Source organism: Mixophyes fleayi, chromosome 4, assembly GCF_038048845.1.
Source record: "Mixophyes fleayi isolate aMixFle1 chromosome 4, aMixFle1.hap1, whole genome shotgun sequence".
Taxonomy (NCBI): Eukaryota; Metazoa; Chordata; class Amphibia; order Anura; family Limnodynastidae; genus Mixophyes; species Mixophyes fleayi.
Window position 1 is genome coordinate 326,167,594 of NC_134405.1, and position 139,796 is coordinate 326,307,389.

Below are 139,796 nucleotides of genomic sequence, written 5' to 3' on the forward strand. Positions count from 1 at the left end.
AGGTTCCCACATTAATTCTAACGCTGCTTCATCTGCATTATCTTCAAGAAACTTCAGAGACCTCTGTAGCGACCGTCACACAGAAAGATTTCACCTTATTACAAGTGATGTGAAAAGGTCACAGCGGTAAGAGACAGATCAACATTATTAGGTTTATTCACCAACAAAAAAAAAGTTGAGCTTTCACCTCTAAATGACGAGACCAATTTTACGCTGCGCCCGTTTTTTCAAGCACGTTCGGCACGGTTTACATTGGAACTGATTTATATATTTTTTTTGCCGTAAATTCATTTAAATAACTCTTTATTGCATAGTTTTTACAGAGAAAAAAAAAATGTAAAAACAGACAAAACGGAATTTATTTCTCTATTATAATTCTTACAGAGACTTATACCCGTTGGTGTATTTTACCTAAGGTCGGATGCAGATACAGGTTCCAGAAATAAATATAGTATACATTTAAAAAGTTTGGAATTTTCTTCGCAATGATGGCATAAATTGGGGAGAGTACGTATGTTGGTGTAAATTTGGGCCCAAACGCATTCAGCGTGGCATTCAACCATTTTTCCATAAATACGGGACTTTTGCACAACAAGTCGTTGTAAAAGTCGAATAATTGGATGAAAGAAAGTATATTGATTAATATGGTTTTACCGTGCGATTGCGATCAGTACGCCACGTGTCATGACGCAATCACACGATAAATAACGTACGCACACACTTACACATTCACTTGTACATAGTTCATTTTATAACAGTTCCAACCCACAGTCATTTATGAACAGATGTTATTTAGTTTATAGTTAAATATTATAATATTATATGCACTTTAGTGAGATCTAAGGTTCAGGCTACAGGAAACATATCATGTTTGGTGTCATTCTAATCCCCTATTTATCCTTAGTGATTCGGTTCCATCAGCTATGAGATCGCATCTCGTGTAAGCTAATTATGGAATACAGGGAATTAGTGATCAGAATGGTATTGTGTGTATAATGTAAATAGACCAGTTTGAACTAGCTGTCGGCGGGAAGATTAGTATGCATCTGGCCCCCACCCTTGGAGGGTGTCGTAGTTCATAGGTCAGTTCAAACACTATACTGGACTGTCCTGACACTATACTGGACTGTCCTGGAGCCTGAACCTATGGAAACATGCCAAGTCATCTGTATTGTATTTACTGTAACACCAAATATATATATATATATATATATATATATATATATATATATATATATATATATATATATATATATATATATATATATATATATATATATATATTGCTCTCAGCTATCAGCCACTTTGACCTCAGACTTCAGGACTGAATGACTGTATACAGGATCCAGGGCACGGCGTATGTATCGGCTGTACTAATTTAATCGCGTTGTGCTTTGGAACCACACAAATCGCATAGACAATGATTATTGGTAAACGATAAAATAACTTTAATATCGTCTTGTTGAGCTGGGGAAAGCAGAGAACATTGTGTAATGGTTTTCACAGTTATGTACTTTACACAAGTTGTACCAGACCAGCGCGGAAATGGATCTCCGCATTCAGAAATCTATAAATATCAAATTAAGGACGAAACGACGGACAACGCATATTCCTGAACATCTCATTTTAATGAATTTATCAACAACAACAAAAATCCAGTGAAGTTATGAGAAATAAATACACCAATGTTTAATACAAAAGTTAAGAACAGTGATATAAATAGCAGTTGAAATAAAGGTTAATGCACAAAACAAAATAGAAGTATTTCTATATATTCACCCCAACATCTGTTTTCACCAGGAACGTCAATTAGTAATACAATATAATACCCTTTAGCTTTTGTTCTACAGTCAGCGCCGATTCTTTGGTATAATCTGGCGAAAAACTGTTTAAGGCACAAAATGCAACTTTAGTTTCGCCAAGGGAAAAAAACATCCCCCACACACATATATATTGCGATAGATCAAAAAGAAATTCAAGTTTCAAAAATAATTACTTATAAAGTGTTTAAGTCCTTGAACTACATTCTCCAAGCTTAGACTACCCTAGGGCATGGTAATTATAATGGTAGAACCTAAGTGTAATATGATCATTTAGCATTTTACCATAGTAATCCCAGGCGATCGCTGAAGGTTACTTGGTTTCCAGTAGAGTTTGGAGTGTTTTAGACCACACTAGGATCTTACATTTGGATACAGCTGCCCAGTTGTGACATCACAACGTGTCCCCGAGAGGTGTTCAGTCCCATGTCAGCTTACACGACTTAGTTACCAGATGATAGTAAAGATGTTAAATAAACATTTTAGGCTGCCGATTACACAATGGAATTAGGCAGTCAGCACAAAAATTCAATAAAGTGGAACAAAACCTGAAAAAAATTATAGTATTTTGCCTTGCCACTCAACGCAGGCTGCCATATTTATGTGACAAATCGCACCACATAAATGCATTAACCTCCTAACAATCATTATAGCCGCTGGCAGCCAGCAAATTATGAAATTGTAGCCCCGATGTGTATATATGGCAACCGGAGTGAAATTTGTGTAAGATTTTGACATTTACAACGTCACAAAATATTTTTACAGATTTCTAAAAGTATTAACCCTTTCAGCGTCCGTGGCAATTTATTTCATTCGATTGCCTTTAAAACCCATTAGGCCTTACTCAAGTCTTTTTTTTATGAACCAAATGGAGTTCAAACAAGAGTACAGTTCTGCCATAAAACACAATCCACTCAAGTGTGTGTAATATTTTACTTGCATAGGAAATCCAACAATTCAGATATCGATTACAAGATATAACAGCGGGTAAGGGAATCTGTGACAATCTAAGCGTGGATAGTGTAATATACCAACTGCTGGATAGATCTGTAAAACCCTATTCTAACACTTTAGATGAGGTACAGGCGACGTACTGATCGCCATTCACTGTGGAACTACAAGTTCCAGTATGCCCCGCCAGGTTTATTACTTCGAGGAACTTCTCTATGTACAAAAAAAACGCTTTTCAAATTCAAGTCGGGGGAACTTCCTGGGAAATCTCAGTAGCGAAACCCAACGTGTGTAACAGACTTTATACATAACACAGTTTAAGGCACAAAAGAACAAATGAAAACTGGTCTATGCCTCATTCAACGTTCTTGTACTTCGTAAACAGGTTGTACAGCACTCTCAGCGTCGACTTCAAATCCAGATTAACAATATCTGCAAATTAAAAAAGAAAAAAAAAATGGATTATTATTTTTGCCAATATTTATTATTATTATTATTATCACCATTTATTTATATAGCTCCACTAATTCCGCAGCGCTGTACAAAGAACTCACTCACATCAGTCCCTGCCCCATTGGGACTTACAGTCTAAATTCCCTAATACACACACAGACAGACAGACAAACAAGGGTCAATTTGTTAGCAGTCATTAACCTACCGGTATATTTTTGGAGTTTAGGAGGAAACCGGAGCACCCGGAGGAAACCCACGCAAACACGGGGAGAACATACAAACTCCACACAGATAAGGCCATGGTCGGGAATTGAACTCATGACCCCTAGTGCTGTAAGGCAGAAGTGCTAACCACTAAGCCACCGTGCTGCCCTAATATATTGGCGTTCATACAAATATGTACGACTCAACTTTGTATGAGATAGGAGATCAATCAATATTTTAAAAGACATTTCCTTCTTAGAATCCTCTACGTTCTTGTTCTCTTTTTTACCTTTTTATAGCTGCTGGTTACTGTAAAATACAGAACACATAACGTGAGTCAGTGAAAGACATGGAGACTAGACTGAGGAATCCTGGGAATTACCCATAAATCCTTTAGAAGCTCATAATAATCCATAATTCCTTATTTGTTTTGTATTGACTTTCCCATTCATTGTTGTCAAGAGGCGAGGTTTAAAAGTTTATGGCCTCAGTCAAAGCATATTTAAAGAGCTGCAGCCATGACGGCGGATTGAACCACTTAGAGGGCAGCCTGGCTGTAAATTTAGCGTCCGTACATCGCAAGGGGAGAAAGCAAATAGAGCCGTTGAGCTTTGTTGTGCAGCGCACAGTCTATTATCACATTGATTTATAATTCTTATCACCTCCAGCCATTGTGCAAAGCCGTAAAAATAACCAACAATTTAAAGAGTAATTTTATTCCTAGGCATGCAGTCACTTCAGGGGCAGAATACGGACGGAAGCCAAGAAACAGAGAATTACTAATTAAACAACTTAGCTTACAGTAATGAACTTTGTATAGCTTGTGGTGCTGGATACCTTATAAATACAGAGCCTGGTTCATTAAGGAACGTAAATCCCGATACGAGCCATATTTTGTGCAAGATTTCTCTGAGTTTGCCCAGAAACGCACTCTATACCAGTGAGCGAAAATTGCATTCAATTAATCTTCGACACTTTCAATTTCAACGGCAGAACGGGGGAGGGAAGAGGTGTATGCACGTAGCCAATGTACGGTAAGGGCGTGACAAGCTCGAGCGCACGCACATCCGTCTGGTCAAAGCTCAGGGCAGCTCTCAGCCGTACCACTAGCACCAGCTACAGATCGGGTGTAAGTGCCGAGTGATTGGGATGATGGTCTGGTATGCATGCTACAACATGTGTTTACATTTTTACAGTTACGCCTGATTACAGAGTAGGCATTAATAACATCCCGATAAATGTATTTCGTGTAAAAAAAATAATAATTAAAAAGTGTATTTAATAATTCCGTTTTTTTCTGTGCGTTCTGATGGGATTTTATATAAACATATTAATTGGGTGCATCGGTGTTGTTTCTGTCTGCATACAGCAATTACCGTATAGGGAGAGCGTAATTACACCCGTATTCAACTAGAAACGTTTCTAGATATCCTCTCCTTGTTGAACACCGGCAGACCTGCTTGCATTTTCTGTCAGTTTTTTAAAAAATAAAACGCTAATTGCGTTCCTTAATGAGTCAGGCCCACAATGTTTAGGCAGCCATTTTGTTAGCTGAACCAGTACTTATGAGAAGTCAGTTTTTATCCATCCACCAGGAAGCAGTGACATCGCTCACACAAACGCCTCCTCGACGTCTCGAGTTCCTAGCGCATAGATCAGCAGCATTCTTGTGAATACGAGAAAATACAAAATGGCTGCAATATAAAATGGCTGCCTCAGCTATGTGAAGGCAACATGTCAGCTTTACACGTTCTAGTGGAAAAATTACACAACTTATTTCTCTACAGACTATGGATTACAGCAATAAAAGATCAAGCAAAAAAATAAAATGAAAGACACCACAGACCTTCTGGCCGGGCCTTAGGTTTCTTCAGTCCGCCATCTTGCATCAGCTCAAACGCAAATGAGATATTGTGAACCTGTGGTGAGAGACGGACATGAATGTTATAGGTGGGGATACTAAAGTTTAATAATGATTTATCACAACTGGTTCTGGTTTAAAACACTTTAATGTGATAATACAGACAAAAGAAATATATTTGGGTACACACGGACAGCCAGCAGCCTTAGACAAACGCAATAAGCATTGGAAAAACTCACAACAGCCAATATTAAAAGGATGAAAGGGACAATCCAAAATATTAAATTCTTATAACAGTAAACTAGACAAAAAAGGACAATGCAGGAAACACAACTTGTGGCCAATGGCATTTTCTTGCAAACTTATATTAAATTGCCTTTATTTCTGCAGAACTCTTCTAGGGCACGTACACTGATCTTATTAGATGTCCTCACATTAAATGTCACATTACACAAATTAAATGTCATGCGGTTAAGGGAGTTTGATTCAGATAAAGGTAATAAATACATTATTTGGATGTAGAACTTTTATCCGTGTTCTAGAAGTGCTTCGTAGCGCGTGAAAAAAGAAACTTCTACCAAGTCAGGGAAATAAGCCTCTTGGCACAGAGAAGATTGGTTTAAAATAAAGCTAACTGATGTTTCTGGGAACAAAAAAGTAAGAATGTCACCCAAAATGTATGATTTAGTTCAGCAAGTTATACCAGAATACAAAATTCTACTTAATATACCTGGATTCTGGAAGGTCGTTATCATCATTAAATTTATATAGCGCCACTAATTCCGCAGCGATGTACAGAGGAAATTTGCCACTTATATCAGTCCCTGCCCCATTGGAGCTTACAGTCTAAATTCCCCAACACACACACACACAGACTAGTGTAAAAATTTTTGTCAGCAGCCAATTACCCTACCAGAATGTTTTTGGAGTGTGGGAGGAAACCCACACAAACACAGGAAGAATATACAAACTCCATACAGATAAAGCCATGGTTGGGAATCAAACTCATGACCCCCAGCTCTGTGAGGCAGAATGCTAACCACTGAGCCACCGTGCTGCCCAAGGTTCCCAAACTAGTCCAACAGTCTAGCGACAAACTTCTCTCTCCTACCACCAGTTACCTATTTCAAACACTGTCAACGCCCCTCGCCACACAAGAGTTCCATTCACTGTTGAGTGTCTGAAAGAAGCCCATCTTCGTAGGAGAGATGAAAGTATCGCAAGAGAGTTACACCCCATGAGGTCTGACATTCCTCCCAGAACGGACTGATCTCCTAAGTAGAACTCTGTGGTCTACCAACTAAGATTGCGGGTATAGAAGGACTTATCCTTTAAATTTGCCATTTAATGGCTGCCAACCTTTCTGTTATTGTTTTGAGGGACAAATATTTAAAAGCTGGGACTGTTGGCGACTATTCTGTTTCTGCACCGTATCCCGTTCAGACGCCCACAGAAACGGGACAGGACTTGTCATACAGGACTCCGATTACCTTCTGGTCAAAGCTTTCTGGGGTCAAGTAGAAGTTATAGAGAGGGATGAAATAGTTCTCCAGAAGTCCCATAAGAAGGACTAGGTAAACTCCATCTGCAAACTAAAGACAAAAAGTAAAGTAAGAACCTTCTCAATGCAAATAGTGCAGTTACACCACTTTAATATAAAACAAAACAAATATCCATATGTGAAGAGAGTTGAGTGCTGGGCAGTAATAAGAGTTAAGCCCGCCTGGGATCCCCTCTTTTCGGGAAGTATACCCATGTTTTTCAAATACTGCTTTGAGAAAATTATTGGGGTAAATCTGACACCCCGTTCAGATTGCCTAATGTCTCAGAATATAGAGACTGAGCAGTATACTTTTTAGCTCTTTTGTTTCCCAAGATCCCCAGTTATGTATTAAACCCTACGCATTTATGATGCATAGGTTTTAACCATTCTTTTATACATTGTGTTGTGTTGTAAATTAGCATCACTCCTCAGCTAAGACAAGGGAGAAGGGATCACCTGGCCAACTACATTGTTTGTCACGCAAGGGGAGCAAGGGTGAAAATGCAGTTCTTTCTTACATTACATGTAGTGGTACATTTGTTATAGTCTATTGTTATATATTGTTTGAATCCCAATTTTAGTTATTGCTCCCATGACTAGAGCTATAATCTCTGTGTTGCAAATAAGATATTGTTGTTTGTTTCTTTGTAGAGTCAGGGAAGAAATGAACCACACATGCTCATACAGGCCTTGTCCTTGGTTGGCTGAGTGTAGTCCACCCCCTCCCTCTGATTGGTTACCCTGCTCAAACATCCATTGGGATTGGTGCAGTGTTACGGCATGTATTTATGGCAGAGGTGGCGACTGGTTTCAGATGTATATAAGGATTGGCGAGGTGTTCTAGCTCTTGCTGGACAGACTAGAGGGCTACTGAAGGACTGAAAGGATTGGCCAGTCATTGTTCTTCATCAGGGACTCTTGAGCATCTTGTGGATCGGTGTGTTCGCCAAAAGCTAAGTGACGGAAAGCAGGACACTGCCTTGCCATCAACGACAGTGGAGGGGCCACGGCAGCATTGATGTACGCCCAGATCAGGTACCCAATGGTGGCCAGTATAGTACAATACATGTATGCCTTATATGTTGCTGTTACATTCACTGTAATAAGACTGCGATATCACTTTCCTATAAGGCTGGATGGTTACTATTGCAGGACGTTCTATGGGCGTTGGCTCAACGATTGTTTTTTTTGGAGTTTTCTCCATCAGCGATGTCCATAACCGGAGTGGCTGTTTGGGGAGTGCGCTAGATGGATGGGCTGAGTAGATGGAGCAGCCGTGCCACAACTAGTATGAGCAAAGTGATGAGCTCATTGCTCTAGTTTGTCAGCAGTGTCTCCTCTGGAAACTGCAGATTCCTAAATGCGTAGGGACTGTGGGGAGGCGGTTAAGGCAAGAGAGCACCTTAGGACAGGTAAAATGAGCCTAGTAGGAGCCGCCAATAAGAGTTCATCTCAGCAACCAACTACCCACATCAGCAGGCAGGGAACTTAGCCATGACTTTACATCATCAGGCAGAGTGGTTTATTTTCATTACTCTCCAATAAGACACAAGGCTGCTCCCTGCATACAATCCATAGAGCGGTGTCCAGAGAACCAAAAATAAAACAACTATCGGATTATATAAATACGTAACTGAAAAGCACATAAGGAAGTTTGGGGGGAAATGCTAAATGTTTCGCAAAACTTGCAAGAGGCATGTGGAAGCCAACAAGTGAATGTAATCTGAAGAAGGATGCTACCTTTAATGTGAAAAAAAGTGATTTTATTTCTCTTTAAAAGAACATGGTCCAAAATTTGTATAAAGGACATTATAAAAATGTACTAATCTATTGAATTTCATCTCAAGCTGAGCAGACACCGGGTACAAACACCACATTACAAAGCACAGATATTGTCGCTAAGACCTCAGTAACACTCACTTGAGTCTCCAGCTCCGTTACCTCCAGGTTCAGCTTGTTTAGATGTTTATTAACAAATGTGATCAGCGACTGGAATTGAAGCAAATACATAACAAGTGAATCTACCATCTTTCCTTAAGGGACACACAGCAGTCGTGTTAGAGCGCAGAGCACGTTACCTTCTTAACAACGCTCAGCTTATCGGGAGCGTGGTCGAAGAGAGTGTCAAACGCGTCGCGCTCTGGAAACAAGGAGAGGAAAGAAGGTTACACTACGCATTTCCGTATAGGCTGCGTTGGAATTATGACCTTGTTGTGGAAGATGTGAGCAGACATTCTTGTTTAGAGAACAAGTTTAAAGGGAAGGAGGGGGAGGGGGCTAGACACTGCGCAAATATTAGACCCAATCAATGTTAACATCCAATCAAACAACCATAGGGCTGTACATAGTCCTCTCTATACCCCTCCTCACATCATGACACTGATATAATCACACAAGTGGACAGATTACTGCCTAGCACAAAGGTAAGCACACTCCTCTCCTGAAATATTCTGTGCTGCTGTGAACACACTGATGATTTGTTTTATCCCCGCCTATTTAACTGGTTAAATACGGACAAGCAGGAGATAGGGAAAAAAATTATAACAAAAAATTGCTCTGACCCTAGTTAAATGCACGTTAAAAAATGGATTCTTACTTACCAAATTTTCCCATCATCATCCTAAAGAGAGAGAGGGGGGGAAAAAAGAAAAAAAAAAAAAAGTCAGTGTCCCATCTGGCAGAAGAGCTTGCAATCTATACATGGAAGAGATGCAGACAGTGTACAAAGACAGGATATGGCAGCGTCATTATGCATTAATGTATGTCACACATAAAGGCTCATTAGGATCCAGACCGTCAATAAAATGTTACTGTAATATTATATATCAGGTAGGACCAGAACTAGGACAATTTGCCAATACTGTACATTTATTATGTGTTTACGCAATATTATACTTCATCTAGTAAGAATGTATTTACTGCTATTATTAATAGGAATTTGCGGCGCTTAGGTCAGAGCGGCCGCAGTATAAAGAGTCACGCAGCATAGGGAACGTTCCGGAGGGATTTGTGAAAGGAATTTCCGGGGACAGCACTGAGGGCGAGAGGGGTGTGGAATGTTCCTAAGGGAGACATAAAAGATTAGCTTCCTTATGTAGAAAACTTAAATGTCAAATAAGATTTAGGGATATATTTACTAAACTGTGGGTTTGAAAAAGGGGAGATGTTGCCTATAGCAACCAATCAGATTCTAGCTGTCATTTATTTATTGTATTCAGCTAGAATCTGATTGGTTGCTATAGGCAACATCTCCCCTTTTTCAAACCCGCAGTTTAGTAAATCTACCCCTTAGAGTGACATATTCAGTCTCAAATGGGAATCGTCTAAACTGCAGGAGGGATCCCAAAAAGGACTGAATTAAGTTTAGTCATATTGTATTACCCTCAGGCACATCGTATTACCCTCAGGCATATTATATCACTCTCAGGCATACAGAACCACAATGAAAACTTCTTATAGACAGTTCAACTTAAAAATAAGCACATAAATATGTTTGCGTCTTTCTAGATACAACTAAAATTTCTTGAAAGAAAATATTCCCCGGAAAGGAAAGATAAGCCTCTTATTATAATATTTTTGAGGTTCCCATGTACTAACATTCTCTAACAACTCATTTATATACCATGGAAGCCCCATCTGTTCCAGATATTTTAATGCAATATCTACCCATCTTCTCCCACTCTGGTAACTAGTCACCAACACTGGAAGCCAATGAGGGTATGCAAAGAATTCAGAAAGCATTCTAGTAGTTTAATCAGAACAACGGCCCCTGGGAGGAGGAAGAAAGCGGTAATCAGGCCCCTTAAATCACAACTAGCCGCCATTTTGTGGACTGTCACTTTTTTTGTTTGGTCAGGTGAGCAACTTTCATCTGCCAATAATCATGTCCCCGCTCCGCACTATACTCAATGCGGCTGCGAGACTCATCTTCCTCTCACGCCGCTCCTCCTCTGCCTCCCCTCTCTGCCTTGCCCTACACTGGCTCCCCTTCCCCTACAGAATCCTTTTCAAACTCCTGACCACCACTTACAAGGCTCTCTCCCACTCCACTGCCCCTTATATCTCTAACCTCCTCTCCATTCACACTCCTGCCGGCTCCCTGCGCTCGGCCAACGACCGCCGCCTCTCCTCCACTCTGATCACCTCTTCCCACTCTAGAATCCAAGACTTCTCCCGCGCTGCCCCCCCTTCTCTGGAACGACCTCCCTCGTTCCATCCGTCTCTCACCCAACCTGTGCTCCTTCAAACGGGCACTTAAAACTCACCTGTTCCTCAAGGCCTACCAACTATCCACTTAACCTCTCATCTCTTCTGTCTCTCCCTTGGCCCCTTTTTCTCTCCCCGTTGCTTCACTGGCTCCCTTCTGTGCCTGACTTTGTTTACCCTCCCTTAGGATGTAAGCTCGTATGAGCAGGGCCCCTCTCCCCTCCTGTCTCCTCACCTGTTCTTCCGCTCCGTCTCTACTGTATTTGCCTGCCTGGAGTTTCTGAAGTACTGGTACTTTGTGTTTATTGTTCTGTACTGTTTTACCCTGTATAGTCTACTGTTTGTACTGTGTGCGGCGCTGCGGATACCTTGTGGCGCCTTACAAATAAACAATAATAATAATAATAATAACGGTAAAATCATGATTGTTGGCAGGATTGAAGATTATATTAGATTATATAATGTACTTTAGTAGAACGGAAAGAGAGAACAGAAAGTCGACCTGACACCTACATACCATGGAGGCGTCCATCTTGTGAGCTGAACCAGTGAACTGCTGCCCTGTGTTGTCTCGTGCGCCAAGTGAATTTATTCTAATGTATATTAAGTCCACAAAATGGCGGATTCACTAGGAATTAGTGACTTCCAGTGATACGCAGGGCCGCTGAGATCCAACTTAGGCCTCTCAAGGCTGCATGTACAAGAGGAGGTGATCGCACAGACCCCCCCTGCCCATAAAGCTTTGTGCACAACTTCGGCAAAAGCCAGAGATGCGCACAGAGACTTGGAGGGGTGTGGCTGCACGGACCAATAGGAAGCCATCGGTCTCAGCGCTCACTTTGCCCCGCCCACAATATCAGATAGGGCCGGGAATGGGCAAATGGGGCCAGAGCCCCACCCCCTGGTGATACGACCAACTCTCAAATACCCTCGAATATCAAAAGCACCGATGGAACGAGAGGGTGTAGATAGGGAAAGAGCAGATGTAGAATAATTAGCGACGGCACAAAGAGAAGACTGTGGCCTTTGAGTGACCACGTAACGCCATGCTGACTGGGCGAAGTGGGGGCTCAGATCTGCAATGTTACAGTCCTGAGCAGACACAGTAATCCATACCAGAGAAACAAGCAGATATGGATGTCATACACTAGCTGACACCACAAGATCGCAGACTCATTATTACCGAGCACCGGTCGGCTGGAGATTCGTTAAAAACCAATTATATTTTAGTCATGTCTCAGCGCTTCTGGTATCTTCTGTCAGGACATAATTTTAAGGCCGTCAGTCACGGCAAAGCCTGGATTATTCGTTCTATGTAGAAACGGTGCAGGAGAGGAAGGGAGTGAAAGGGAGACTACGCTGTAAGCGCCAAGCTTTAAACCACACATAGCAATAGTCACCAATATTGTATTGCAACTTCCACAGAATCATCTGCTCAGCACTAAACACAGAAGTAATCAAGCAGATTCTATTCCCTGTGGGTTTGCAATGACCATTTTTCCTTGTTTTGCTCCTTCAGGCTGCTATTAATGATTTAGAACTCTGCAGGGTCTGAACTACCACGGCAACCACAGTCACATGGCACACCTCTCTGAGCTCAACCTGCTCTGTGCACTATGACACCCTCCTTCTCCCCCCACATGAAATGCTGAGAGCTGCGAGTCTGTGTCAGTGTGACACTCAGTCATACTTGTTTGCCCTCCAGAGAGATTTTGAAAAGGAGATAATGATTTGTAGAAGCACAGCTAAGAAACACAATCATCAGATGCATGTTTAAAGGGTGTTTAACTTGCTTCTTAAAGGCAAAAAGGCTATGTTGGATTGCTGCTTTAAGCCATTAAATGTTATTTAGTAGCGGAAAATGTTGGAAAAAAGGGGATAAAGTTTTGACTGCATTCATCAAACCAACTGTCCCCATAAAATTAATTTCTGCCGGAAAATATCACACATGCAAACTTTAAGTAACAATAACTACATCAGGAGAGAATTGAGGGTCACAAGATTATTATTAAAATATTTGAAGAGATTCCGTGGGCAGCAATTCTTAAATATATTGTAGAAAACAATTTGGTAGCACAGTGTCAGCACTGTTTCATAAGGACTGGTTATGCCTAACAAATAGGATTCATTTTTATGTGGATGGAAGGTTCAAGAAAGATCTTGGTTGTGGCAATTGATGCGATATATCAAGATGCGTTAGATAATGTTCCACATATTAGGAACATAAGGTAAGTGAGAATATATTCTTGTCGACACTACGGAATTTTTGCAATCGCCTTTCAAATTTAATCCACCCAGAGATAAACTTGGTAGAGGCCATCTTTCTTTTTAAAAAATGACTGGCTTGCTAAATCTATGGCTCATTTGCATAAGAGGCTAATGGCATTAGGGAGGAGCTTTGCAAAAAAAATAACTATGTATATATAAATAGCTAAAAAAAAACAAAAAAAAAAAAACCATATCTGGGCCGTCTGATTACCATAAAACGTAACTGGTGGTTTAGTCTCCAATTTAATAAAATAATAAATGGGGACCATTACACTTTATAATGGTTCTATATACCGAGCAAACAACGATCACTTGGTGCAGAAAACAATTTCACATCGTTCTTTAAAATTCATGTTTCAGAGCCGAGGCGTTTTCTGGGAGAAGCATTTTCACATTACTCCAATGTGTCATTATGGCAGAGATACGGCACTTATGAACGCTGCATTGTCATAGCTGTCGTGTAACACAGAGATTGTGATGCATTTGAGGCCAACATTTACAATTAATTTCTATTGTCTTTTATAGGATAGAAGTGACCAGCAGACCAGACGAGAGATTAAGAGACCATAGATCAGTGATGGCTAACCTGTGACACTCCAGGTGTTGTGAAACTACAAGTCCCAGCATGCTCTGCCAGCTATCAGCTAGTTATCTACTGGCAAAGCATGCTGGGGCTTGTAGTTTCACAACACCTGGAGTGTCACAGGTTAGCCATCACTGCCATAGATTACTCGTGAGAAGGCGGGTTATCCCTTCACATGGAACGAGTGACATCACTGAGGTACTGAGCGCTGTGTGAGGAACAATACAGAGGGAACGCTTTGTGTCTCAGTCATGTGACTAGTTCCTAGTGAATGAATTGGCTGCATACTCAGCAGTATAAATTCATCCAACAAAATGGCCGCTTCGACGGAGTAAGCGAAGGGTAACATTATAGGAAGTTACAGGTTCTCTCCCCTGGCCTCCGTTGTGCCACTTAATATGATTCACAACTTACTCTGTGGTGGTCGTCAGCTCCTCAGTCACATGAGCCGTCTGCAGGAGACCTTCCCGTTTCTGAAACGCAGAAAAATCAGCAGCGTTTGTTACCACGATAAGATGCTTATTCCAAAGACAGAACTTACAGAGAAAAGTTACGCTACAAAGTGGATGGAACAAAAGGAAAGAAAAATAAAAAAAAAATATGGTATCATTATCTCAATTCCTTAATCAAATACATTTACTACAGTGAGTGGACTGAACTTTTTTACAGTGTAATTTAATAAAACAAAAAAACAAAACACTGGTGTTAATACTCAATATCATAGTCACACTGCAGCCATATAGAATAAGGGGCATCAGAGCACAACCAATGTCATTTCCAACTGAAAAGCAAAATTAAAAAGCAACGTAACTGCAGGAATTATTGTAAATCTGATCAAACGAAGGATTTCCATTTTGGGGGAAAAACAAAAGTAGGTATATTTGTAATAAGGTTTATCCTTCACCTCTGCTGCCATCTTGTGGCCATTTTACACATTTTTGTAGAAAAATGAAAGATCCACCGCAGTCAGTTAACGTAATGACAGATTAAAATAAATTCAACACATAACAGATGATGGTCTCACTCCTCATCCACAGGTTTATTATGAAGCTGGTGAAGGGAAGAGAAAGTAAAACCTTTCATCTACATAATAAAAGGCAGCGATTTTACGGGCTTACTTAATATTCAAGAGAATGTAGCCAATCAACTTATTAGGAACCGGGGCCTCGCGCACAGAGGCCGGCCCTCGCACACACTGGTCAGGCAGTGGCTCAGTGATGTCATTGGTTACTAGCATAGTAGAGGAACAGCCAATAAATTGGTGCCTACACTGTGTGTAAGTGACAGGTCTTTAATTACACTTTAAGCCGTGTTTATCTAAACAATTGATGCCCAGTGACACCCGTCCAGCTGACCTACCTTCACGACCACCACTTGTACACATACATGCTCAGGAAGTCGAATAGGAGCCCGGAAATGCATGGCTAATGCCACCAGAAGGTGCAAAATGGCAACCAAGTTCTTCCCATGGATGGCTGCAAGCAAACGAGGGAGAAATGATTATGCTTCAAAGCAGTAATAATAACTAGTTTTGCATTACGTTATCATTAATCAGATAGGTATGGTTGATCGTGGCCAAAACAACATTTTTTTTCTTTCCAATTGATATAAAAGGCAGCGGTAAAGCATGAAAATTCTACATAGACAAAACTGCAATGGCGCCACCTTGATATTCAGGACTATGAAAAAATAATCACACAGCGTCCAATGCGATAATTTACAAAGACAGCATTATCCACAACACAGGAATGATTCAGCAACACACACTCATTGTAGAAAGCAACGGATTGTTATAGAATTCAACTAAAGCAAAGTTTTATTTCCCAGGACTTACCGTCAATGTTCCACCGTATGGCCCACCCCTGTGGTCTCAGGAACTCCTGGATATCATCCAGGATGGTCTGCAGCTTCTGTTTCTGTCCGATCTCCGACTGCGTCACCTCCGCCACGTTCAGCTTGCGGTTCCCCAGCTCCTCTGCAATTAACAGATAAAACCAACAATATGATCAGTTGCTCTAAAGGAAGGCGATGCCAGGGTCACTCACTTGTATGTGTAAGCACTACCTACCTACACCCCCCTCCCAACCCCCACCAAATTAACATGTCAAATCCACCCAAAGCTTCCTTTAGAGTGGCGTTTAATAAGTTATAATAGAATACATAGCTCTACTACCCTGGAGATCAGGGTTTCCCCAATCTACTGGATATGGCCGAGGGCTCCAATGGTCCAGCAATACTTTCCTCTCAGCTACTAAGACAAGCTACTTCCAAGCACACAGTGATGTTGTCAACCGCCCCCCCCCCCCCCATGGACTGCACATGTGCATGAATGTACATCAACTCAGTCGCTGCTGGTAGTGCGAACAGTACGAGGGAGGAGCATTTCTGAAAGGCTTTCTCTCATTCGTCTACCATACCTATAAAAGTCCACTAGGGGGCAATGCTTCACTGAAAAATGGTAGCTTATTAGTGGGTCGTCAGTGAGCGATTTGCAAAAAGATCATTAGTAATTGTAACATAACAACCACCACCCACACACATACAACGCCTGTCGAACACCCTCGTTATTTTGTTCTTATTATACATAGGCTTTATTAATGTACCCCAAAGGGTGAAACAGGTAATTAAGTGATTGTATTGTAGTATGTCAATTGAGGCATTTAATAAATACATTTCACCTTATAAAGGTCACACGTGAATATTTATGACGTCCACACATCTGGAGACATTTATGAAAATCAGTGCACAGAGAAAAAGATGGTGTAATGTCATAGCAACCAATCAGACATGTGCTTTCATTTACAATGCTTATTTGACTATGGTCAGAGCACCCCCAGTACTGTAGTGGGCGGGGATAGAACAGCCGGCAGCCAATGATAATGGCTGCCGGCTGTTGGGAATGGTCACAGCAGTAGGAGATGAGCTGATCATGTTGGAGGAGGCGGTGACCTGTAAACTCCTGTGATTGTGAAAACAGGGCTGCATGTGACAGGGGCAGTGACGTGATGTGAGGAGGGGAATGGAGGCAGCAGGAAGCCACAGACTGAGAGTTATATAGTGGAAGGAGCAGGGTCCCCCCAGCAGTACAGAGTATATCAGGAGATGAGTGATGTGTCAGTGAGGACAGGGCTGCATGTGACAGGGGCAGTGACGTGATGTGAGAAGGGGAATGGAGGCAGCAGGAAGCCACAGACTGAGAGTTATATAGTGGAAGGAGCAGGGTCCCCCAGCAGCACAGAGTATATCAGGAGATCAGTGATGTGTCAGTGAGGACAGGGCTGCATGTGACAGGGGCAGTGACGTGATGTGAGGAGGGGAATGGAGGCAGCAGGAAGCCACAGACTGAGAGTTATATAGTGGAGGGAGCAAGGTCCCCCAGCAGCACAGAGTATATCAGGAGATGAGTGATGTGTTAGTGGGGACAGGGCTGCATGTGACAGGGGCAGTGACGTGATGTGAGGAGGGGAATGGAGGCAGCAGGAAGCCACAGACTGAGAGTTATATAGTGGAGGGAGCAAGGTCCCCCAGCAGCACAGAGTATATCAGGAGATGAGTGATGTGTCAGTGAGGACAGGGCTGCATGTGACAGGGGCAGTGACATGATGTGAGGAGGGGAATGGAGGCAGCAGGATGCCACAGACTGAGAGTTATATAGTGGAAGGAGCAGGGTCCTCCAGGAGCACAGAGTATATCAGGAGATGAGTGATGTGTCAGTGAGGACAGGGCTGCATGTGACAGGGGCAGTGACATGATGTGAAGAGGGGAATGGAGGCAGCAGGAAGCCACAGACTGAGAGTTATATAGTAGAAGGAGCAGGGTCTCCCAGCAGCACAGAGTATATCAGGAGATGAGTGATGTGTCAGTGAGGACAAGGCTGCATGTGACAGGGGCAGTGACATGATGTGAGGAGAGGAATGGAGGCAGCAGGAAGCCACAGACTGAGAGTTATATAGTAGAAGGAGCAGGGTCCCCAGCAGCACAGAGTATATCAGGAGATGAGTGATGTGTTAGTGAGGACAGGGCTGCATGTGACAGGGGCAGTGACATGATGTGAGGAGGGGAATGGAGGAAGCAGGAAGCCACAGACTGAGAGTTATATAGTGGAAGGAGCAGGATCCCCAGCAGCACAGAGAAGTAATGTGTACCACCTGTTAAACTGATGTAAGAAAACGGAGGTTAAAATTACCTCTATAGGAAACCAAGGTCATACCCCGTACTTGTCTAAACTCTGTTTGAGAAATGTCAAATAAAATCTACGTTCACAGATTTTATAAATGGCCAATAATAAAATAAAATTAACCATGGAGATTGTGTAACCCACCCCCCGAAGTGCAAGTACACCTCCATCTACATTCAGGGTCATTGTTATTGATGGCCAGGAGCAAGTAGGTTATTTGGCTTAACCTATGTCAAAACGCACCAAGTCCCCTCACTCCGTGTCACAATCAATCCCACTAGTGGGACATGTGCGGCTTTAAACTCCCAATAGTACCAATCACAGTTAAGTGCTGGGGAACAAGTTATGAGGAGATTTACTTTCCAATCCAACTTATTCACTCAGTGACTGTACTAAAGCTCCACACAGCAGACACACATATTTAGAAGAAGCGGGACTATACAGGTCTGTTCCTTTGCATTTGAAGGACTGGTGGTCTACACAACACTGGAAGCAGCCATCTTGGGTGATGAAGTAAAATCATACTTGCCAACTCTCCCTGAATGTCAGGGAGACTGCCTGAAATAGGGGTGATCTCCCTCACTCCCTGAAGAGTCTGGCATTCTCCCTGATGCTGAGCCAGTACAAGACGTGGTTGGCTTCGCCATCTGTGGCATGATGACACAGTTCAGAAATTGTGTCCTATGTCCATGTATTGATGCCTATGGAGGTGGTCATTTTCATGGAGACCAAGATTTAATCAAAGACTGACAGGTAAGACAACATGTCTAAAGTAATGTAGACAGAAATGTAAAAGACACTTCAGTCTCTAGAGATTCATTAGCTGCTTTTCTTTAACGCATAGTTAATGCATAGAATGTCCGGGAGACTCCTGCATTTCTTGGAGACCTTCAGGGAGAGCAGGACAACCTCCCGGTTCTCGCCCTCGTAATAGGTAAGTGGCGGGGGCGGGGCTTATTGACGCCCCCGCAGGCCCACCTCCCCCGGGATCTCCCTGAAGCCAACGAGGAAAAGTTGGCAAGTATGAGTAAAATACATGAAGCATATCCTAGATAAATGAAAGCTGGAATCTGATTGGCTGCTATGGGCAACACTTCCATGTTTCCTTTTTAGAAGATTTGATAAATCAAGTATTGAAAGCCACAACGCTGTCCCGTCCTACGTTATCACTGGAGCCCAGGAGCCGGTCAGTGATATTTACTAAAGGATCCAGAATACACTGCTCGGTGGATATTAGTTATTCCTTGGATTATTTTAATTCAATGACTCATTAAAGAGAAGCAGTCACTAAGTTATATACTGGCTTTATTTTTGCTCATAATTAAATTCCATAGTGATTAGTGTATGTGCGTGTGAGTGTTTATATTTTAAAAATCTATTATCTTTGCAGTGTTTGTCTGTCCCACCTCCTCTACACCCTACAGGGAGAATTCTAAATATTTATACACAACAAAGTTAATGCAAAAAATAATAATAAACACCTTCTATTACAACTGCCATGTTAGAAAGATTTATTTTGACATGTGTCAGTAAGCTTTTACTGACTGGAGGCAGCCGTAGTGACTGCCCCCAATACACACACACACACCATATTTATCACACACGCACACACACCATATTTACCACACACACACACACACACACACACACACCATATTTACCACACACACCCCATAATAACCCCACACACACACATCCCATATTTACCCCACACACCCCATATTTACCCCACGCACACACACACCATATTTACCACACACACACCATATTTACCCCCCACACATACACCATATTTACCCCCACACACACACACACACACCATATTTACCACACACACACACACACACACCATATTTACCCCCCCCACACACACACACACCATATTTACCCCACACACACACACACACACACACCATATTTACCCCCCCCCACACACACACACACCATATTTACCCCCACACACACACACACCATATTTACCACACACACACACACACACACCATATTTACCCCCCCCACACACACACACACACCATATTTACCCCACACACACACACCATATTTACCCCACACACACACACACCATATTTACCACACACACACACACACCATATTTACCCCACACACACACACACACACCATATTTACCCCACACACACCATATTTACCCCACACACACCATATTTACCCCCCCCCACACACACACACCATATTTACCCCACACCATATTTACCCCACACACACACACCATATTTACCCCACACACACACACCATAATTACCACACACACACACACAATTACCAAGAGAGGAAAAATTTAAGAGAAAAGATCAACTTGGACTCTTTTTAGATGAAATGTAAACAGACATACAAGATGAAAATAGTCTGCTGGGCCGTACAGAGTACAGTGTATTTATCGGTCCTAGGCAGTGACATGGAGTGTGATTGACTTCTTCAGCAACTTAATTTATGGAGAAAATGTTGTTCTGTCATCCAAGTAAGTGCGAGATAGAACAATTCCTCCTCAACACCTCCGACCTCACTCCCGCCCTCCCAGTTCTGCCAACGACCACCACCTCTCCTCCTCCCAGACTTCTCCCGTGCTGCCCCCAGACTCTGCAACTCACTCCCTCACTTCACAAACCCAAAGCCGACCAGTTCTCCTCCTAACCCATCCATCTGCCGCCATCACGCCAACTCAGCCCTTTTAGTTTATCCCCGCTAGGCTGTAAGCTCTCCTGACCAGGACCTTGATCTCTCATGGTCTCCTGTCATTATCTATGCCGTCAGCTCACCTGCGTCTTCTCCTTTCCTCCATCAATGTCTCTGTTCCTGCACTCATCCACCTGGGTAAAGGCTCAGCTTGTGCCGATCTGCTCCCTAGTCTGCCCTCCGTTCCCCCAATTCTCATAATTTTCACAAGTTACACTGAGAAGTTATACCCCACCTCGTAGCGGATGGCCCAGCTTCTCGTTGCTTTATATTGTACGGTCTTGCCTATATGGCACTGCCCTATCAGGTTATGTACTATATTACTGTATGCTCTCTGTATGGCGCGTCAGACCCATTGTGGCACCTTATAAACATAAAAGATACCAGTGATAATTTCTTAAAAATAATTGTAACAGAATAACGTCCGCTGTATTTATAGGGTTAATCACCTAAAAGCTTTTGTAAGACTTGTCCGTCATAAAAATCTTCCTCCAGATTCTTCACGATGATCCGCTCCTCCACTAGAACCTCGTTAATCCAGTCTATAAGGACCTGTAAAGGCAGAGACAAGCTGTTACCTGTGACTATGGCCACCAATCAGATGTCTGAATGCATTTCCTAACATTCCGAAGAAACTGCTTTAGTATTGCTGGGTTAGTTTTTCCCAATAACATGCAAAGTGTTAGGTGTTGCAGATACCATGGTCCTCCCCAAATACCTCACCCCCGTCTGCAGAAACCTCACATGAGCGCACCCCCTACTCCCTCCCTTTCTATGCGGACTCCGGTTGTTGTGTCTCTGAATCTTTCCTGATCGGTCAACATCCTTTCCCTCTCTTCTGCCCACTCAGCTCCGATCTTCCCTCTGTGGGCATGCTGCTCCCCCCATGCCAGTCCCCACTCATCGGCAGGAGCCAAGGGGTAACCACTGATGGACTCCTGCAGGTTAATGCAGACTGTAGAGGGCAGAGGAGACTGTGACTCTGCCTGTATGCTCAGCATTGTTAGAGATTGTAGGAGTTCCGGGCACATTGTGGTATTATAAACCAGGCTTTGTAACGATCCGTGGAGATCAAGTACAATGCAGCATTGAGAAGGAAGAGGGGTCTGCAGTCACTCACAAGCCTCAGGGTACAGGCAGACACGACATACCTCCGCCTGTATCTTAGATTACTGCTAGATTGTTCCGTCCTTCTCACTCACAGCCAAGGTCAGTAGCAGCCTGTAGCCTTCAGTCAGTCCCATATGTGAGAACTATGAATAATCAGCTCTGTCCCTTCTCTGAACATTCTGTTTGTCTTAAAGAGTTGGTCCAAGTTGGTATAACCCGCCTGTTCTTACTAGAGGGTCATCCTAGAGATAAACTTGACCTACACCAGGGGGTATATTTACTAAACTGCGGGTTTGAAAAAGTGGAGATGTTGCCTATAGCAACCAATCAGATTCTAGTTATTTATTTACTGCATTCTACAAAATGACAGCTAGAATCTGAATGGTTGCTATAGGCAACATCTCCACTTCTTCAAACCCGCAGTTCAGAAGACACCAACACATTATGGATGTTTGTCTCAAACTGACCACTGTCCACGTCTGGACCCCCTCTGTACATGTATATAATCCCAATAAAGTACTAATAACATTGAAGTCTAGCAGACATAAGTATTTATCCACCACCCTATGAAGACGACACACGGCTGTGTATCTGGAGTTCCGTCATGCGATCGTGCGCGTCACGGTTTTTTTTTTTGTTAAATAAAAGATCATCTTGTTCTCAAACAAAAATTAAACAGACAGAATGACAGCAACCAATAAGATATAACTTATCTTCTAATAACATACAAAGCAGGAAGGGAACAGAACACGCGTCATGAGTCACAGTAATAAGCAGAGCAGGAAAAAGGACGTTTCATGGACTTAGAAAGTTAATTACAGAGAACGCAAAGCATTGCAAGAGGAGATCGCAGCCTCGTGCCTCTAATGTGTGACCAGCTGCCGGATTTATTACTATATGGAGCAGTTTCAGATGAATATTTTTTTTTTCTCTCCTGGAAGATAGAATTTTCAGACATTCACAAACTAAAATAAAAAGAGTTCTAAAGCTAAAGGAATAAAAACAAATTAAAAAGTTACTGTGGGTTATGGATATACTTATTGCCATCTGCTGTAGGCTGTCATGTGATTTTGCTGTCATGTGATTTTGCTGCCATGTGATTTTGGGGGTTAAACAAAAATCAGTATGAGGCTTATTTAATGATACAGCGTAATGTACACAAAAAAAATTGTTCATGCAGGTAAAGGTCACATGTCCTCTACATGCAGCGTCAGCAGCCATCTTGTGGGCGGAGCCAAGATTCAGGAGAATCATTTCACTAGGTACCAACGACCTACTGAGGTACTGTCGCCATGAATATGCACGAGAACTAACTGTATATTGTAAACTACCTCCACTGTGTCTAAATGACAGGAGCTTTTTAAATAATAGCCTATATATTGCAAGAAAGAAAAAAAAAAAAAAGGGGGGAAATCTTCCCCATTCAGACAAGTGGGAACTGAAATGGTCATTGTGGACCATGTACTGCATTAAAAAAAAAAATCTTTAAAATTTAAGTCTGGATGCCAAATGAATAACTTTTTGTTTAAATTCTATGGTTATTAAATATAACAAAAAATGTGTTTTTAGAAAAACAAAACACTGTCTCTGAAAAGAAATCCTATATTTGATTTACTAAGCCCTTCGTATATCAATCTGTCCTAGATAAATCAACATTCTATCACTGTTACAAATGATTTGGCCACCAGGGGGCGACTACGTACAATACTTCGTACAGGTTTAACAATAGATTATAACAATCAATGGGACAGAGAACCAGGATCACTGTGGAGTTTTGCACTTAATAAACATTTCTCGGATATTAAAGGAATGTAAACCATATTTATAATATTGGATTCAGTAAATTTGATGAACTGATAAATAAGTCTGCAACTGAACCTCGCTCTACATTTTTTAGACTGGGCAAAAAAAAAAAAAAATAACATTAAGATACTTAGGTTTCATTTAGTCATGAAAAGATTAGGGGCCCGATTCATTAAGGATCTTAACTTGAGAAACTTCTTATTTCAGTCTCCTGGACAAAACCATGTTACAATGCAAGGGGTGCTAATTAGCTTTCTGTTTTGCACATAAGTTAAATACTGACTGTTTTTTCATGTAGCACACAAATACTTGATAGCTTATTTGTACACCGATTATTTGGTGATATTTGTGTGCTACATGACAAAACAGGTCAGTATTTAACTTATGTATTTAACTTATGTGCAAAACAGAATACTAATTTGCACCCCTTGCATTGTTGCATTGTAACATGGTTTTGTCCAGGAGACTGAAATTAAGGGTGTGCACCGGCCACTTTTAGTGTTTTGGGTTTTGGGTTCTGATTAGCTTGAAGTTTTGGGTTCTGATTTGTTTTGCCAAAACATCAGACGAAAGGTTTTGGTTCTGATTTATTTTTAAGAAGGCATAAAAAGTGCTAAAAACCAGTTTTGTGGGGTTTTTTTTCACTCCTACGCTATTATTATTAACCTCAATAACAATCATTTCCACTAATTTCCAGTCTATTCTGAACACCTCACAATATTGTTTTTAGGCCAAAAGGTTGCACCGAGGTAGCTTGAGCACATAATGCCAAAAAAAGAGGTACAAGATGGAATTGTTCTGGGCCCTCCCTCCCACCCCTCGCGAGATTCGACGCGAGACTTGGACGACAGAGCCTCGTTTTCAATTTTTTGCCCGCCGGAAATATCCGAACAGTGCTCGGATCCTGTTCGGATCCGCACTGTTCGGGTGGGCTCGGATTAGCGGAATCCGAGCCCGCTCATCTCTACCTGAAATGAGAAGTTTCTCAAGTTAAGATCCTTAATGAATCAGGCCCTAGAATATTAAACCAAATTAGTAAATGATGATTGCACTGCGGTATAACAGGTCAGAGGAATATTTTCTTTACCTTTACAAGCTCCTTAAACTTGGGGTCCTCTTTAGAGGTGGGGTCTATCATCGTGCGTTCCTCATTCTCCTCTGTGTGTTGACAAAACAGAGAGCCAGTTAGAGACATGGCAGGAGACGATCTTCCCCAGTCAGTGACAATAATGAAATAAATGGAAATACAGGAAGGAGAATAACCCAAAATATCTCTGGAAACTATTCATCGGCATGGAGTGATGCTGTGGTCATAACCCAGGGGTCCAATGTATTTTAGGTAACTTCGTTCCCTTTTATTGCATAGATATACAAATCTATATTTTCCAGTGGAAAGAGAGGACACAAATGAACAGGAAAAAAAAAAAAAGTGTGAATAAAAGATTTACTTAACGAGCCAAACACAAAATATGTTTACGTGTTCTATCCTTGTTCTTCGGGCACATGTGCAAAGCCTTGTTGCTATTTTAATGCTCTAAATGCAAGCTGCGTTCACATTGCGTTGCAAAATAAATCAGGCCCTTAGCGCATTTGCTTATAATGAACAAGCATTGACCAGAACGGAGATGACGCCAGTTAGAGACTACTGATAATGTATAGTTCTATACCATACAATTTAGGTAACAAGGTACATAGCAGTAATATTTTTTTCAATTGGAACATTTAACTTTTGTTTTTAAACTGTGCATGTTAACGTCTGCCTCAATGAGTTAATATAAGAACATTACATCGATACCAAGAATGTGATAACACCCAGCGACAACTCTCCTGCCACAGAAACTGATAAATGGTATATACTGGAAATATAACAGGACTATAAGATCCATCGAACGTGTCCTTCGTCAGGGAATCCTAATTTTTATTAAACCTACAAAAGGAGAATCGTGTTTATTTAAATGTTCAAGTAAGTTTCAGACAGCTAGTAGGTAGCGGTTGGCATATTTCGGACACATGGCGTTTCCCCAGGAATTTAAAACACAGACTAGCGTGATTCTGCACCCAAGAGAGGCGATAGGATAAGCTTATAACTAACAGGACAATATTGTACAACAAAGACACCAATCGTTGCTGTGAGTCGTCTAACCAGAGTGACACTAAAAAAAGACACAGAACAACTGAACAAACAATTGCAGATTTAGAAGTAAATGCATAAAAGGGGGACACTAACTCCAAACATTTCTGGCCTTAACTGTGCCAGGGAAATGTATAGCTAGACATAGTTTAAGGTTATGGGCAATTTATTTTTGCTACATCTCCGCCATAACGTCTGGACCTCTTGTCTGACGTCATACACTGAACCAATGTCATGTGACACATATCTCCCGCCATCAGGCTACCGGCGCTGTTATATGGCGAGAGGATTATCATGCAGCCATTAGATTGTCAGCGGGATTCTGGGAGCAGATCAATAACGGTTGGGTACTGAACGGTGAACTCTGTACGCCGACTCACAGAACCTGGGTCATTTCCTACATCAAGGGGGTATATTTACTAAACTGCGGGTTTGAAAAAGTGGAGATGTTGCCTATAGCAACCAATCAGATTCTAGCTGTCATTTATTTAGCGCATTCTACAAAATGACAACTAGAATCTGGTTGGTTGCTATAGGCAACATCTCCACTTTTTCAATCCCGCAGTTTAGTAAATATATCCCCCAAGTGTATTTCTATGCACATATCCCTGTAGATTTACATTAGGCAAATGCAAAAGGAAAATAGAAAATATAGGGTCAAGGTCCCTTTAAAATTTAATGACCAGATGTAACTGTAACAATGGGGGGTTCACACTACACCCAGAATCATTCTGTACCGAGCATCGTGTCCTCCGGGTGAATGTCGATGGGGGTCGGAGACATTGGGGCGTTGATAGCATTCTTGCCCTCTTCCTGGAGATCGGACACTGGGAAAAAAAAAAAAAAAGTAATATAACAGATTACAAGATGCATTTAATTTTAGTCAGAAATATATTCTATTTATAACACCCTGAAACGCTGCATTCTGTAACATGCATGGAAGTGTCTGTGCCGTTTCCTCAGCCGAAACATAACATTGTGCTTATTTTAATCAACAATAGGACCATAATTAATTATACATATTACACCATGTACATTAGATGATATAATTGACAGTAATAGACATTGTACCGAATAAAATACTGTGAGAATAACGACATACATTTATAGCAATAGAACAGAAAATTCAACTTTATTTACAAGCGGTCAATTATCTCGTAACTTATTAGGTAAACGCTAATGAAAGGCCTGAAATAGATACGTTTTGTCTGTTCATCTTTAAATTGTACGGTGCTGAATAAAATGTTAGCGTTTTGTACATACTGACTGCAAATAAGTGTATATAAAAAGTGTATTTACAGACAATATTCCACTTGGTCAGTACTGAAAATGGGGACATATATCGGGACAAATCCTTACATGATAGTCACACGGCAAATATCCACACCGTGTACTAGAAGCATAGATGTACACAGAGGGATCAGCACTAATGCAACAACATTTATGGGCTAAAATGATAATTTCAGCTACAGGTTTAACCAGCGATGACAAGACGAACAACCGAAAAGCAGAAACACGGACATCAGTGTTGCTTGGCGCAGTGCGGCGCGGGGAACGTGTACGTCCCTGAAACCGACTGGTAAACATCTATATTATTCCTATACACGGACGGGGTCTTCATATCTGCTGCCAATCAAAACCTTTTATGAGGTAAAATCTCCAAACCTGTCTTTTCGGCCGCCGAGGACACCTCTTTCCTGCGTTTTCTGCACAGAAGGCCGGACATGATGGTCTCAGTTTGGGGGGTCAGCAGTGTGGCAGAGCTGCGGGAGGGTGTAGTACAGACACTGGAGCCAGACTCAGGCCAGGTTATTTCTGACAGGGTGACGATAGGATGAGACAGGAGGGCTGAGCGAGTTGGAAGGGTCTGGACAGCTGAAATCCTGGCAATAAAAGAGCAGCCTTCTCCGGCCTCTAACAACCGCCGTCTGACAGGAATTTATGGAGTAAAACGGACAGACCACTGTGGAACTGAACGTGCAATGGATGAACACGATTTTCTTACAAGACAAACGCCTCGCCACGGTGTGTGTACTGTGCAGACAGGATAATAGGGATCTGTGCCAGCTTCCCAGCAGGGCAGAATGTGCCGTACGCTGGGCACCTCTTACGTGGTGTTGTATTTAAAGATAGGCACCCGTTCCAGCTTACTTATTTGCACGCTGCGGGCCTGCAATATACTGAAGAAAACTAGTGAAAAGAACAGAGACATTGGTCGGTGGCTGACTGTTTAAAGCATGTCTATTGTTGTTATAGTGTAATTAGTGTCTATATTTGAAAGAAACAGTAAAGTAATGACAGAAAATGCGCAAAAGGACCGTTCAATGATCGATATTGGAGCTATTGCGCCACATGTGGATGTAACTAACAGTTTTTATTGCAGACTGTTACTATATAAATACACATCTAAGGCTTGTTAAACAGCAATGGTTGGCTTTTAAAGAGCGCTAGTCACCTAGGCAGTGGAGGCAGCCATTTTAATAATGCAGACAACGGTAACAGCCAATTCACAAGAAAACAGCGACATCATATTTAGATTTGAGATATTATTACAAAGCAAACACACAAAAAAAACTGTACAACAAGCATTTTTTACTGACACATTAAATGTGACGTTTGCCCAAACATTAAATTACAATAATCTACAATTTTTTTGCTGCACTTCTGATTGCATTCTTATATCTGGTTTTCACAGACCACTCTGCTCCTTTCTCACCGATGGTTGTAAATGTAACTTTTGACAGTCAGTAAACTTACTGACAGTTGGCAACTCTGAAGATCACTGAGCCCTGGGAGTCATATCACTGCTACAATAACATAATACCCGCCTGCATGGTGCATCAGGTGTCTGGTGCACCGTGCAGCGTGTTTGCAGAGCAGGGAGCGTGCAGATTATTGGGCTTTAGAGAAAATGCAGTTAGGACAGTGTGTGATAATTGCACATTCGGTGGACACGCTCCTTGCAGCACTTTCCCTAAAATGCGGATTTCTGGACAAAGGTAAAACACTAAGATTTGTTTAATAAAATGGGGAGTTGTATTTGTAAAGTAAGATTATGGATTAAATAATTTGTATACATGGCTCTCATATAGGGGGTGGGGGGACATCTGTAAACTGGTACAATAGTCATGATTTTGATGGGACAGTCTTATCCTTGGACCTCAGTAGGGGTGTGGCCTATCAGAAAGTGGGTGTGGCTCGTGTGAAAGTCGTCCTCTTTGGGTGGATCATGAATGTTTGGCCTGATTGACAGCAGGATTTAGCTTGTCCCAATTTTGCTTTTTAAAATTCCGGATTATATAAGGGGGAGGGGAGTGCATAATGTATACATATTTTCTATGACAAGCCAGACCTGGCATAGAAATATACCTCATTGTTTAGTTACTAGGTTTTTTGGTGTGTTTGTTTTTTTTGGGGGGGGGGGGGGGGTATTTCTATTCTACTCTGTTTGATTTTCTTTTTTTACTTCTTTCCCTTACATATGCCACATGCACTGATCTTCATAAACCCAGCCTATATCTTTACACCGGATTTGGAGCAATACCAAACGGATGAGAAGTTTTACTTTTTTCAATATTGTATTGTGCTTTTTTTTATTTAACACTTTGTGCTCTTACTTACAAAGACGATGGGGTCCATTTAAGGAGCGGTGAAATGCCAAAATGCCGATGTAAACGCCAGAAAAAGGCTCTTTCACCGCTTTTTATCAAAGATTGTAAGCTTGCGAGCAGGGACTTCTCACCTCTTTGTCTGTTTTACCCATACTTGCCAACTCTCCCGGAATGTCCGGGAGACTCCCGCATTTTGCGAGAGTCTCCCGATCGAGTGTGGCAATCTCCCGAATTCTGCCCACTTCACTAGGAAGTGCCCCACTTCCTAGTGTAGTGGGCAGAATTAGATCCCAAACGCCGCGATTCCCGATTCCCGGTGAATCGCGGCATTTGGCCCCGCCCCCCGCTGTCAAATGACGTGTTTGTGTCATGACATCACAGGGGGCGGGTCCAAAATGATGCAATTTTGGCCGCCCCGCCCCCCTCACGCCCCCTCCACTGGCTGGCTCCCGGAAGGGAGCTGAAGAAAGTGGGCAAGTATGGTTTTACCCACTTTGTTTATTAGTTTACTATGTTTGTCCCCAATTGTAAAGCGCTACGGAATATGTTGGTGCTATATAAATAAATGATGATGATAATGAAAGTGTCGACACTGGAGATATCTCCAATTTCTCAGGCGTTGACCTTATCCCCATTACTAAAGCTCACCACCATAGACATCTATGGGGACAGCAGCACTAATCAATTTATTAAGCTGTGTAAACTTTGCAAAGTAACGCCATCTCTGGGTGGCGTTTAATGGTCTTTTACATTGGGATCCAGCTGAAGCCTCTCCGGTGTCGCTGGATCCCTCAGTTGTGGAGGAGCTAAACGCACGCACTTCCACCATTCACCGACGGTGCTAGGCTGCAGGTATATAACCAGGAGAAAACCAGACATGGTAAATAACAGCCGTGCTTCACTGAGATTTGCGCTCTCTTAACAGACACCTAATGATTCAAATCTGCAGTTTTAGCATTAAGTGACTTCTAATAACATTTATTATTTAATCTAATAGGCAGCTGCACGAATGTGACAGCGAATGTCTTGTGACTCATCAGCTGGAAAAAAACATTAACCACAAGACTTGGCCCCACACCCTTAATGCTCTGCCACACCCATATGATACAAGATGCTTGACTGTGACTCAACTATGATGAAAAGAAGATATCCACCCAAGTAGGACTGCAAGAGAGGGCGTCTCCTGCAACGTGCAATATGAATTACAAACAGCAGATGGCGCCATAGGTGACCTCAGGAGAGGATGGGGCTTTTTTTTTTTTTAGTGACGTCTGGTCACTATAACCTTGAATTTTGCATGTAGACAAACATATACAAAGCCAGGAAGATGGATGTTCACATCCACTGCCAGTAAAAATAAGCAGGAGGAAGTGGGGTTTGTATGTAAGGGATTCCTGCTGCTAGTTTAATGGCGGATGATAAAATTCTAAAAATGCTATTTTTACCAATGATTATTTTTATCACAAGGAAGAAAACAACTGATTTTAGCAATATAGACATAAAAAAAAAAAGATAGAGACCGCTATAGAAAAGCAATCTCCATGTAGCGAGCAAATGGTACAATTACAACACACACACTTAAGTCTGCTTCAATACAACCCTTTCAGATGGAAATATTTCACAGAAAGCAACTGGATAATCAATCAAATTGGCAATTTCAATCTGATTGCATTGGATAGACTGTCACTCACACAAGTGTTCAGTTGATAAAACATGATGGATTGGAATGAGTGGAAATTCTGTAATTGGCTATAATTAAGCAGCGGATCACTTTCCTTAACTTCCACCTCTTCTCTTGTTTTACTCCAAATCTCCAATTCCACCTTTGTTCCCGACTGCCCTATTCTGATGCATATATTATATTGATCATTATGTAAACACACAGTTTATCAACATTGCATTTGGATGCTAAAATGACACTAAACAACAGCAACCAACCAGCAATTGCTTTTACCAAGAGATGCACTTATCTCTTACTTGCCAACTTTTCCTCGTTGGCTTTATGGAGATCCCGGGGGAGGTAGGCGTGTGGGGGCGGGGCTTGACTAATTGCATCATTTTTGGTAATGCCCTCTAAACAATTATCACAATTTTGGCCAGTTACACAAGGGGTGGAGCTAAGATGACACGATATTTGCGTCATTAAGCCCCCCCACCACCACCACTTATCTATTGCGGGGGAGAGGACCGGGAGGTTGCCCTGCTCTCCCAGGAGGTCTCCCAGTAATGTGGGTGTCTCCCGGACATTCTGGAAGAGTAGGCAACTATGCCTTAAAGAAAAGCAGGTAATGAATCTCTAGAGACTGAAGTGTCTTTTACATTTCTGTCTCCATTACTGAAGTCATGGTGTCTTACCTGTCAGTCTTTGATTAAATCTTGGTCTCCATTAAAATGGCCACCTCCATAGGCATCAATACATGGACATAGGCAGCAATTTCTGAACTGTGTCATCATGCCACAGATGGCGAAGCCAACCACGTCTTGTACTGGCTCAGCATCAGGGAGAATGCCAGACTCTTCAGGGAGTGAGGGAGATCACCCGTATTTCAGGGAGTCTCCCTGACAGTCAGGGAGGGTTGGCACGTATGACTTATCTGCATACACCCAGCATGCCCTTAGTGCCCACCCTCCAGCACAGGATACACACTATCCAATTTTGCTAAATGTGTGAATTTTGAGACTACAGTAAAACAAACTAACAACACCCGTCACTGTGATCAGCCTGCTAACATCCATCCACTAAGATGATCGATCTCTTTATACAACACAATGTTAGTACACACTTATAGCATAAAATAGATCAGGAGGCGAGACCAGACTGCTGTGCAGGCTCCTTGTAGAGACACTGGGCCTGATTCATTAAGGAAAGTAAAAAAAAAAATGAGTAAGTTTTCTCCTGGACAAAAATCCATGTTACAATGCAAGGGGTGCAAATTAATTTTCTGTTTTGCACATAAGTTAAATACTGACTGTTTTTTCATGTAGTACACAAATATCAACTTTAAATTTCAGTGTACAAATAAGCTATCAATTATTTGTGTGCTACATGTACAAAAACTGACAGTCTTTAACGTATGTGCAAAATAGAAAACTAATTTGCACCCCAGGTATTGTAACATGGTTTTGTCCAGGAGACTACTTTCAATTTTTTACTTAACTTTCCTTAATGAATCAGGCCCACTGTGCACCTACACACAGGGGCAATCCAAAAATCATCCAGAGAAAGATCAAAAGATTAACTTAAGCTATTTGTATACCACAAACAAGTCAATACCATATTTGTAAATATATAATAATGTTTTTTGTGTTATTGGCGTTAAATGTTAGCATGAGGACATATTAAAAGTTCAAGCCCAAAAAATGTGCTACTCTGCAGCCACCCGTACATACATAATAAGACAAAATCCTACAAGACAGAAAGCCAACTAAAAACACAGGACGTTGCTTGTTCATACATGAGGCAAAATAAGAGATACTGAGAATTCTGTCTCGAATATAGAACAAGAAAGTGGCACTGTGTAGTTGTCCACACATGCTAAATTATAAACTAATGCCATCCAGCAAAACATATAGTACTGTGCATTTAATTAAAATTAAGAATATTGCAAAGGATACCCCTTTAGAATATGTCTATAGTTCCCTTAATAACCTGTATACTAATCTTAGTATCATAACAAGACTAACGAGGGTCTTTATAGAACACTGTTCTGTTAAGTTTAAAAATCACAAAATTCTGCTGTGAAATAAATAAATGAATAAAAACTCACTTTTGTGAAGGTCGGGAGACCTGACCGCCAGTGAACACTAGTGAGATAGCCGAGAAGTAAAACTGCACAATATAATACTTTGTACTGAATATCCTTATAGTATAGTGACAGTGCAAGCATAAGACCCACACTGCATCCTGCAGATAGGACAGAGAGAATATACCACACAGCCTTGTCATATTAATGTCGTTATGTCAGGTCTTTTTGGGCTGTAATTTCCTTCTTGAATCTGTGGCAATTTAATTTGGCAGTTCATCATCATCACCATTTATTTATATTGCGCCACTGATTCCGCAGCGCTGTACAGAGAACTCACTCGCATCAGTCCCTGCTCCATTGGAGCTTACAGTCTAAATTCCCTAACATACACACACACACTGACAGACACAGACTAGGGTCAATTTTGATAGCAGCCAATTAACCTACCAGTATGTTTTTGGAGTATCGGAGGAAACCCACACGAACACAGGAAGAACATACAAACTCCACACAGATAAGGCCATGGACGGGAATTGAACTCATGACCCCAGCGCTGTGAGGCAGAAGTGCTAACCACTAAATATTTAGTATAAAACATATTTGAATTAACACGTATGTGTGAGACAGCATCATATTCTCTGGCTTGAGCTAGATAGGTAGACTTTTCACATATTGCACAATATTTTGGTGTGTCAGTGCACTAGCCTGGAATTAAAGAGGAATTAGGGTCCATTATCCACAGTGTTTATAGTCAATAGGGTAGTGGAAATTTATAGGGTTTCTCCCACCCCACCCCCCACATTCCAGTAACAGCCCCCTGACCTAGGGGCAGTAAATCTACCCGAGAGCTGCACACACTCCAACAACAGAATCCTAAATATATTAGGCTACATACACACCCATGTTACAATTCTGGCGTTTACATGCGTTTTAAGAAAGAAAAAAAATGCACTAAACACTTCTTGCCCCATATCTGATGCGCGTCGACGCAATTGAAAAGCTACATTTCTCTCATTAAATGCAACGAGATGACGTTAGGAAGCATTTATCAAACGTGTTCAGCTTAAATGAGGTAAAACAGGACGTTTTATTTTATTTATTTCCCCCACAGAAGCCTGTTATACTAAAAAAAAAAAAAAAGTGAACGCAGCGTGAACATATACAAACACACAACGGGTTAGATTTATTAAAACATCCAAAAAAGGAAGAGTGAATATGTGTTGCCCATAGCAACCAATCAGATTCTAGCTCTCATGTTCTAGAATGTACAAGATAAATTATAGCTGGAATCTAATTGGAGGTTCCCATAGCAACCACTTTTCCTTTTTAGAAGTTTAAGTAAATCCACCCCCTTGTGTTCTTTAGGCGTTTTTATGCACGTTTGCCACAATATATGGCTGGGGTGAGGGTTTGTTTGGGAGTTTTGTTTTTTGTTTTTTTTTTAAGATTAACCAATGGAAGATATTTTTACTTTAGGGTTTCTGATGTTTGCTGAGCACAGTTCTCTGCATCTGATGTTATCTGATGTGGGCAGCACGGTGGCTCAGTGGTTAGCACTTCTGCCTCACAGCGCTGGGGTCATGAGTTCAATTCCCGACCATGGCCTTATCTGTGTGGAGTTTGTATGTTCTCCCCGTGTTTGCGCGGGTTTCCTCCGGGTGCTCCGGTTTCCTCCCACACTCCGAAAACATACTGGTAGGTTAATTGGCTGCAATTAAATTGCCCTTAGTCTGTGTGTCTGTGTGTCTGTGTGTGTGTGTGTGTGTGTGTGTGTGTGTGTGTGTGTGTGTGTGTATGTTAGGGAATTTAGACTGTAAGCTCCACTGAAGCAGGGACTGATGTGAATGAGTTCTCTGTACAGCGCTGCGGAATTAGTGGTGCTATATAAATAAATGGTGGTGATGATGATATTATAACATCCATAAAGAGACAGAAAACTCTCATTAAAGAACTATTATAAACCACCCTCAACTGAACAAAGTCACAAGTAGCTGACAAGGGAATGACACTGAATAGAGAAAGAGACTTATCTTGTACTGTGAAATCTATAGGACATTCCGTGCTGAGGTTTTTGGCAACATTCCTGTCTATTGTCTGCCCCCCCACCCCCCCTTCCCATACACTAATTTCTAAGGGGTCACGGATCATGTATAACGTGTAAATAGCTTTAATGGAAAAAAAATGCAAAAAAATTAAACAACATTAAGTTTCCTTGAGCGGCTAACATGCCATTTCTCACGCATTCTGGAATCCCTTAATCCATACATTCCTGCTGGAGTAAAATCCTATCTATCTATTCACAATTCATGACCCATTTTAACAGGGAGACAGTTATCTGGTTTGACCAATAACCCAGACAATGACTGAATATAAAAGCCATGCTTGATGACATTTAATTACCCGAGTCCAGGTTAATGCAGTATAAACGTAACTGTGAATTGTTGAACAGTACAAATGTGGCAAGTTCGCATTTTCAGTAGTTTACTTTATTTTTGTACACAAGGAAGTAATAAAAAAAAAACAGAAATGTTCTGTACAATGCAAGATGAGAAAATGACTGAACTAGCTGCTTTCCTGAGTACAGGGAATGCTGTGTGACACTAGAAGGGGGCAGAAATGACACATTGAGGCAGGAAGGGGGCAAACAAAGGAATTTACATTAGAGGATGTTCTGTAAAGTGTGTGCAGGGATCACAACTCAGTCCCCAGGCTTCTCATAAGTTTGGAACTAGTAGTCTCCTGCTAGAGCAATATATATATATATATATCTCACACATAGGCAGTTATGTGAAAAATAAAACACACCCTCCTTTGAATCTGTCTTACTTATCAAGACATAATTGACAATCATCAATCATCTAATCCTCACCAAGTCCTAAAATTTGATAAACCTAATCTCCTATTGACAACCCATAACAAATTTTACTTTTAGTCATTATTCACTCAACAGAAAACAAAGCTAGGAGAGTACACCCCATGGTTCAGTGGGCGGTAGAGTCGCCTTTAGCAGCAATAACTTGTAATGGTTTTCTGTACAAGTTTAAGGGGGAGATTCAATTGCTGGGGGATGTGTCGCGAGGACATCACAGCGAAGGCCGGCTACGCACACTGACGGCAATAACGGTAGATACCGTACGGCGTGGGCAGCACGGTGGCTCAGTGGTTAGCACTTCTGCCTCACAGCACTGGGGTCATGAGTTCGATCCCCGACCATGGCCTTATCTGTGTGGAATTTGTATGTTCACCGTGTGTTTGCGTGGGTTTCCTCTGGGTGCTCCGGTTTCCTCCCAAAAACAAAAAACATACTGGTAGGTTAATTGGCTGCTATCAAAATTGACCCGTCTGTGTGTGTGTGTGTGTGTGTGTGTGTGTGTGTGTGTGTGTGTGTGTGTGTGTTAGGGAATTTAAACTGTAAGCTCCAATGGGGCAGGGACTGATGGGAATGAGTTCTCTGTACAGCGCTGCGGAATCAGTGGCGCTATATAAATAAATGATGATGATATCTCCGCTCGTGAGCAGAGCTTCCAGCCACAACATCAGCACAAGGGGTCTCCGCGGACCTTCCAGAGACACCTCGCTATGCATTGAAACCCCCCTATGAACCTCTTACATTTTATTTGAGGAAATATGGCCCAGTCCTCCTTAGAACACTGCTTCAGTGCATGAATATATAAGGGCATTATGCACAGCTCTCTTAAGATCCCAGCCTCAGAGCGGTTTGCACGCTTATGTAAAAGGATTTTCCACCTTCACATGACTTTCCATTATAGGCTTGTGTACACCCCGTTTGTCTGGTAGTGGATTGTTCCATTACACCCGGCTGCAGCTCAGACTCTCCCATTACAGGGTTCTGCGGGTGAACAGCAAACAGGCCATGTACATGCAGGTTTACCAACAGCAAGCGTGTAACACGCATGTACAGCAGTAATAGCCTCATCAGCGATTAAATGAACGAGGCAATCTCACTTTGATTAAATAAATGAGAGTAGCTCATTTCTAATCCAATATCGCATCTTCCAGTCTTACTCTCCAGTCACCTCATTACATATGACAGCAGAATTACTTGGCATAAGAGCTGACAATCTTGCATTGTAGGATTGTTCACTTTCTCACTTCTACACAGTTGCAGTCACGCCAGCTACTCACACTACCAGGTACATTCGTCATCTCACTCCGTCCTTGGTGAAATACGGGGGTATTATCAAATGCAGTCTTGGAACCTCCCAGACCCCTCTAACAACAAGTAAGTGAGCTCACACCTCTCGACTCACATGCAGAACCAGCTGGCAGCGTCCTACCTGGACCATACACTTGGTTTTAACACTCCCAGGTCTTTGTTTAGTATTATTCACTATCATTTATTTATTTTTATAGGGCCACCATATTACCCAGCGTTGTACAGAGAGTATTTTGTAATTCACATCAGTCCATGTCCCTTTGGAGCGTAGTTTAAATTCCCTACCACTGACTAGGGTCAGCAGCCAATCAACCTACCAGTATATTTTTTTGGACTGTGGGAGGAAACCCACACAACTACCACACAGCTTGGACCTGGTCAGGACTCGACCTCATGAACCCAGCAATGTTTACTACTGTGCCACCCAGCGCTCTCTCTCTCTCTCTCTCTCTCTGTGTTCTGGAATCCCTCTCTCGGAATACAAAAACACTCAGATATCAGCTGCACTTACTCTAGTACAGTGTTGGTTAACCTGTGACACTCCAGGTGTTGTGAAACTACAAGTCCCAGCATGCTTTGCCAATATATAGCAGCTTGTTGCTGCAAGGGTATGCTGGGACTTGTAGTTGCACAACACCTGGAGTGTCACAGGTTAGCCAACACTGCTCTAGTAGAATCAAACGATCATTGAATGTCAAAGGGGATAACTTAGACACAAACCTGAAACATTTATAACCTTGGGACCCTGGATCAGACTTTTTAAACACTCAGGACCCAGGAATGATTCCCACACACCCCTTAAAAGGTGGCACACAGGGCAGGACATTGGCTCACGCCACAACCGCCGTTACACTTGTAAATATCCTTCAACGTTTGCTCAAAACACAGATTTATTTTTTTCTGAGTTTTTCAGCCATGTATATACTGAATGACAGATGTTTCTTTTCATTGCCCTGGGGCATGTTGTCCGCTCTTTGGAGTACTTTGCATTAAGGACAGCTTTTGTCACATGCCAGGGAAACAACAAAATAACTATGCCATGATGATATAAATGCATGGATACAAGCACAGAAGGAAGCTAGAACTATTAAGCCATATATTTAGCACCAGCATGTAAAAGACAATTAAAGTTACCCAATAGTGGTAAGGGAAACATCTTGAAATAAATGAAACATTGGTACTCTAATTTGTCAGAATACCTTGTGCCATGCAAGTTTCTAAGGAGTTTATCTAACAGATCACTAATAATAAAAAGACACTACGAAATATTATAGTTCTCTAACACTTTTCAATTGGCAGCTTCAGAGACTGAGAAGATGATAATGATGATAATGATGATGATGATGATGAGGGGGGGGGGTCTTCCCAAAATTGCACATACAAAGCTATTACTTGGTGAACTACAGTCTAACATGATTTCAATGATAGCTGCAGCGCTATCTTTATAAACCACCAGATTAATATCTGCATTGTAACACGAGTAACGATATATAGATAGTGACATATAATTGTAATAAGATCTCCGAATGCACTTTGTGCACAGATTACTCCTGGTAATAAGCACTGTATATAAACAGCCTATTCCTTACAGAGTCTCTGATGTGTGTATAGTGCGACCTCAGGCTACATAAAGACACCTCTGCTCACTTACACACAACTACACACACTAGATCAGACATGTTCATGTGTGTTACAATTACTGGGGCATGGCAGAGTATTAACAGAACGGATTCTAGCTGCCTTCTACCAATACATCCCCAGTGTACACAGACAGTCTGTACAAATACCACATACAGTGTACAGAGCAAACATATATATTCCTGCTCTGGGCAGGCTACAAATCACAGTGCAAGTACCTATGTGTTACCTGACCAGCTACAAATTAGTTTTGGACACCACACCTCTATTAACCCTCTACCTGCTCTATCCAGAGAAATATGCCCCTTAATCCTTTCTATACCTTCAGCATAGATAACTGTCTCAATGCAATCTGCCCCTTAACCCTTTGCTACTTGCTCTCAGCCCAATGCAATCTGCCCTTTAACCCTCTCCTACCTGCCCTCAGCCCAGTGCAATCTGCTCCTTAACCCTTTGCTACCTGCCCTCAGCCCCGTGCAATCTGCTCCTTAACCCTCTCCTACCTGCCATCAGCCCCGTACAATCTGCCCCTTACCCCTCTCCTACCTGCCCTCAGCCCAATGCAATCTGCCCCTTAACCCTTTTCTACCTGCCCTCAGCCCAGTGCAATCTGCCCCTTAACCCTTTTCTACCTGCCCTCAGCCCAATGCAATCTGCCCCTTAACCCTTTTCTACCTGCCCCCAGCCCAGTGCAATCTGCTCCTTAACCCTTTTGTACCTGCCCCCAGCCCAGTGCAATCTGCTCCTTAACCCTTTGCTACCTGCCCCCAGCCCGTGCAATCTGCCCCTTACCCCTCTCCTACCTGCCCTCAGCCCCGTGTAATCTGCCCCTTACCCCTCTCCTACCTGCTCCCAGCACACTCCTCACACTCAGCCCCTCACTCACCCTCTTTCGCTTTCTTCTTCCTGACCAGGGTCCCCCCGAGTTTGCCCAGGAAGGTCTCGTCCTTCTTCATCTTGTGGCTCTGTAGGGTGGGGGACCGGACCGGGGTGGCCGACATGTTCCCCTGGATGTGCTGGGAGAGAGGGAGGGATGGAGGCGGCTGTGATAACAGCGGCAGGAAGAGGATGTGGTGAACCACAAGCTAATCAGGATCCAATGAAAGTGACTGGAGGGCTGGGAGGGAGCGGAGTCTGTCCCGGGGCTGGAGACAGCAGATGTCTGACATACCGACCGATCTGTCATACTGACCGATCTAACATACCGACCGATCTAACATACCGACCGATCTAACCAGATGTCTGACACACTGACCGATCTAATATACCGACCGATCTAACCAGATGTCTGACATACCGACCGATCTAACCAGATGTCTGACATACCGGCCGATCAAGCATACCGACCGATCTAACCAGATGTCTGACATACCGGCCGATCCAACCAGATGTCTGACATACCAACCGATCTAACCAGATGTCTGACATACCGACCGATCTGACCAATGTCTGACATACCGACCGATCTAACAAGATGTCTGACATACCGACCGATCTGACCAATGTCTGACATACCGACCGATCTAATATACAAACCGATCTAACCAGATGTCTGACATACCGGCCGATCTAACCAGATGTCTGACATACCGACCGATCTAACCAGATGTCTGACATACCGGCCGATCTAACCAGATGTCTGACATACCGACCGATCTAACCAGATGTCTGACATACCGGCCGATCTAACCAGATGTCTGACATACCGACCAATCTGACATACCGGCCGATCTAACCAGATCTCTGACATACCGACCAATGTGACATACCAACCGATCTAACCAGATGTCTGACATACCGACCAATCTGACATACCGATCTAACCAGATGTCTGACATACCGACCGATCTGACATACCGATCTAACCAGATGTCTGACATACCGGCCGATCTGACATACCGATCTAACCAGATGTCTGACATACCGACCGATCTGACATACCGACCGATCTAACCAGATGTCTGACATACCGACTGATCTAACCAGATGTCCGACATACCGACCAATGTAATCAGATGTCTGACATACCTGTCAATGTAACCTATCACACTCACTGGGCTTCTAATCCTATTTACTAATCACTACTAACTGCACCTAATGAGTTAAATGAGGGAAATATAATTTAACGTCAGTCAGTTCAGCCCAGGTTATAACAATCGGAAAATAAGTAGGAAAATCAGAAACAGAGGCAGGCAGATGGTATCACACTGAAGTAGCTAAATTATAGCCCCCACCTTTGTAACTCTCTACAGACCATGTCTGCTCTCGGTAATATACATATTGAGTCTGTCACTGGGATTAAAAACAGTTTGTGATTTTGAAATTCATATTTAAGTGTAGGACGGGAACGAATGAATAAATGGATGACTTAGTGGTGAAACAATGTGGAGATACTTATCATTATCATCATTTATTTATATAGTGACAGCAGATTCCATAGCGCTTTACAATAGGGAACAAACTAGGGATGCTAAGGCTGGGTTCCCCGAGAACCGAACATACCCGTACTTGGCAGATCCGAGTACCGAACATACCCGTACTTGGCAGATCCGAGTACCGAACATACCCGTACTTGGCAGATCCGAGTACCGAACATACCCGTACTTTTGTAAATAGACCCCATGCTGTGATTATTCTTTAGTGTCTAATGTGTGCGCTGGGTTCTTGTACTGTTATTTTGTAAAGTCAGTCACAGCAGTGATGCATCTTTCCATACATTTGAATTTTGTTTTCCTTTTAAATGAAAGTGTATCGGTTACCTCCAAACAATGGAGGCAGACAGAACGGTGGCTCAGTGGTTAGCACTTCTGCCTCACAGCGCTGGGGTCATGAGTACAATTCCCGATCATGCTCTTATCTGTGAAGAGTGTGTATGTTCTCCCCGTGTTTGTCCTCCCACACTCTAAAAACATACTAGTAGGTTAATTGGCTGTTAACAAATTGATCCTAGTCTGTATGTGTGTTAGGGAATTTAGACTGTAAGCCCCAATGGGGCAGGGACTGATGTGAGTGAGTTCTCTCTACAGCGCTGCGGAATTAGTGGCGCTATATAAATAAATGGTGATGATGATGGACTGTGCTTAACCAGTATTCTAGTTATCAGTTCACTAAGAACTAGTTACCACAGGTCTATTGATAAATAGTTGTTTGCTTGGAAGAGACAAACATTGAATATTTTTTTGCCATGGAGATGATTGTTATGAGAATCACAATGGGCCTGATTCATTAAGGAAAGGAAAAATAAAAAAGAGTAACTTTGCACCTTGGCCAAACCATGTTACATTGGAGGGGGGGTAAATTTAAAATGTGGGGACAGATTTATAATTGGGGTAGGACATGTCCTAGATCAATTTTAAATATCAGTGTAAAAAAAGCTATCAATTATGTGTATGCTATATGAAAAAACAGCCAGTATTTAACTGATGTGCAAAATAATAAACTAATATGCACCCCTTGCATTGTAATAACGGTTGTAGCTAGAAGAGCCTAGATTTGAGCTTTCAGTTCAATACTTCAATAAAAGTTTTTATTTATAAAAACAAAACGCTTTTCTATACAAAAATATAGCAGTAGATATAATAAATAAGTTATATCATAACTACAACACCCCTTCAATAATATTTATTTTTTGGGGGTAGGGTAATTTCTTTATTCATTTTAGAGACCAACACAGACAAAAATAATTTAATAAATTCTTGATATATTATCATCAGCTATTTATATAGCGCCACTAATTCCGCAGCGAACTCACATCAGTCCCTGCCCCATTGGAGCTCACAGTCTAAATTCCCTAATATACAAACACACACAGACAGACACACTAGGGGTCAAATTTTGTTAACTGCTAATTAACCTACCAGTATGTTTTTGGAGTGTGGGAGGAAACCCACGCAAACACGGGGAGAACATACAAACTCCACACAGATAAGGCCATGGTCGGGAATTGAACTCATGACCCCCAGTGCTGTGAGGCAGAAGTGCTAACCACTGAGCCACTGTGCTGCCCCCTGTTATGTGAACTTTTATCTATATCTTTGTGAATTATTTTTGGAAACTTGAATCTGCCAACCAGCTGCCCTGATAGTATTCTGTTCTGCAAGATGTCAGTCCGGCTTTACCAGGAATAGCAGAGAATGATGCCCACCTACCTATGGACTACCCAGGGGCTGGTTAAATAGCAGAAGCTATCTTAAAGCAAATGATCCCTTTAATACAGCAATACGAATGAATCTTCTAATCTGGTAAAGATTCTGGAACTGATCGGCAAGTGACAAGCACTGTACAGATTCTTTGCCGACAGCTTTATAGTCACTGACAGATAACATTGTTCTACTGACTCGTTTGTTTGTTTTTTTAAATCTTAAGACTTAGCAAAAAGTAAAAAGAGGGAGATCTAAAGCAAGAAGTAGCCCAAGGACTAAAAACAAGGCAGTCATGAACCTATTCTGATTCCCAAACCATTGATGTTGGGAATGCGATCTGAAATTTAGAGGTAGTCATAATTTTTACTTTGTTTTCGAAAGACGGGCAAAAACACAACAATTTTTTTTTTTTTTTCACGGTCAGTAAATTAAAGGACATTCAGCAACCACACCGTTGTCTCCTAAGAAACTCTGCAGCAACAGTTGTCATCTGTGACGGATCACCTACAATACGGAGGAAGCGGAGCACAAGACGAGCAGTAAATGATTTTTGTCTTTGACTGTGTCTTCAGTTGCCCAGTGGCTCTGTAGTGGCCCCTCCTCAGAAGGCTGCACCTAGTAGGTACAATGTGCCCAAGTTCCATCTGCCACGGTTTTTCCTTGCGCCAAACGTACCACCGGTGGCTGCACGGAGATTCCAGTCGCCAATGACTGCTCTATGGTTCTAGTGCAGGTCTGGATAAACCTTGGCTCTCAAGGTGTTGTGAACCTGCAAGTCCCAGGCTATCCAGCTGGCAGAGCATGCTGGGACTTGTAGTGCCACAACTGGAGAGCCACAGATTATCCACACTGGTGCCTAGTAGTGTCCATTGCTCACCAACAACTACATTGGTTATTCGGCTACCTTATGTACCAAGTGTTTCTCTCACCTCTTAGATTGTAAGCTCACTTGGCCAGGGCCATTTTTACCTTCAGGTCATATAAAGATAATAATACGGATATTTCTAAGTGTACTCTTAATGTGGATCATAATGACGGATTTGTACATACAATATTTTTTTTTTTTTCTTTGCACGAGGACTAAATTCTGTAAAAACTGGGAAACCCCCAGTATAAAAATCAGTCTCATAGGTGCAAACACCAGGGTACAATTTCATTTAACTGATCTGCCCTCTGGAACGAGTGCTGAAATGCCAACATTACAGGGGTGCAAAATAAGTCTGTTTATAGTGCACACAAAAATGTAATGACGATAAGACAGCCCAATACGCGTCCCCCTAGTCACATATCTACCTTTCTGTGTGTCTGTTTTGTGGGGTTTTGGTGATTTTGTTTTAATAGAGTTTAAAGAGACTCATTTATTGCATTTTATTTCTGCAAAATATAATGGTTACTTGGGAGAGTAGAACGATGTAAGATAACAAGTTAATGTCCTCCTGGCTGATTGTCTTCTTGTCGGATCATTTTATCCTCATTTTCTCTGACTCTTCACAGTCCCTCTCTTCTGTGGACTAACAAACCAGACAAGCAGGTAAGAGGTCCGGTACAGGAACATCCCATCTATAAGTACATTTATAACCAAATTCAGACTGTTCTAGATTGGCAATGTCAGGACAAGAGTCCCTGGCACGGACCGGACACAGTGGAGGGGATGTTGGCTGAAAACTTCTTTTATACAGAGTTGCCCTTTAATTTTTCAGACACACAGGACCCAGAGGATGTTTAGTCTAAAGGTTTATGTTCTATATCTATTTTTCTGACACAAGGGGGTGAATGTATCAAGCGGCGAGTTTGAAAAAAGTGGAGATGTTGCCTATAGCAACCAATCAGATTCTAGCTTCTGATTGGTTGCTATAGGCAACATCTCCACTTTTCAAACCCGCACCTTGATAAATTTACCCCCAAAGTGATTTCGGATGCTCACATATCTATTTATTTATAAAGTAGACGGGATAGAAAAATAAAAATAAAAAAAAAAAGCCATAAAAATGCTGCACGTATTATAAAAAGTTGGTTATACCTCAAGAAATCTGCGGCAAATGTGAAAAAAAAAAGAAAGACCATATTTAATGAATGTTTATAAATGTCCTTTGTGCTCCATACTCTATATTATGTTATATCAGAATTTTTTAAAAAAACATTTTCTAATTCCCCTATGTTCATAGAATATCCTCTGTGTATAGAGTACCAATTAGTTTAAAAAAAAACACAAAAAACAAACAAACACAACAAGCAAATCAAATTCACTTAAACGTCCATTTTTAATAACTCTTCTGCATAAAATATAGTACATAAATGAAGCTTTAGAAGTTTAGGAAGATGGAAAGAAAACCAACTGTTTAAATAGTGCTGAGATTTTTGGCTGAAGTTCTCGTCTTGTAATGGATCAGGTTACAGGAAGCGTATTCCTGCCCCAAACTGCACCCCGTCACATATCCTAGAATACAAGAAAACCAAGAATAAGAGCAAATATATTTTAGACTTTTCCAGGAAAATGTCTAATTAAAGTCATTTTTTTTTTTAGTGCGACTGAATCGTTAGCAATTTTGGGATGGTAAAATAGGAAGCTCCAAATGATCAGACGTGAAGCTCTGTTTAGCCCTCAAGTCTTGCAGGTTTGAACAGACATAATGCCGTTTTAATTAAATGCAAACAAATGGTTGTAAAGTGCATAAATCTATTTTTTTAATTTAAAGTGTGTGTTTACTAAAATGCCAATCAGAGCAGCAGCCGTTTACATGTTAATCTGGAAGAACGGTTTAGAAAGAATGAGACGGTCATATGAGTAACGTGTTGTGTCCATGACAGCGTTTGTTCATTACCGAGAACGCTCAGTAATTTCCTTAGAGAACCCAGCGGGAACAGATCACCACATTGTTACCGGTCAGGAGGGCTGCTTGTTGCCAGAGCGGCTAGTTTAGTCCCAACGGATATAAAGATACAAGATCTTCCTGGTGACCCAAAACTTAAATGCAAAATTGGTCGGCGGTGCTATGAGAATATGGACGAGCACAGAGACGAGATCCACATCAAGGCCAACACATTAAATAGCTGGGAAAGGGCAGATTCAAGGGAAACGGCTTTATTCACGGGGGTTATAAACTTCAAGCAAGATAAATGCATCAGCCATATAGTATTTCATGAAGTGGGACATCAATCCTACCCTGGTTTTAATATTACAGGAGAAGACTGCAGCTTACACAAACAGCAGCTGCAATTTGCTTATTGGGAGAGGGAAGATGCCAAAATAGTAGCAGTAAAAACATAAGATGAATTTATGAAGGAACATCGCACATATCAACCAAGATTTATTGCTTAAAGACCAGGATGAAATAAATTGCTGTAGCAATTTTATAAATAAAATAAACAGTAGTTGTTGGGAGTGCCTTTAAAACGCATGTAGAGGCTTCCACGGATCCAGGTGTCGCTTTGATTGTCGACCCCAATGTTCACCAAGAACCAGGGGCTTATGAATAATGGCTCTATGAGGTCACTCGCTGGTAACCAATAGGCTGCATTCTCAGAAATTTGGTTCAGCCACCCAGAAAATGGCAGCCTCCACTACGGAGGACAAGATGCCATACTTTTCTCAGGTAAGAAAAGCTAAATGACCATCCACAGTGTCCAGGATAAATTACCCAATTCGTTAATCTCTCACACTCCAGTGGAAAGGTCACTTACAAGGATTTTAAAAAAACAAAACAATCCCACGTTTACTGATCACAACATCGCTCCCAATGATCAGAGAGGTACAGACCTGTCTCCGCTCTGGACGCCCATGGGGATGCAGTAATTCAGTTCCAGTCTAGCAATGTTTCCAAGCCGGAGCACGATGCCCGCACCATACGACCAGCGGATACACTCAGCCAGCCTGCGGATGTGAGCTCTGGGACCTTCACCTGGGTACGGGAGAGAAGACACACAATGCAAGCGCTTGGCGAGAAGACCAATGACCTCAGCACAGAAAGTTTCATTGCACCAATGGAGAGATAACAGCTGCAGCTTCCGATAACTCGAAACCACAAATAAAAAAATATATATTTTATTTTTATTAATTAAAAGTACAATTTTTCAATCTTGCATCCTGACTGTCAGAGTCATTCCAACTAACAATACAGTAATGAATTAGGGCATCCCAATAACTGCAGAATGAAACTGATGGTAAAGGGAAGCCCTGAACTGAAAGACAGAGCTGGATTATTCAACAAGATCTGCTTACCTGTAAATTTAAAAATAAGACTTTAGCTCAAGTAATATTGAATGTGGACCTTTCTAATGTATCAACCACACAAGGATATGTTTACGGAATGTTACTTACCTGCTATCCCCCAATTTTTCAGGTCACAAGCAGTAGATCTTCTCTCCTGCTGGGCTTGGAGGCTATTCTCAAACTACTTCTGAGTTATCAAAGTCCCTGGCAGCAATTTATAAAACGCTTGACCCCAGCAGGAGTCTAATAGAGACATGGCGGTGGGCAGCGGGTACGTTATATTGTGTTATGTTACTGACCTCCTCTAACGAAGCCCAAAAATAATTTCATTTAATTGTGGGTGGAGTTATCATTAAGTAAAGATATCCAGGAATGAAGGGGTTATGCCCACGTATATTTCTCATACCATAGTTCAGGTTACAGAGGTTTCCAGCATTAAGGAAGAAGTGTGTTCTGAAAAGGTCACCAAAACCACCACGACCAGGACGGAACGGTAGCGGGGTGTAGAGATGGACACCCCCGGCCCAATACGCTTCACCGCCCAGGTAATCGCCTGTAAGGACAACAGATAAACCGGGAGTTTATATATTATAATGACACCACAGGTAATAGAAGTGACTATAGACACAATATCTAAAGTCTTTCAAAGTTACTAACCCAGGCGAACATGGGGAGAACATACAGACACACAGATAGGGCCCTGGTTGGAAACAAACTCCAGCGCTGTGAGGCAGCAATGCTAACCACTGTCCTGTCCCATAACTCAGCAGTAGACATTTGTACATAATGTGAAGATATTTCATGTTCTCTTTCCAAATGACGAAGAGAGCATCGGGGGACTCTGTTCATTGTTTAGGACAATGTACTTTGTAACTCTGGCCTCACCGAGAAAAACAAAGATTATCTTATGTGTCATAATAAATGCCAAGAGATCCGCAATGCTTCATTTGGCCACCGAGTGGCGCTGTTCCTTAACAGTTCATCATCATCAACATTTATTTATATAGCGCCTGCAAATTCCATAGCGCTTTACAATTGGGAACAAACATTAATAAGACAATACTGGGTAATACATACAGACAGAGAGGTAAGAGAACCCTGCTCGAAAGCTTTTAATCCTCTCCCGCTAATAAACATCCAAGGTGAATTACTGATTCCAATCTGCTTCACTGAACATCGATGGAAAAAAGACTAAAACAAAAATCCTAAAATCTGTTTAAAATGCACAAACCTTCACTCTGGGGTCCAATGCTGTACATGCTAAATCCCCGGACGCTTGTGGGTCCTCCCAAGTAAAATCTAACCAATGAAAACGAATGTTGTGATCAACAAAAAAAATAAATCGCCATAGAAACACTTAAATAAACCATTACAGGCAACATTAACGTGAAAGAAATAGAATTATAAAATGCTATAATATACTGAACAATAACATTTCACATCATAAAATGGAAGTGGAACCAAACATTACAAAAGGGAAAAAGGAAAATATTTGCAGGGCTACATGCGGGAGTTCTATTCATATATGGTTAAAGATGCCGACCTTTGATGTGACCTTGCAAACAATACAATTAAAGTAAAATATAGAATTTTTATTTTAAGGGCTTTTTTGTTTTGTTTTTAAAAACAGTGGTTTCCCCATTGAATTGAATGAAAAGCTTATGGGGGGAGACATTTACACTGCGCCACTATTAGTTTAAGAAACAGTCCAGCACTGGGCCAGTTATCCCAGGCTGCAATGACTGCACTCAGCCCGCACTAGTTATCCACACGCTCCGTACTCACCGATCTGCGATGCTGGACGGTTTGTCTCCAATAGGAACCACCATTCCTCCCCAGAGAGACGTGGACAGCACCTAATAACGTACAGTTCACTTATGTTATCAGAGTTACTAATGGGAAAAAAAGATCATCAATATAACAGAACATATTCTCTAAAAGAAAGAGGTACAAATCCGAATACAAAATATTTATTTCTCTAGCGATTCCTGGTCCATCTTTAGCATAAAAAGAGGAGAATTCAATTGGCCACGTTACAGTAAAAAGTCACGCGGCCTGCACAATATTACGGTAATAGTGCGCACAATTAGCGTTAATACGGTAATTTCAACGCCGACTTTTTGCTTCCCCCAAAGTATTTAAAAAAAAAAAGAATAATCGTAGAGTACACAGAAGTTAAGTAACTTTACTGAGATTATTGTGTGTGTGTGTGACGGTTTTGATTTTTACATAGTTTATTTATACTGTTAGTTTTGTTTACTTGGGGGTAAATGTATCAAGCTGAGGGTTTTCCGCCGGGTTTGAAAAGTGGAGATGTTGCCTATAGCAACCAATCAGATTCTAGCTGTCATTTTGTAGAATGTAGTAAATAAATGATAGCTAGAATCTGATTGGTTTTTTCAAACCCGCCAGAAAACTCTCAGCTTGATACATTCACCCCTTGGTCTTTCTGTTGTTCATGACACTATTTGTCCGCCCCATCTTTCCACTACTTTGAAGAAGTCACCGAAATGACAGAGGTTATGAACGGTACAAAAGAAGAAAAAAAATGTAAAAAGTGGTTTCGCTCACGGCGACCAATCAGATTCTAGCACTTATGTTTCTAGCAGTTTGCAAACATCTCATTGGTGGTTATATCATCATCATCATTTATTTATATAGCGCCACTAATTCCGCAGCGCTGTACAGAGAACTCATTCACATCAGTCCCTGCCCCATTGGAGCTTACAGTCTAAATTCCCTAATATAGACACACAGACAGACAGATAGGGACAGACTAGGGTCAATTTTTGATAGCAGCCAAATAACCTACTAGTATGTTTTTGGAGTGTGGGAGGAAACTGGAGCACCAGGAGGAAACCCACGCAAACACAGGGAGAACATACAAACTCCACACAGATAAGGCCATGGTCGGGAATCGAACTCATGACCTCAGTGCTGTAAGACAGAAGTGCTAACCACTAGGCCACTGTGCTGCCCATGTTATAGACAGCACAACCTTTTTCCTTCTCACTAATTTGGAAATGTTTTATGAAAACAGGTTTTGTCTGCAGTGCAAAACTGGAATCAAGATTAAAACCAGCATCAATTATTCTGATCCTCCTGCGCTTTAGTGGAGAATTTCTAGGTAAAAGCCCTTCATGGCCGGTACTAGTAATAGTGACACCTGCAGGTTAGATGCAAGTACTACACCAACAAAACAGCAGATGAGCCTCACAAGAAGCTTGTTCTGTTCGAAGAAAATAGACTACAAATTACTCATGTCAGGGGTACAAAAGGTTCCTGTCTGTAAACCAATAATTTTCATGACAATTTAGCCGCTAGGCTGGGGGCATCGTTCTATGACAGCCCAAGGCTGATTATTCATTTTGGTCCACCTGACTCAACATGTACAGGATATCTAACTAAAAGAGCAAAAATATTAATGGAGAACGACATCTATTATCCAGATTGCTGGTGACTTAGGGCAGCATCAGATTCCCTGATCGGGAGATGGCTACGGTCTAGGGTGGCGATACACCCAGTGAGCACAACACGCCGCCCTTAGGGCCTTCAAGAAGGATCTTTCTGTAACTTGGAGCGCTATGGCGAAAGTGATAAAATACCCATCTTTCCCCACACTGCGTCCGTCATTCCCCCTCTCATTAGTATCTGGCAGTGCTCCTCACAGTGACTGTAGGAGACAGCTGGTGATCAGGTTTGTGCCTATGACATCACCAAGCAGCAGCAAATGGGTTTTTTAACTTCCCAGTTTTGTGAACAGTCACTTAAAGGGCTCCCAGAGCTCACAGACGGTGGGCACTGTGTGATGGATCACTTTGTACACAGCATTTACTCATCTTTACAGACATCTCACCGAGTCCCACGCGAGCTGTTTGTTCATCTGCAGCTCAAAGTCCTCCTTTAGGAAGCTGACGTCTCCTCCGGTGTATCCCGCCAACTCCTGCAAAGCACAAACATCAGGTGACCCTGTATCCAGTCAGAATCTGACTACTCAAGGCTCAGGAGCCAGCGGCCTTTATAAGGGACACAGACGTCTAATATCCTGATCATTTACAGCATGGAGTACATTATACCATATACCTAGAGCTTCTGATATTTTAGCAACAGACTAAAGGCACGGGACAGCAGTGACTGTATTACATCATACAGAACAGTTTAGCCCAAAACAAAATGAACAGACATTGAACAGTTTGCGCCAAGTAACAAAAATAAAATAAAATAATTGAGGTCTTAATAAACTGTAAATTTACCTGATTGATTTTCAGTAAGGCACCTCTTTTTGGCAGGATGGTAGAATTGCGGGAATCGATCATCATTGAGTGCTATGAACCAATCAGAGACAAAATAAAAGACTGATGATTATTAAAAGAACCAGTTAACCCACAATTAGTCATTAACATATACCAAAGCTATGCATCAATATCCGAAATAAATGTTATCCCTGGCATTTGTATACTGTAAGTGGACCAGAGGAAAAACAAAACAAAAAGACGATTATCTTCTCTATTCTATATCATTTTGTAATATGGAGATTTGGGGAGAAAAGTGCACAAAAGCAAAAAGCATCAAACATTACACTGATTGGCTTGCAGTCCTCTTGGTAACAGAAATAATATATACAGACACTGCAGGCTGTACATTCCTCTACACTTCATCCTGACCAAACCATGACACGCGATTCGTGTAGTTTTATGCGTTTCTCAGGAACCAAGAAATGTCATCGCCAACTCCGTTATTTTGTGCCGTTACCTAAAGTGAGGTTAAACGGCCTCCTCAGCGATTTGTTCCATTGACGGCTGCAGAATATAACTGGGGTTTTGCAAATAAATCTCAAATTATTTTAAAGTGATTATACAAGTATAATAGCGTACATGCTGATCAAGGAGTCTGTACGGTTTACATACAGCCAACGCTTTACAGAACGAGCTGTTCCCTGACGGCTTCTCATTTTGTTATTACGGACATGATTCGTGTCACACACTGGGCAGGGCCTGTATCTCGTGATTACACACAGACACCACAACAGACAGAAGAGTTGTTGCTCAGGAAAACTGCGACTTACCGATAGAGAAGACTTCAGTGAATGTCCACTTTCCTCCCGTATGGCGAACGACGCTGTTCGTGCCAAGCAGCCAAGTTCTCGCCAAACTCCCTCCCACTTCAAGGTGTGGTGGGTCTTCCATAGTGGGAACTGTAACAAACAATGACAATAGGAGGAGATTGAGAAATACGCTAGAGACAGAAAATAACATAGTCACAGCCTTAGCTGTGCTGTGGTCCTGCGCATGCTCTATAAGTCACACCCAAACTAATCATATTACCGCTGACACAATGGCAAACATCCCCTATATTATCTATTTTTAAATTGGACCTGTCAAAAATGTAAGAGACAAACAGTCTCAGTGATATCACTAGTCCAGTGGTCAGGGAACAGTGGTAAATTACCCCAAATGGGGTAAAAATGAAATTCCTGGGGGTAATGCTGCTGATTCACATGCTGTCAGTTGGATTGTAGACCCCTTTAAATGTGAAATTGCTGTTGCATCAGAAGAGCCTCAGGGGTTGGCAGAGGCACTTCTTGAGCTTCGATGCAATAATGAAGCACGTTTTGCATTTGAAAACAAAGCAGATCTGTCATATTTTTGGATGTCAACAGCAGAAAAGGCATCAAAATTGCACATGAGGAGGCAGTTAAAAAGCTGCTGCCTTTTGCAACAACTAACCTTTGTGAACAAGGATTTTCCACTCTAACGAACATTAAAAACAAAGCAGAGAAATCGATTGGACGCTGAAGACTGTATCCAAATTGCTCTGACATCAAAATGCCCCAATATTGATGCTCTCGTATCAAAAATGAAGCAACATCATTTCTCCAAAACCTGAAGTTTTAAAGTTGAAGCTTTCAAAGAAATTTTTAATAGATTCAATAAAATTTTGAATTCCAATAATAATATATGATTTCCTTCCTTCCAAATCAAGGGGGTAACGTCGGCGTGTCTAAATATAATTTGAGGTAAAAGGTAAAAAAAGTTCCCCGGACCCCTGCACTAGTACAATGATAGACAACCCTATACACTCCAGGGGCCCTCTAATTTAAACAAGGGCCACACATTGCCCATAATCTCAATAATAAAACAATAAATTTAATCTAAGAAAGAGACGCCTCTCTGTAATATCATATTCGCAGGCATTTTACACAAGTGTTACAAGCTGTAACAAGCACATCGGACGATAAAGCAGGAAGGGTCTAGGGGCCACAGGGGGAAGGCTCGGGGGCCCCTGGGTCTCCTCTTGTCCTCCACTGCTCTAACATCCAGTAAATGGAGCTATTGGTTCAGACTACACAATGGCAACAACCGAAGTGTTCTGGCTAGAGATCCGCTTGAAATAGTTTGACCAAACATTAACGTTCCTTACGTTGACTTCAGTAGATACTCCGCGATCTGTCTCGCGCAGTGAGCTCCACGGGAACTGACCGGTTACTTTATACAAGTTGACACAGAAACTGGAAGAAATAATATTCATGAGATTCTAAATTGGATTTTCATGGTACATCATCATATTCATGTGTTCGGTTTAGATCAGAGCTGTATAACCTGTGGCACTTAGAGTAACGGTCACCTGCCTACAGTGGAGGCAGCCATGTTATCTGCTGATTAAGGAGAAGCAGTTCATCAGTAGGAATTAGGACGGGTGCATCATGGCTATCGGTGACGTCACAGACAGACTGTTCTATTGAACACTGGTACTGCCCACATAACGTCTGCCACCCATGTCAGTAGGTGATTGGTACATTATGTCCCCTTACGGCGCCAACGCCTCAGTATATTGGTGACTGATTTGCAAGGATTTACGCACATATAGTGGTTTAAAAAGGGGGATTGTGGGCAGAACGGTGGCTCAGTGGTTAGCACTTCTGCCTCACAGCGCTGGGGTCATGAGTTCAATTCCCGACCATGGCCTTATCTGTGTGGAGTTTGTATGTTCTCCCCATGTTTGTGTGGGTTTCTTTCGGGTGCTCCGGTTTCCTCCTACACTCCAATGACATACTAGTAGGTTAATTGGCTGCTATCAAAATTGACCCTAGTTTGTGTCTGTCTGTGTCTCTGTGTGTGTGTGTGTGTGTGTGTGTGTGTGTTAGGGAATTTAGACTGTAAGCTCCAATGGGGCAGGGACTGATGTGAGCGAGTTCTCTGCACAGCGCTGTGGAATTAGTGGCGCTATATAAATAAATGGTGATGATGATAATTGTTCACTTTAGACAACCCCTGCTTAATATAACATCCCCTTCCCCATAGCACATAAGAAGCTACTCATTACCCAAAGTTAGGTACAATATCACACTGACAGCGAGCATCCTACAACTCTATCCATAGATCTCCAATACAGCTCTACTGAAAGGTTTTGGATAGATTGAGTCATTCAGCACCAAGAGCCACTGTACAAACCTACTGTTGGCTTCAGGTAAAGAAAGGGGTTCATGGGAAATAACTCTATTTAAGTGCTACACCTAACTTAGCAAGTTCTAAAATATTCCGTACACGAAACACAGACTTACTTCCTTTCAAATTTCCCAACTTGAGGCTTAAAGAAAGACAAGCCATAGGAGGTCTCCTTGGTTCCGTACGAGAACTGGAAAGTCATCTTTTCAGCACGACCGAAGAGATTGGGGAGTTTGAGACCGAGAACCTAAAAGAACAACCAGGTGAGAGATCTCCGAGAACAAGTGGAGGAGAAGAAAACGACTTGTCTTGTAATTTAATAAGGAGTCTTAATTGTTTTCAGTTGTTAATAAATAAAATATTTCATTAATCTAAAGAAATAGAAACAAAACAAGCACCTGGGTAGTATTACGTAGTAAGGAGGAACAATTGACACTGCCAATAATTAAAATGATCACTATGGTGTAATAAAGTGGGCATTTAATATACATAAGCTCATACCATGCTGCCTTCGTTGTTGCCAACCATTGTATTGTAGCTTCCGGTTAACCTTCTCAGCTCTGTGACTTGAAACGTGACATCCACCCCATTGGGAAGAGCATCTTCACCTAGAAAGTGGGTGAGCAAGAAAGGATGGATGGGTGGGTGTATGCGGGGTCTCTTGAACACGGTTTTGTTTTTTCGGCAAGTTTCAGTTTTTTCAATCCCTCATTACATTATTGTAGGCTGCTAGGAAAGGTGTTTTACTTATGGTCTGTAACACAAACAGCTATAGATATTTTTTTTTACCAGTGTTTTAAGAGCTACTTGTAATAAATTAGTCCGAGGTAGGGGGAAGAGAGAGGGCCGTGGAACCACAAATTAGTTTTAAGAGTCACCTAATAAAAGTTCAGTTTTTGGCAGTCAAACAGTTGTGATTTAAGAAAAAAACAAAAAAAACCACAACATTCAGAGGTGCCGTATTTCAATCATAAGGCAAAAGAAGCACTGACAGCTTTAAAAGACATCAACGAGAGGATATGAATTTACAAAGGATATTGCGTTAATGTCCCATTTAAGATAACCCCTGGTATCTTATCCTATACCAACTCAATAATGTATTTTGTGCCCTAAGTGTACGAAAACCTGCGCTCACCTTCACAGGTATCGATCAGAACTTCCACCTCTCGGAATATCCCCATTCGGAGCAACTTCTCTCTGGCTTCGTGGGACTTCATCATCACCTGGAGGATGAAACATTTGTGCAATGTACTATCTGTTTTTTCATGTAGCACACAAATACTTGATAGCTTATTTGCACACTGAAATTTAAAGTTGATATTTGTGTGCTACATGAAAAAACAGTCAGTATTTAACTTATGTGCAAAACAGAAAACTAATTTTCACCCCTTGCATTGTAACATGGTTTTGTCCAGGAGACTGAAATAAGAAACTTCTTAATTTAAGTTCCTTAATGAATCAGGCCCTTACTGTTCAACTCCCCACAGTGACTCTATAATGCATCACTGGCAGAATATGTTTGAACCTCAGTGCCACTAATAATCATCCAATCAGAATTCTCAACACAAAGAAATTCTCAACCTGTCAAAATGCTGCCCCCAATCCATCAGACCCCTGACATTCAGCTAAATAGGGGAGCAGGGTTCACAATAAATTGGGATGAATATCCCCTTTAAAATCATAAAATACTGAGTCACTGGCATGTTGTGAGGCTTCCGGCAAAAGATCTTTCATAGGTATTTCTGGAACAAAGTGATGGATTTTACCAGTAATCTATCCAATACAAATTTCACACATTTAAATATATTTCAATATTATTATTTGGTCTTGGATTTTAGTTTTAGTGGTTTGTAAGTACTAATAGATCAGGGAAGACCAGTTGGTAACTGGGCCCTTTCTATGAAAAGGAAGAATTATTTAAACCACCCGAACTGATCCAAAACAAAAATAAAACTTGAAAATGTATCAACATCAGAATTTGAGAATGTCATATGAATGAAATTATACTTTAGGTGATGGATACTTAATGTATCACAAATATCCATCACCCTGGCTGTTATGACAAGCATTTTCCCTAGCAATCGTTTTCCTACACACTATAACCTATATATGAACATGATATTAAAAGGTACATATATACAAATAACGACAAACTGGAACAAGTGCGATACTTACTTCTATAAGATTCTTTGCCTTAAAGACATTACCGATTTCATACATAATGAGGTCATCCTTTGTCCTTCCTATGCCTTCAAAGTGCACACGTTGAACCACAACCTAAAAGGAACATAGGCAACGGTTACCAAATTTTGGGAGATAATAAACTCTCTTTACAATGTGGACTTCATGCTACACATAAGTTAATGTAAATATAAATAAAGGACAGGCACCAAGTACTTACATCTTTGTTTTCCAAAATTTCTTGCTTTTTCTGGGGTTCCACTTCCACCAGATCTCCAATTTCATCTGTAGAGCTAAAGTCTGGCCCATCCATAGGAAGGGGCTCCAGACTCTGGAGAGAAATGAAGGAGAGAAGGTGTTAGTGCTGCACATTCATGAACTCATAAAATGATATGTAAGGGTGAGAATTGTATCATTGTAAACACTTGAAAATATATAATTCCTCTTACAAAGATATAGCCTAGCTACTCCCAATTACAATGTCTTGAAAAATAAGTTATTTTTGCATCTCTTACTACTTTAGGTCTCATGTATAACTCTATAAGACGTCACGTGCTTAAGAAATGAAAAGTGCTTTACAAGCAAATATTTTTTTTTAATAATAGAGCACTATGATTCGTAGAAAATCCTAGTGTTCATGCACTTAATTAATACTACAATAGAGACTAAAGAAAACTACTTAAAGATAATGCCACCTAACAGGTAAATTTTTCGTTTATCTAATATCCCCATAACAGGGATCCTCAATGACCAGGATAGCTCAGCCTCAGGACCACCAGCTTCTGATTCGTTCTCAGGCAGGGGAGGAGTATTGTTCCAAATAGCACTTAAGCTGGATACACACTACAGAAATTTCAACCAACTTTTTATGCCGAGCGATTTTACATGCGATCGATGGTCCGATCGCTCGGTCCATGGACTGCATACACACTAGCCTTGTTTAGGACGATAAAGGGAAGAGCGGTTGTCTCTTTAGCGACTTTTTACAGCCATGTTGTCGTGAGCAATGACTGTAATTTCGTACTCACTGTTGTGGATCGGTCGGAAGTTTATACACACTACACAGCGGAAACGAGATTGGAACTGAAATATTAAATGGTACGACCAACCAAATGAGGCGATAATCATCCATTTGGGCAGACTTTCGACCATCGTGTCACTACACACACTGACCCGACTTTTGAACGAGCAGTCCTATGTCGGCTGTTTGAGTCGATTATTGGACGAAAACAGTGTAGTGTGTACCCAGCTTAAGTTACAGGTCTTTCAGTCTGAATTGTTACCAGATGTCAGCAATAAGACAAGAAGCCCTGACAGAGCGAGTGCTGGTCATTTCCCATGAACTGAGCGGTGGGCTGTGGCAGGAGACCCCAGAGCCATAACGTAAAACCAAAACTGCCCCCCCCCCCCCAGTCTTCAATTTTATCTTAAAAATATTTATAAACTGCGTCCCCTACAGCAGTCGCCCCTCTCGCACAGCTGTAGTTAGGGCCCTGGGAGACCCGCACATGTATCACAATGACTATTATTATTTTTTGAATTATGTAGTTTATTGGAAGAATTTTATAAAAAAAACTATATTATTTTTCTAACTGGTATAATACCAACAAATCTAAGATCCTTGGACATTCATGGATTATCAACAATAGTAATAATGGATCATTGGGTATTTTGAATTACATTCTTAAAAAGGGGATTTTTAATGGTAATAAGATTATCAGTGGTCTCCAAGACCCCTAAACCAGCATAGAGGGATCCCACCCACTAATAGCACTAGGGGACTCCCAAACACTGCACAGTCCCCAAAACCAACCACATCCTGTAAGCACCCCCCATACAGCCCCATTACCCCGCTCCCAGGGGAGAGGTCACCACCTCCGGCAAAACACCCCCCTCTCCCAGCCTCACCCGGGCGTGCACCGTCCCCATCTCTCCTCTGTCTTTCTCCGGGAGAAGCCGCCGCGCTGACCCCGGGATTCACCTCCACACAGCGGCCAGAAAGACGCCGTCAACTGGACCTGGGGGCGACCATGACACCTCCAGAAACCCCGCCCACTCTGCTGCCTGATTGGCTGACCGTCTGACAGAGCGAGACGTGGCCGGCCAATCACACGGCTGCCGGCGTCACGTGACGAGCTGGGAGGAAGCTGCAGAGCTGAGAGTGAGAAGTTATGATGATTAATGATAACACTAATATAATGTAATCTAATAATGATAATGTAATGTAGTTATACTGTAGTATTATATGCTGTATATACTAATAATCTATATACTGTAATATAATTATACTGTGATATATACATATATATATATATATATATATATATATATATATATATATATATATAAATACAAATAATCTATATACTGTAATATATTTATACTGTAATAGCTGTAATATATATATATATATATATATATATATATATATATATACTATATAATCTATATACTGCAATATAATTATACTATGATATAATTATAGTGTGATATAATTATATTGTAATATATAATTTAAATATACTGTATACTAATAATCTATGCACTGTAATAATTATACTGTAATAGCTGTAATATATATATATACAGTATATATATATATATATATATATATATATATATATATATATTCTAATAATCTATATACTGCAATATAATTATACTATGATGTAATTATACTGTGATATATAATTTAAATAGACTGTATATACTAATAGTCTATATACTATAGTATAATTATACTGTAATATATAATATATATATACTGTATATACTAATAATCTTTATACTATAATATAATTATACTGTGAGGGGGCAGGTGGTAGGGAATAGCTCAGGCAGGGAGTTTGGATAGATGATTGAAGCAGAAGAGACAGACTCCCTGCACCAGAAGAATATTGGTCTAAGATTAACACTTAAATGTTCATTATTGAATTGTTTCTAATGTATCTTATATTCTTTATGCACTTGGGTGCTCTGTAAGTAGTATGTCATTACCGTAAATGAAAGAAAACATGTACTACTATAAGAGGCGCTCCTTGGGAGCTAGTACGGGTATCTTTTCCAGGAATTGATGTGTTAGTCCACATGTTGGCCAAACACAGCAACTATAACAAAACGTAACTTTTATTACGTGTCAATAGAAGTAATTTAATAAGAAAACAGCAACATATTAAAATGTTTTTAAATGAGTTGAGCGAGAAAGGGGTAATCAGGCTATGACGTGTAATTGTGCATAAAAACAAACACATCCTTAATTTTAAATCCATCTTTCTTCACCCCCTTACCCTCCCCAATATTTATGTTCCTGCATCTTAAAATTCAGCTCCTTTTGGCTTTTTAAAAGGATCAGGGCAATTTTTGTCACTCATTTCAGTTTTGTTATTTTAATACTAAATGAGATGATACCATAATAAATATATATAGATAAGATATAATAATTGAAAGTTATTAATAACTTATGTTGAGATTATTATTATTATTATCTTTGACTTATAAAGCGCCATAAAGGGTCCACAGCGCTGTACATTACATATACAGAAAACAGAACCCAGACACAACATGATACAAAAATATATACAAACACAGGTGACAGGGTAAAGCAAATAGGGTGGTACTAACTGGGGGAGAGAGCCAGGACAAGAGAGTTAGGAGGAGGACTGATAGACTTTAATAAAGAAATGAGTCTTAAGGGCACGCTTGAAGCCTTTGAGAGTAGATGCTAACCTGATGGAATGTGGAAGATCGTTCCACAGCTCGGGAGCAGCACAAGCAAAGTCCTGGAGACGGGAGTGGGAAGAGGTGATCAGTGAAGTAGTGAGGCAGCGGTCAGAGACAGATCGGAGGGGGCGGGTAGGAGTGTAGGTAGAGATGAGATTGAAGATGTAGGGAGGGGAGGATTGATTAAGAGCTTAAGGTGAGGATGAGGAGTTTAAATTTAATTCTGTAGGGTTTGGGGAGCCAAAGTAGTGACTGTTGGAGGGAGACCGCAGAGATAGAGCGGCGGGAGAGAAAAATGAGGCGGGCAGCAGCATTGAGGATAGACTTAAGAGATACGAGGGAGTGTGACTATAAATAAGGTAATAAATGGGGGAGGTAAGGGGGGCGATTGAGACCTAATCTGGGACTTCCGATGGACTCATACTTTGGAATATGATTCTGTGTTCATCCGTGTTCAATATTATTTAAAGGGAGGATATATTTATTTATTTTGGTTAGGCAATGGTTTGGGATCAGAGGAATTAATATAAATGACTCAATCACTTCAGATTTGGGGAAATTTACGAGTTTTTTTATTTAAATATGCTGATTTTTTTCCCATATGTGCCAAATACCATGTTATATTTAGGAGTTGTTGTCTAGAAGGGGGACCTGTTTTTTTCCAATATTTTACGACAAGGCATCTGGATGCATTAAGAAGATGAACAGATAATTTCTCTGAGTATTTATCTAGGATATTGATAGGAGATCCAAGGAGCAAGGACCATGGACATTTAGTTATATGGACAGTAATGTAGCTAATCAAACATAATCCCAGAAAGAATCTATTTGTGGGCAAGACTACAAGATATGAAGGAAGATCCCTGTTCTCCGCAGCCTCTCCAACATAGATCAGAAGTAGATCAATATATATTTGTTTCAGTCTGGTAAGAACTAATACCACTTTCATACTGCCGCCCCGGCAATATCCCGGGTTGTTAACCCCGGGATATTGCCGGGGCACAGGGCAGTATAGATAAGAAGATTCCCGGGTCGGGCGGGTTCATACTGCACCTGCCCGACCCGGGTTTTAGAAAAAAAAAAAGTGTAAAAAAAGATTTTAATTTAAAAAAAATACATAACAATTGTTTACTTAACTTATTTTCAGCCAGCGGTGTCTCCGGTGCGTTGCCGGCTGTCAGGGGGACCTCTGGGTACTAAAATGACGTCATTTCTAGTCCATTAGAAATGACGTAATTTTAGTACCCAGAGGTCCCCCTACCAGCCGGCAACGCACCGGAGACACCGCTGGCTGAAAATAAGTTAAGTAAACAATTGTTATGTATTTTTTATTATTTAAAATCTTTTTTTTTTACTTCCCAATTTTTTTTTTTTTACAGTATGAATGGTGAGACCCGGGAATTACACGGGTTGCACCATTCATACTGCAGGCGAGCGGGGTCCAATACGGGAATTACCCCTCGCAAAATCCCGGGTCTAAGTCCCGGGATTTTAGACCCGGGATTTTGTGGTTGGACTATTCATACTGCACCAAGACCCAGGTTTTTCAGCGCGCCTCTGCAAAAACTCGGGTTTTTGGTGCAGTATGAATGGGGTATAAATACCATCGGTATTATATTTTATAGGTATTTTCTTTAACCAGTGATGAGCTAGAAGTCTTAGACATCCTTTTACGTATTGTTGCCCATATATCTCTATCTGGTGGTCTGCCCAAGTCAGCCTCCCACTTGTAGTTCATGGATAGAGGTGATGAGAATATTATATAAAGTGGATATGATTCCTCCTTGTAGGGGTAACTGTACATAAAGATTCCAGCGGCGTTAGAGATTTTACACATATAGAGAGTTATATATAATTAGATGTAATAAAGACTCTAGATATTTTATTTTGGATTGTTGCCAGGAGAAGTGAAAACTATTTTTAAGGAGTTTCAGAGTTGTTGATATATTATGAGCGAGAGATTCAGTCTTCGACAGGTTTATTCTATAACCGGAAATAGATCCGTAAGCTTTAAGGATGGTAAACAGGTTCGGGAGGGAGGTGTGGGGAGAAGTTAATGTGAGGAGGATGTCACCTGCAAATAAACTAAGTTTATAATTTTCAGAGTTAATTGAGACACCTGTAATATCTGGGGAAGATCGAATTTTAGCCGCTAAGGGTTCGATTACAAGGGCAAAAACCAAAGGGGAAAGAGGACATCCCTGACAAGGGAAATTAGTGATTTATATCGGCGATGAAAGTCCCCCATTCACTAAAACCCTCACAGAACAAAGCCTGTATTCCTTGAAGAAGAGTGCCATCAAATTCAAATTTTTTGAGAGTTTCTAACATAAAGGGCCAATTAATTCGGTCTAAGGCTTTCTCTGCATCCAGAGAAAGGACAATTGCTGGAACTTTATTGGAATTAATGGAATGAATAAAGCTAACTGTTCTTCTGGTATTATCACGTGCCTGACGGCTCGGTTATGAATTCCACCTGATCTCTATGGATCAGATGAGTTAGAACAACATTAAGGTATTTAGCAAGTGTATTTGCATAGATCTTGAGGTCTGTGTTTAAGAGTGTGATGGGCCTTTGCCCTCTTTCGGAATGACTATAATATAGGCCTCTAGGGTTTCTTTGGAGAAGGAGTCACCTTTTAATACATTGTTAAGCATATCAACAAGATAAGGTGAGAGAAGCTCAGTGTATGTTTTATACTATATTGCAGTGAAACCGTCAGGACATGCCTTAATAGTTTTCAAGTTTTTGTTGACATCAGATATTTCTTGAACAGTAAATTGTGTGCTTGGAAGAAGTCTAGGGGCCTGATTCATTAAGGATCTTAAATGAAGAGGATTCTTATTTCAGGCTCCTGGACCAAACCATGTTACATTGCAAGGGGTGCAAATGAGTGTTCTGTTTTGAACATAAGTTAAATACGGACTGTTTTTTCATGTAGCACACAAATATCAACTTTAAATTTCAGTGTACATATAAGCTATCAAGTATTTGTGTGCTACATGAAAAAACAGTCAGTATTTAACTTATGTGCAAAACAGAACACTCATTTGCACCCCTTGCAATGTAACATGGTTTTGTCCAGGAGACTGAAATAATAATCCTCTTCATTTAAGATCCTTAATGAATCAGGCCCTAGATAATTGGCATTGGGAAAGCAAGCTTTTGGAGGGATTCATCGATGTTGAAGAAAAATCATTGGATTGAAATATATAGTTTACTGTAGAAATGTTTAAATTCCTCTGTTATTTGATTTGGGTCTTGTATAAAGTTACCTGAATGACATGTAATACAGAGTAGATTGCTTTGAGAGAGTTGAGATTGCAACCTAGATGCTAATAGTCTGCTTTTTTTTTTTTTTTTTTTAATATAAGTACAGAAGTGGAAGTTGTTCAATCAATTTATAGGCTCATAGCCAGTGCTATGAGCCTATAAATTGATTGAGCAACTTCCACTTCTGTATTTGTCTGAGAGGCATGTTGGCGTCAGTAGCTGACAGGGGGAGTACTGGCACTGAATTGCTGTTTGGGGTGTCTCTTTGGTAAGTTAGCTCTCAATTTAAAAACATATGTACGGCCCAAATATATGTGACTCTCACTGTTTAGAAGTAGGATCACCCCATTACCAAAAGCGCCGTGGAGTGGCGGGTGGCTTACCATACATTTGCAAATGTGTGCAACTGAAACTTTTGCCTTTTTATCTACAGTAAAAATGGCAGCTCCCTTCCTGGCTATAGCGGTGTGCTGGGGGATCTCTGTGTGTTTGTTTCTTTTCATATAAACGGTCTGGTTCAGGTATTTGAGACAATTTTCTGCTCCAGTAGAAAGTAAAGGATTTTACTTCCCTCTTGCGGCCATAAGTTTGATATAGTCCTCTGATAAACCAGAAGATTTATGAGATCTATCTAAACTCGCTTCTCGTCTAGAGATCACAAGGAATTTTTGAGTTATAATTTTGTTAGCGTATGTAGCCGTTTTTATCAAGCTACCTCGAATTACAGCTTTATGGGCATCCCAGAGGAGCATAATGGGATAGAGGAATCAATGTTTGTCTCGTGATAGTTACGTATTTCTGTTTCTATTTGTGATTTAAGATCTGGATTAAGTAGGATTCTATTGTTTAGGCACCAAGTAAACTGTTTTTGCTCAAATTCTAGACCCACACTGTTCCCCGTAGCTGGTCCATGGTCAGACCATGTGCTAGGTAGGAAACGCTTAGTTTTTATTAAAAATCAGAACTGTATAGCGGAACAGAGGCATAAACAAGCTCTACTGAGGGTGGAGGGGCTGTCATGTCTGCTACTGTCGCCATCTTTGTCTCTCCTACTCACTTATCCTCAAGTGCTCGCCCAAGTTTGACTCATTGGGGCATATCCAATTAGTTTTCCGGTCTACGGTACCGCAATAACGTGGATTTTCGTCCGCACCCCAAAGGGTTGCGCAGGAAAATACGCGTTATTGCAGTACCATATTACCGTCAATACTGCGTACTTTTCACGGTAACGCACGTTACCGTGGACCGGAAACCTAATTGAATATGCCCCATTGTCTTCAACCTTTACCATGGGAATACGTCAACATTAGAACATTACTACATTTTTCTTTCAGGTTTCCTTTTTGCTTTGGAGAACAACTATTTTTATATTTTAAAATTTATTTCAGTTCATACCTCTCTCTGGCACAATTTTGAACTCCCAAATGTCCATTGGGTTATCAGGCCCTGTCTACATGCGCCACAAATTCCAGACACAATGTTATTAGATCGGGCTCCTGAGAGGATAGTTATTTCCTGCGTTGGTCATTTAGAGCAAAAGATTTTGCAAGACCAATAAAAAGGGGGCTGCAGACTTCCAATTGGAGTTGCACATATTTGAGAGTGGGCATGTCCCATGATTGCAGTACATTTATTACTTGGCTTAGGACAGGAGCATGATGTTTACGCAACAGTTCATGCCTTATAAAGTATAGAAGCTGAGCAATATTTCTATAAATGTTGCACAGGGAAGAGGACTATTAAGGGCTAAATTTACTAAAGCTTCTAAACAGCACGATTAAACGTTTTGATCTAAATTGGAAATATACCACTCTCATTTTGCTTGATATATAAAGATTTGCAATAAGGATAAACGCTGACGACTGTGTTTTATTATTTTATTGTGCAGTTGGTTAAAAACAAAACAAAAATGTCTAGGGACAGTAAAACCTGTGCAAAAAAAAAAATGGGAATTAGGGACAGTTGTCAACTATTTGTTTTATGCAGATCATTTGTGTGTTAATTTTTCTCTTTCCACAAACATCCAGAACTGTTGTAATTGGGAAAGCACGGTGGCTCAGTGGTTAGCACTTCTGCCTCACAGCACTGGGGTCATGAGTTCAATTCCCGAACATGGCCTTATCTATGTGGAGTTTGTATGTTCTCCCCGTGTTTGCGTGGGTTTCCGCCCACACTCCAAAAACATACTAGAAGGTAAATTGGCCGCTATTAAATTGTCCCTATTCTCTCTGCTATGTGCATGTTAGGGAATTTAGATTGTGAGCTTCATTGGGGCAGGGAGTGATGCAAGAGTTCTTTGTAAGGCATTGGAGGATGATGAAGAATAGTGCAACACTAATCAGTTTTCCCCCATAATGTGTTTTATAGATGTGCGGATGTAGACTTTTCTAATCATTTAGTGCGATTAGCCGGCTGACATTGCTTTTAGTTTTTAAGCTAGAGGACACATTTTTTGGATAAACAGATATTTTGTTTCCTGGAATATTAGGGTATAGTTTGAAAATTTCAAATCAGGGGACATAGAGAATATAAAGGCAATAGAGATTCCCTTTAAAAAAAAAAAAAAAAAAAAAGTACGGCATCTTCTTTTAAATCATAACTTCCAAACAAAACAAAGTTAATAGCAATATCTCATCTGTTTTCCAGCATGTAAATAAACCAGAGAGATATACACACGAGTTACAAAGTAGTACATACACACTTATTGTCAAATATTTATTTTTAGTCACAGTGGGCAATTCAGAAATATCCACAATTTGTCTGCGACAGTACAACAAGAAAACAAGAAAGACGACAAACCAGAAAAAATAAATCCTTGATGTTGGCACAAATCACATTTCACCAATTAAACCAGTTACAATTGTGCAAATTTTAATACAATTCTTCAGGTAATATTATTTGCTAGACCGCTCTAGACATTTTTTTTTGCTAACTTTGATATTTTAATAACAAACCTATTTTTCTTTGTAAGTTAAGGGTATAAGGCTAATAAGTACTCTAAACCCCCCAATAGTACAATGTGTACAATTTGAAAAGTACCAGAAATCGCTTATATGCTGGTTTTAAAGTGTACCATTTGTCTCCTCCATGCAGCGGAGGCAGCCATTTTATTTTGTGGGATGAACCAATATCCTCTAGGATCCAATAACATAACTGAGTAAAGAAGTGCCTCATATCTGTGAAATCATTAGTTCTTTGAATATGGATATGTTATGGAGACAACAGATACTTAATAAATCTACAACACCCATCAAAGCAGCTTCCTGTAAAGAACGTGAGGTAAAACACACTGCACTTTAAAAACATAGGTCCCGCACAGCATATCTGCACTACAGGAGTAGACACACAATGAAATCTATCGCCTTGTTTGAATGTAAACGTACATTTTAATTGAGGTTGAAACAACCAGCGCCAACTCTCCTACACACGGTGGAGGCAGCCATTTTGTGAGGTGAACCAATAGTCTTATGGCTGTAGCCCATCACTTTAATAGAGGCCAAAGCAGGCACATTGTGCCTAAATGATGTCACTGGTTGCCTTCACTCAGTTTAAGTGACAGGCGGCCTTTAGGGACATTCCCAGGACATATGAATACCACAGAACAAGGCCGCCGGTCACTTCACCACTGCTCCTATGAAACTACAGCTTGCCCAAAGCCTAGCAAATGAAAATCCTTTTCCATTGCATTCAACTCCATGTGCAGACAGTGCAATTAGTTGTACAGCAAAATGTGTTCCACGTATCAAAGTGTTACATTTTTGGCTTGTTTAAAAGATATCTTTTTTAAAAAAAGAAATATATCTTCCAATTTATAAAATTCTCTTTTCCTTATTTACATAAAGTCTAATATCACTGCAGGGGAGGTTATAAAAAAAAAAAAAAAAATGTATTTGATCCCATTCAGAGATATTTTAAGGTGTGAAGGAAGAAACAATGAATATCTAATAAAATTCTGGTTCAGAATAATGATGTACAATCTCCCCAACCTATGAAGCCATAACTCCCACCCTCTTCAGTCACGTGCTAATTATTACATCTGATCAGATTTATACAAGATAAAACACAAGATGCAAACATAAGTGCTGGTAATAGAACAGGATAGGATCGCCCCGGAGTAGGGCATACTTGCCAACTCTCCCGGAATGTCCGGGAGACTCCCACAATGTCCGGTAGACTCCCGCATTTCGGGCGAGTCTCACGGACTCCCGGGAGAGTGTGGCAATCTCCCGCATCTGCCCACTTCCTAGTGAAGTGGGCAGAATTAGGGCCAAAATGCTGCGATTCTCCGGAAATCGCGGCATTTGGCCCCGCTCCATGCTGAAAAATGACACGTTTATGTCATTACGTCTCGGGGGGCCCCGCCCCCACATCCCCCAGGGAGGCTCCCGGACGCCAACGCCAAAATGTTGGCAAGTATGGAGTAGGGGCCACAGTAATATGGTCATACTGAGGTCACAGCACACACCCCTCTCTGAGTGTAGCCTAGTTATCTCGTTACTCGTTCCATTCCTGAGATTCTCAAGCACCAAATGAGGCTTCTATTATCCAGTTCCAGTAAAACCTAGAAATTAATTCCTGAAGAGAAGGACGAGTCCATATCTTGACTGGAGAGGTTTAACCCCACCCCCGAGTCTTCCGAATCGGAAGAGGAAGGGAAGTCATGTTTTCTCATGTGCGTTTCAGCATCCTGAACATCGCAGTTCACGGGGCTGGAAAAATCAAACACCCAGCTCTCCAGGTCCATTGAGGAATAAGTACTAGGGGCCAGGTAGGAGGTAGCGTGATTGAATGGAGATGGGAGGCTGAGACACTTTCTTAGGGTACTCTGGACCGGTGGCCTGCGGACGAAAACAAACATAAGTTTTTACATAAAACAAAAAACAAACATGAAATCGTATTTTAATGTTTTATAGTCAACAACAAAAATAAAAAAAAAAAAAAATGTTTTGTGCAAGTGCAAATAAAGACACGGAAGGGGGGTGTATGTCACCTACTTCACTGGGAGCAACCTCTTTCTCGCCTGGTAATATACTGCGCCAGCCACAGAGCACATCTGATTCTGCATCCAACGCACATCATCGGGGATATCGGGGAACCAGTCCACTAGCCTGCACAGGGGAACATATCAAGCACATCATTCCAGGGTTACATCTATCTATCATCACCAACATTTATTGATATAGCGCCATCTATTCCACAGCACTGTCAGTCTCTGTCTCATTGAAGCTTACAGTCTAAATTCCCTAATACACACAGACTAGGGATTTATTTTAGCTGCAAACAATTAACCCCTACCAGTATGTTTTTGGAGTGTGGGAGGAAACCGGAGCCCCCGGAGGAAACCCACGCAAACACGGGGAGAACATACAAACTCCACACAGATAAGGCCATGGTTGGGAATTGAACTCATGACCCTGGTGCAGTGAGGCAGAAGTGCTAACCACTGAGCCACCCTGTTGTAATTTTACATGAGTAAAATGGCAGAATTTTGCGATCCATACTTTGACCGGTACACCAGCAATTATAAGAATTTTAAACCTCATTAATGCATGTGTATTTACTTTATATTAATAAAGCAGGGTAACATCACAAGTGGAATTTCAGTCTGGTTCTAATCGCAAACACGCCTCACCTCAGAGCCATCGAATACGCAGATTCCACCGGCAGAGTGCAAGGCAGCGCCATGTAGGACGCCAACCGCACCGGCAGGAGACTGGTTATCTGATTGTAGAGTCCCCCTTTCTCCTTACACGCTTCTTGCAAAGCTTAAATAAATGATAGAGATTATTTTACAGTGGATATGGAAAACATAAAAGGTGCTCATAGGTTTACCTCATTATGTCACAAGAGGAAGAGAGAGTGTGTGAACGGATCCATGTTGTGCATTTCTTCTCTTCCTAATATATTAACAACATTCACATACTAAGTACAAGCATAATTCCTTTGATCTAAAAATAATAAAATATAGCTTTGATAATGGCGACAACTTTGCATCAAAAACCTACATGTAGTGGAGGCAGCCATTTTGTTGCAGCCCATCAAGCCACAAAGAGCTAGTGAGAGTGCAGACGACAACATGCCTCCCGCCATAGTGAGGTCGCTAGTTCCTAGTGAACGGATAGGCTCTATTTTCAAGAATATTATCATAGGCTACAATAATGGCTGTGTATCAACGATCGCGACACGTCCTTACCTTTGTACAACGTGGGTGGTAGTTTTTCCATTATTTTTGTATCAAGGGGCCAACGCGGTTGTTTCTCCAGCGTCATATTGTTGGCTTTTTTTTCCTCTTTCTTCGAGCTGAGGGGCGCAGCGCACTCTGGACTACTGCAACGGGAAGCTGCGGATGTGGTTGGCTCTGCTAGGAGCAGATTTGAGGAGGGTGATGGCAATTTTAAGAGGTCTAACCATAGAAAGAAGAGAAAAAAAACTATTTAGTTAAATAAGCAAAGTATACAACAATAATTTAGAATGGAATTTTTACTTTTTTAACTGGTAATAAAGTGGGAAAAAAAATCCTTTTGGGTAGTCTAATTTAATATACATTTATTCATTGGCGTTATTGTTAATCTTTATTTATAGGGCACCACATGAGGTCCGCGGTGTCGTATAGAGGGCAAACATCAAGACAGTACATAGTATAACAGTATAATACAGTAAACAAATAACACTACAACTCTCAACACAGCTACTGCTGTACAAGGGGTATATTCAGCGCAGGCTGAAACCTGTGCCCATTAGCATGGGCGCAACTAACAGGTTTAGAGCCACTGAAAGAAGCATTCACCTAATGCACAGATTAACATGATTTAATAGCAGCCAATTAACCTACCAGTATATTTTTGGAGTGTGGGTGGAAACCGGAGCACCCGGAGGAAACCCATGCAAACACGGGGAGAACATACAAACTCCACACAGATAAGGCCATGGTCGGGAATTGAACTCATGACCCTGTTGCTGTGAGGCAGAAGTGCTAACCACTGAGCCGCCGTGCTGCCCATAATTGTGCACATGATTACAGGGAAATGGCCACCGTAGAAAATATAGTTTTGCTTCACATTCATTATGATTTGGTTCCTGCAAGCCTGTAACTAGTCCTATGTGCTTTTATATCTGACCAATAGTAAACTTATTCCAACATGCTACAGAAGAAATATTATATATATTTATTAATTACTTAATTAAAGGTGGTGTATTGCCAAGGTAGATAACACATGAAATCTGGAGTGTTTATAATTAACTATATATCCACAATTCTCTCATCCACTCTACAGGCGGCGGCCATCTTAGGTGGAGGTGCTTCTCTAAGTAAACAGTGAGTCAGTGGGACAGATTCGCAGAAATGCTGAGCAGATTGGTTGTTCATACAGAGCGGGGACAGTGATGTCACAACTTGGTACCAGATCCCAGCAGGACACTGTCCTACAGAGGTCAGTAATACAGTGGCAAGTGGACGCTTTTCTTATACAGAGCTCCAATGGAATTGGGTGGAGTGGTTGGAATGGGGTTTAGTTCCCTTAAGGGTTTGCGATACACGACATGATAAAATTATATTTCGGTGAGGAAAAATCTGGTATGTTCAAATACAGGTAAAATCATCAACGGCTTTTTCCCAGAAATAAGTAATTATTATATTTCAAGAGCGGCAACGCAGTGAAGCACTGAGGAGACGTCAGACTGTTGTGTACATTGAAGAAAGCATCGACAAGATAAATATAACATACTGTTGTCCTTCAGGAACCTCAGGGTGTCATTGTATCCTTGCTGGCACATTTCTCCCAGAACCTGTGGAGACAACATCATCATAATCATTTATTTATATAGCGCCACTAATTCCACAGCGCTGTACAGAGAACTCACTCACATTAGTCCCTGCCCCATTGGAGCTTACAGTCTAAATTCCCTAACACACAGACACACACATATACACACACAGACACACATACACAGACTAGGGTCAATTTGTTAGCAGCCAATTAACCTACCAGTATGTTTTTGGAGTGTGGGAGGAAACCGGAGCACCCGGAGGAAGTAAACACGGAGTAAACACGGAGAGAACATACAAACTCCTCACAGATAAGGCCATGATCGGGAATTGAACTCATGTCCCCAGTGCTGTAAGGCAGGAGTGCTAACCACTACGCCACCGTGCTGCAACATCCGACCATGAATGAGAAAGAAAAAAAAATGAAATAAGAGGAGGTGACCCCGAGGGGGTGTACCGGATACCCAGAACGGCTGAAGATCACATACACGCGGGCAGGTGTGTACTGAACATTCAGATCGTGCTAATCTTATTAAAAGAAAAACAAAGTTCAATTCTATATACAAATCTATGGATTCCATGCCATGTCTAAATGCTGAAATTATTACTTCTTTTTTTTATCAATTTGATTAGATTTGTTTCTGCAGAGAAGCAACCAAGCCTCAGCTAATGAAGGGGTTACAGAGTCACTTTAATTAGGCGATATATTTCTTCTTACACCACAAATTTTACACTCTATACACTATTTTTTTTAAAAAACTGAAAAACACCCCTCTTCGTTATCTTCAAACATACCAATGCCCATTGCCCTCTGTTTGTGGAGGAACCAAAGTGGGGAGGAGGAGGGGGGCAGGTTAGTGGAGATATGAGGATACGGGGTCCTTTAGATCACTCAGACCAATACCAGGTGCAGAATCAGCAAACTGCACACATTCAGTGGGTATATGATGGCAGGGTCTTTGGTAGCATCTCTTAATTTAACACAGATAACATCTAGTGTCTCCTGACTTAAGATGCCGGCTCACACAAAGCACTGTCACACTCAGTACTAACGGGACTTAGACTCCGGCTTAGTACCCCAAACACACGAGTCCCTCGCACTGCACTGACCAGCGCCCCCACTTGTATCAGGTGTTCTTCTCTCCAGCTCTCTAGAGCTTACTCACTACAGAATTTTCTACCAACTTTTTATGCCGATGGATTTTACATGCAATCGATGTTCCGATCGCTCGGTCCATGGACTGCATACACACTAGCCTTGTTTAGGACGATAAAGGGAAGAGCGAACGTCCATTTAGCGACTTTTTACAGCCATGTTGTTGTGAGCAATGACTAATTTCGTACTCACTGTTGTGGTTCGGTCGGAAGTTTATACACACTACACAGCGGAAACTAGATTGGAACGAAAATATTAAACGGTACGACCAACCAAATGAGGTGACAATCATCCATTTGGGTAGACTTTCGACCATCGTGTCACTACACACACTGACCCGACTTTTGAATGAGCAGTCGTATGTCGGCTGATTGAGCCGATTATTGGACGAAAACCGTGTAGTGTGTACCCAGCTTTACAGTAACCTCTCCCGTTTATGCTTACCTTACCTCCTCCAGGAAATACACACACAGTAGAACATATGTTGTACAGTTGCATCATTAACATATCACAGGGACAAACAAGGTCATGACCTTGTCCTTGGACAATAGAACCAGAGACTGCTCACAATAGCCGAATTAACTTATAACTAGAGGTGCAAAAATTTGCTGGAGGTAACTGTGAACAGCAGCCTATTACCCACATCTTGTGTCTATTCACAGCATACTGAGCTCCAAAACTTAATCTTATTACCTGTGACATTCCTCACACAGTGATACATTTACAATAGATATCAACATAAATTACAGGTCAACATGTTAATACAATGGTGCCTCCCTCATAGACAGTCAGCACCTCTAGACTATATCTACTTGTTGATTGCAAATGGCAAATTCTACCATTTAAGCTACAATATGTGACGTCTACTAGCCAAGTATTAAATACATATTGTCAAGTACATAACAGTGTTAATAATAACATAGGCTTCCTATAGAAAGATATCACAACTGGGGCACGTTTTTTGGTGATGGTAGTACCCAAAGTTGGGGGGGGAGGGGAAGTCCGGAATGACCCGATGAGCAGTAATGCCCAGAACAGAGAGCGCGGTCACTTACTTTAGGCTCAGGTGGGAACAGGGCGCGGGTTAGGCGGTAGAGATTGCCCAGGCTGAACTGAATGCTGGTATTGGTCACTCGCAGCTCGTGGAAATTGGTGGAGTTGTCTCTGGGACAGATGTCTGACTCCCCCGAGAAAGGAGAGACAGTGATTGTGTTCTTCAACTCATACTCAGGCAAGTTGTTGCTAATTCCACCATCAACGTAGCGCTGAAAATAAAAATAAAAAAAAATAGGTCAAAATCAGAAAACACCAGTGGCACTATAGATGGCCTTGCCAACCTGTGGCTCTCCAGGTGTTGTAGAACTACAAGTCCCAGCATACCTCCCCAGCTATCGGCTGTCTGTCTGCAGGCAGTGCATGCTGGGACGTGTAGTTTCGCAAAACATCTGGAGAGCCACAGGCTCGCCAGGTCAGCACTACACAGTTAAGGACCTTGGTCCAACTTCAGTATAAAAACTAGAGATGCTCAGGCTCGGCTCCCCAAGAACCGAACACACCCAAATTTAGCAGATCCGAGTGCGGCTCGGTACTTGTCGCGCGCCCTCGGATTTGAAAACTAGGCAAAACGTCATCGTTACGTCGTCGGATCTTATGAGTTTTGGATTCCCTTTTAAGATCCAACATAGCGGGGGTGGGAGGTTGGGCGGATCCCCATTTTTTCTTTTCTGCCACTGCTGTGTGCCAATGTGTCCTAGATGTGCTAGGAACTGCCATGTGTTTGTGTCATTGCTCTGTCGCTTACCATCCAGCCAGGTCGCGGCAGTATTTGTTTGAAAGTGTATGAAAATAATATTGTGGTCTGTGAGGTGGTCAAAATTGACTGCAAATGACTTGAAATTAGTGTTATTGAGGTTAATAATAATGTAGAAACAAAACAAAAAAAAAAAAGAAGAGCAAAATTATATGATTTTAGCATATTTTAGGATTTTTTCTAAAAAATCCAAAACCAAAACCCACGAGGGCGGTTTTGCCAAAATCAAAACCCAAAGCTAATCCAGATCCAAAACCAGTTCACAGGGGTCAGTGAGCATTTCTAATAAAAACAGAAATTGCAGGAATGGACGAAGTCAGGTGGTTCCTGGCCCAGGTGAGATTACCTGTAAGACATTTCCTACTTTGTTTGGATAGAGCTTTGCAGATAGAGTTTGTTTTCCACAAGTGAGCAAACAAAGGAGTAATATCCCTTTAATGTTATCACCCCTCAATCAGCCTTTAATCCTTTCTATGCCAGAAATCAAAGCAACACTTACCACGCCTCTGAAAGTTGGGGGAATGATCCCACAGTAAACTGGGACAAAGGCACTGCATACTAAAGCCTGAGGGAGAGATTAAAAAGGCCAAGTTAATAAATAGATTAAAAAGATAGATAACAAGTTAGATAAAAGTTAATAAATAGTAAAATGAAATGCAGATATGAATAATTGTGTTAGAACTAAGATGCCACAGAGTTACTATGAATTAAATGGATTCTACCCCCTCCCACCACGCACGTAAGTATCCATGGCGGCTGTAGACAGCGATCTGTTTAAGAATTTTTAAAGAGGGGAGGCCAAGCTCACCCAATGCCTAACACTGGTGAAATATCATTGCAACCTTACAAACACACTGAAAACAGGGACGCATTTAAGAAAATGTGGCTCAGTGGATAAAATCTGCAGCAACCCAGAACCTGATTGAACGAGACGGAATAGTAGCTAGACAAGTATCGTCAATATGGGCTTAAAAAAAAAACTAGAGCACCTTCTTAAAATCACTTTCATGTAGAAGTGGAGAGTCGTCCCTCCTAGCTGAGCTTTGTACACAGAGGCCTGTACCATACCTGGATAAGTTCCTCTTTAGAACTGAAGTCAGACACCAGCACGTTCTCTCCGTCCGAGACCCGAGTGAGTGATATACACAGCTTGCCCGATGCCAGTTCATGGGCGTTTTCAGGAAGGTTCCGATATAATCCGTTCTTCAGAATCTTCACCAGGTTGAAAGACGGGTGCAGAGGTCCCAGATTCCTTTTCCTGGCCTCCTTGGCCACTTCCATCACATCTGAGCAACACTCAGCTGCAACACAGAAAAAAGGTTGCTGGTGATTAAAAATGTAACATCCAATATAACACTCTTCTACTAACATACAAGGCCTTCAACAAAATTGCACCGACGTACATCTCCTCACTTGTCTCAAAATATCTCCCTACTCGACACCTCCGTTCTGCACAAGATCAGTGTCTCTCTTCCACTCTAATCACATCCTCCCATGCTTGGTTACAGGACTTTTTTTGGGCTGCACCCTCTTTGTGGAATTCCCTCCCTCGCACAGTAAGACTTTCCTCTAGTCTCCAAACCTTCAAGCGTTCTCTGAAAACCCACTCTTCAGACAAGCTTATAATATTCCTCTACCACCCTCTTAATCTCCCCTATTACCACCCTCTACACAGCTAACACAAGACAACAACCCTCTGACGAACATTGCCACACACACAGCCCACTCAATACTTTTACCTTTGCGTTCTAGCTGGTCAAGTGTGCAATATGATGTAGCACATGCCCTTGTGTTTCAAACTCCCATTGTCCCATAGATTGTAAGCAGGGTTCTCTTACCTCTCTGTCTGTATTACCCAATATTGTTTTATTAATGTTTGTTCCCAATTGTAAAGCGCTACAGAATTTGCTGGCGCTATACAAGTAAATGATGATGATGATCTGCATATATCTGTCAAATACTTACCCTTATACCTATACAAGTTCACATCAGACGCCTCGCCATATCAAAAGAATTAAAAGCACATGTCTATGCATGGTGGAGGCAGCCATCTTGTGGCCAGGACCTATAGTCATATAAACAGATAAGCTGCATCCTCACAAACATTGACTCCGCTCACCCTCCGCGCCACCTTGCGGTCAGTGGTTCCTAGTGAATGGTAAAGGCTACATACTTGATTATGGCACGAACCAATATCCACACCTTAAACAACTGCCTCCATTGTGTGACAAGTGCACTTTAAAATCACACATGCAAATAAAAACGTGCCCACCAAACTGTAAACCAAACCAAAATTTTAAAATATACAATTTACACAAAAGCAAAGGTGCTGCCATATTTTCAAAGTGAATTGCTGTATCATCAGCTGGAATGGTGCCTATCAAGAGTTTTACCATTTTTTCACAGTATTGCGGCCACTGGGTGGCGCTGTGTCCTACTGCTGACAGATTTGTCAAGAATATGTTAACAAACAAAGTAGATCAGCTATGTTGAAATTAAAAGGTTCATTATGATAAGTAACGTATGCCTATATGTTGGATTGAACATACATTAAATGCCATTAATTGTAAAGCACCACAGAGTATACCGGTGCTATATAAATGTTTATAATAATATTTATCGGTAGAGGTGTTTTTTTCCTGGAGTTCACCTTTAGCCTTGTATAACAGATAGTAAAGAAGGTTTGATATCGGACCTTGAGAAGACTTGTTTCAGTCTTGAGACAACGATAAGATCATCTGTGCATAAGAACAGTGTGAGCCAGTTACTAGAATCCGCTCATAAATTATGACAGTGGAACAGAGTAACCGTGAAATGGTCACTGATCCCAGCTGAGCATCTAGTGGTTTATGGAAGAGCAAAATACACTAACATTAGTATTGTGGTACACAGTAAACCTATAGCTGCCAGGTCCTTCTGCGTTCTCACTCACCACACAACAAAACAAGTTCTATTTCCCCACAATATTTATGACTACTTAAGAGTCAATGTATCTGTAAATGTTCACTAAACGCATTAGTGTACATAATTTTTCTGCTCCGACATGTCCTCTAATAAGAAGACATGTTGATTTAAAGTGAAGTGTAAAGATTTAAAGTGAACCTACAGTGGAGGCAGCCATTTTGACTGAATAATGAGAAAGCAGCCGATGAATTCACTTTGTGCCTCATGACTAAATGGCGTCAATGGGTCCTAGTGCCTTACGCTAGGTGAGGAGTACACTAACTCCTACACTTCAAGGGCTAGTGGGACTCACCCTGCGGATATACTCCATGACTACTAAGCCACTCAGTCATAAGCAGAGCATACTTTACCCATGTTAATAAAAATGTATAAACTCCAAATATCTGTACAAACAGACTTCCGTTGTTATTACATAAGTGTTAATTCTGAAAACGTCTGCTTTATAATAATGCAGCCTCTACTGACCTTTTGGCTCCACGTTGAAGATACTGTTTGTCTGTTCGATCTTATGAAATCATCTGCGAGTCACAAGCTGAACTTTGCTTTCTATAAAAACTTTCAATTAATGTCAATTGCCCTTAGTGAGACAGGATCTGTAAACAATAACCAAGTTCTCAGAATATTATGCTGATATTCTCCTATCACTGCTGTAAATGTACACACACAACTCAGATGAACCCGATCTGCTGAGGTATTCCTGGCTGGGTGATCGGATCAAAGTGTACAACCTGTAGTGACCTTACTAGGCAGAAAATAAACCTGGGCCCAGCAGTGAGCCAGTCAGCTCATATAATACAGCCAATCAGTGCCGGCATGTCGTCAGGAGAGGCATCGCGCGTTATATGGGCTGAAAATAATCACTTTTCCCCATTTACAATAAGGAAAAAATACAAAGATTACCCCTGTACTGTTGAATGTGTTGTGCCGCACTTAAATTACAGGCACACAGAAGTGACTCACATAATGAGGGTCAATCTTGTGATTAAGTTTCGCCAATAAACACGGTTAAAATGGGCAGTATTTTAGGAGAAAGCAGAAAAATGGTATTTAATTAAAAGTGGTGAATTGAAAGTGGTAGGAAATTAGACATTTGATGTGACGTTCAAGAGCAAACGCAGGATTTGTAGAGGGGGGGGGGGTTTTCCACACCACGCCGCCAGTGGGTGTGACCAGCATGTATGGGGGCGTGACTATAATTTTAGACAGTGCTTGGCTGCTCTGCAACTCTTCCTATCCCCATAATATACATGGGCAATGCTGCGTGGACTACTGTTAGGTGCACACAGCTCTCTGTTTTCAAGCAGAGCCGTGTGAAGCGGGAGCAGGGTCCAGCCATCTCAATTATACAATGCCCCAGGCTTGGAGGGGGTTTCCAGGCACTAGGAGACCCCCCTTCCCACACACACCTCGGTTTGCCTATGACGTTTACACCATTCCACAGAGAACATCTAGTCCATCTGCTTCTCCGTACAGTTCGGTGAGCTTCTAGCATGTAGAGGCACACCACCCAACCACCCCGATTTGAGGGCTGTGCCCCGCCACCGTGAACAGGACAGCTCTGTCCCGCGGGTGGGATAGTTGGGAAGTATCTTCTGTTCACCGCTGCTGTGCATGGCAGCGCAGTGGTGAATGGTGCTGTTCACAGGGCAGCGAAGGTGCTTGGATGGGAGGAGAGAATGGGGCAGCCTAGTGCTTCAAAAGCCCTAGGCTGCACCTAGGAGAAGTGGAGGTGTTGCTCATAGCAACCAGTTAGATTCTATCACTATCTAGAATGTACTGGATCGCTAGAATCTGATTGGTTGCTACAGGCAACACCTCCACTTTTGCTTTTCAGAGGGTTTAGTTAATCTACCCCATTGGCTGATGCATATATATTTAAAGGAGTACAGAACAATGTCAATAATACAGGCTATATACTACTAGGATACTTAGGGTAATACTATTCCGGGGCCATAAGAGAAGTACGCTTATGTTAATATTACATTCCTCTTTAGCCAAACAGTCTGCGTCACCTGCCCATCAACCCACAATATAAAGTACATTTATTCACAGAGCAAACCCTAATTAGGACATTGCCCATTGTAGGCCACTACCAATTGTGTGTTTCTATCCATTAACAAACTTACACGTGACACTTGTTGTTTAAGTTAAAGAGGTGAAACAGGAATTTTTATATTAAAACAAAATGTGACATGACAAATGGATGAACAAGTAATAATTATTCATGCCAACTGCTGTGAACACAGCGAGACAGAATACAGCATTTACTGTAACCAACAATTAAATATCATGTGTGTCCCCATGTTGTGTCAGTATAAGGTCAATGTCCTTATTTCCCATTTTCTTTATATCCTGCACTCCCAGTGATTGTGAAACCAGAAAACAAAGTTCACACAAGTCTGCAGCAAAAGGACAAAAACAACTGCAGAATTAACATTATCGCAGGTCTCTATCTAGTCATTATCTAGGGCCAAAGATAATAACATTCAAAACAACAAGGACTGGCTTCTGTTGTCCTTTGTACCACTGCAAAACTAAGCTAACAGCTATAACAATAGATAAAAGGTTTACTGCTAGACTTGAATACAGAACGCAATTCTGACTATTTATTCTTATCCTCTGGACTGTTTAACTCAATAGCACTGAAATGGCTATAATATATATATATATATATATATATATATATATACACATACATACAGCTCTACTAAACAAGTTTTAAGATTTTTAATTCTAAAACAACAAAAAAAACAAAGTGAGTTTTGCATAACAGTATAGTACAAAAGATAATCTAAAGAGAAACTAGAGACAATAGTGGAGTGTATGTAAGTTAGTTGTACTTTGCATTCTGATCCCCAGCGTATACATTTAATGCAGACTAGATTTTTCTCTAATGTAAATAGTAAATGTTTTCAAAACAAAGGAATCTCAGACAATACGATGAAGACTAGAGTCAAGTTAATATGAGAACTGTAATAACCCTGTGACCTCTGATCTATATGCATCTGCTATAGGATAAGGAGACCACAAGTCATTGACCAGCAGTAACCTCTCAGCCAGAGGGGCTGGTGACTACACACCCACAAGTCAGCTCAGGGTTACTGGCCAATCACAGCTCACTGTGATCACATGATACATTCCTAAATACAGCTTTCAAACTAGGTAGAATCAGCATTAAAGATCCTGGGAAATGATTAGTGGTTACAGAGTATACAGTGCAAAATAGCAACAACATATCAGATGGGTCACAGAGAACTAACAAATAATGATGAACAAGTGATAGAAGTTGTACTGGTTTGGTGTCCAAATAATGCATTAAGCAACACAGAAAAACTAATATATATATATATATATATATATATATATATATATATATATATATATATATATATATATATATATATATATATATATATATATATATATATATATACACACATATACATACACACTATCTACAACAGTCCCCATATAAGTACAACCACATGTACAGCATGTGAGTGGGCATAATTATACAAAAATATTGACACTACTTGATTGACTTTGTCACTTGGTCTGTTAGTCATTGCAGATAGAGAACATACCTATTAAACTAGGCACAGGGGAAGAAGCTATTTGTTGCCATTTCAATATTCAGCCTATTAAGTCACCACTGGCAACATTGCCGAGGTGTGAGGCAAAATGACCTCAGTCAAGTCACAAATTCCTCAACAATTGATAGGCTGCATTGTCATGCTTAACAAGGAAGTGAATCAGCAGACAACAGCTAAATAAAGGTTTAATTAAGTTATAGGGTAATTATGAGTAAGATCACGTGAGATAGTACATAACTGATCAGAGCTTCCTTTTGTTTTCCCCAAACAGGTTAATACAGTATTAAGATCAGTGACACTTTTAAAGCATTGGGAAATAAATATTAACTTGTGTGACAATATCCTGTGTTTACCTGCAAGAGATGGGCAAGACTGGCTATACATCAGGGATCACTAGTAAACACAATGAGAAAATTCCATTTATTATCCTATGAATGACATTCCATGATTAACATCCCTTTCACTGTGTAACAATACTATGGAGGTCACTGGATGAACAGTCTAAAGGGAAATAGAATTTAACAGTAAACAAAACAATTGTGTGTTCAGTGACTGGAGAATACAGTTCTCTATTTCTAGTGATCTCTGCCTGTTGATAACAAACATTATCCATCAGAGGAGGGTACCCTTCTGTGCCACATGAGCCAGCTAAGTGGGCTCTTGAGTTGTCTCATATGTTCTGTGCCACCCCCTACCCATCAGAAGAGCCTACCCTGCCTGTGCCACCCCCTACCCATCAGAAGAGCCTACCCTGCCTGTGCCACCCCCTACCCATCAGAAGAGCCTACCCTGCCTGTGCCACCCCCTACCCATCAGAAGAGCCTACCCTGCCAGTGCCACCCCCTACCCATCAGAAGAGTCTACCCTGCCTGTGCCACCCCCTACCCATCAGAAGAGCTTACCCTGCCTGTGCCAGCCCCTACCCATCAGAAGAGCCTACCCTGCCTGTGCCAGCCCCTACCCATCAGAAGAGCCTACCCTGCCTGTGTCAGCCCCTACCCAGTCTGTGTCAGTCCCTACCCATCAGAAGAGCCTACCCTGCCAGTGCCACCCTCTACCCATCAGAAGAGCCTACCCTGCCAGTGCCACCCTCTACCCATCAGAAGAGCCTACCCTGCCTGTGCCAGCCCCTACCCATCAGAAGAGCCTACCCTGCCTGTGCCAGCCCCTACCCATCAGAAGAGCCTACCCTGCCTGTGCCAGCCCCTACCCACCAGAAGAGCCTACCCTGCCTGTGCCAGCCCCTACCCACCAGAAGAGCCTACCCTGCCTGTGCCAGCCCCTAACCATCAGAAGAGCCTACCCTGCCTGTGCCAGCCCCTACCCATCAGAAGAACCTACCCTGCCTGTGCCAGCCCCTACCCATCAGAAGAGCCTACCCTACCTGTGCCAGCCCCTACCCATCAGAAGAGCCTACCCTGCCTGTGCCAGCCCCTACCCATCAGAAGAGCCTACCCTGCCAATGCCACCCTCTACCCATCAGAAGAGCCTACCCTCCCTGTGCCAGCTCCTACCCATCAGAAGAGCCTACCCTGCCAATGCCACCCTCTACCCATCAGAAGAGCCTACCCTGCCAATGCCACCCTCTACCCATCAGAAGAGCCTACCCTGCCAATGCCACCCTCTACCCATCAGAAGAGCCTACCCTGCCACTGCCACCCCTTACCCATAAGAAGATACTACCTTGCCTGTGCCTCCCACTACCCATCAGAAGAGCCTACACTGTCTGTGCCACCCCTTACCCATTAGAAGATACTACCCTGCCTGTGCCACCCACTACCCATCAGAAGAGCCTACACTGTCTGTGCCACCCTCAATCACCCAGGTAGGTGCTCTCTTCCCATTACTCACCGAGGCAGCTTCCACACACCAGGGCAGCTGCGTTCAGCGCCCCGGCAGACGCCCCATAGATCCTGGTGGCTTCGGTGATGAGGTGGGGGGCTCTCTCCTGCAGGCAGCTGGACACCCCGACATGATAAACCCCGAGGAAGCCGCAGCCGGCGAAGGACAGGTTCCAGCCGCGCTCCCGGTCAAACATTGTCCGTACAGGGTGAGGATACCGGGCACATAACGGGAGAGAGCTGCCGGCTCTGTAGCCGGGGATTTAAAGGGACGAAGGACTAGTAGGCTGACCCCGCCCACCAACCTCCCCACGTCACATCTCCCGCAGCCAATCAGAGGGCGCATCATGAGACTAGCCTCTGTCCCGCGCGCTGAGGGAAACCCTCCAGTGACGTCACTAGGGCCCCGTCATGGGAGATATTCTAATTCTACCACCCAGACAACCAATAAGCTTACAGTGTGTCCGTCCAACTTCTACTCCTGCTTCTTCCACTTCTTTTCCGAATGCAATAACCTGAATGATCACATTTAAATCAACCAATGTTCTTGTAACTCGGTAAATACAGGAGAGCAGAATAATATGTGATTACATTGAAATCATTTATTTTTTAACACTGTAGGACTGTAGTAGCTGCCAGCTGCACCCAATTTGTAATATTCCATTTTGGGTGTATTAAATTATTCACCAACTTTTTTTCTGCAAAAAAAACCCTTCCTATTTGAAAGCTTTTAGATATGGATATATCTATTCTAGATCTATTGATAAGAAGATGCAGTGGAGCACAATTTATTTATGTATCATTATTTAATCATTATTTCAGGAATAATCATTGTTACTGTATTCCAGTAGTACAAAGTGCAGTGATAACTGTATAAAACAAACAAACAGGCTTTGCTTGCTTAGTAACTGGATATGTTTTATCAGATGCAACAATACATACACTAAAGAAATCACAGAGAATTGGTATGCGTGCCAAGCCACTTCTTCTCTTCCTCCTGATTTTTCGGTTTCAATATTCTGTTATGAATTTGATGTTTAAAATGCCTTCATATGTCTTAACAGTTAATTAAATCGAGTGTGGGCAGAAGGAGAGCTGAAAAAAGTAGAAGCAAACTGTTATCATACTGCAGACACTAGCCAGGTCGTTATGTGTATTAAAGTCATCATCATCAACATTTATTTATATAGCGCCAGTAAATTCCGTAGCGCTTTACAATTAGAAACACCTTCATTCTATTATACTAAATTGCTCAAGTCTGTAAGAAATTGTATTATAGATCATGGATCAGTCACATAATTCATAAATTCTTAGTATTTCATTGACTTAGGTTTTCTTTCCTACTGCTTCTACCTGGAATTAGCTGTTATACTGGGCTACAACATGGCTGCCCAGTTGGAGACATGAGGGTAAATTTATTAAGCTGTGGGTTTGAAAAAGTGGAGATGTTGTCTATAGCCTCAGATTCTAGTTATCATTTATTTAGTACATTCTACAAAATGACAGCTATAATCTGATTGGTTGCTATAGGCAACATCTCCACTTTTTCAAATACATAGCTTGATACATTTTCCCCATGTAGTCTTTTGATGGACGACCCATTCTATTTATACAATTCAGCAGGATCCGGTATTAACAATTACTGGTTTTCTCTGATCACCAAATTCCACAATCATCTCTGCCCTTGAGAGCATCTGACTCAGGGCTAGATATAATAGCCGGGTTCTTGACTGAATGGCCATAAGCAACTCTCTTCCATCGACAAGTGATCTGTCATTCTAAGTCTTGCACTCATCAATTATTATTATGGGAGACCCCAAAACACTTGTAGTGCAAACTATTAAATATATAGTGCTGCTAGATCAATGATTACAGCATAAGATGGAAAACCCCTTTAAAATTGAATGTGTTTATATAATGATTTCTACTGGCTCCTGCACTCTCATAATTTCTTGTGTTTAACAAGATATGCTCAAACTTCTTTCAAAGTGGTTGTCAACCCGATTCAAGGGGGTATATTTACTAAACTGCGGGTTTTGAAAAAGTAGAGATGTTGGCAATAGCAATCAATCAGATTTTAGCTGTCATATTTTAGAATGCACTAAATAAATGATAACTAGAATGTGATTGGTTGCTATAGGCAACAGCTCCACTTTTCCAAACCCACAGTTTAGTAAATCTAGCCCTAAGACCATACTTGACAACTGTCCAGGAGACTCCCGAAATTCGGGTCGGTCTCACGGACCTCAAGAAGACCAGACAAGTCTCCAGCATCCCGCAACTGCCTAGCCTAAATAACGCGATTTGCGGTGAATCGCGTCATTTTGGCCCTGCCCTCGTGACAAAACTGCATTTCCATCGCTGGGGAGGGGCCAAAATTACACTTTTAGCCCCGCCCCATCTTTTAGTCACGCCCCTCTCCCCGACTACACTTGCCGAAAGCAGGCAAGTATGCCTAAGACTTTAGACTAAAAAAAAAAAAAATTAGCAAATTCAAGCACAGCAAGCAATTTTTACCACGTCCAAGTCAAACTCTGGTGCACACAAAAGTACGTTGGTTTTGTGCCGTATCTCTCGCACCAGCTACAGGGCTAGTCTAAGTCCTGATTCCTAGTGATGTCACTATTGTATGTAGAAATGGTCACTGACCCCTGTGTTTTGGTTTTGGATCTGGATTACCTTCGTGTTTTGGTTTTGGTTTTGTTTTGCAATTTTTGTAAAACATACAATCTTTTTGGTCTAAAATAATTTAGTGCTCCACCTGTTTCTTGGATAAGTGAGTCAATAAAAAATGTCCAAGGCATCTTTTCTGTTTGGCTCTAGTAGTGCAAATTAAGAAAAATACAGTTTAATCCCTTGTAGGCCGTCCTTAATTATAACACTTGCCTGCAAATTATACAGACAAACCAGGGGGTAAATGTATGAACATGCGGGTTCTTCAACAACCGCGTGTTCAGCGTGTTCGGCGATTAAATTTCAAGCGGCGCTGCATTGTAAAGGGAAACTTCCCTTTACAATGCAGCGCCGCTTGAAATTTAATCGCCGAACACCCGGGTGTTGAAGAACCCGCATGTTCATACATTTACCCCCTGGTTGTCTTCCTCTCCATCTTCGACTATTGGCAATGTAGCCATCGTCTTTGGGTGTATATTACACCCTCCACTTGTAGTTAAATAGAAAAAAATCAGCCTGCAATGACTGTACGTTAAATAGAAATGGACAAAGGCAGTTTGGTTTCTGTCTGTATTGTTTTTTCACACAGTGGAATATGGGAGACCCCAAAACACTTGTAGTGCAAACTATTAAATATATAGTGCTGCTAGATAAGACTTTCAGCACCAGAAAAATTGTTTGTTCACACTGGGGAATATGGGAGACCCCAAAGCACTTGTAGTACAAAATCAAAACTTTATACTGCTGGTATATTTCTATTTCTACAGGCAGAAAATAGTTTCTGGAGGAGGGAATATGACACCCCAGACAGTTGGTAATGTTTGCAATAATGCCTCCTCTATCCTCCTCTCTTCCTGCTATAACAAGTGCTAGAATAATTGCTCTCTCCCTGCCAGGGCCATCTTATCCATTGGGCACGATGGGCAGCTGCCCGGGGGCCTCACGGGCAAGGGGGCCCCATAGGCACGGCTCTTAATGAGAATAAATAATCCTGCAAAAGAAAAAAACCTGCAAAAAAACACCTTCAAGGTTCACTGAGCAGGTACATCTATCTATCTCTATCTCTATATATCTATATCTATATCTGTATCTGTATACATCTATATATCTATATTTATATCTATATCTAGGGGCCCCGGTGCACTGCTTTGCCCAGGGGCCCATAATGTTGTTACGATGGCCCTGCTCCCTGCTGCCTGTGACCTAACCCTTCTCTCTCTCTCTGTCAAATGGCGTTGGGTTGCTGTGGAGGCAGGTATTTATGGATTTCAAACATCGCGAGAACCGAGCTCTGAGATCCGACGACGTCACAATGACGTTTTGCCTCGATTTTGAATCCGAATTGGCGCCAGAGTCGGATACCGGAATTTCGGGCAGGTTCGGTTCTCGGGGAACCGAGCCCGCCCATCTCTAATTGTCTGCATGCTATAACATGTGTTTGCAATCAGGAGCAACTGTGAAAATGTCTGTTATGTACTGTAGACATTAAGGGGGGAATTCAATTGGCTGCGCAGTTTTACTGTTACTTTGGTAAAAAATTACGCTCAATTTTCCTCACAGCTATATGGGGCGCGAGGAAAAATGAGCATATATTCCTGTAAAAATATACGCTGCAAAGTGTCTTTGGAATGCCTGCTAGACACTTCGCGCTGAATTGAATTCCCCCTTAAGTACACCCTAATAAATGGTTTTCACTAAAAAAACACCTTTTTTTAAAAAAAAAAATAAAAAAAATCAATGTATAATTATAAATTCCTATAATATTGACATGTACCATTATTTGAATATATATATATTTTTTTTTTCTGTGTGTTCTTTGAAATGTTATATTCCACATAGCCAGTGGTTTTTGTGTAAGAAAAAAGGTGCCGGAACTGGCATCACGTAGTCAATCACTGTACACACACCCACACACGTCAGTTGTGTAACGAAACAAAACGGTCGCCGCCTGAAGTAAGCTCTCAGCGTGCGACCACACGACCAATCACAAGCTGAGCAGTGCCACAAGCAGAGCAGCGCCATCACAACCAGTGCGGACGAAGTACGCATGCATCGGACTGGACACACAAGCAGCCCGCATGCACCGTTTTAATGATTTTGCGCCGACCTTCTACGCTCGACAGGGCGAACATCAAATGTTCAAAAGTTACTTTTAAAACTTGGAAAATCCATTGAAAAAAGGTGCCGGAACTCAGTTCTGTGAGTTCTATGATAAAAAATGCACTGTACATAGGTATTGTACGAATCCTGCAGTGTCTTTTCTAATAGAGCACAGTGCCTTAATGACTCAGCCCCAATGTGTCTAATTTTAATGTGATTTTCATGCATCATATAGTGCATTGGAAGCATTTAGATGTGAACACGTCTTTAGACTTTGATGGAACAACGTCTGTAAGGCAGGATGGGGGCGATCTGATACAATTCCAGGGCTGTATTTACAACCTTCTAACCTTTCATAGCCATACACTACCACCAGCCTCAGTAATTAGTTCAAATGTATTGTAATAAATTACATTTATTAATGAAAGATGCCATTCTATAATAATAATAATAAATCAGCAATCATTGGCACGATGGCTCAGTGGTTAGAACTTCTGCCTCACAGCGCTGGGGTCATGAGTTCAATTCCTGGCCATGGCCTTATCTGTGTGGAGTTTGTATGTTCTCCCAGTGTTTGCGTGGGTTTCCTCCGGGTGCTCCGGTTTCCTCCCACACTCCAAAAATATACTAGTAGGTTAATTGGCTGATATCAAAATTGACCCTAGTGTCTCTCTCTCTGTCTGTGTGTGTGTATGTTAGGGAATTTAGACTGTAAGCCCCAATGGGGCAGGGACTGATGTGAGTTCTTTGTACAGCGCTGCAGAATCAGTGGCGCTATATAAATAAATGGTGATGATTAGGATGAATCATTTTAATGTGCTATATACAAGTGTTACTATGAGAAGCAATTCTAAAAATGCAATGTGATATCTGGGTGTTCAGATTGTCCACCAGCTTTGAAAGTTATGAGTATTTCTGGTAAAGGTATCCTGCAGAGAGGTTTCCAGTCGGAACCTTTGGGAACTCTGCCAGACTCCAGGGAGAGTAGGACAACCTCCGGAATCCTGCCCACTTCGTTGGTGAAGTGGGTGGAGGCGGGGCTAATCGCATGATCCTTGCCCCGTCCCCTGCTGTAATAGGCCGAAATGGGAATTGTATAGCAGGTGCGGGACCTAATGACGTGATTATCGTGGTCACGCCCCCAAGACACGGCCAACTTTGGAGAGCTCCCGGAGGGGTGATTTCCAAAATTGACAATATTAATTAGAGCACTTCACCGTTGAATTGACATTGCTGATAATACTACAATATGTCGCTCTTTCTTGTTTGTTTATCTTAGATACATAACTGGAACAGGTGTCTGAAAAAGGAGCAGCCGACTGTATGGTGTTAATTTTATTTGTTCATCTCTTTTTTATAATTGAATCTTGGTTAATCACCTAGCGCAGTGGTTCTAAAACTGGGTGCCACGGTTCCCTGGGGTGCCAGGGCGATCTCAGGGCCAGGGCCAGTAGTAAGCAAGGCGGGGGACTAATTGGTAATTATTTTGGCTTAGGGGAGCCTTGAAAAATATTTGGAGACTCTAAAGGTGCCTCGAACTGAGAAAGTTTTGGATCCACTGACTAGCGCTATGAATTTTATTTTTGTGATTGGTATAGGGCAGCACGGTGGCTCAGTGGTTAGCACTTCTGCCCCACAGTACTGGGGTCATGCGTTTGAGTACCAACCATGGCCTTATCTGTGTGGAGTTTGTATGTTCTCCCCGTGTTTGCGTGGGTTTCCCCTGGGTGCTCTGGTTTCCTCCCACACTCCAAAAACATATCAGTAGGTTAATTGGCTGCCATTAAATTGACCTTAGTCTCATGCGGTGTGTGTGTATGTTAGGGAATTTAGACTGTAAGCTCCAATGGGTCAGGGACTGATGTGAGTTCTGCGGAATTAGTGGTGGTTTATAAACAGCTGATGATACTACAGTGACAGTAGATGTATAAACAGCTTTCCAATATGGCGGCTGTTTGTGACGCTCCATTTTCAACTTGCTGGAATATATGCGACCTGTGACTTCTGTTTCCAGACTGCTAATGAACCATGTGAGCACCCACTCCATAACGTACAGTGTTCAGGGTGATCACTGAGTTGCCCAAAGCAAAAGCATTTTTTTGCAGCGGAAAAAAGCATTATCTAATTTATTCTCTTCATTTTTCTGCCCCCTCCAAACCTACTGTCTGTCCATTTATGTTCAGAGAGAGGGCGACCTGTCACCTACAGTGTGTTCCTATCTGTGCTGATGTTTTCCTTTACTGAGCCATGATGCAATTGTGGACTTTGGTAGAATCTTTTATTGCAATTATATCATTTATATCAACTTGAAACTATTGCAAGATGTTACAAAGTCTACGGATGATGTATATTTATAATCTTGCTGAAAGTGATTATGTAGAACGTGTAAGTAGCAATATAGAGCATTAGAGATTGCTTTAAAGAACAAGTACACCAAAAATAGGAACCTTTTATATGTGCATAGAGGTGAAATGCGTAGTGCAGTCTTACCTCCACAGCGCTCTGTAAGGAAGTAAAATTTAATACCGTACGTGGTTTGGGACTGTCACAAGGATAAAGCTGGTGGAAATACGTAGGGACTCCCGTCGGAAGCAGCGCCCCGGATGCCTTGTGCAGCTCTCCACCACTTCTGCTTACGTTAGCAGACGGGAGGTGGGTGTGGCATCCTCTCCTTCTCTGGCTGTGACGTCATATCCAAGTATCACCACCCTAGTGTAACAATGACATGGCGGAACGTCATCCAACAGCTGCTTACATGTCAGCGGGCAGTGCTCCATGTGGGGGCGCCACAGGGGGCATTAAAAACACTGGATAAGTGACATTATCTATTTAAACACCCCCAAACCATTGGCACCCTAGTCAATAGCCTATATTCATCTAATAGTAGCGCCCGTCCTGCCCAATGCCCAATTTCAGTTGACTGCCATTTAGATGAGTCTAAGGGGTAAATTTATCAAGCTGCGGGTTTGATAAAGTGGAGATGTTGCCTATAGCAACCAATCAGATTCTAGCTTTTATTTTGTAGTATGTACTAAATAAATGACAGCTAGAATCTGATTGGTTGCTATAGGCAACATCTCCACTTTTTCAAACCCGCAGTTTAGTAAATATACCCCTAAATGTCTACCCAGCTTAATCAGAAACCTATGCAGAACTCTGGGAAAAAGGGAATTGGGTACCACTGCAAGCAGATATAATAGGTAATAGGCCAACACTATTACTGGAGGAATATAAACACAATACGCTAGCATAACTGGTACAATACACAAACACAGGGAAAATATAAATCAACATTAACCAGGGTTACTGACAGGCTTCACCCACCTCTCAGGGCTTGGACTGGATGGACAAGTCCTTATGATCTATAGTCCCAGGACAAGCTCCATCGACAGTACTCCAAGCAAATCCAATAAGACAGGGACTGCAGCCCTTTGTTCACGTCAGAAACCAGCCAGCTAAAGTTTAGTGGTTCACACCCCTTCCACAACAGCTCAAGGCCCTAGGGTCTCCCTCACTTTCGGGGGGGGGCTCAATTGGGAGGGCCATCCTCAGTCCCCTACCATAGTTCCAAGTGACGTCTCTCGCTAGCTCATCAGTAGACCCAAAATGCAGAGATATAGTCCGATAAGTTTTGACTCCCAGAATCTACCCACTCTGCGGGAGGAGGCACTGTCACTGGCCCTGAGACTGGGGCATGGCTGGACTGAGCTATCCTGTCCGCTTCCCTGCCTGGGAACTCACGAGGAGGGATCCAAACTTCAGATTTACTAAATCCATTTCTAGCCTGAGCTGCCAGCTCTGTCCTTGGTCCTTATCTGCCATTCTCTTGCCTCCAATATATATATCTATATATATTTGTATTATATTATCACATAGTCCCTAACTTTCAAGGACAACCCATATTTTAAAGTAACATAAAAATACACCAGGGTCCAGGATTGCCTGGGGGCCCTGCATGTGTGGTGGGAGGAGCCACCAACCAGGTATGACCATGCCCCCTTTGGCAGCTATGGAAGGGGCCCCAAGAAGTTGATGTACAGGGATCCAAAATTCCTCTTGATGACCTTGGGAATTATAGTTCTCCAAGGCCCGCAGGAACAGTATCATGCAAGGCTTGCTTAGATGAATTTACTCAGTAGCAATGTATTCCTGAAAATAATTGTAAAATGTTGGTGACTGTTAACATTGGTCTATTTTCCACTACAGGTTAATTTTGTAAAAAAATGCAATAAATCCTACCCTGACACATTATGCAGAAAAGAACATATATTTAACACTGTAGTTTACATACAAAACAACAGAACTGCTTCTTGCAGGTTGCAAATAAAAGACAGTAATCATTTATGGCCAGAATCATGTGTGTCTCATTCACAAAACAGCAGCCACCTCCTATGAGAATTCCCCAAAGTGCCAATGTTGTGGAGGGGAGTGGTGCGCATGCGCTCTGCCTGGCTGCCGCTTCCCTGCACTGGCTCCAGTGAGCGCCAGGGGGAGCTACTGAGGACGTTTGCAGCATTCTCAGCATCGCATTACATCACCGTGCTCAGTGCATCCAGCCATCCCAGCATCTTTTACCCACTGAACCCCCCCAGACTAGCCCCAACCTGCTGCTGCTCGCCCCCCAGCATCACCTGAGCATGGCAGAGAGTGAAGCTGAGACCCCCAGCACTCCGGGAGAGTTTGAGAGCAAGTACTTTGAATACAATGGAATTAGGCTACCCCCCTTCTGCAGGGGGAAAATGGAGGAAATTGCTGACTTCCCTGTCAGAGAGAATGACGTCTGGATTGTCACATACCCCAAATCAGGTAAATGCATTTAAAAAAAAAAAAAAAGAAACATATCAGATTTTTTGCAGTTCTCTGCAGACTGCACTATAGATCTGCACAGCACTCAGTCTGCCATCAATGGAGAACTGACAGCTAGTGATAAGGGCGTCTGTCTGCAGAATGAGCCAGGAAAACTTTAATTACCTCTGATCTGATGCTCCAGTATAATGAGATCAGAGAGGGGGCTGCAGGTCTAGGGGACAGAGAGGGGACTCTGCTGACATAAGACACCATCATTGGGGTATTCCTCCAGACAGTGACATCTTGCCATACTGTGTACTGTGCACACTATGTCATTATTAACCTATGCACTGCTGACATGGGAAACATATAGATTCTGTATGATGCAAACAGAGCTTAGTGTCAGTTTATTTTCCTGACTATAACAGTTAGGGAAACAGTATGATTTATTTTTTTTATAGAATATTCACAATTGTGTGTCTTGCAGGTTATATCATATTTTTCTTACACTTGGCTGACTTTGATAGGGAATTGCATTTTCAAGTCATCTTGTATCATTGGATATTGTGATCCAGAACTTTCAGCCGTGTTTTATCATAATTAGTCCAAATATTAATCCTGTCTTGTTTCTATCATAAATAATAATATTCCGTGTTTTGGAATGGTTCTTTACAGTCAGGTCAAACAGGAATGCTTTACGGATGATCTGGATTTGATGTGACCTTGTTCATTTCAGCAATGATTGATCAATCTTCTTTCCCAAACTTCAGGGAGGTGGGGGGTCTTGAATAGATTAAACATTGGTAGACATGGCTTTTTAGGTTTTAAAATGACTAATGATTGGAATTCTAGAAATAAAGGGTCGATTGTATCTATAAGTTATGTAATAATTTCATTTAAACGCATTTATTTGTCAAAATAGATTTTTTTCTATAGGTGTATAAAATATAACATAATCTGTGCAATTAATTTAATTGGGAAAATTAAGTCATTTTTCTATTACTGTGTGCACTGCTTTGTTCAACACTGACCCTTTAGTAAATTATTTAAGTCTGTGTTTCTCATCTATCGCATACTTGCCAACTTTTCCTCATTGGCTTCAGCGAGATCCCGGGGGAGGTGGGGGAGCGGGGTTTGACGAACTGCATAATTTTTGCCCTGCCTCCTAAACGATTGTCACAATTTTGGCCAATTACATCAGGGGGTGGAGCTAAGATGACGCAATATTTGCGTCATTAAGCCACGCGCCCGCCACCAATCTATTGCGAGGGCGAGAACCGGGAGGTTGCTCTGCTCCCAGAAATGCGGGAGTCTCCCGGACATTCCAGGAAAGTTGGCAACTATGCGTTAAAGAAAAGCAGCTAATGAATCTCTACAGACTGAAGTGTATTTTACATTTCTGTCGCCATTACTGAAGTCATGTTGTCTTACCTGTCAGTCTTTGATTAAATCTTGGTCTCCATGAAAATGGCCACTTCCATAGGGATCAATACATGGACATAGGACACAATTTCTGAACTGTGTCATCATGCCACAGATGGCGAAGCCGACCACGTCTTGTACTGGCTCAGTATCAGGGAGAATGCCAGACTCTTCAGGGAGTGAGGGAGATCACCCCTATTTCAGGGAGTCTCCCTGACATTCCGGGAGAGTTGGCAAGTATGATCTATCGGTGATGACGTTGTTACTGCGGACATGAAAGAGGGTACATTGCAACTAAATTTCACTATGGCTCCCATTTGGGGGCACGTGCCAGCTCGGACAGATCTAAAATATGAAACTGTCTGATCCCTATAGGAAAAGCATTGTCTGTACACACATTTTAATGCACTGACCAGATGAAGATTGTTTGCTGTATTTTTGGCCTTGCCAGCGTTTGAAACAAACGTCAGTGTATAAAGACAGCACATTTCCCATAGAGGTCAATTATTCCTATGAGCACCAGTTACTGTACAAAGAAAACTGCTGACCACCATCATACTACTTTATTATATATACAATAAAATCTTCTTTTTGCCTGCTAGTTTTGCCCGCTGCTAAATGGTCAAAGCATTGGGCTATCTGCTTTGGTTTCAAATCAGTAGAGACTAATTACATCTCTAATAATGTGGGGGGGGGGGAAACCATATAGGAATGTGGGGTAGGTCCATTCAATAAAATTGGCTCATTCACTTTAATGAGGATTTCTACATGTAGGGTACAACCGCATTGAAATGAATGGGGAAAACTACAATATTTAGAGGGTAAGTGCCTTATTTTTTTCAAACAACCCAAAATCAGTTAAAATCACCACAATTTGCTTGAGTTTGAAAGAAAAAGAGTCAGAAGAAAATCAAGGTTGTGTAAATAAAAATAGATTGACATTAAATTTAACACAACTTTTGCAACAATATTTTGGTTTCTTATCGTATAATATAAATGGTACCAATTATTGGGATATTTTCTGAACTTTTAAATTGTTCTAATCTTATGTGTGTATTCTGTGTAATTAGGATAGCGTGTCAGCGGAAATTTGCAGGTGCTTTAATAAATAATGAGAGATCAAACATTACTGTCTTTATTTATTTAATATAGGCCTTGAAACATATTTGATTGGAATGAAAATGGGGCATTTTTTCCCCAAAATCGAGCTCTTTTTTTTTACGTGTGTGGTCTATGTTTATTGGAGAAGAAAATATCAACTTACAGAAAATTATTGGTAGCAAAACAATCAGATGCAGGTCAGCAAAATAAAAAAAATTGCAAATAACAGTATAGACGAAACCCTGGATCCTAAAATAATTAAATGTTTTATTGATATAGGGAAATATACCATCCCCTACACACAGTGTAGGCAGCCATTTTGTGAGCTGACTCCATATTCACGACCATGCAGCCAATCAATTCACATAGAAGCATTGACATACAAAGTGTCTTAGGCTTCAGTGATGTCACTGGTTCCACTTAATACAAAATGGCTGCCTCCTTATTTTTTTCCAACATAGACAATCCTTTTGCTTCAGGCACCAGATCTGCATATCCGTTCTTTATTTGGCTGCTGAAAAGCCTCCGTCTGACTTGTGTGACATGATTTGTTTTGAAAACATTTCCCTATGGGGACTACGTTACATAATGGCTGTCCAAATTCTAGCCGCCGCGCACATACTTTGACAAGCTGTAAAAACCAGTTCACAGTTCGTTGTGTTTATAATTTGGTAGTGACAGGATAAAAGTGCTCATTTGACATAATAAAAAGCGGTTTATAATGTTTTGCTTGACAGATGAGCTTACAATTAACATTCCTGAGCTCTTATCGTATTGATGCAGTAAAGTCTTGTTTAGGTTGAGCCCAATCTATGTGGAGTTTGTATGTCTCCCTGATTTGCATGGGTTTCCTCCAATTTGGAAGTGGGCAAAGCTAGAAGTTGGTAGCCGGAATGTTCACGGCAGTACAAAGTATTTCAGGATATGCGTTTGCCACTAGTGTGACTGTGTAAGTGAGGATCAAGCAGCATGTGACAGGGATAGTGTCATGATGTGAGGTATTAAAGTATTTTCATCGTTTTCCAATAAGCATTGCGATTTCTTGTGGTTCCAGAGCACAAACTATTTATTTAGCAAAAGCAAAGGTTTAGCAGTTCCATAAATAAGATACAGTACAATACAGCCGATACCAAATAAATACATACATACGCTGCGCCCTCTGCTGGATCCAGCTAGAACAGTCCTTCAGTCCAGAAGACTGTGGTCAGTGATGACTGTTTTATCTGGTCCCAGGAAGCTGTATATATACACTCAGTGATACAGAGAAAACAATACAGATGATGTAGCTTGTTTCTATAGGTCCAGGCTTCAGGAGGGTCCAGTGTAATGCAGGTCATAGGCCAGTTAAAACAACCCCCTCCAAAGGTGGGGGTCTACTCTCCAGATGATGACTCATATTTTCCCGCCCAGAATCCAGTTTAAACTAGTCTATTTACAATACACAGTCAGTATCATTTTAAACATTTATGCCCTAACATCGCTAACTAGAGTATGCAATGTGCGATCCCTTCGGCGAATTAATCAGACAACTGCGGATAAATAGGGGATTAAAATGATACTAAACATGCAATATTTCCTGTAACCTGAACCTTAAATATCACTAAAGTGTATATATAACCTTATAATATATATAACTATAAACCAAATACCAGCTGCTCATAAACTGTGGAATGGAACCATTATAAATATGAAATATATAAATAAATGAATGTGAGAGTGCGAGTGTATGCGTGCGTATTTTATCGTGCAATCGCGCCATGACACGTAACACGTGGCGTACTGATCGCAATCGCACGGTAAAACAATATTAATCAATATACTTTCTTTCATCCAATTATACGACTTCGACAGAGGAGAGGAATGGTGCTAAGCAGGAAGAAACAGACATAGATGACTGAAAGTTAGATAGTGGAAGGAGCAGGTTCCTCAACAGCACATAATAGAGATTTGATGTTAATAATTAGACACGTGGGAAGACTATGGTGTCAAACAAGCCTCTATATAAAACAACGTTCATGCATCCAACTAGACATCCTCTCGGGGATTCTTGCCTTCAACTCCTCACTGGTCTCTCAATTTAGCAGTCACTGTAGTGATGTAGGAACTCCTGTAGTACCAATGCACGGCTAGGGATTATAGCCAGCTCTCCTCTAGTGCTCAGAGGTCATTACAGAGGGTGGCCAGCAGAGGTCCTCACTAATTGTAAGTACCAAGACCTTGTTGAATCGAGCAAATAAAGGGGTATCCAAGGGGGAATTCCCAACCAAAGTACCAAACAAAAACAAACTAAAGCCCCAGAGGCTGCTATATTCATCAGGTTTCCTCATGGCCTCATTAGTTCTGTAGGTTCAGCGATACAGAACCGTCAAATCAAATTAGTTTTCCAACTTAAATTGGCAGAGGAGGGTTTGATCATAAGCCACAGTCTCTTGATTGCAGATTTTGATTGGCCCTCCTGCTTACACCCCCTTGCAAGCCACTGTCTGTTAATTCCCTCTTTTGATTGGTCTCCCCTGGTTTTTGTCTGGGCCTGTAAGTTGAGCGGAGGAGGACGGGACAAAGAGATTATCCCAGGTTCAAAAATGTCATCTCTATAAATCTGGACGGCAGAACGGCATAGTGGACAGAGGACAAGTCTTTGAAACTTGCAAATAATAAGGGATATTATACACAAGTAGAACACAATATTTTCATGGTTGTAAAACAAACTGATATGTTTTTTGTGTTTTCCGTTGTTGTCAGTGGAATTTTGAACAAAGTATTAGAAGCAAAGAATTCCATATTTTCATTCATTTAACATTCTGTAATCACTTCCTCTCATCTCTGCCAGTAAATATAAGTATCAGAGATCTGTATATAGAACATAGTTTTCACATATCAGGATAATAATATTTGTCTCCAAGCGGATTTTATATAGGATAATTATTTTTCAATTAAAGTTGATACTACTGCATTTGCATTTAGTAGACATGAGGTATGAGGTTCACATGTGAGGTGTGGTGTTAATAACGGGCTGCATCTGATTGCCCAGCTTAAATTTTGCATAGAAACCTTTCAGTTAATGATTGGGCCAAATAACCAGATGAAAGGAATAGATTTTCTAAAGATTCTAAAAGGAAAAGTGGAGGTGTTGCCCATAGCAACCAGATTCTAACTATCATTTATCTAGTACATTATAGGAAATGATAGGTAGAATCTGATTGGTTGCTATGGGCAACACCTCCACTTTTCATTTTTTGGAAGGTTTGATAAATCTAGCCCTAAGTGTTTATAGCTACATTAAGATACAGCTGTAATATCTACATGTTCCTCACTATGTAATTTAATTTGTTTTGGGATTTATTTGGCAGGAACCAGCTTGCTGCAGGAAGTGGTATATCTGGTGAGCCAGGGGGCGGACCCCGATGAGATAGGACTGATGAACATTGACGAGCAGCTGCCCGTCTTAGAGTACCCGCAGCCCGGTCTGGATATCATCAAGGTATGTCCTGCGTGCCAGTGTGTCCGTCAATCTGTATTGTATTTTTATTATTATTAAATTGTATTTTGTCTTTCTTACAATAAAGTCCTATCCCAGGTGTTAGGCAGCCGTATTTTTAAAGTGTAACTCATGTGACATTAAGTTTGTAATGTCCAAAAAAGTAACTTAGTTTGGAAAAACAAATCTAAGATCAAATTTCCAATAATTGTGTTAATAGGAATGTATCAGGATTAATAAAATAACCATGCTGAGATAAAGAATTTGTCAGAAAACAGGAAAGTAGAGGTTTTTATTATAGAGCAAATCTTATCATTTGTGTCTTATACGGTAGCAGCACTATAATGTATAATGCTCAAATGTCAGTTTCTAGTTTCCTGACTTAAAAACAAAACTTTATTAAGTTACCAAAATGACAAAAAAATTCTTTCTTTCAAGCAGTTAGTGCGTTTCATCAACTGCCTACAGCCAAAATAATCTAGATTCCCAATAGTGACTTGCTCTTTAACTACAGGGTTCCTAGAGGTCGGTGCCACTTACGGATGCAGTTCACGGTGGCTCAGTGGTTAGCACTTCTGCCTCACAGCGCTGGGGTCATGAGTTCAATTTTCGTCCATGACCTTATCTGTGTGGAGTTTATATGTTCTCCCCGTGTTTGCGTGGGTTTCCTCCGGGTGCTCCGGTTTCCTCCCACACTCCAAAAACATACTGGTAGGTTAATTGGCTGCTATCAAAATTGACCCTAGTCTGTGTGTGTGTGTGTGTGTGTGTGTTAGGGAATTTAAACTGTAAGCTCCAATGGGGCAGGGACTGATGTGAATGAGTTCTCTGTACAGAGCTGCGGAATCAGTGGTGCTATATAAATAAATGATGATATGCAGGTCCTGCTTCGTAGTGTTGCCGACTTCTTGTGTCACTCCCTTTTGTGGTGATGCAGCTGTCATCCTTGAATGTCACAACATTGCCTTGTTTTGTGAGTTTCCTCACTGGCAACAGGATGCTTTCAAGACGAGGTACATATAGTATCTTTATCTCTCCAGTACGTGTAGGGTAGACCGAGCTAGCGTTCCTTTATCCCTTCCATACATTCAGCATGCTTTGCATCTCCACGACTGAAGTGTTACCATTCTCCTTTATATCACATCTGTTAGTATTTTGCTTCATCAGTGAATTTGTTCCAGCTTTCCAGACTCCTTTTTCCCTTTTTTTGTTTAAAAAACAAAAACAAAACAAAATGATGTTTTAAATAATACTTTAACAAAAAAATACAATACAGTAGTCATCACAATAAACATGAAAACAACAAATAATCTGCATAAATGTTTTTATAATAGAGAGATTATTTTCAGCTATCATCAGAAACGTCATCAACATTTATTTATATAGCGCCAGCAGATTCCGTAGCGCTTTACAATTGGGAACAAACACAGTAAGAAAATAATACTGGGTAATACAGACAGATGGGTGAGAGGACCCTGCTCAGGAGCTTACAATCTATGGGATATCAGATATATGTTTGAGAATTTCAGGAGTCCAGAACAGTGATGGACAACCTGATACGCTTCAGGGGCCCCAGATACTGACCTCTAACCTTTAAAAGGGCCACAAAATAAGTTATAACAATACAATGAATCACAGAAAGACACCTACCTGTAATAACATATCAGCAGGTATTTTCATGTAAGACAAACGTGTTACATATTATAACAAACACATCTGACAGTTCAACGAGCAGATTTCCACCAGCTATTGAAAGTTAAGTGTAAGGCTACAAAAGTCACAATGCAGTTCTGTGCGTCTGTCCGTCAACCTGGTGCGGTAACGTTTTTAATGTACCTCTTGATAGAGAGTGTCTGCTTACATGTGGTAGACTAGAGGAATGGTCAAGAGAGTGGTAACTACAGCTTAATGCCAAAAATACAAAATCATGCACTTGGGTCTCAAAAACCCAAAGGCTAAATCCAGCATTAATGACACTATAATGGAAGCTACTGAAGAGGAAAGGGATCTAGAAGTCACTATTTCAGGTGACATAAAAGCAGGTAAGTAATGTAACAAAGCAATGAGGAAGGCAGGTCAGATGCTTGGTTGTTGAGGGAGAGGAATCAGTAGCAGAAAGAAAGAGGTAATAATGTCACTGTATAGGTCATTGGTACGTCCTCATCTAGAATACTGTGTTCAGTTCTGGAGGCCGTATCTCCAGAAGGATATAAATACATTAGAGACTGTACAAGGAAGGGCAACTAACATGGTGCATGGCCTACAGCACAAAACTTACCCGGAAAGACTAAAATATCTTAATATGTATAGTTTGTAGCAGAGAAGGGAACCGGGGGACATGATAGAAACTTTCAGATATATTAAGGGTTTTTATAAGGTGCAAGAGGGCTTAAGCTGTGAGCTTAGGTTGATGCATCATCATCAGTTATTTATATAGCGCTACTAATTCCACAGCGCTGTACAGAGAACTCACTCACATCAGTCCCTGCCCCATTGGAACTTACAGTCTAAATTCCCTAATATAGATACACGCACACAGAGAGACTAAGGTCAATTTAATAGCAGCCAATTAACCTACCAGTATGTTTTTGGAGTGTGGGAGGAAATCGGAGCACCCGGAGGAAACCCACGCAAAAACGGGGAGACCATACAAACTCCTCACAGATAAGACCATGGTAGGGAATTGAACTCATGAACCCAGTGCTGTGAGGCAGAAGTGCTGACCACTGAGCCATTGTGCTGTCCGTAGCAGGCGGTAGCTGGTGAAGGTTCGGAGGGCAGTATGTGACTGTTGTCCATCACAGGTCTAGAACCGCCGGAAGGATATCAGTTTTCACTGACAATGATAACAGCTTAGACAAACTACACATTCAACAAGAGCAACGTTTAAAAAACACCTCCAATCCCCCAATGAAATTTTATTTTTACACCCCTCTCCGGCTATTAATTGTGGCAGTCCTCACTGGTATGACGGTTTGACAAAGAGTCAGAATGAATCATCTGCACTCTCTCTTACTGTCAGGCAGTCACATATTTTACTGCAGCGCTCTCAGTCTCACGAGTGAGATATGATTAAACCCTTATCTTGCAAGACTAAGTTTTGCCCCAGAGGTGGCTGCCTGACACACTGAAAGCTATGGCTGCGGCATTATCTCTCTGCCACTAGACCACCGCCAGGCTGCTGCCTGGGAGCCGGCTCGACCACAGGTAAGTACTGAGTATGAGTGATGGAAGCAATTCAGTCGGGGGCCTGCCATGATCTGGGGGAGAATCAAATGGGGTATCAAATAGCGGAGATAGCCCATGATATAGGGGAGAATGAGTTTCAGGCTGGGAGCTTATCAGCCTTGTTCTGGTAAGAATCAATTTGGAGGTTAATTTGGGGGCTTATCATGATCTTGGTGAACGTTAAATTGTGGAGATCAGTTTGTGGGTAAATCAGACATGACCTGGGATAGAATGAATGAGCAGGGCATGACCTTGGTGAAAATAAATATGGGGGAGGCATTACCTGGGGTAGAGATTGGTATAGAATGGTGTTTATGAGGGGTGGGGCTGGGACAAGGCTGGGGTTGGGGCTTATAAGTTTAAAATTTGCAGCGCCTCATTACCTCTTTCCAATCTCAGAAAGTTGTGAGGTATTATAATGTCAATTATTTTAAGATTCATGTCTAGGTATGGGAACTCTTGTATGTGTGTATATATATATATATATATATATATATATATATATATATGTGTATATATATATATATATAAATATATAAAAGCAAAAACAGACATAGATCCTATGCACTCACCATGTACAAACTGGGGTGCAAGAGGGGGTTGCCCACATTTTTTTTTTTTTTTAAACATATTTTATTAGGGAGATTTTTCAATTTTCAAAACAGTGTAAGGATTAAGTTACATTGATCAAACAACAAATACCTTGCAAATGAGAAGAACAATGTGAACTTTTGTCAATAAAAGTAGAAACATAGAGAGGGAAAGAAAAGAGAGAAAGCGGGGGACAGGGGAAGGGGACAGGGGAGGGGGGGGGAGGCAAGGGGGAAGGAAAGGAAAAGATGTTAGTATGGTAAGAGGGGGAAGGAAGAGGGGCACCTGACTTGGCATCTAGATGTGTTACCGGTGTATACCATATATTGAACGTCTTCTGACGCTATATACATTAGTCTCCATTCTAATCGGGCCTTGGTTGTTCTGCACCACAAGAGGTGAGCCAAGGATCATTGAGAATGCTTGTAATGTGCTATATGTCTGCCATATTCTGTTGATAATTTCAGGCAACGATGGGGATTCTAGATGTTTCCAATTTGCTGCTATTGCGCATTTAGCTGCATTGAGTATATAGCCCATAAGCGCCATTGTATATTTGTTAACGTCCGGTATAGGCCTATGTAATAGTGAGTATGAGGGGCAGGGGGGGGAGTTTTACTGAGGTGACTGTTAATTAAATTGTGAATTTTCCGCCAGAATTCCACAAGTCGCGGACAGGACCACCAGATGTGTTGGAATGAGCCTTCTTGCCCACATAGTCTCCAGCATTGACTAGAGGAGTCAGGATATATGGCTTTCAAGCGGGTTGGGACTAAATACCATCTATATAAGAGCTTATACGAGTTCTCTTTAGTACGGACACAGATAGAGCTCTTGGTGACTCGTGACCTGATCTTAGCCCATTCCTCTATCTCCAGTTCAACGCCAAGGTCTTCTTCCCACTTCAGCTCATAGCGATCTTTGGCAGGTTGACGAAATGCCACCATGATGCTGTAAAAAGTAGAGATTAAACCAGTGGGAAGGGATTTACGTCTGCAAAAAGTTTCTAAGGGTGTAAGTTGGTATATAAGCTTAAGCGTTGGGATTGATTGATATAAGTGTCTCAACTGAAGGTATTGATAGAAACGGTCATGGGGAATGTCATATCGTCGTTGTAGGTCAGCAAATTCGGGGAATATCCGCATGGGCGCAATGTCGATAATGAATCTTAGACCTCGTCCGGACCAGTAGTGGGGTTGCCCACATTTTATAGACAAGAAAACATGGATACTCTGTAGTCTCCAGACACATAATTAATGCTATACCAAGTACTGTTCTATATTAAAAACAGGGAATGTACTTTCTACATTCTTTACATTTATTAATTCCAACTTGTGTCAGGTGAGTCCCAGGTGTCCCACGGCTGCTAGTGCTTGGGAAAGTCTTGCCTTTAAAAGCTGTGTGCAGGTAAGTCTTAAGCCCAGATAAATAGCATAGCATTTGATCATGTTAGGACTGGCCAGAATGGGAAGACTTTGGCGTCAGTTGGTCAGCTTAACATATATTGCAATATGTGGAACTAACATTCCCTGTTTTTAATATAGAACAGTACTTGGTATAGCATTAATTATGTGTTTGGAGAGTGCAGAGTATCCCTGTTTTCTTGTGTGTATATATATATATATATATATATATATATATATATATATATATATATATATATATATATACACAAGATAACCCGTGCATGATGCATTCTAATCAAATCAAGCTACTTAAGGTGTTAAAAAGGTTCTTGTCATGCATTTGGGCCTAGCCCAGGCCTCCTCAGGGGAAGAGCGTTACTTCCCGACGCAAGCACCCTTTTTTAACGTGGTTTTGTCCACATGTCACCACCTCATCATTTTTCTCCATCACCTCATCCTTCATCTTCATCGCCACATCCTTCATCAAGCTACTTAAGGTGTTAAAAACTCTCCACTGTCACCCCCGGCAACCATCAACCACTCCCAACTGTCACTTCTCCTTCAAGAAATATATAGGTCAGTGTATAACTCTGCCCAGCAGGTGGCGCTGCAGCTTGTTTTTTTGTTTTTTTCACACACGCCACTAGGCATTTATATAGTAGATGTTATTAGTAACTGTTTTATATAAAGCAAATTGTGTTTTAGGTTTACTGGCCCTATAATGTAACAGTTAAAGATCAGTTAAAAAAAAACCAGTAAATAATTATCTGAAGAGTTCTGAAAATAATGAACAAGTTTTTACTTATTTCTATAACTAAGATATCAAGTGAATGTTGTTTGCCTTATTTGACTTGCGAGCCGGCTGTGTGATCTCTCTATCCCATCTATAGACAGTACTGTCAGATAATGAGTGATAACGGAGCTACCTGCTGGTTTCAAATTAGGAAAAGTAATAAAGTAATTGAAAATGAGGAGAAACGTTGCAGTTATAACACCTGTTTAAAAAATATAAATATAATTTAAACACAATTTTGATAATAGTGTCTCTTTACCCATCGTAATAGTTTCTGATTGCATACAACAAGTGATAATCATGCGATTAAGAGGTAGATTTACTGAAGCTTCTAAAAAGGAAAAGTGCAGATGTTGCCCATAGCAACCAATCAGATTCTAGCTATCATGTTCTAGACCAGGCCTGTCCAACCTGCGGCCCTCCAGGTGTTGTGAAACTACAAGTCCCAGCATGCCCTTCCAGCTATCAACTGGTTGTCTACGGCAAAGCATGCTGGGGCTTGTAGTTTTCACAACACCTGGAGGGCCGCAGGTTGGACAGGCCTGTCATAGACTAAATAACAGCTAGAATCTGATTGGTTGCTATGGGAAACACCTGCACTTTTCCTTTTTAGAAGTGAAGTAGATTGGAATTGATGTTGTTTATAGGACATGGTTATTATGGCTGTATATGTGTTTTGATCCAGGAACTGACATCACCTCGACTTATCAAGAGTCACCTCCCATACCGGTTCCTGCCGTTGGATCTGCACAATGGAGAGTCCAAGGTAATTGTGAGGCCGGACTCACTTCATGCTGTGTTGGGGATATTTTCTCTTTACTTACTAAGGTTGAAAATCTTTTATATATATATATATATGTAGTCTTCAATTTTAAGGTGGTAGATACTTTTTAAAGGGGAATAGTTAAAAAAATGTAATTTTGCTTCATCTTGTTCTATTTATTTGTAACCCCCTTGTTATGTAATGATGACAAGATGTCTAATGTCTTTTGTTTGCAAAAACAAATTAAAAAAAATGTCAATTACCTATTACATGAGGACTTGGGTGCTACTGACCCCTGCTGGCCAAGGCAATACTTGCCTGGAGAATTTTTAGGCAGGGATAAAATGGGTTTGGATGGACAGTAGACATAGGGGTATATTTACTAAACTGCATGTTTGAAAAAGTGGAGATGTTGGCTATAGCAACCAATCAGATTCTATCTATCATTTATTTAGTACATTCTACAAAATGACAGATAGAATCTGATTGGTTGCTATAGGCAACATCTCCACTTTTTCAAACCTGCAGTTTAGTAAATATATCCTCTAGTGTTCATTGCTTCCTGTGTCCTCCCAAAATGCATTTCCAGGCTGTTATGCCTCTTACCCAGCAGTCTTCCTCCGCTTATAAAATCCCCCTCCTATCTGTCTCCTTCTCCCTTTCTACCACACTTTGTTACCAGAGTCCAGGATTCCGTTGGTGTTGACGTTTGGGCATGGCGCAGTTAGACATATAGACCCAATACAGAGAATAATTCCTGGTTCCAATAACTTACAAGTTTAAGTCTTGCACAGGTCACTGGGCACCTAGTAAATACAACTGTATCCGACGGCCAATGGTCTCGATTTAAATGATGTTTGAAATCCAAGTTCATCACAAGTACTTGTTTTTTGCAGGTTATCTATATGGCTCGCAATCCTAAAGACCTTGTAGTGTCCTATTACCAGTTCCACCGCTCCCTGAGGACCATGAGCTACAGAGGAACTTTCCAAGAATTCTGCCGGAGATTCATGAACGACAAATGTGAGAAAACACTTTCCACCTTTTATGAAGGGGAGGGGGGAGCCAGGCAGGATTCTCTCTACAGGAAGACTGTGTCACTATTGTTAGAGCTCATCAGTGTAGGACAGGGGTTCCTGCTTAGCTTTTACAGTGCTGTAGAAGCAGCCCCACCAAGGCATTGGAAAAAAAGTTAGGGAGGGTTTTAAACAATTTACTACGGACAAATATGCAATAAAATGTCATGTTTCTGGGGAGCAACATGACTTTATCATTTTTACTCACTTGGTGCATGACAGGTTTATAGATAACCTTTGCAATTTCTACTTTCCATTTACAGAAGAATATCAATCAAAATGTAAACGTTAGTATTTGGCGGAGTTCACTATGTTAAGACGGATGATAGAGTTTTCCTTTCCTGCTTTTTAGTGAATGCTCCACCATGCTGTAGTCCAGGTGTGGCCAACCTGTGGCTCTCCAGGTGTTGTGAAACTACAATCCCCAGCATGCTTTGTCAGTAGATAGCCAGCTGATAGCTGCCAGGGCATGCTGGGACTTGTAGTTTGACAGATTGCCACAAGTTGGCCCGGCTTGTTCTAATGTTTACTAACACAGCTCACCTGCTTCCATCAGACTGCGGTGCTGTCAGTACTCCTTCCCTGTGTATCTAAAACTACATTTTACATTTTGTGCAGAGTTCTCCTTTAATAACAGTTCTCATTTACATGTGTAGAAATCCGATACATTACATGACAAACGACAAAGGTTATTTTGCTGGCTATACTTACTGTGGTTGTGTGAAAGCTCCACTCATTCTGGTCTCTTTGCGCTCACAGTGGGCTACGGATCATGGTTTGACCACATCCAAGAATTCTGGGACCACCGCTTTGATTCTAATGTGCTTTTTCTGAAGTACGAAGATATGCACAAGGTGAGGACAACCTATCGTCCAAGTCCTCGGAAAGTACGTCAGGGAGGCTCTTGGAATGTTTCAGCAACGTATGGCAGTGTTATACTGCGTCCGTATTCCACTTTTGCAGTCCAAGTTGTCGCCCTGAGGTGACATTTTCGTTGACTGTGTCTGTGTGAATCCATGTAAAATTTGACCTCTATATTTTCATGCTGAAAAGCAGAAATTTAACACGTTATTTATTGTCTGTCAAAACATTTACTCATGTGTTGGCGATGTTGCATAATTAATGTTTATTTATAAATACACTTACTGTACATAAGCTGAGGTGTATTACCTCCCTAGACGACTATCCATACTCATTTGAAGTTAGCCCCTTCCATATTTCTTGACTTTTTTTAATTTAATCTGGCGTTATAAATACAGCCAATTTTGTTCAAGAACAGCTATTTTGCATATCCGTCTCTCTAATTACCCTTCACACTTACAAGACCAATAGATGGTGTTTATTATTTCAGCTTCTGACTAAGCTACTCGGATTCAATACACCTCTTTTGGTATTGGGCGCTGAGGGTTGACATATACTTACCGGACTCATTTTGTTAATCGTCTGCATTTAGTAATAAAATTATTTAGTTTCCATGTCAACTAGAGTGTTTCCTCTTGCCATGTAAACAATTTATAATAATGGTTTTGTACTTAATACAGTGTTTTATTGAAAGTGGATTTGTCACCTTGACAAGTGGAGGCAGCCATTTTGTGGGAGGAAATAATATTCATTAGGAACCAGTACCTCATGAATATAAGCCAGACCTCATGAATGTTAGTCAGGCACTGCCTCAGTGATGTCACTGCTTCCGATTAGCCAAAATGGATGCCTCCACTGTGTGCAGATGGCAAGTCCACTTTAATGTTGTATATTAATATAATTTTGAACATAGTAAGGTTGTTGTACTTTATACATGTACAGGGCTGTACTTACTGATGTATATTGTCTGCGTCTCTTACCAGGACCTCGCCACAATGGTGGAACAGTTGGTGAGATTTCTGGGTGTATCGTATGATAAATCTCAGCTGGAATCCACGGTAGAACATTGCCACCAGCTGATTGACCAGTGCTGTAATGCGGAGGCCCTCCCTGTTGGCAGAGGTGCGTGTTAACCCTTCCCCCCCCCCCCCGTGTTATATTAAAAATAATATCAGGAATATTTCATTCCTTCTAACTCACAAAATTAGCATCTGACAAGGCTGAAAAAACACCATGTTGTGCGCATATCAATTAAAGTATGATTACAAACATTAAGGGCTAGATTTACTAAACTGTGGGTTTGAAGAAGTGGGGATGTTGCCTATAGCAACCAATCAGATTCTAGCTGTCATTTATTTAGTGCATTCTACAAAATGACAGCTAGAATCTGATTGGTTGTTGTAGGCAACATCCCCACTTCTTCAAACCCGCAGTTTAGTAAATATACCCCTAAGTGATGAATTTATAAAGGGGCGATTTCCGTGAAAACTCAGTCCCTGCATATACAAATTTCCTTCTCGGCTTTGGCAGAGCTGCACAAGTGTGTGTACAGATAGCGCTCACGTTACTATTCAAACAATGCGCCATATTGGGTAGAATTCCGCAGTTAGTGGACTTTTTAAACAATACTATGTGCTATACAAATGTTACACAGACACTAACAAACCTGGGGGGCTGGCGGTAATTTTTGCAGGAGTGTATGCTGAAGAATTCTTGTTACATTATAACTAAAACTTATTAGAGCTCCATTTTTTAAATGTTCCTCAACTACTATTAAACTATAAAGCCCAGACAATTAGAATATATAGTACAAATTGCATTCAATATACAAAGAAGAGAAATTGTACTGTGCAGTTTGTCAATACTGAATAATAGGGACATTTCTTAGGACAAAACTTTCCAGGAAAACATGTTGAAAGCCTGAGAGTGTTCCTGGAAAATAGGGACCGATGGGAACTCTACAACGGTAAGTCTGAGACCAGACTCCAGTGATGCTGATGTACCTCATTGTAAGGGGACGGTGGGGGGAACCCACATGAGATAAGAAAAAATATTTCAATGTAATTGAAAAAAATATATATTGTGTGTCATTACACAACCCACTTCCCACCTTCTTGGTTTCTGGTTTGGAGGCCTGAACCATCTTAGGTGTGCCCACTGGGCCATAGGTTCTTATTGACGGGCCAAGTCAGGCAAAAGTATATCAGGGGTTGGTTAATCTGCAGCTTCTTCAACTGTGGTGCATCTACTAAACAGGCATAGGTTGCTATATATGTACAGTACAGTAGATCCCCATCTCATGCCAGTACAAGGTTCTCCCATCCCATTCCAGTACAAGTTTCTCCCATCCCATTCCAGAACAAGGTTCCTATTCCAGTACAAGGTTCCTCATCCCATTCCAGTACGAGGTTCTCCCATCCCATTCCAGTACAAGGTTCCCCATGCCATTCCAGTACAAGATTCTCCCATCCCATTCCAGTACAATATTCTCCCATCCCATTCCAGTACAAGGTTCCCCATCTCATTCCAGTACAAGGTTCCCCCATTCCAGTACAAGGTTCCCCCATCCCATTCCAGTACAAGGTTCTCCCATCCCATTCCAGTACAAGATTCTCCCATCCCATTCCAGTACAAGATTCTCCCATCCCATTCCAGTACAAGATTCTCCCATCCCATTCCAGTACAAGATTCTCCCATCCCATTCCAGTACAAGATTCTCCCATCCCATTCCAGTACAAGATTCTCCCATCCCATTCCAGTACAAGGTTCTCCCATCCCATTCCAGTACAAGATTCTCCCATCCCATTCCAGTACAAGGTTCTCCCATCCCATTCCAGTACAAAGTTCTCCGTCCCATTCCAGTACAAAGTTCTCTGCCCTATTCCACTACAAGGTTCCCCATCCCATTCCAGTACAAGGTTCCCCATCCCATTCCACTACAAGGTTCCTCATCCCATTCCAGTACAAGGTTACTCATCCCATTCCAGTACAAGGTTATCCCATCCCAATCCAGTACAAAGTTCTCTGTCCCATTCCAGTACAAAGTTCTCAGTCCCATTCCACTACTAGGTTTCCCATCCCATTCCAGTACAAGGTCCCCCCTCCCATTCCATTACAAGGTTCTCCCATCCAATTCCAGTACTAGGTTCCCCCATCCCATTCCAGTACAAGGTTCCCCCATCCCATTCCAGTACAAGGTTCCCCCATTCCAGTACAAGGTTCCCCTATCCCATTCCAGTACAAGGTTCCTCGTCCGATTCCAGTACAAGGTTCTCCCATCCCATTCCAGTAAGAGGTTCTCCCATCCCATTTCAGTACACGGTTCCTCATCCCAGTCCAGTACAAGATTCTCCCATCCCAGTCCAGTACAATATTCTCCCATCCCATTCCAGTACAAGGTTCTCCCATCCCATTCCAGTACAAAGTTCTCCCATCCCATTCCAGTACAAAGTTCTCCGTCCCATTCCACTACAAGGTTCCCCATCCCATTCCAGTACAAGTTTCCCCATCCCATTCCGGTACAAGGTTCCTCATCCCATTCCAGTACAAGTTTCCCCATCCCATTCCACTACAAGGTTCCCCATCCCATTCCAGTACACGGTTCCTCATCCCATTCCAGTACACGGTTCCTCATCCCATTCCAGTACAAGGTTCCCCCATCACATTCCAGTACAAGGTTCCCCCATCCCATTCCAGTACAAGGTTCCCCCATCCCATTCCAGTACAAGGTTCCTCGTCCGATTCCAGTACAAGTTTCTCCCATCCCATTCCAGTAAGAGGTTCTCCCATCCCATTCCAGTACAAGGTTTCTCATCCCATTCCAGTACAAGGTTCTCCCATCCCAATCCAGTACAAAGTTCTCTGTCCCATTCCAGTACAAAGTTCTCCGTCCCATTCCACTACTAGGTTTCCCATCCCATTCCAGTATAAGGTCCCCCCTCCCATTCCAGTACAAGGTTCTCCCATCCAATTCCAGTACTAGGTTCCCCCATCCCATTCCAGTACAAGGTTCCCCCATCCCATTCCAGTACAAGGTTCCCCCATTCCAGTACAAGGTTCCCCTATCCCATTCCAGTACAAGGTTCCTCATCCGATTCCAGTACAAGGTTCTCCCATCCCATTCCAGTAAGAGGTTCTCCCATCCCATTTCAGTACACGGTTCCTCATCCCAGTCCAATACAAGATTCTCCCATCCCAGTCCAGTACAATATTCTCCCATCCCATTCCAGTACAAGGTTCTCCCATCCCATTCCAGTACAAAGTTCTCCCATCCCATTCCAGTACAAAGTTCTCCGTCCCATTCCACTACAAGGTTCCCCATCCCATTCCAGTACAAGTTTCCCCATCCCATTCCGGTACAAGGTTCCTCATCCCATTCCAGTACAAGGTTTCTCATCCCATTCCAGTACAAGGTTCTCCCATCCCAATCCAGTACAAAGTTCTCTGTCCCATTCCAGTACAAAGTTCTCTATCCCATTCCAGTACAAAGTTCTCTATCCCATTCCAGTACAAAGTTCTCCGTCTCATTCCACTACAAGGTCCCCCCTCCCATTCCAGTACAAGGTTCTCCCATCCAATTCCAGTACTAGGTTCCCCCATCCCATTCCAGTACAAGGTTCCCCCATCCCATTCCAGTACAAGGTTCCCCCATTCCAGTACAAGGTTCCCCTATCCCATTCCAGTACAAGGTTCCTCGTCCGATTCCAGTACAAGGTTCTCCCATCCCATTCCAGTAAGAGGTTCTCCCATCCCATTTCAGTACACGGTTCCTCATCCCAGTCCAGTACAAGATTCTCCCATCCCAGTCCAGTACAATATTCCCCCATCCCATTCCAGTACAAGGTTCTCCCATCCCATTCCAGTACAAAGTTCTCCCATCCCATTCCAGTACAAAGTTCTCCGTCCCATTCCACTACAAGGTTCCCCATCCCATTCCAGTACAAGTTTCCCCATCCCATTCCGGTACAAGGTTCCTCATCCCATTCCAGTACAAGGTTTCTCATCCCATTCCAGTACAAGGTTCTCCCATCCCAATCCAGTACAAAGTTCTCTGTCCCATTCCAGTACAAAGTTCTCTATCCCATTCCAGTACAAAGTTCTCTATCCCATTCCAGTACAAAGTTCTCCGTCTCATTCCACTACAAGGTTCCCCATCCCATTCCAGTACACGGTTCCTCATCCCATTCCAGTACACGGTTCCTCATCCCATTCCAGTACAAGGTTCCCCCATCCCATTCCAGTACAAGGTTCCCCCATCCCATTCCAGTACAAGGTTCCCCCATCCCATTCCAGTACAAGGTTCCCCCATCCCATTCCAGTACAAGGTTCCTCGTCCGATTCCAGTACAAGTTTCTCCCATCCCATTCCAGTAAGAGGTTATCCCATCCCATTTCAGTACACGGTTCCTCATCCCAGTCCAGTACAATATTCTCCCATCCCATTCCAGTACAAGGTTCTCCCATCCCATTCCAGTACAAGATTCTCCCATCCCATGCCGGTACAAAGTTCTCCGTCCCATTCCAGTACAAAGTTCTCCGTCCCATTCCAGTACAAGGTTCCCCATCCCATTCCAGTACAAGTTTCCCCATCCCATTCCGGTACAAGGTTTCTCATCCCATTCCAGTACAAGGTTCTCCCATCCCAATCCAGTACAAAGTTATCCGTCCCATTCCACTACAAGGTTCCCCATCCCATTCCAGTACACGGTTCCTCATCCCATTCCAGTACACGGTTCCTCATCCCATTCAAGTACAAGGTTCCCCCATCCCATTCCAGTACAAGGTTCCCCCATCCCATTCCAGTACAAGGTTCCTCGTCCGATTCCAGTACAAGGTTCTCCCATCCCATTCCAGTAAGAGGTTCTCCTATCCCATTTCAGTACACGGTTCCTCATCCCATTCCAGTACAAGGTTCCCCCATCCCATTCCAGTACAAGGTTCCCCCATCCCATTCCAGTACAAGGTTCCCCCATCCCATTACAGTACAAGGTTCCCACATCCCATTCCAGTACAAGGTTCCTCGTCCGATTCCAGTACAAGGTTCTCCCATCCCATTCCAGTAAGAGGTTCTCCCATCCCATTTCAGTACACGGTTCCTCATCCCAGTCCAGTACAAGAGTCTCCCATCCCATTCCAGTACAATATTCTCCCATCCCATTCCAGTACAAGGTTCTCCCATCCCATTCCTGTACAAGATTTTCCCATCCCATTCCAGTACAAAGTTCTCCGTCCCATTCCACTACAAGGTTCCCCATCCCATTCCAGTACACGGTTCCTCATCCCATTCCAGTACACGGTTCCTCATCCCATTCAAGCACAAGGTTCCCCCCATCCCATTCCAGTACAAGGTTCCCCCATCCCATTCCAGTACAAGGTTCCCCCATCCCATTCCAGTACAAGGTTCCTCGTCCGATTCCAGTACAAGGTTCTCCCATCCCATTCCAGTAAGAGGTTCTCCCATCCCATTTCAGTACACGGTTCCTCATCCCAGTCCAGTACAAGATTCTCCCATCCCATTCCAGTACAAGGTTCCCCCATCCCATTCCAGTACAAGGTTCCCCCATCCCATTCCAGTACAAGGTTCCCGCATCCCATTCCAGTACAAGGTTCCTCGTCCGATTCCAGTACAAGGTTCTCCCATCCCATTCCAGTAAGAGGTTCTCCCATCCCATTTCAGTACACAGTTCCTCATCCCAGTCCAGTACAAGATTCTCCCATCCCATTCCAGTACAATATTCTCCCATCCCATTCCAGTACAAGGTTCTCCCATCCCATTCCAGTACAAGATTCTCCCATCCCATTACAGTACAAAGTTCTCCGTCCCATTCCACTACAAGGTTCCCCATCCCATTCCAGTACAAGTTTCCCCATCCCATTCCGGTACAAGGTTCCTCATCCCATTCCAGTACAAGGTTCCTCATCCCATTCCAGTGCAAGGTTCTCCCATCCCAATCCAGTACAAAGTTCTCTGTCCCATTCCAGTACAAAGTTCTCCGTCCCATTCCACTACAAGGTTCCCCATCCCATTCCAGTACACGGTTCCTCATCCCATTCCAGTACACGGTTCCTCATCCCATTCCAGTACAAGGTTCCTCCATCCCATTCCAGTACACGGTCTCCCATCCCATTCCAATACAAGGTTCCCCCATCCCATTTCAGTACACGGTTCCACATCCTATTCCAGTACACAGTTCCTCATCCCATTCTAGTACAAGGTTCCCCATGCCATTCTAGTACAAGGTTCCCCATCCCATTCTAGTACAAGGTTCCCCATCCCATTTCCGTACAAGCTTCATCCATCCCATTCCAGTACAAGGTTATCCCATCCCATTCCAGTACAAGGTTCTCCCATCCCATTCCAGTACAAGGTTCCCCTTCCCATTCCAGTACAAGGTTCCCCATCCCATTCCATTACAAGGTTCCCCTCCCATTCCAGTACAAGGTTCCCCCCTCCCATTCCAGTACAATATTCTCCCATCCCATTCCAGTACAAGGTTCTCCCATCCCATTCCAGTACAAGATTCTCCCATCCCATTACAGTACAAAGTTCTCCGTCCCATTCCACTACAAGGTTCCCCATCCCATTCCAGTACAAGTTTCCCCATCCCATTCCGGTACAAGGTTCCTCATCCCATTCCAGTACAAGGTTCCTCATCCCATTCCAGTGCAAGGTTCTCCCATCCCAATCCAGTACAAAGTTCTCTGTCCCATTCCAGTACAAAGTTCTCCGTCCCATTTCACTACAAGGTTCCCCATCCCATTCCAGTACACGGTTCCTCATCCCATTCCAGTATACGGTTCCTCATCCCATTCCAGTACAAGGTTCCTCCATCCCATTCCAGTACACGGTCTCCCATCCCATTCCAATACAAGGTTCCCCCATCCCATTTCAGTACACGGTTCCACATCCTATTCCAATACACAGTTCCTCATCCCATTCTAGTACAAGGTTCCCCATGCCATTCTAGTACAAGGTTCCCCATCCCATTCTAGTACAAGGTTCCCCATCCCATTTCCGTACAAGCTTCATCCATCCCATTCCAGTACAAGGTTATCCCATCCCATTCCAGTACAAGGTTCTCCCATCCCATTCCAGTACAAGGTTCCCCTTCCCATTCCAGTACAAGGTTCCCCATCCCATTCCATTACAAGGTTCCCCTCCCATTCCAGTACAAGGTTCCCCCCTCCCATTCCAGTACAAGGTTCTCCCATCCCATTCCAGTACAAGGTTCCCCCATCCCATTCCAGTACAAGGTTCCTCATACGATTCCAGTACAAGGTTCCTCATACGATTCCAGTACAAGGTTCTCCCATCCCATTCCAGTAAGAGGTTCCCCATCACATTCCAGTACAAGGTTCCCCATCCCATTCCAGTACAAGGTTCCCCATCCCATTCCAGTACAAGGTTCCCCATCCCATTCCAGTACAAGGTTCCCATCACATTCTAGTACAAGGTTCCCCATCCCATTCTAGTACAAGGTTCCCCATCCCATTTCCGTACAAGCTTCATCCATCCCATTCCAGTACAAGGTTCCCATCCCATTCCAGTACAAGGTTCCCCATCCCATTCCATTACAAGGTTCCCCATCCCATTCCAGTACAAGGTTCCCATCACATTACAGTACAAGGTTCCCATCACATTACAGTACAAGGTTCCCATCACATTACAGTACAAGGTTCCCCATCAGATTACAGTAGAAAATATCTGACAAAATAAGAACAAGAAAACCAGGACTGTCCTGGGAAAAACTGGGACACAGACCTGCCCATCTCATCAGCTGAGGGTCTTCATATTCTCCATCTGCATTTTATCATGTGGAAGTATAGGTAGCAAATCCCAGAAATGCATTTATTTCTTCCATGCATATTTCTATTTTGTTATTTCTTTGTTTTTTTATTGGTCTGTTTCCACATCTCACCTTTGATCTGCTTGAAGATCGGCCTTCAGCAACCCATGGTTCTCTAGCTGCTGTGGTACTACAAATCCCAGCATGGCAGACAGAACTTTTCACAACATCTTCAGAGCACCAGGGCATATTGGGACTTGTAGTTCGGTGGCAGCTGGAGAGCAAACGTTTGCCGACTTCTGTTTTAAGTAACTATTTGTTATTAAAATATATTAAAAGTATTTCGAAAGCAAGGATGGTTGAGAGCTCAACTATGTCCCATGAAACTCAGCTGGCTCAGAGGAAAGGAAGGAGACGGCTGAGCATCTTGCCAGTGTCTGCTATACACATTTTATGTATTTATTTATCCCTGGCTCAATTTTAAATGAATATAGAATCACAGCTGTTCTCAGCCGGTACTGATTATTATTATTGATGTATTAAAGGGGATGGGAACCCCTCACCGTGATTGGCTGCAAGACATCAGTGGGCGTACACCTCCAAAGAGGGCATTCCACGATTGGGTGTGAGTGTCACGTGACCAGCTCACTTCCTACTCTGGTACACCCACTTCATCCCATCGCCAATCTCCATAAATACTGCGATGCAGGCGGTGGTTTCATCTTATGTAAAGAGAAAATATAAGAATAAAAAAATAATATCTATTTCCTATTTTTGGATAAATGGTCAAGAAAAGAAAGGACATTGAGTAATTTTGCACCTGGAACCTCATTTCCGTGCACATTTAGGGGGAGAGTCATTTGCCGGTGATGAGGTACGCGGACATTGTGCCGCGCACTTTGCCGTCAATTATGGTAGAAATCTCTTCTTATTTTCCCTCGCACCACTATGGAGAATAAGTAAAAATGAGCGGAGGTTTCTGTGACGTGTCTCGCGGATGTTCCGGAGACACTTCGTGGCTAACTGAATCTCCCCCTTACAGTAATATTAATGGGGTTTGCCATGATTCCCCCAGAAATGTATAATTGTTCATAAACTCTAATTTTCAATAATATTTTAGTTAAATATTTGCTCATTATCAGGTCCTTTTAAAATAATAACAGTCATCAATGTTATAGGATTCCCTTTAATTTTATGTTTTCATTTTTTTTATATATTTGTTTATTGCTTATTTTTTGGTGTTACATTAATTTACTTTCATTTTCCTTTGAATGTTGTCTGTTTTTTTTTTAAGTTCTATTTTTGCTTTCTTTTAGCCCATTGGTTGTTTTCATTCTGAAGAGCTGTCAGAGAGATTTGAGCATTCAGTTCATTAGCTTGTAGTTCATGTTTGCCAGCGGGTATCAGGTGGGTATCTCATGTATAATGCAAGGTTGTTTCATGGAGAAAAACACCAGGCAGCTCTGCTACCTGTATAATAATAATGGTTGAAGTGGTTACCACCCAAAGCTGCTCTCCGGATTTAGTTACCCATAATTGAGATAGCGGATCTATGTCATATCCAAGGGAACGTTAATAAGCAATAAGTTAAACTAATCTGAAGATGGGTATGGACCCACAATATACCCGGTTTCCACAGCTATTACTCGAGACCAGAAACATATTTATTTCATACATTAATAAAGCAATATGTTGATTTCATACTATTCAAGCAGAGATGTTCTTATCATTTTACACTTTATACATTCTAAATGTACCTTAGAAAATACTGTACGGATTTCCAACTAGTTGTGAGGCTGAAATATACTTTATGCTGCATCTAAGCAAAAGCTTTGTCAACCTTCTAATCATAATCAAGATGGGAGGAGATGAATTGGGATAGAGAGAAACAATCCCAAATAGTCGTAGATCAAATATATAAATAGATAAAACATACTGGTATTGCAACGAGTGGTGTAAGTGGGGGTATACGGGTGTATGTCAAACTGCCACTTCTCCTATGGTCTTCATTGTAAAGCTGGGTACACACTACAGAATTTTCCACCAACTTTTTATGCCAATCGATTTTACATGCGATCGATGGTCGGATCGCTCAGTCCATGGACTGCATACACACTAGCCTTGTTTAGGACGATAAAGGGAAGAGCGGACGTCCCTTTAGCGACTTTTTACAGCCATGTTGTCGTGAGCAATGACTGTAATTTCTTACTCACTGTTGTGGATCGGTCGGAAGTTTATACACACTACACAGCGGAAACGAGATTGGAACGAAAATATTTAACGGTGCGACCAACCAAATGAGGCGACAATCGTCCACTTGGGCAGACTTTCAACCATGGTGCCACAAGACACACTGACTCGACTTTTGAACGAGCGGTCGTATGTCGGCCTATTGAGCCGATTATTGGACGAAAACCGTGTAGTGTGTACCCAGCTTAACACTATCACATATCGGTCACTTACAATATCTATCTATCTATCTATCTATCCATACATAGTGGTATAAGTGGGGGGTATACGGCCGTATGTCAGTTTAGCGATTCATTTACTGTTCCAGACATTATTTTCATTTGAGACCATGACATCTAAATTTTGGGATTTTAAAGAGAACTTGTCACCTAAACACCTACTTGTCTACTTTTTTTGGGTGTGGCCCGATGATGTGAGTCATTAAGGCCCCGCTTAAGAAGAAAGATAAGCAGGATGGGGAAGGTGGCCTAGTGGGCAAGCATGCCTAAACACAGGGCAGGCAGCCAGCTTGTGGATTGAAACAAGATTGTTGAAAATGTAGCCTATCAAATTATCAGCAAAACAACGCCTGCTAATTACTCATAAAGTGTCTCATGGATACCACTTGTAGTTGAAGAAAATAAAAATTAGATCTGCATTTATCTTGTACTCATTGTTTTTATAAATAAAAAATTAGACTTAAAAACTGAAAACAATATATACCACATACAAGGTTTATTTATTTTTTCTTTAAATAGAATGTTAAATAACTTTTAAGCATGCATCTTTTTCTTAGCGGGCCTTCTATAGATCTTCTTTTCCAAATATGAAGGGCAACAAGTATGGCTGCCGGTCACACACACACAGGCTTACAGCTCTCAGCATGTCATGTGATGGCAGAAGGGGGTGGAGGAAGGGGAGGACTTTACAGTACGCAAAGCTCAGAGCGGGGTTGCAATGCTTCTCTGCTCATTACATTATGTGCCAGGTGACTGTGGTTGCCATGGTAGTCACATGACACTGTGCAGAATCATAAATCATTTATATCACCCTGAAGAATAAAAACCAAGAAAATAATTACCTGCACATTGATTTATGTTAAATAACACCCCTCTCATTTTTTCATGGCACTGCGGCTTTAAGTATGGTTAATACTCAATCCTGCTCTTTTTATTTTCCTTTCAGGGAGAGTCGGCCTGTGGAAAGATATTTTCACTGTTTCCATGAACGACAAATTCGACCTGGTGTACAAGCAGCGGATGGGAAAGTCTGACCTCACCTTCGACTTCAGCTTATAGAAAATGCATGCATTATTATACCCATGTATTAGCTAGGCAAGCTTACAGCCTCTGTTTATACCTGCCGCACAATATACTGTAATTATCCTGTGTTCTATTATCACTGGAGACCATTCCCGGGCAGCTGCCTGTCTCTCAGTATTTCATTGCTTATATTTGGTTAACTCCTGCAGTGCTGGAGCAGTGACTGCTGGGAAAACGAAACACTGTCAGAGCAGGAGGAATCTAACAGAGTCAGCTTAAGGACCGGAAACCTGGGGCAATGGATTAGTTCTAATGTATATGGTACCTGTGATGCAGTTGAAGCGTGTACTCGCTATCTCTTTTTCTTGTGGGGTAAATAGTTCTATGGTTTTTCTATCGCTTTTAAATGGAGATTATTGTCAGAATCTTGGATAAATGGAGGGTGACCAACCGATGCTGAATGCTGTGTGTGAAGAGCATCTCAGGGCTTTGTCGTTGCATTGGTTGTATGGTTTGTGTAATCATTCAGTACAAATAAAAATCCTGATCTTATTTATCGACATTGGTTGCTGTTATTCATTGTATCCCACTTCTGACGCCATTAGTTCCGAAAAAGAACGCACAGACAGCTGTGATAAAGAAAGTGATCTGACCAGTTAGATTCGTGTTTCCTTTTGAAAGCAAAATATGATTGGTTGCACTGTTTTTGCTGTAAGCGGCATCCAATACATGTCAGTATTCACCGAGGTGGGTGGAGATTGATCCGCAGTTGACATCATTATGACATATCCCCACTTCGCAGGCCAGTGTATGGGCTTCAGGGAGAATTACCTGCTCCCCCCCAGGAGTCAAGGAGGTCTCCCAATAAAATGGGAGTCTCCTGCACATTCTGAGAGAGTATGCAACTCTGAATAAAATCATATTATATAATGCACATGATATATTTTCTTATAGGGAACATACTTGACTGCTCTTTGGACTTTGGATGTGGCACCCGGGAGGGTGGCTGACTCTACTGGGAATCCGGGAGGACTCGCTGAATTTCGTAATCTCCCGGAATGTAGGCGACTATGGTTATGACATAGAGTCATTGGGAATAGAGTTTCTGCGTAACCGGATTATGTTACATTTCAGCTCTTGGCCGTGGCCTATTCAACTGTGATATACAAGAGTGTGGTATAGAAAAGCATCACACACAAACGGGTATATTTACTAAACTGCGGGTTTGAAAAAGTGGCCATGTTGCCTATAGCAACCAATCAGATTGTAGTTATTTATTTAGTGCCTTCTACAAAGTGACAGCTAGAATCTGATTGGTTGCTATAGGCAACATCTCCACATTTTAAAACCTGCAGTTTAGTAAATATACCCCACAGGCTCACAGCTTTCAGCGTGTCATGTGATGGCAGAAGGGGGTGAAGGAAGGGGAGGATTTTACAGCACACAGAGCAGAGAGAGCTCAGGGTGGGGTTGATAAGCCTCTCTACTCACTACATCATGTGCCATGTGACTGTGGTTGCCATGGTAGTCACATGACACTGCAGAATCATAAATCATTGATAGCAGCCCGGAGAACGAAACCAAGGAAAACTGATAATTACCAACATTCTTCTTATAGCCTGTCACAGCGATTTATGTTAAATGAGACTTTTTCCTTATATATAAATACATTAAATTTGGAGCCTTCAAACACAGTCATTATGTCTTGACATGGCTCTCTACAGTACATCTTTTCAGTTTCTTATATTGATAACTAGTTATTTTTTGCATGCTCAGATACGGAATAAACTTTGGCCTAGCAGAGCAGTATAATTATTATGGCTACGTTTAGAATTCTAACCACTGTCTTTGTACATTTATTCAAAATATAAACTTCAGCTGTCTGGAACTGGCATCTCTATGAACCAAGGCTAACATTACAGCTAGAATGAAGTTGCAATCTTTAATAAGAAATACATTTAAAGAGACATCCTTTTTAATTCAAAATATAATTAATGCAAGTGTTAAGAGTAGTGTAATTAATCCTTACCAGTGTAACTGCAATCTTCTCACTCAATGCCATAAGACAGAAAAAGTGGAGATGTTGTCTATAGCAACCAATCAGATTCTATTTATCATTTATTTAGTACGTTGTACAAAATGACAGCTAGAATCTGATTGGTTGCTATTGGCAACATCTCCACTTTTTCAAAGCCGCAGTTTAGTAAATATACCCCTCAGTATTGTTACTGCATATCCTCTCTAACTGTAGATCAGATGCAGTTCAGAAGAAGCTTACTGGAGTTCCAACCTCTGATACATCTCTGGAGACCTGCTTTTTGGACAGCACCCCTGGCTGTTGTTATTTCACACATTCCCATATTGAGGTATCAAACTGTGCAAATGGAGGACATATCTTACCTGCTTAGATGCCTCTGCTGCTTTCATGTTTCTGTAGTCCTTTCAGGTTGAGTTTTAACCCTTAAAACTTCTGTATCATGATCCAAGAAAGAACTCCACCCAAAACTAAAGTAAAAAAAAATAAAATCTTATTGATTCAGTGCTCACCAGATACTCCCTTGTCCCTGATCTCTGTAAAGGTCCCACTCTGTCCTGTGCTCTAACCACTGAGTGGGTTAATGGCCTTTCCTGTTAATGTTCCATTGCTCAGCCTGTTAGAAACAAGAGTGATTCCGGTACAATTAACAGAAAGAGGCTCGTTAGAGGCGCAGGAGAACCCTGGAGGTTGTAGTGTCTAACTGTGCTTACTGGAATTTGAGTTCAATTAGCCTCCAATATGAGGACAGTTGTAAAGTATTATCTTCTGTTCAATATAGTCCTTAGCTGATAAGGTTTGAAAGGTCTAAACGAAAAAAATACATGGTAAGCCAGCATGAAGGAGCATCATGTCACGTTCAGCAATGGGCCTGTGTATCATTATACAACAAGGCTGCCGCAGTATCCCCGGGTAGCTGAGCGACACTACGGCGTGCACACTCTTGTTCACTCATGGGCATTAGTTTAAAACTAGATACAATTTATTCTAAAAAAATATTTAAAAACCTGTATATATGAAAAAGAAATTATAATGTTTTTTTCAAATAATAAAGCATTTTTTAAAATGATTGTAATCTGTGATTGCCATCCTTGGATGGTGATAATAGATCAGGTTTGTTCTCCTTGATACTTGATAAATTGGCTTCTAGGGTTATATCTAGACAGGGTTTCCGCTGTGTTAGCAGTGGTAATCCTTTGATGTATATGGAAAAACAGGGAAAAAAAGCTCTTTTGCGAAAAACAGGTAATAGAACTCTACACACTTTGATAAATCCGCCCAAAATTTTTATTGTCAAAACTCAACAGCGTATCTAACCAGCGTTTGTATCTATTTTGATATCTGCACAAGATCTGCGTCTCTCATCCACCCTCATTACATCCTCCCATTCCCAGTTACAGGACTTTTTTCGGGTTGCACCCAATCTATGGAATTCTCTTCCTCACACAATGAGACTCTCCTCTGGTCTACAAACTTTCAAGCGTTCTCTGAAAACCCACCTCTTCAGACAAGCTTATAATATTCCTCAACCACCCTCTTAACCTCACTACCTTACCCTATTACCACCCGTTACACAATTGCACACAAGACAACTACCCCCTGACCAACATTGTTGTGTAACAGGATCATTTAGCTTATGAGTCACTTTTACTTTTGCAGTCTGGCTGGGCCGAAATGCAAAATGTAGACTTAGCCTCATGTATCAATCTCCCATTGTCTCATAGATTGTAAGCTTGCGAGCAGGGCCTTCTCACCTCTTTGTCTGTTTTACCCAGTTTGTTTATTAGTTTATTATGTTTGTCCCCAATTGTAAAGCGCTACGGAATATGTTGGCGCTATATAAATAAATGATGATGATGATGATGATGGTCATATATGTAAATCTCAAAGGTTGGCATACATTACGCACAATTAGAAAGCTAAGTACAAGGAGCGTGATATAGCTTTGATGACATTGTTCATCAGCTACCACTAGGTGGAGACATTTGCACATGTTATCCTCAGTAATACACTTACACGCCTCAAAACCTTGAGTAAAGACTTATACCTATGGCAAAGCATGATATGGCAATGTTTTTTATTATTATTATTTACAGAACCATAATGTTACAATGACAAGTTACCAATTTTATCTAGTTCACTGAATTCCTTAATATGGTATATAGCGACCAATCAGATTCTAGCTGTCATTTTGTAGAATGTACTAAACAAATGATAACTAGAATCTGATTGGTTGCTATAGGCAACATCTCCATTTTTTCAAATCCACAGTTTAGTAAATATACCCCTAAGATTCATGTCTCTCAATGTGTATAATTTATCTATTCACTCAGTGTGTTTTTTTGCACACACTTTGTATATTGGCGTAAGGTTGAAAGTCATGTCAAAGCACTGCCTGATTCCCCATTTGGACTCCTGTCTTTATTAATTTAACTTTTCTTTATTTCTTCCAATGAACTGTTGATGTGAATATCATTATAGTGTTAAGGGCTAAGAGTTAAATGCATCAAGCTGCGAGTTTCTGGTGGGTTTGAAAAGCAGTGATGTTGCCTATAGCAACCAATCAGATTCTAGTTATCATTTATTTAGTACATTCTATAAAATGACAGCTAGACTCTGGTTGCTATAGGCAACATCTCCACTTCAAACTCGCCGAAAACTTGCAGCTTGATAAATTTACCCCCAAGTCTATCTCTTTCTTTTGTTCCTAAAAACAGAATATCATGCCTAAGGCTCTAATTTGTGTATATATCCGCTTGCTAATATTTTATCATTGGATAGATACACTGCAGCAGAGTGTATCTAACAGGTACCTGCTGTGGAAGTCTGTTCTCTTTCTCTGCCCTGACTAAAGCGTCTTCTAGGCAGTGCAAACAAAACCCCACTGAAAATAGCAATTACCGTCAGCTATGGGCAGACTAAAAAAACATGGCTTCATGTGTTTAGAATATTTTTGTCTGTAGAGAACGTTTTATGACCAGCAACAGGGTCATTATCAGGTTATAAGTGGGTGAAATTGGGCAAAATATAACTTAAAACTATGGGGTATATTTACTAAACTGCAGGTTTGAAAAAGTGGAGATGTTGCCTATAGCAACCAATCAGATTCTAGATATCATTTTGTAGAATGTACCAAATAAATGATAACTAGAATCTGATTGGTTGCTATAGGCAACACCTCCACTCTCTCAAACCCACAGTTTAGTAAATATACCTCCTAGGACTAATTCTGGATGTATAAAGTTTTCTGGAACAGAAGAATAGAAAAGCACGAGTTTGATGCACGTTAAAGGATTTCCATTGACTGTATCCATTCACTATTCTACGAGACAGCTAACTACTAGGACATGGCATTGTGAAAACTCTATGACAGTGGCAAGGTTTCACATATTTTCTTTTGTTTTTAAATATACTGCTAATGTTTACATGCTATAAGCTGGAGGGATCAATATGCCGTTATCCAATCAGAAGCAGCTAGACAGTCATGATTATTTCGTATCGTTGGTCACCTAGCACCCTTATCAATTGTTTAGCAATGCCACAAACAGAACCTTAGTGTACCCTGTCCACGTCTTCCTTCCCCTATACCGCCTCTGCAGGCGAAAGGAGACACAAGTTAATGATATGTATAAATGTATATACGGACATACGTATTTTTTTTATGCATGGGCAGAAATACTTATGTAAACGTACAGTACATCCAACTCTACATTAGTCCTTACCAAACAGCAAGCTATACCATACGTTATACATATTAAGTAATATAACAACCTACAAAGTGGCTGACAGCTTTTAAAATTGTTTTGAAATACATATTGCTGCCTGATAAGTGTAGTTACCATCTGCCCAAGGGTTCTGTTTGGTAAAGATGTTTGGCTCTCTGGCAATCAGCTGCATAAATTTGGCAGAACTCTGTTTAAAACATGAACCCCTCCAGCATTCTCCCAGCTACAGCAAAAAGAGGAAGTTGGTACACATCAGGGGGCAACAAGGATCCTGTTATGGAAGATTACAAAGCACTCTGCTCGATAACAAAATGATATACAATGTTACATATGTCATGTTATGGTAACATCCAGGGCTTTTTTTTTGTCATAGAACGCTCAGAACGGCGTTCCAGCACCTTTTTTCCAGGGGTTTTCAAAGTTTAATTAACTTTTTAACATTTTTTTTCCCTCTGTGAAGCTGCTACAGTGCAGCATCTTAAGCTAGGTACACACTACAAAAATTTCAACCAACTTTTTATGCCGATGGATTTTACATGCGACCGATGGTCCGATCGCTCGGTCCATGGACTGCATACACACTAGCCTTGTTTAGGACGATAAAGGGAAGAGCGGACGTCCCTTTAGCGACTTTTTACAGCCATGTTGTCGTGAGCAATGACTGTAATTTCGTACTCACTGTTGTGGATCGGTCGGAAGTTTATACACACTACACAGCGGAAACGAGATTGGAACGAAAATATTAAACGGTACGACCAACCAACTGAGACGATAATCGTCCATTTGGGCAGACTTTCGACCATCGTGTCACTACACTCACTGACCCGACTTTTGAACGAGCGGTCGTATGTCGGCTGTTTGAGCCGATTATTGGACGAAAACAGTGTAGTGTGTACCCAGCTTAAGTGTGTGTCCTGCTTCCGGCAGGACGCTGCCAGTGAGAGGAGCCGCGATCAAGCAGAGAAGCGAGAAAAGCAGCATAGAAGGTAAGTACAGACTACAGAAAGCGGGGAAGGGGGCGAAGAAAGAGAGGGCTACAGAAAAATGAGGGGGCAGAAAGAGAGGGCTACAGAAAAAATGAGGGGGCAAAAAGAGGGCTACAGAAAAACGAGGGGGGCAGAAAGAGAGGGCTGCAGAAAAACGAGGGGGCAGAAAGAGAGGGCTGCAGAAAAACGAGGGGGCAGAAAGAGAGGGCTACAGAAAAACGAGGGGGCAGAAAGAGAGGGCTGCAGAAAAACGAGGGGGCAGAAAGAGAGGGCTACAGAAAAACAAGGGGGGCAGAATGATAGGACTACAGATAAACAAGGGGGGCAGAATGATAGGACTACAGAAAAACGAGGGGGCAGAAAGAGAGGGCTACAGAAAAACGAGGGGTCAGAATGATAGGACTACAGAAAAATGAGTGGGCAGAAAGAGGTGGGTTCCGGTACCTTTTTTCTTCCAAAAAAAGCACTGTCTACATATATATATTTATGAAGGTTACAAAGTGCCTTTTTATATTGGACACATTTTTTGGGATGTTTAGCGGTTTTTTATCAAAACACATTAGTCAATATTTATATTACTTCTGGGGTAACTGAGCCGCTGGGATTTTCTCCAATCTTCACAGTTGTATCCAAACTCCCTTTTAATACAAGAAGTTCCCTTTTCAATCTATTTTCTAGTTATCAAAAATGTGTTATCTGGATGGGATCCCTGACTTATCACAGAATACATTGCTGGGTTTATACGGATGACTGACTTCATGAATCCAGGGCCCGACCTGCAACCGAAACGCAAACACATTGATGCTTTATACAAAAATTCCATCAGGTGCACCTCTGCCGAATATTAATATATACTAACCATACCCAACCTTCAGAGAGTATATTATTTTTCTTGAATTGTTTTCACCCTGCACTTCTTACGTAGTTATGGTCGGGAGAGTTCGATAAAGATATTTTAGCAAGTTGGACGTGTGAAGTTGGTTTCATAGACTCTCGTCTGTCGTCTGACACCACAATATTCCAATATCGATCTATCTCTCAGTCGGGGGCTTCCTTCTCGCCTCCATTCAAATCCTCACATGGGCTTCAAGTAACTGGGTGTCCCCTGGTCCGTATATGTTATATATAGGGCCAGGGGTGTGTTAATTTAAGGAGTTGCCCATTAATAGACCAGTTATAATGAACTGTTTACTGCAGTCAACTCTATATATATATGAACATGAGTCATGGGCAGCACGGTGCCTCAGTGGTTAGCACTTCTGCCTCACAGCACTGGGGTCATGAGTTTGATTCCTAACCATGGTCTTATCTGGCTGGAGTTTGTATGTTCTTCCCGGGTTTGCGTGAGTTTCCTCTGGGTGCTCTGGTTTCCTCCCATACTCACATACTGGTAGGTTTATTGGCTAATATGAAATTGGACCTAGTGTGTGTATGTTAGAGAATCTAGACTGTAAGCTCCAATGGGGCAGGGATTGATGTGATTTCTCTGTACAGCGCTGCAGATTTAGTGGCGCTATAGAAGATGAAGAGCCTGATTCGAGTTGGAATGCCGTCATTTATGTCTTTAAAAAGAACACGCGACTTAGATACAGTACAGTGTGCATATGGGTGGAAATGCGCTTTGTATAAACAGTCATTGCCGACACACTTGTGTATGTACAATAATTACATAACTTTTATTTTATCACAAAGTAAAATAGCAACTGCTAACAATATAATAAATTAAAATAAAGTTTTTAAAATATAATCCCTATTTTATTTTGTATACTAGTTTCAAAATATTATGTACTATGTAAGTAAATAATGAACTGCATTTGAAAATAAATCTTAAATGCGGACGGTTGTTGTGCGATAGCTATTAAGACGCATGGGTGTCATTTTTAATTGAAGGACTGTGCCGTGTCGGTTGTCAATATCGTCCGGCATTTACACCTGCCCTGGTGTACGGCCGAAAACAAGCGTACTTACGATAAACACAGGATTTGAATCAGGCGTATCTGTGCTAACATGGTATAGGTTAGTCCGACCCTTCCCGGCTGCGCCTCTCAAGCCGTAGGGGGTCGTAAGTGTCAGAGGCGCTGATATGAGTGCCCTGCAATTGCGCTAATTGATATAACGTCCGTTTCTGGGCATGTGCAGTGCGGAACCTGGCAAGATAGGCTACGCAAACGGGCCTAGGTCCGGGTTTGACCCAGGCCCTTTATGTAAACCGTTCTATGCCATGACAGAACACTCAATTAGATTCAAAAGCTTTGTAATTAGATGACTATTGGGAATATAAAGGAGAAACGCCTGCTTAGTACAGGCACATTAATCTCACACTGCCACACTATCCCTGTTGTATAGCTGTTATATCTCATTCCTTGCAGAGACGCAGTGTATAACATGTATCTACCACAAATTACAGCCGTTCATAGTTTCAGACGCTGCTGTGGTACAGAGTCTCCTTCTTCCAAAAGATTGAAAAGTTTAATTTCTCCAAAACTCCGGGACATCGGCATCTTCTCCTGGCTGGATCCGATCATGGACTGAGGATTTGTGAGTTGTGGAAACGTGCGGTAATTGGTCTGCGGGATGTGTGAGATGTGAGGTAGGAAGGAGGCAGTGGGATGGGAAGAATTAACCTGTTTTATGTATTCTAAAGGCCGATGCTGAGGTGGATGTATGGCCAGTTTCGTGGAGAAAATTCAGAGAATTTGCACTGAGCATGTCCACAAAGAGAGCACATATATATGTGTGTGTCTGCAGAGTTAGAGAGCACACATATATATATATATATATATATATATATATATATATATATATATATATATGCCTGCAGAGTTAGGTACATCTGATGCTTGCTGCAGTGCAAATACACGCTGATGAGATAGAAACATAGAATTTGACGGCAGATAGGAACCACTTGGCTCATTTAGTCGGTCCATTACTTAACCTATGGTAACCTCCAACCCTATTTGAACCTTAGTTCTTTGTAAGGATATTCTTATGTCTATCCCAAGTATGTTTAAATTGCTCTACTGTTGGGAGGCTATTCCACTTATCCACTACCCTTTCTGTGAAGTAGTTTTTCCTTAAGTTTCCTCTACCTACTTCCCCCCAGTGTCAGTACATGTCCTTGTGTCCTAATACTTCTCTTCCCCCCAGTGTCAGTACATGTCCTCGTGTTCTAGTACTTCTCTTCCTTTGTAGAATGTTTCCCTCCTGTATCTTGTTATATCCCTTCATATATCTGAAAGTTTCTATCATGTCCCCCCTTTCCATTCTCTGCTCCAAACTATACATATTAAGATCTTTTGGTCTTTCCAGGTAAGTTTTGTGCTGTAGGCCATGCACCATGTTAGTTGCCCTTCTTTGTACAGTCTCTAATATATTTATATCCTTCTGGAGATACGGCCTCCAGAACTGAACACAGTATTCTAGATGAGGCCGTACCAATGACCTATACAGTGACATTATTACTTCTTTCTGCTACTGATTATTCTCCCTATACAACCAGCATCTGACTTGCTTTTTTCATTGTATTGTTACATGACGGTGAAGGTCACCAGCACTGGCTAGTCGCTTCTGATTGGCTGATTGAGAATTCACCTCTGCATCTGATATGTGCTGTTAACAATGATTATGCATATGTGGTGGTCCAGTACTGATGGGAATCCTTCCCTTACCTTGTCTCCCAGATACGAGTCAGATTCTTTTCTCTTTTGGATAACCGGTGGTCAGGAGATAAATACTTCAATGAAAGGGACAAAGATTGGTCAAACAACTTGATTTTATGCGGTAAGGATAGTTTCAGTAAGTCACCGCGCCACTGACCCCTTCAGCTCAATAGTAATGACAAAATAATGCGTCTGATAAGCATAGAGCACAATAACATTTAACATATAACATACACCTGGTGAGTATAAGGCAGAATAACGATAACATCTTCAATACACATTGTCTAATAAGGCACACTGGTAATCACAGTTACTACTTTCATGTTAACAATATCTGACTGGTGATGATGCAATAACCATCAATAATAACCCGTCAAGACTCTTACGGTCACTACCGTGCCCACTAGAGGGCTACTTCTTATTCAGGTGTTTGGGGTACCGTGCTATTCCCTATGGGTCAGGCGCCCCACTTTTAGCATCTACTGCTGAGTTAACTTGAATTGCAGCGGTACCACTAACACTGAATGTCACACCTTCAATATTAATAAATCAATTCTTAGGTAAATCACATAACATTAACATCATCTAAAACATTTGGTGCACCAATATTATCCCTGGTAACGTAACCATATTTTCCACTCAGTCCTGGGCTGACCTGTGCACAGGAATTTGGGTGTCACTCACCGGAGTGTGAGTGCCTCCACTCTGGTATGTGGTTCTCCATCTTTCCCGCTCACACCTGTGTGGAACCGTGGCCGTCCGCCATCCTGTCGCACTGCGCATGCGCAGGTCCCTTTAACAACTACACCTGACCACTAATGTGATTGATGGATCAATCACCCCTCCCTATTTAAAGCACCTGCAGCCTTAGGTAGTTGCCTGATCTTGAAGTCTCACTCCCAGTGAACTTCTATAGGTGTGTGCAGTTTCCAAACTGCTTCCAGCTCTACTCCTGTGTGCAGTTTCCAAACTGCTTCCAGCTCTACTCCTGTGTACAATTTTCAAACTGCTTCCAGCTCTACTCCTGTGTGCAGTTTCCAAACTGCTTCCAGCTCTACTCCTGTGTGCAGTTTCCAAACTGCTTCCAGCTCTACTCCTGTGTGCAGTTTCCAAACTGCTTCCAGCTCTACTCCTGTGTGCAGTTTCCAAACTGCTTCCAGCTCTACTCCTGTGTGCAGTTTCCAAACTGCTTCCAGCTCTACTCCTGTGTGCAGTTTCCAAACTGATTCCAGCTCTACTCCTGTGTGCAGTTTCCAAACTGCTTCCAGCAGAGCCGTAACTAGGCAGGTGCGGACGGTGCCGTCGCCCAGGGCGCAAGCCCAAGGGGGCGCAGCCGCCCGACACCTGCCTCTGTGTCCAGGCTCAATCAGTCCACACAACGCCGTACGAGAGCCCCACCAGCAACAATTCATTTCCGGAATCTGAATCAGTGGAACGCATGTGCGTTCCAAATGCCGAACTTCCTGCTTTCGGTGGAACGCACATGCGGTCCACTGATTCAGGTGGCCAATCAGGAGTCCTTGGCATCAACTCTTGGCATGGGACACGCCCATCAGTGACGTCACATAGGAAATAGAACTATGCGTTCCACTGTGGAACGCATGCAGCGTCCTGCTTGGCTGTAGCAGGTTTCACTTCCATCTCCCTGCTGCCGTTAATACCAGCGTCTGAAGTTTTTCCATTACAGACAGGATAATCTGCATCTGTATCTACGCCCGGAACCGCCAACAGAGGCAGTGAGTTTCGAGTCAGTCATTTTTTCACCTTTGTTTCTTTCTGGTACCAGGTAACTCTACTATTGGAAATTGAGCTTAATGGATAATAATGGACTGTGTGCAAACAGAAACTAAACAGTCGGTTTTAAGCTGCTAGTATTGGTTCTACACCTGCATCTGAGTAACTGGATTGAAACAGACTGTGTGTAAATATACATCTATTAGTTGCCAATCCCTTTGTCTATTATATTATTAATACCGTATCCATCAGTTGGTTGCCAATGGTTGTTTATGTTACAATCTTTGTATCACCTAGATTGTGAATTTTAATATACAATCATTGTTGTTTTAGATAAAATCACCAATAAATGTATGGTTATTCGTCAAATGAAATTGTGACTCAATTTCAATATTTCATTTAATTGCTTGTGTTGCGGGATGATTTTTCCAATGCTGCCTGCTCCATTTCTTGCATTCAGTGAATGAACTGGGGTAATGCATGGTCCTCTATTGAACCCACAGAGCACAAGTGCAAATACTAGTTAACCACTGTGTTTGACATGTGGTGCCACTGGTATTTAACCCAGTGCCAGTGGGTAAGGGCCTTTATATGTGGGCTTTTCAAATATTTCTAATAATGAAGCATCTACAATGACACTAACGTGCTGCATTATTAAATTAACATGCCAACCCCACCCCCACATTAGATTGGCCACACCCACTCTGCAAATGTCACTCCCACATAGATGGGGGGCGCCGATGCCCTGTCTCGCCCAGGGCACTAAAATGTCTAGTTACGGCACTGCTTCTGGATCATTAGACTGCAGGGGAAGCTCATCACATAAATTTTATTGCATTACAGAACAAGCTCCGTACCTAAGTTTCTGTATAATACAAGTACATTACAGTAAATTGTAATCTCAGCAAATTACACAAGAATGAACATAATTCCACATGTTCACTCAAATATACAGCAATCACCTCCTCCTATCTTCTTTAGAATTTTGAACAACCTGCTTATCCAAAGGTCATTAGAATATTCAGCAGGTACCTCTCCCCGGGTCTCCCCATGTTCATTTGAGCATACAACTAGTGTCTTTTCTGAAGATGGAAAACCCTTATTTTTCATATTTTACAGTAAAAAAAACATCCCTTGTTTTCATTGGAATACTCAGCAAAATCTTCATGGCTATACTTGTGTCACTGGGATTAGATTGGGAATCTCTTGGCTGCAAAAGCAGCCATCCATATTATGAATTGCCACTGACTAAAATAATTTAGTTCACTTAAAGTTCATGAGTAATGCTGTATGGTTCACATTATATGCTACCAAGCAACAAATAATGAATACAACTATACAAATTATGTTAGACATGTTAATGATATTTGCAATGTTCCGTTACAGATGGCAGAAGATTCATATCAGACTATGAGGAACAATATCACAAACTGAATCTGGACACTTGGAATTCAATTATTAAAAGTATGTAACGGTGCTGGAAGTGTATGTAAATAACTGATAATAACAATAATAATGTATTAATATTCTATATTGATAGGGATGTAAAGCAGAGCTACACAGAAAATGAAAATGAAATGTTATAAGTTGATGTGCTTGTTGTTCTTGGATAAATATAACATAAACAAATCTTTTCATTTCCTCAAACATCTATTTGAATGGCCAAAAGTATATGAACACCCAAACATCACATCTATATGTGCATGTTGAACACCTCATTCCAAAACTATGGACATTAATATTAAGGTTCCCCCCTCCCCATTGCTGCTATAACATCCTACGGGAAAGCTTTCTTTCGATTTGGAACATAGTTGTTGGAATTCACATCCATAACCACAAGATCATTAGTGAGGTTGGGCACTGATGATGGGGGATAAGGCCTGGCTCGCAGTCGGTGTTCCAATTCATTCCAAAGGTGTTCAGTGGTGTTGAGATCAGGTCTCTGTGCAGGCCAGTCATGTTCTTCCATGCCAAACTCAGGATACCATTTTTTGATGGACTTTACTTTGTGCACAAGGGTATTGTCATGCTGAAACAGAATAAGGCCTTCCCAAAATTGCTGCCACAAAGTTGGAAGTGCACAATTCTCTAGACTGTGATTGTATGCTGCAATATACACATTTCCCTTCACTAAGGGGCCCAGACCAAACTATGAAAAACTGCCTCCAACTATTATCCCCTTCCACCAAACTTTAAAGTTGGCAGTACACATTCGAGTAGGCATAATTCTCCTGCCATTTACCAAATCCAGATGTGTCCATCAGACATTCAGTTAAATTTGACGCAGAGAATGTATTTTCACTGCTCCAGTGTCCACTGTCAGTGTGCTTTACATGGCTCCAGTCGACTTTTGACATTGCAGATAGTGATCTGTGGCTTGTGTGCAGCTGCTTGGCAATGGAAACCCAACCCATGAAGCTCCCAACGAACAGTTCTTGTGCTGATGATGCTCAGGACAGATATTTATTACTCGCTACACACTTCAGAACTTGGTGGTCCCTTTCTGTGCACTTGGGTGGCCTATAACTGTTTCACTTGCTCCAAGAAGATTCCACTTCACAATAGCATCACTTACAGGCATCTCTAGCAGGGCAGAAATTTTTCAATCTGCATTTTCTCTATGTAGCATATATGTAAGTATCTTTACATAATATGTAGTTTATCGTGCAATCCATGCTATTGAACATAGCTGCTTTATGCTCATCAATAAACAACTTCATTCAGTTTTCCTTTAAACAATGAAAATATTGATATAACATTTTTCTTTTGTGAATACACCCCACACAATTATGATACATTAATCTAATTCCATTCAAAACTAAATTTTACTTAACTGCATTCAGTGGATCCATTGACCTGAAAGGTCACCTGATTAAGCTCTCTTCTGCTCGAGCTGTCCTTGTTATTGATATCAAAGTCCAATTCCTATCTGTAAACTCATCATTTATATGAATAAGGAGGGCATGGGGATGGGCTTCAACTACTCTAACAGTCAGGAATCAAAACAACAATCCCCAACACGTAAGTCCACAGCAGAATGGATGAAGCAGAATAATATTGCATTATTGAATTACCATGTCAATGTCCTTAGATCATTTGAAATACTGACATAAACTGTTTAAGTAAGATAAGTGTACCGATTAAATGCCTCAGTAAAACATAAAGGGGCAAAACACCTCTAGGCTGATGAGCTCCATTGATCAATACGTACAGGAAACATTAAGTTGAAGTCATAAAGGAGGTGCTCCAGTTACAAAATCTAAAGGTTCACATACATTTTCTAACACAGACAGCTAAAATTGTTTCATAGCGACACGGAAAGATAACATTTTCAGTTACAGGTTACTTACAGTCTCTATCTGTTGAACTTGAAAATGAAGATCGGATCATAAGGTTTATTTTTACTTTTCACTTAATAATGCCCCCCTCTCCCTTTACTAACCATACAATCTGTATTTTTTTTTTATATTAAGTAAGACAAATTTTATGTATTTATTTAGATTTATTACTAGGGCATAGTTGAAGGCTTGTTCCACGTTCATAGACGTAGGGGTTAAATGTGTCAAATAAAAAGAAATGTTCAGCATAGCAATAAAAATAGCTTTCCTCTTTCCTGAAATGAGGACAATTGCTTCAATAAAAATGTGACTATGTATTTGGCTTCACTTGCCCAAACTGACAGTCACATAGCCGTACCCTCAACAGCCCTGTTTTTCTGTGGTAAAAAGGGGGGATGTGGTAATAATTGTGGATATAAGCTAGTGACTTGGAATGAACAAGCAGATTGAGGCACGCCTAAAAATGTCCTAATGCCAGACATTACTAGCCCTCAAATGTTTAGATGTATCGCATAATGCCACATCGATGACAGTATTTACACATTGGAAGTGATTGTGCTAAAATACTTTATATGTGACTTATAAAGAAAGCATTAGCACAATTTATGTAAATTGTTATTATTTTTGTGTTATTAAATTAAATTTTACTTTAGCAATTGTGTTATTGCTGTATTAAGCTTATTAGAAAGTAACTTCACTTTTACTTATTTATAAAGGGTGTCTCTTTGTTATTGGAACTGGAAACAAGTACACAAGGATTCTGTGGAATTTAGGCATTAAGAGAGAAAACCCAATGGATATCATAGATAAGGTAAATCAATTTCTTATTGTGTATTGATGTGCATTCAATGTGCATAGGTTTCCATTGTTGGATCGATTATTATTATTACAATACTGTACATTGGTGATATTATCTAAAACATTTACTTTAAGAACTTGTGGATTAGTAAATAAAGCTAGGCAAACGGGCAGATTTTATCCGTTCATGTGCATCCTTTCAATAAAACTAGTGGCACAGTAGTTATCATTGCTGTCTTATGGTGCTGGGGTCATGGGTTAAATTCCAGGGTACTATCTGTGTGGAGTTTATATGTTTGATGAATTATGTTTGTGTCCATTTTTCACCCACACTCCAAAAACATACTGTTAAGTTAATTGGCTCCTGACAAACATGGACTCTACCCCCTTTGTTTGTGTGACAGGGACTCTAGGCTCCAATGGGGTAGGAGCTGATGCATATTCTCTGAGTAATTAATAATAATAATAAATATTGCACTGTAATTCATACTTGCCAACTTTTAGTTTTTTAATTCCGAGAGATCCCAGACGGGTACATGGTGGCGCCGACTGTGTCATTTGCCCCGCCCCATCAACGGAATTGATATTTTATCGCAGGGGACGGGGTAAAAAATGGTGCAATTCCTTGCGAATCACGTCGTGGAGGCTTACATCCTGCCCACTTCCTAGTGAAGTGAGCAGGATGCAGGAGAATTGTTTGCTTCTCCAGGAGACCTACCCGGAATTCGGGAATCTCCCAGACATTCAGGGAGAGTGGTCAAGTATGCTGTACTTACAATAAATTCTGAACACTATTGAAATTCTGAATTATATTACCAAGTGTTTGAGTTCATTAATACAGTGGAAAGGGCTGCGCTCGACCCCAAATCAGGTAAGAGCAGCAATACTCAGGAATCCCTTCCTGTAAGTCACATCATATACATATACACAATGTATTGCGCTCAATTGCCAAAAATGCATACGAACATAATCAAAATGTCAGTGGATAATAAATCAAGGACATACAGTCTAGTCCTAATATTAAAATTATAATTTGAGTTCATTAGCCAGCTGGACCCGTGAGCGCTGGAGGCTTCTGCAATACTGCAACAATTCATCATCATCATCAACAACAATTATTTACATAGCGCCAGCAGATTCCGTAGCGCTTTACAATTGGGAACAAACATTAATAAAACAACACTGGGTAATACATACAGACAGAGAGGAAAGAGGGCCCTGCTCGAAAACTTACAATAAATATGTTAGGCCTGACAACTGAGCAATCAGAACTGTACTATGCTCCCATTTACATGCATGATAAACTGGTCACAGGTCTGGATGTTCAGTAATCAAGACAAAAAATCTGGATGAATAGTGTATGGCAAGCTTAAGTATTATAATAAAAATAATTATTTTTTTAAATAGCACTTTTCTCCCAATAAGACACAAATCAGATTATATCTGACAGATAGTGGAAGGGATGGTAGAAATCAGCAAGAAGAAGGCCGAAGCTTAATAAAACAGGGAAAACAGGGCTAGCGAAGCAGGCCAAGAGGTACAGAGGGTGAAGGAACAGTAGAAGGAGCACACAAGGAAAGAGGGACCTGCTCATGAGAGCTTACATCCTAAAGGGAAGGGGGAGACACATAGAGGGTGCTACTTACTGGGGTAGAGAGCCAGGACAAGGAAGTTAGGAGGAGGACTGATAGACTTGAATAAAGAAATGAGTCTTAAGGGCACGCTTGAAGCCTTTGAGAGTAGATGCTAACCTGATGGAACGTGGAAGATCATTTCACAGCTGGGGAGCCACCCGGGCAAAGTCCTGAAGACGAGAGTGAGAGGAGGTGATCAGTGCAGTAGTGAGGCGGCGGTCACAGGCAGAGCGGAGTGGGCGGGCAGGAGTGTAGGTAGAGATGATATTGGAGATGTAGGGAGGGAAGGATTGATTAAGAGCTTTAAAGGTGAGGGTGAGGAGTTTAAATTTAATTCTGTAGGCTATGGGGAGCCAATGTAGTGACTGTTGGAGGGAGACTGCAGAGACAGAGCGGTGGGAGAGAAAAATGAGGCGGGCAGCAGCATTGAGGATAGACTTAAGAGGGTCAAGGTGAGAGTGAGGTAGGCCAGAGAGGTTACAGTAGTCAAGGCGAGAGATAACAAGCGAGTGAACAAGGGTTTTCGTGGCTTCCATGGTGAGAAAGGGACGTATCTTAGATATATTCCGAAGGTGGAAGTAGCAGGATATAGAGAGGGACAGAATGTGAGGCTTGAATGAGAGGGAGGAATCAAGGATGACCCCAAGGCATCGGACTTGGGGGACAGAAACGAGGGTAGTGTTATTAACAGAAATAGAAAGGGGGGGGGAGGTGGGAGAGTCCTGGCAGGGGGGAAGACTATAAGCTCGGTCTTGGAAATATTGAGTTTAAGGAAGCGTTTGGACATCCAAGATGAGATGGCCGAGAGACAGGAGGAGACACGAGACAGAAGGGAAGGGTAGAGGTCATGGGATGAAAGATAAATTTGGGTATCATCAGCATAGAGGTGGTACTGGAGGCCAAAGGAGCGGATGAGGACACCAAGGGAGGAGGTGTAGAGGGAGAATAGCAGGGGGCCAAGAACGGAGCCTTGAGGAACGCCAACAGGTAGGGGAAGAGGGGGTGATGTAGAATCATGAGTAGAGACAGAGAAGGAACGGTTGGTAAGGTAAGAGGAACCCAGGAGAGGACAGTGTTACATAGGCCTATAGATTTGAGAGTTTGCAAAAGGAGTGCAATAGTATACATTAGGATCCATTTTTGCTAGAGGTCAATTAACTTACACTGTTTTTGGACTGTGTGGTAGAAACTCAGAAACCACACACAAACACAGAAAAAAAATATAGGGGGAGATTCAATTGCTAACGATGTGGCATGCAGACATCACGATGAACCAGCAATTGCGGTAGGAATCTTAGCTCATTTTTTCTTACACTTCCATGGGGTGCGAGGAAAACTGAGCGCAGATTCCAGCCATAACATTGGAGCAAGGTGTCTCAGCGGATGTTTTGGAGACACCTCGCTCTGAATTGAATCTTCCCATAAACTCCAATTAGATAGGGCCATGGTGGGAATTAAATCCATCACCCTAGCTTCGTGATACAGCAATGTTAACAACTGTGCTACCATGCAAATAAACATCATGTGAAATTAGTTCGGTAAAGTATGGTATTTGACATTGATAGTCACTTGTATAGCCATAGTTTCACTATAACACCATTTAAGATAGTGATACCAGAAACTATGTTCTGTGGTACCAAAAGAGAAAAAGGAAGGAGTTGTGAGAAACAAGGGGGTATATTTACTAAACTGCAGGTTTGAAAAAGTAGATATGTTGTCTATAGCAACCAATCAGATTCTAGCTGTCATTCTGTAGAATGTACTAAATAAAATGATAGCTACAATCTGATCGGTTTGCTATAGGCAACATCTCCGCTTATTCAAACCCGCAGTTTAGTAAATATACCCCAAGGAGAAAAAAACAGCATTTGTTCGAAACAAGTATTCATGAAGATGAAAAGTAAGATGTGATGAGTGGTGTGCACAACGTTGAGAAATGCGGTTTAATGATACATACACCATGTTTTATTTACCATTTTGTTTTCTACAATTACAAGAGGAATAAGATGTCACTTCAACACGTTACATTGCAGTGATCATATTGCTCATTAAAAAGTCATTAATATGCAAATAAAGGGTGCTGCTACAATATATAGTATATTGTACAGTGTGAAACACATATTGTATTTAGATCAGGTGCTATTAAAAAGTCATTCATGGGCTAACAGAGGACATTGCTTACCGCTGATATTTACACACTACAATTTCATCATGTACAATATATTGTATTGCAGAC

General features: G+C 41.6%; 4 protein-coding genes across 10 annotated transcripts; 1 reads left to right on the top strand and 3 right to left on the bottom strand.

Annotated features, from left to right (window-relative positions):
- Positions 1-1,609: 1,609 nt before the first annotated feature.
- Positions 1,610-40,161, bottom strand: PARVB (parvin beta). 3 transcript variants are annotated; one of them, XM_075210265.1, is made up of 13 exons: positions 39,881-40,161; positions 26,560-26,649; positions 24,779-24,849; positions 21,228-21,330; positions 15,724-15,864; positions 15,249-15,364; positions 14,304-14,362; positions 9,433-9,452; positions 8,911-8,972; positions 8,753-8,821; positions 6,780-6,881; positions 5,275-5,347; positions 1,610-3,203 (listed from the first exon to the last, which is right to left on the bottom strand). In XM_075210265.1, exons 1-13 carry the CDS (start codon positions 39,993-39,995, stop codon positions 3,127-3,129), a joined length of 1,098 nt encoding a protein of 365 aa, XP_075066366.1. In that variant the 5' UTR covers positions 39,996-40,161; the 3' UTR covers positions 1,610-3,126. The 3 variants fall into 3 exon arrangements, with proteins under 3 accessions (XP_075066366.1, XP_075066368.1, XP_075066367.1); XM_075210267.1 differs by lacking the exon at positions 39,881-40,161 and adding an exon at positions 33,201-33,308; XM_075210266.1 differs by lacking the exon at positions 39,881-40,161 and adding an exon at positions 27,488-27,743.
- Positions 40,162-45,378: 5,217 nt separating this feature from the next.
- Positions 45,379-59,041, bottom strand: SAMM50 (SAMM50 sorting and assembly machinery component). The gene is made up of 15 exons (XM_075210268.1): positions 58,881-59,041; positions 57,193-57,303; positions 56,967-57,068; positions 55,927-56,014; positions 55,293-55,399; positions 54,908-55,038; positions 53,767-53,854; positions 52,412-52,540; positions 51,600-51,671; positions 51,203-51,289; positions 49,132-49,202; positions 48,578-48,645; positions 47,753-47,899; positions 46,894-47,035; positions 45,379-45,573 (listed from the first exon to the last, which is right to left on the bottom strand). The coding sequence occupies exons 1-15, from the start codon at positions 58,899-58,901 to the stop codon at positions 45,528-45,530; spliced, it is 1,410 nt and encodes a 469-aa protein (XP_075066369.1). The 5' UTR covers positions 58,902-59,041; the 3' UTR covers positions 45,379-45,527.
- A 7,626-nt stretch (positions 59,042-66,667) lies between these two features.
- Positions 66,668-83,377, bottom strand: LOC142153034 (patatin-like phospholipase domain-containing protein 2). Of its 2 annotated transcripts, none has more exons than XM_075210269.1 (9): positions 83,106-83,377; positions 75,766-75,998; positions 75,197-75,262; positions 73,943-74,152; positions 71,691-71,751; positions 70,160-70,369; positions 69,599-69,731; positions 68,961-69,074; positions 66,668-68,804 (listed from the first exon to the last, which is right to left on the bottom strand). In XM_075210269.1, the coding sequence occupies exons 1-9, from the start codon at positions 83,290-83,292 to the stop codon at positions 68,528-68,530; spliced, it is 1,491 nt and encodes a 496-aa protein (XP_075066370.1). In that variant the 5' UTR covers positions 83,293-83,377; the 3' UTR covers positions 66,668-68,527. The 2 variants fall into 2 exon arrangements, with proteins under 2 accessions (XP_075066370.1, XP_075066374.1); XM_075210273.1 differs by lacking the exon at positions 83,106-83,377 and adding an exon at positions 81,608-81,653.
- Positions 83,378-92,364: 8,987 nt separating this feature from the next.
- Positions 92,365-120,213, top strand: SULT4A1 (sulfotransferase family 4A member 1). 4 transcript variants are annotated; one of them, XR_012691425.1, is made up of 9 exons: positions 92,365-92,674; positions 98,530-98,660; positions 105,361-105,441; positions 106,335-106,461; positions 107,274-107,368; positions 108,359-108,497; positions 109,264-109,341; positions 117,477-117,567; positions 119,575-120,213. XR_012691425.1 is itself a non-coding variant. In XM_075210274.1 (8 exons), the coding sequence occupies exons 1-8, from the start codon at positions 92,506-92,508 to the stop codon at positions 119,685-119,687; spliced, it is 933 nt and encodes a 310-aa protein (XP_075066375.1). In that variant the 5' UTR covers positions 92,365-92,505; the 3' UTR covers positions 119,688-120,213. The 4 variants fall into 4 exon arrangements, 2 of the variants coding, with proteins under 2 accessions (XP_075066375.1, XP_075066376.1); XR_012691426.1 differs by lacking the exon at positions 109,264-109,341; XM_075210274.1 differs by lacking the exon at positions 117,477-117,567.
- Positions 120,214-139,796: the final 19,583 nt, after the last annotated feature.

Excerpts from the sequence above, each read along its gene's own strand:
- SAMM50 (XM_075210268.1), bottom strand. The coding sequence starts at position 58,901 with ATGGGGACGGTGCACGCCCGG. Across the intron at positions 48,646-49,131 it reads CCGTCCAGCATCGCAGATCG|ATTTTACTTGGGAGGACCCA; the intron begins GTGAGTACGGAG and ends TTCATTGGTTAG. Across the intron at positions 47,036-47,752 it reads CCTCTGTAACCTGAACTATG|GTGAAGGTCCCAGAGCTCAC; the intron begins GTATGAGAAATA and ends TCCCGTACCCAG.
- PARVB (XM_075210265.1), bottom strand. The coding sequence starts at position 39,995 with ATGTCGGCCACCCCGGTCCGGTCCCCCACCCTACAGAGCCACAAGATG. Across the intron at positions 5,348-6,779 it reads CAGAAAGCTTTGACCAGAAG|GTTCACAATATCTCATTTGC; the intron begins GTAATCGGAGTC and ends CTCTCACCACAG. Across the intron at positions 3,204-5,274 it reads ACCTAAGGCCCGGCCAGAAG|ATATTGTTAATCTGGATTTG; the intron begins GTCTGTGGTGTC and ends TTTAATTTGCAG.
- SULT4A1 (XM_075210274.1), top strand. The coding sequence starts at position 92,506 with ATGGCAGAGAGTGAAGCTGAGACCCCCAGCACTCCGGGAGAGTTTGAG. Across the intron at positions 105,442-106,334 it reads TGCACAATGGAGAGTCCAAG|GTTATCTATATGGCTCGCAA; the intron begins GTAATTGTGAGG and ends TGTTTTTTGCAG. Across the intron at positions 107,369-108,358 it reads AGTACGAAGATATGCACAAG|GACCTCGCCACAATGGTGGA; the intron begins GTGAGGACAACC and ends GTCTCTTACCAG.
- LOC142153034 (XM_075210269.1), bottom strand. The coding sequence starts at position 83,292 with ATGTTTGACCGGGAGCGCGGCTGGAACCTGTCCTTCGCCGGCTGCGGC. Across the intron at positions 75,263-75,765 it reads CTAAAGAGGAACTTATCCAG|GCTTTAGTATGCAGTGCCTT; the intron begins GTATGGTACAGG and ends TCTCTCCCTCAG. Across the intron at positions 71,752-73,942 it reads TGTTCCCACCTGAGCCTAAA|GTTCTGGGAGAAATGTGCCA; the intron begins GTAAGTGACCGC and ends TTGTCTCCACAG.